The sequence below is a fragment of the Camelus dromedarius genome, chromosome Y (assembly GCF_036321535.1).
Source record: "Camelus dromedarius isolate mCamDro1 chromosome Y, mCamDro1.pat, whole genome shotgun sequence".
NCBI classification, from domain to species: Eukaryota; Metazoa; Chordata; class Mammalia; order Artiodactyla; family Camelidae; genus Camelus; species Camelus dromedarius.
The window spans coordinates 3,015,831-3,160,009 of record NC_087473.1 but is presented as its reverse complement, the minus strand read 5'-3'; positions in this window follow the sequence as shown (position 1 = coordinate 3,160,009).

The following is a 144,179-nucleotide window of genomic DNA, read 5'->3' as shown; positions in this document are numbered from 1 at the left end:
GTACCCCTCCGTATATATCTATGGATTGTAGTTTGCAACTTAATAGAAAATACATCTTCCTAACAAGATAGGTGAAGACGGCTTTAAACACATTTATATCTCAGAACTGAGAATCTGTTGAGACGTTGGTTCCTCTATCTCCATGGGATCGGATTAAAGGTGGAACTTATATTCTGGTTTCTCAGTCTGTTTCCAAGTGCCGCTTTGAATTTTTTGGAGTTTTCACTGGAAAATAGATTTGGAGATAGTACCTCCCCACATATATATTTGGATGTAAGCTTGCAACTGAAATACATCATTGCGTTCCCAACATGCTTGGTGAAGCATGGTTTAAAGACATGCTTATCTCTCAGACCTGAGTATCTGGAGAGACGTTCTTTCATCTAACAACATGTGAACGGGTTGAAGTGGAATGTTTTACTCTGGTTCCTCACACTGTTTCCTAGTTCCAGTTAGAAGTTCCTGCATTTATCCGTGTAAATACGATTTGGAGATTATACCACATAATATAAAATAATGGTGTGTTGTTTGCAACTGAAAAGGAACTTTGTGTTCCCTACAAGTAAGGTGAATGTCGGAATTGAAACACATTAATCTCTCAGACCTGAGAATGTGGAGACACGTTCGTTCATGGAGTACAAAGATACTGGTAGTAGGGAAAAATTTTACCCTGGTTTCTCAGACTTTTTAAAATATACGGTTTAAAATTCCAGCAGATTTACTTCAAAACCGAGTTGGAAATATTACCTCCCCATATATATTTAAGGAGTGTAGTTTGCAACCGTAAAGAATGTTTGTGTTCCCTACAAGCTAGATGAAGTACAGCTTCCACACACTCAAAATTCTCAGAATTGAGCAGATGAAGAGACGTTCCTTCATCTAGCACAAATGGATCAGTCTACACGAGAAACTGTTTCTCTTGTTTCCTAGTCTCTTTCCTTTTTATATTTTGAAGTTCCTGCTGTTTTCACTGTATAAATGAACTGAAGCAAGAACCTCCCCATTTATATGTGTGGAATGTTGCATGCAACTGAAGAGAAATTCCGTGTTCCCAACAAGCTGGATTAATTTTGGCTTACATATGCACTTAACTCTCAGAACTGAGCATTTTGAGAGATGTTAATTCGTCTGCAAAAATGGAATGCGTTTCATGAGATATTTTTACTCTGGTTTCTCAGGATTTTTCCAAGTGCTGGTATGAATTTCCTGCAGTTTTCAATATAAAACAGAGTTGAATATAGTACCTCCCAGTATAGATATTTTGAGTGTAGTTTGCAACTTAAATGAAGCCTTTAGTTCCCAACAAGGAATGTGAAGAATGTCTTTAAACGCACTTATAATTCTGAACTGAGCATGTGGTGAGAAGTTTGTTCATCTAGCACAAAGGGATGGGATTACAGGAGGAACTTTTTCTCTGGTTTCTCAGTCAGTTATTTAGTGCCGCTTTGAATTTCCTGGAGATTTCACTTGAAATCCGATTTGGAACTATTACAACCCCTATATATTTAAGGAGGTAAGTATTCAACTGAGGTAAGTGGTTTGCAACTGAATAGAAACTTTGTGTTCTCAACAAGCTCCTTAAAGTACGGCTTTCACCCACACTTATCTCTCCGAACTGAGCATGGGGTGGGACATTCTTTCCCCTAGCACATAAGAAACGGTTTCCTGGAAACATTTTACTCTGTTTCTCAGTCTGTTTCCTAGAGCCGATTTGTATTTCCTGCAGTTTTCACTACTACACAGAGTTGGAGGTATTCGCTACACACATATATATATACGGAGTGTAGTATTCAACTGAAAATATACCATGTTCCCAACAAGTATGGTGAAGGACGCCTTTCACACACAGTTAACTATCAGATCTATGCATGTTGAGAGATGTTCGTTCACCTAGCACAAAATGAGCGGGTTGCAGGGAACTTTTAGTCTGGGATATCTGTCGGTTCCATAGTGCCAATTTGAAGTGCCTGCAGTTTTGAGAGAAAAACTGCTTTGGAGCTACTTCCATCCCATATGTATTTATGAAGTGTAGCATGGAAATGAAAATAAAATTTGTGTTCCCAAAAAGCTAGGTGAAGGACGGCTTCCATACAAACTTATATCTCAGAACTGAGCAAGTGTAGAGACGGTCGTTCTTCTAGCAAAAAAGGAAAGGTTTTCAATAGAAAGTGTTTCTCTGGTTTCCCAGTCTGTTTCCCAGTGCTGCTTTGAATTTCCTGCAGTTTTCAATGGAAAACGATTTGGAGCCTTTGCCTCCTCTAATAAATTCATGAGTTGCAATTTCAACTGAAAAGATACTTAGCCTTCCCAAAAAAGTTTGTTAAGGGCGACTTTATCAGAGAGATTTTTTTCAGTACTCTGCATGTAGAGAGAAGTTCGTTCATGTAGCACAAGTGTAATGGCTTGCAGGAGAAAATATTACTCTGGATTCTCAGTCTGTTTCCCAGTGCCGATTTGAAGTTCCTGCAGTGTTTGCAGGAAAACGGTGTTTTAGCTACCAAATCCCCATTTATAGGTAAAGAGATTAGTTTGCAACTGAAAAGAAATTTTGTGTTCCCAAGAATTTCTGTTAAGGACTGCTTACACACACACTAAATTTTCCTAACTGAACAAGTGGAGAGACTGTCGTTCATCTAGCAAGAAGGGAACGGTTTGCAGGAGAAATTTTACTCTAGTTTCTCAGTCTGTTTTTTAGTGCCTGTTAGAAGTTCCTGCATTTTTTACTAATAAACCGAGTTGGATGTAGTGTTTCCACATATATATATATATATTTAGGGCATTTTTCAGCTGAAAAGTAAAAGTTTTCCCAAAATGCTATGTGAAAGACCGCATTCACTCACAGTTACCTATCAGTTCTGAGCATGCTGCGAGACGTTCGTTCATGCAGAATAAAGGAACAGATTGTAGGTGATACTTTTACTATGGTTTCCCATTCTGTTTCCTAGTGCCGCAATTAAGTGCCTGCACTTTTACAGGAAAACCGAGTTGGAGCTAATTCCTCCTCATACATATGTTTGGGTTTAGATTGCAAGTGAAATGAATCTTGTGTTGCCAACAAAGTAGGTGAAGGACGGCTTACAAACATACTTATATCTCAGAACTGAGTGCGTGTATAGATGTTCGTTCATCTAGCACAGAAAAGAAAGTTTTGCAGGAGAAAATTTTTCTCTGGATTCTCAGTCGGTTTCCTAGTGCCGCTTGGATGTTCCTGCAGTTTTCCTGGGAAAAGAGACTTGGAGCTTGTAACCCTCCGTATATATCTATGGATTGTAGTTTGCAACTTAATAGATAATACATCTTCCTAACAAGATAGGTGAAGACGGCTTTAAACACATTTATATCTCGGAACTGAGAATCTGTTGAGACGTTGGTTCCTCTACCTCCATGGGATCGGTTTACAGGTGGAACTTATATTCTGGTTTCTCAGTCTGTTTCCAAGTGCCGCTTTGAATTTTTTGGAGTTTTCACTGGAAAATAGATTTGGAGATAGTACCTCCCCACATATATGTTTGGATGTAAGCTTGCAACTGAAATACATCATTGCGTTCCCAACAAGTTGGTGAAGCATGGTTTAAAGACATGCTTATCTCTCAGACCTGAGTATCTGGAGAGACGTTCTTTCATCTAACAACATGTGAACGGGTTGAAGTGGAATGTTTTACTCTGGTTCCTCACACTGTTTCCAATTTCAGTTAGAAGTTCCTGCATTTATCCGTGTAAATACGATTTGGAGCTTATACCACTTAATATAAATTAATGGTGTGTTGTTTGCAACTGAAAAGGAACTTTGTGTTCCCTACAAGTAAGGTGAATGTCGGAATTGAAACACATTAATCTCTCAGACCTGAGAATGGGGACACACGTTCGTTCATGTGGTAGAAAGATATTGGTAGTAGGGAAAAATTTTACCCTGGTTTCTCAGACTTTTTAAAATATACGGTTTAAAATTCCAGCAGATTTACTTCAAAACCGAGTTGGAAATATTACCTCCCCATATATATTTAAGGAGTGTAGTTTGCAACCGTAAAGAATGTTTGTGTTCCCTACAAGCTAGATGAAGTACAGCTTCCACACACTCAAAATTCTCAGAATTGAGCAGATGAAGAGACGTTCCTTCATCTAGCACAAATGGATCAGTCTACACGAGAAACTGTTTCTCTTGTTTCCTAGTCTTTCCTTTTTATATTTTGAAGTTCCTGCTGTTTTCACTGTATAAATGAACTGAAGCAAGAACCTCCCCATTTATATGTGTGGAATGTTGCGTGCAACTGAAGAGAAATTCCGTGTTCCCAACAAGCTGGATTAATTTTGGCTTACATATGCACTTAAATCTCAGAACTGAGCATTTTGAGAGATGTTAATTCATCTGCAAAATGGAATGCGTTGCATGAGATATTTTTACTCTGGTTTCTCAGGATTTTTCCAAGGGCTGGTATGAATTTCCTGCAGTTTTCAATATAAAACAGAGTTGAATATAGTACCTCCCAGTATAGATATTTTGAGTGTAGTTTGCAACTTAAATGAAGCCTTTAGTTCCCAACAAGCAATGTGAAGAATGTCTTTAAACGCACTTATAATTCTGAACTGAGCATGTGGTGAGAAGTTTGTTCATCTAGCACAAAGGGATGGGATTACAGGAGGAACTTTTTCTCTGGTTTCTCAGTCAGTTATTTAGTGCCGCTTTGAATTTCCTGGAGATTTCACTTGAAATCCGATTTGGACCTATTACAACCCCTATATATTTAAGGAGGTAAGTATTCAACTGAGGTAAGTGGTTTGCAACTGAATAGAAACTTTGTGTTCTCAACAAGCTCCTTAAAGTACGGCTTTCACCCACACTTATCTCTCCGAACTGAGCATGGGGTGGGACATTCTTTCCCCTAGCACATAAGAAACGGTTTCCTGGAAACATTTTACTCTGTTTCTCAGTCTGTTTCCTAGAGCCGATTTGTATTTCCTGCAGTTTTCACTACTACACAGAGTTGGAGGTATTCGCTACACACATATATATATACGGAGTGTAGTATTCAACTGAAAATATACCATGTTCCCAACAAGTATGGTGAAGGACGCCTTTCACACACAGTTAACTATCAGATCTATGCATGTTGAGAGATGTTCGTTCACCTAGCACAAAATGAGCGGGTTGCAGGAAACTTTTAGTTTGGGATATCTGTCGGTTCCATAGTGCCAATTTGAAGTGCCTGCAGTTTTGAGAGAAAAAATGCGTTGGAGCTACTTCCATCCCATATGTATGTATGAAGTGTAGCATGGAAATGAAAATAAAATTTGTGTTCCCAAAAAGCTAGGTGAAGGACGGCTTCCATACAAACTTATATCTCAGAACTGAGCAAGTGTAGAGACGGTCGTTCTTCTAGCACAAAAGGAACGGTTTTCAATAGAAAGTGTTTCTCTGGTTTCCCAGTCTGTTTCCCAGTGCTGCTTTGAATTTCCTGCAGTTTTCAATGGAAAACGATTTGGAGCCTTTGCCTCCTCTAATAAATTCATGAGTTGCAATTTCAACTGAAAAGATACTTAGCCTTCCCAAAAAAGTTTGTTAAGGGCGACTTTATCAGAGAGATTTTTTCAGTACTCTGCATGTAGAGAGAAGTTCGTTCATGTAGCACAAGTGTTATGGCTTGCAGGAGAAAATATTACTCTGGATTCTCAGTCTGTTTCCCAGTGCCGATTTGAAGTTCCTGCAGTGTTTGCAGGAAAACGGTGTTTTAGCTACCAATTCCCCATTTATAGGTAAAGAGATTAGTTTGCAACTGAAAAGAAATTTTGTGTTCCCAAGGATTTCTGTTAAGGACTGCTTACCCACACACTAAATTCTCCTAACTGAACAAGTGGAGAGACTGTCGTTCATCTAGCAAGAAGGGAACGGTTTGCAGGAGAAATTTTACTCTAGTTTCTCAGTCTGTTTTCTAGTGCCTGTTAGAAGTTCCTGCATTTTTTACTAATAAACCGAGTTGGATGTAGTGTCTCCAAATATATATATATATATTTAGGGCATTTTTCAGTTGAAAAGTAAAAGTTTTCCCAAAATGCTATGTGAAAGACCGCATTCACTCACAGTTACCTATCAGTTCTGAGCATGCTGCGAGACGTTCGTTCATGCAGAATAAAGGAACAGATTGTAGGTGATACTTTTACTATGGTTTCTCATTCTGTTTCCTAGTGCCCCAATTAAGTGCCTGCACTTTTACAGGAGAACCGAGTTGGAGCTAATTCCTCCTCATACATATGTTTGGGTTTAGATTGCAAGTGAAATGAATCTTGTGTTGCCAAAAAAGTAGGTGAAGGACGGCTTACAAACATACTTATATATCAGAACTGAGTGCGTGGATAGATGTTCGTTCATCCAGCACAGAAAAGAAAGTTTTGCAGGAGAAAATTTTACTCTGGATTCTCAGTCGGTTTCCTAGTGCCGCTTGGATGTTCCTGCAGTTTTCCGTGGAAAAGAGAGTTGGAGCTTGTACCCCTCCGTATATATCTATGGATTGTAGTTTGCAACTTAATAGAAAATACATCTTCCTAACAAGATAGGTGAAGACGGCTTTAAACACATTTATATCTCAGAACTGAGAATCTGTTGAGACGTTGGTTCCTCTATCTCCATGGGATCGGATTAAAGGTGGAACTTATATTCTGGTTTCTCAGTCTGTTTCCAAGTGCCGCTTTGAATTTTTTGGAGTTTTCACTGGAAAATAGATTTGGAGATAGTACCTCCCCACATATATATTTGGATGTAAGCTTGCAACTGAAATACATCATTGCGTTCCCAACAAGTTGGTGAAGCATGGTTTAAAGACATGCTTATCTCTCAGACCTGAGTATCTGGAGAGACGTTCTTTCATCTAACAACATGTGAACGGGTTGAAGTGGAATGTTTTACTCTGGTTCCTCACACTGTTTCCAATTTCAGTTAGAAGTTCCTGCATTTATCCGTGTAAATACGATTTGGAGCTTATACCACTTAATATAAATTAATGGTGTGTTGTTTGCAACTGAAAAGGAACTTTGTGTTCCCTACAAGTAAGGTGAATGTCGGAATTGAAACACATTAATCTCTCAGACCTGAGAATGGGGACACACGTTCGTTCATGTGGTAGAAAGATATTGGTAGTAGGGAAAAATTTTACCCTGGTTTCTCAGACTTTTTAAAATATACGGTTTAAAATTCCAGCAGATTTACTTCAAAACCGAGTTGGAAATATTACCTCCCCATATATATTTAAGGAGTGTAGTTTGCAACCGTAAAGAATGTTTGTGTTCCCTACAAGCTAGATGAAGTACAGCTTCCACACACTCAAAATTCTCAGAATTGAGCAGATGAAGAGACGTTCCTTCATCTAGCACAAATGGATCAGTCTACACGAGAAACTGTTTCTCTTGTTTCCTAGTCTTTCCTTTTTATATTTTGAAGTTCCTGCTGTTTTCACTGTATAAATGAACTGAAGCAAGAACCTCCCCATTTATATGTGTGGAATGTTGCGTGCAACTGAAGAGAAATTCCGTGTTCCCAACAAGCTGGATTAATTTTGGCTTACATATGCACTTAAATCTCAGAACTGAGCATTTTGAGAGATGTTAATTCATCTGCAAAATGGAATGCGTTGCATGAGATATTTTTACTCTGGTTTCTCAGGATTTTTCCAAGGGCTGGTATGAATTTCCTGCAGTTTTCAATATAAAACAGAGTTGAATATAGTACCTCCCAGTATAGATATTTTGAGTGTAGTTTGCAACTTAAATGAAGCCTTTAGTTCCCAACAAGCAATGTGAAGAATGTCTTTAAACGCACTTATAATTCTGAACTGAGCATGTGGTGAGAAGTTTGTTCATCTAGCACAAAGGGATGGGATTACAGGAGGAACTTTTTCTCTGGTTTCTCAGTCAGTTATTTAGTGCCGCTTTGAATTTCCTGGAGATTTCACTTGAAATCCGATTTGGACCTATTACAACCCCTATATATTTAAGGAGGTAAGTATTCAACTGAGGTAAGTGGTTTGCAACTGAATAGAAACTTTGTGTTCTCAACAAGCTCCTTAAAGTACGGCTTTCACCCACACTTATCTCTCCGAACTGAGCATGGGGTGGGACATTCTTTCCCCTAGCACATAAGAAACGGTTTCCTGGAAACATTTTACTCTGTTTCTCAGTCTGTTTCCTAGAGCCGATTTGTATTTCCTGCAGTTTTCACTACTACACAGAGTTGGAGGTATTCGCTACACACATATATATATACGGAGTGTAGTATTCAACTGAAAATATACCATGTTCCCAACAAGTATGGTGAAGGACGCCTTTCACACACAGTTAACTATCAGATCTATGCATGTTGAGAGATGTTCGTTCACCTAGCACAAAATGAGCGGGTTGCAGGAAACTTTTAGTTTGGGATATCTGTCGGTTCCATAGTGCCAATTTGAAGTGCCTGCAGTTTTGAGAGAAAAAATGCGTTGGAGCTACTTCCATCCCATATGTATGTATGAAGTGTAGCATGGAAATGAAAATAAAATTTGTGTTCCCAAAAAGCTAGGTGAAGGACGGCTTCCATACAAACTTATATCTCAGAACTGAGCAAGTGTAGAGACGGTCGTTCTTCTAGCACAAAAGGAACGGTTTTCAATAGAAAGTGTTTCTCTGGTTTCCCAGTCTGTTTCCCAGTGCTGCTTTGAATTTCCTGCAGTTTTCAATGGAAAACGATTTGGAGCCTTTGCCTCCTCTAATAAATTCATGAGTTGCAATTTCAACTGAAAAGATACTTAGCCTTCCCAAAAAAGTTTGTTAAGGGCGACTTTATCAGAGAGATTTTTTCAGTACTCTGCATGTAGAGAGAAGTTCGTTCATGTAGCACAAGTGTTATGGCTTGCAGGAGAAAATATTACTCTGGATTCTCAGTCTGTTTCCCAGTGCCGATTTGAAGTTCCTGCAGTGTTTGCAGGAAAACGGTGTTTTAGCTACCAATTCCCCATTTATAGGTAAAGAGATTAGTTTGCAACTGAAAAGAAATTTTGTGTTCCCAAGGATTTCTGTTAAGGACTGCTTACCCACACACTAAATTCTCCTAACTGAACAAGTGGAGAGACTGTCGTTCATCTAGCAAGAAGGGAACGGTTTGCAGGAGAAATTTTACTCTAGTTTCTCAGTCTGTTTTCTAGTGCCTGTTAGAAGTTCCTGCATTTTTTACTAATAAACCGAGTTGGATGTAGTGTCTCCAAATATATATATATATATTTAGGGCATTTTTCAGTTGAAAAGTAAAAGTTTTCCCAAAATGCTATGTGAAAGACCGCATTCACTCACAGTTACCTATCAGTTCTGAGCATGCTGCGAGACGTTCGTTCATGCAGAATAAAGGAACAGATTGTAGGTGATACTTTTACTATGGTTTCTCATTCTGTTTCCTAGTGCCCCAATTAAGTGCCTGCACTTTTACAGGAGAACCGAGTTGGAGCTAATTCCTCCTCATACATATGTTTGGGTTTAGATTGCAAGTGAAATGAATCTTGTGTTGCCAAAAAAGTAGGTGAAGGACGGCTTACAAACATACTTATATATCAGAACTGAGTGCGTGGATAGATGTTCGTTCATCCAGCACAGAAAAGAAAGTTTTGCAGGAGAAAATTTTACTCTGGATTCTCAGTCGGTTTCCTAGTGCCGCTTGGATGTTCCTGCAGTTTTCCGTGGAAAAGAGAGTTGGAGCTTGTACCCCTCCGTATATATCTATGGATTGTAGTTTGCAACTTAATAGAAAATACATCTTCCTAACAAGATAGGTGAAGACGGCTTTAAACACATTTATATCTCAGAACTGAGAATCTGTTGAGACGTTGGTTCCTCTATCTCCATGGGATCGGATTAAAGGTGGAACTTATATTCTGGTTTCTCAGTCTGTTTCCAAGTGCCGCTTTGAATTTTTTGGAGTTTTCACTGGAAAATAGATTTGGAGATAGTACCTCCCCACATATATATTTGGATGTAAGCTTGCAACTGAAATACATCATTGCGTTCCCAACATGCTTGGTGAAGCATGGTTTAAAGACATGCTTATCTCTCAGACCTGAGTATCTGGAGAGACGTTCTTTCATCTAACAACATGTGAACGGGTTGAAGTGGAATGTTTTACTCTGGTTCCTCACACTGTTTCCTAGTTCCAGTTAGAAGTTCCTGCATTTATCCGTGTAAATACGATTTGGAGCTTATACCACATAATATAAAATAATGGTGTGTTGTTTGCAACTGAAAAGGAACTTTGTGTTCCCTACAAGTAAGGTGAATGTCGGAATTGAAACACATTAATCTCTCAGACCTGAGAATGTGGAGACACGTTCGTTCATGGAGTACAAAGATACTGGTAGTAGGGAAAAATTTTACCCTGGTTTCTCAGACTTTTTAAAATATACGGTTTAAAATTCCAGCAGATTTACTTCAAAACCGAGTTGGAAATATTACCTCCCCATATATATTTAAGGAGTGTAGTTTGCAACCGTAAAGAATGTTTGTGTTCCCTACAAGCTAGATGAAGTACAGCTTCCACACACTCAAAATTCTCAGAATTGAGCAGATGAAGAGACGTTCCTTCATCTAGCACAAATGGATCAGTCTACACGAGAAACTGTTTCTCTTGTTTCCTAGTCTCTTTCCTTTTTATATTTTGAAGTTCCTGCTGTTTTCACTGTATAAATGAACTGAAGCAAGAACCTCCCCATTTATATGTGTGGAATGTTGCGTGCAACTGAAGAGAAATTCCGTGTTCCCAACAAGCTGGATTAATTTTGGCTTACATATGCACTTAAATCTCAGAACTGAGCATTTTGAGAGATGTTAATTCATCTGCAAAAATGGAATGCGTTTCATGAGATATTTTTACTCTGGTTTCTCAGGATTTTTCCAAGTGCTGGTATGAATTTCCTGCAGTTTTCAATATAAAACAGAGTTGAATATAGTACCTCCCAGTATAGATATTTTGAGTGTAGTTTGCAACTTAAATGAAGCCTTTAGTTCCCAACAAGCAATGTGAAGAATGTCTTTAAACGCACTTATAATTCTGAACTGAGCATGTGGTGAGAAGTTTGTTCATCTAGCACAAAGGGATGGGATTACAGGAGGAACTTTTTCTCTGGTTTCTCAGTCAGTTATTTAGTGCCGCTTTGAATTTCCTGGAGATTTCACTTGAAATCCGATTTGGACCTATTACAACCCCTATATATTTAAGGAGGTAAGTATTCAACTGAGGTAAGTGGTTTGCAACTGAATAGAAACTTTGTGTTCTCAACAAGCTCCTTAAAGTACGGCTTTCACCCACACTTATCTCTCCGAACTGAGCATGGGGTGGGACATTCTTTCCCCTATCACATAAGAAACGGTTTCCTGGAAACATTTTACTCTGTTTCTCAGTCTGTTTCCTAGAGCCGATTTGTATTTCCTGCAGTTTTCACTACTACACAGAGTTGGAGGTATTCGCTACACACATATATATATACGGAGTGTAGTATTCAACTGAAAATATACCATGTTCCCAACAAGTATGGTGAAGGACGCCTTTCACACACAGTTAACTATCAGATCTATGCATGTTGAGAGATGTTCGTTCACCTAGCACAAAATGAGCGGGTTGCAGGGAACTTTTAGTCTGGGTTCTCTGTCGGTTCCATAGTGCCAATTTGAAGTGCCTGCAGTTTTGAGAGAAAAACTGCTTTGGAGCTACTTCCATCCCATATGTATGTATGAAGTGTAGCATGGAAATGAAAATAAAATTTGTGTTCCCAAAAAGCTAGGTGAAGGACGGCTTCCATACAAACTTATATCTCAGAACTGAGCAAGTGTAGAGACGGTCGTTCTTCTAGCAAAAAAGGAAAGGTTTTCAATAGAAAGTGTTTCTCTGGTTTCCCAGTCTGTTTCCCAGTGCTGCTTTGAATTTCCTGCAGTTTCCAATGGAAAACAATTTGGAGCCTTTGCCTCCTCTTATATAATCATGAGTTGCAATTTCAACTGAAAAGATACTTAGTCTTCCCAAAAAAGTTTGTTAAGGGCGGCTTTATCAGAGAGATTTTTCTCAGTACTCTGCATGTAGAGAGAAGTTCGTTCATGTAGCACAAGTGTAATGGTTTGCAGGAGAAAATATTACTCTGGATTCTCAGTCTGTTTCCCAGTGCCGATTTGAAGTTCCTGGAGTGTTTGCAGGAAAACGGTGTTTTAGCTACCAAATCCCCATTTATAGGTAAAGAGATTAGTTTGCAACTGAAAAGAAATTTTGTGTTCCCAAGAATTTCTGTTAAGGACTGCTTACACACACACTAAATTTTCCTAACTGAAAAAGTGGAGAGACTGTCGTTCATCTAGCAAGAAGGGAACGGTTTGCAGGAGAAATTTTACTCTAGTTTCTCAGTCTGTTTTCTAGTGCCTGTTAGAAGTTCTTGTATTTTTTACATATAAACCGAGTTGGATGTAGTGTTTCCACATATATATATATATATATTTAGGGCATTTTTCAGCTGAAAAGTAAAAGTTTTCCCAAAATGCTATGTGAAAGACCGCATTCACTCACAGTTACCTATCAGTTCTGAGCATGCTGCGAGACGTTCGTTCATGCAGAATAAAGGAACAGATTGTAGGTGATACTTTTACTATGGTTTCTCATTCTGTTTCCTAGTGCCGCAATTAAGTGCCTGCACTTTTACAGGAGAACCGAGTTGGAGCTAATTCCTCCTCATACATATGTTTGGGTTTAGATTGCAACTGAAATGAAACTTTGTGTTGCCAACAAAGTAGGTGAAGGACGGCTTACAATCATACTTATATATCAGAGCTGAGTGCGTGGATAGATGTTCGTTCATCTAGCAGAAAAAAGAAAGTTTTGCAGAAGAAAATTTTACTCTGGATTCTCAGTCGGTTTCCTAGTGCCGCTTGGATGTTCCTGCAGTTTTCCTGGTAAAAGAGAGTTGGAGCTTGTACCCCTCCGTATATATCTATGGATTGTAGTTTGCAACTTAATAGAAAATACATCTTCCTAACAAGATAGGTAAAGACGGCTTTATACACATTTATATTTCAGAACAGAGAATCTGGTGAGATGTTGGTTCCTCTACCTACATGGGATCGGTTTTCAGGTGGAACATATATTCTGGTATCTTAGTCTGTTTCCAAGTGCCGCTTTGAATTTCTTGGAGTTTTCACTGGAAAATAGATTTGAAGTTACTACCTCCCCACATATATGTATGGATGTAAGCTTGCAACTAAAAAAAACATTGTGTCCTCAAAAAGCATGGGGAATTATGGTTTAAAGTCACGCTTATCCCTCAGACATTAGTATCTGGAGAGACGTTCTTTTATCTAACTACATGTGATCTTGTTGAAGGGGAATGTTTTACTCTGGTTCCTCAGAATGTTTCCTAGTGTCAGTTTGAAGTTCCTGCATTTAACGGTGTAAGGCAATTTGGAGGTTGTACCAAGTCATATAAAGTAATGGTTTGTTATTGGCAACTGAAATGGAACTTTGTGTTCCCTACAAGCTAGGTCAATGTCGGACTTCAAACACATTAATCTCTCTGACCTGAGCATGTGGAGACACTTTCGTTCATGAAGCACAAAATAACGGGTTGTAGGGAATATTTTACAGTGGTTTCTCAGGCTTTTTAAAATAGACGTTTAAAATTCCTGCAGATTTACTTCAAAACCGAGTTGGAAATATTAGCTCCCCATATATATTTAAGGAGTGTAATTTGCAACCGTAAAGAATGTTTGTTTTCCCTACAAGCTAGATGAAGTACAGCTTTCACACACACTTTTTTCAGAATAGAGCAGATGAAGAGACGTTCCTTCATCTAGCAGAAATGGATCAGGCTACAGGAGAAACTGTTACTCTGGTTTCTTAGTCTCATCCCTTGTTATGTTTTGAAGTTCATGTTGTTTTAACTGTATAAATGTACTGAAGCTATAACCTCCCCTTTATATATGTGGAGTGTTGAATGCAACTGGAAAGAAACTTTGTGTTCCCAACAAGCTGGACTAATTTCGGCTTACATATGCACTGAAGTCTCAGAACTGAGCATTTGGAGAGATGTTCATTCATGTGCAAAAATGGAATGCTTTGCAGGAGAAATTTATACTCTGGTTTCTCAGGCTTTTTCCAAGTTCTGGTAGGAATTTCCTGCAGTTTTCAATGTAAAACCGAATTGAATATAGTACCTCCCCTTGTATAAATATGGAGTGTTTTTTGCAGCTTTAAAGTAGCTTTGAGTTCCCAACAAGGATTATGATGGATGGCTTTAAACACACTTACATCTCTGAACTGTGTATTTGGTGAGAAGTTTGTTCATCTAGCACAAAGGGATGGGATTACAAGAGGAACTCTTTTTCTGGATTCTCAGTCAGTTTTTTATTGCCACTTTGAATTTCCTGGAGATTTTACTTGTAATCCGATTTGGGCCTAGTACATCCCATATACATTTACGGAGTTAAGTATTCAATTGAGGTAAGTAGTTTGCAACTGAATAGAAACTTTGTGTTCTGAACAAGCTCCTTGAAGTACGGCTTTCACACACACTTTTCTATCTGAGCTGAGCATGGGGAGGGACGATCGTTCCCCTAGCACATATGAAATGTATTCCAGGAAAATTTTACTCTGTTTCTCAGTCTGTTTCCTAGAGCCGATTTGTATTTCCTGCAGTTTTCACTACTACACAGAGTTGGAGTTATTAGCTACAGACATATATATATATACAGAGTGTAGTATTCAACTGAATATATAAAATGTTCCCAACAAGAATGGTGAAGGACCCCTTTTCCACACAGTTAACTATCAGATCTAAGCTTGTTGAGAGATGTTCGCTCACCTTGCACAATTTGAGCGGGTTGCAGGGAAACTTTTATTCTGGGTTCTCAGTCTGTTTCATAGTGCCAATTTGAAGTGCCTGCAGTTTTTAGAGAAAAAATGCGTTGGAGCTACTTATTTCCCATATGTATGTATGAAGTGTAGTATGCAAATGAAAATAAAATCTGTGTTCCCAAAAATCTAGGTGAAGGACGGCTTTCAAACAAACTTATATCTCAGAACTGAGCAAGTGTATAGACGGTCGTTCTTCTAACACAAAAGGAACGGTTTTCAATAGAAGGTTTTTCTCTGGTTTCCCAGTCTGTTTCCCAGTGCTGCTTTGAATTTCCTGCAGTTTTCAATGGAAAATGATTTAGAGCTATTGCCTCCTCTTATATATTCATGCGTTGCAATTTCAATTGAAAAGATACTTAGTCTTCCCTAAAATGTATGTTAAGAGCGGCTTTATCAGAGAGATTTTTCTCAGTATTCTGCATGTGGAGAGAAGTTCGTTCATGTAGCACAAGTGTAATGGTTTGCAGGAGAAAATATTACTCTGGTTTCTCAGTCTGTTTCCCAGTGCCGATTTGAAGTTCCTGCAGTTTTTGGAGGATAAAATTGTTTCAGCTACCAAGTCCCTATTTATAATAAAGAGTTTAGTTTGCAACTGAAAAGAAATTTTGTGTTCCCAACTATTTCTGTTAAGGACTGCTTACACACACACTAATCTCTCCGAACGGAACAAGTGGAGAGACTGTCGTTCATCTAGCAAGAGGGGAACGGTTTTCAGGAGAAATTTTACTCTATTTTCTCAGTCTGTTTTCTAGTACTTGTTTGAAGTTCCTGCAGTTTTTACATATAAACCAAGTTGGATGTAGTGTCTCCACATATATATATAGATGGAAGGTATTTTTCAGCTGAAAAGAAACCGTTTTCCCAAAATGCTATGTGAAGGACCGCATTCACTCACAGTTACCTATCAGAATTGAGCATGCTGCGAGACGTTCGTTCATGCAGCAAAAAGGAACAGGTTGTAGGTGTTACTTTTACTATGGTTTCTCATTCTGTTTATTAGTGCCGCAGTGAAGTGCCTGCAGTTTTACAGGAAAACCGCGTTGGATTTAATTCCTCCTCATACATATGTTTGGTTTTAGATTGCAACTGTAATGTAACTTTGTGTTGCCAATAAAGTAGGTGAAGGACGGCTTACAAACACACTTATATCTCAGAATTGAGTGCGTGGACAGATGGTCGTTCATCTAGCACAAAAAAGAAAGGTTTGCAGGAGAAAATTTTACTCTGGTTTCTCAGTCGGTTTCCTAGTGCCGCTTTGAAGTTCCTGCAGTTTTCCCAGGAAAACAGAGTTGGAGCTTGTACCCCTCCGTATAAGTCTATGGATTGTATTTGGCAAGTCAATAGAAAATACATCTTCCTAACAAGATAAGTAAAGACGGCTTTAAACACATTTATATCACAGAACTGAGAATCTGTTGAGACGTTGGTTCCTCTACTTCAATGGGATCGGATTTCAGGTGGAACTTATATTCTGGTAACTCAGTCTGTTCCCAAGAGCCACTTTGAATTTCTTGGAGCTTTCACTGGAAAATAGATTTGGAGTTAGTACCTCCCCACATATATGTATGGATGTAATCTTGCAACAGAAATACAACAGTGTGTTCCCAATAAGCTTGGGGAAGCATGGTTTAAAGACACGCTTATCTCTCAGACCTGAGTATCTGGAGAGACGTCTTTCATCTCACAACATGTGATCGGGTTGAAGGGGAATATTTTACTCTGGTTCCTCAGACTGTTTCCTAGTGCCAGGTTGAAGTTCCTGCAGTTATTGGTGTAAAGCCGATTTGCAGCTTGTAGCAACTCATATAAAGTAATGGTGTGTTGTTGGCAAATGAAAAGGAACTTTGTGTTCCCTACAAGCTAGGTGAATTTCGGAATTCAAACACATTAATCTCTCGGACCTGAGCATGTGGAGACACTTTCGTTCATGAAGCACAAAGGAACGGGTTATAGGGAAAAGTTTTACCGTGGTTTCTCAGACTTTTTAAAATATATGGTTTAAAATTCCTGCAGATATACTTCAAAATCGAGTTGGAAATATTACCTCCCCATATATATATAAGGAGTGTATTTTGCAACTGTAAAGAATGTTTGTGTTCCCTACAAGCTAGATGAAGTACAGCTTTCACACACACTTTTTTCAGAATACAGCAGATGAAGAGACGTTCCTTCATCTAGCAAAAATGGATCAGGCTACACGAGAAACTGTTACTCTGGTTTCTTAGTCTCATCCCTTGTTATGTTTTGAAGTTCATGTTGTTTTAACTGTATAAATGAACTGAAGCTATAACCTCCCCTTTATATATGTGGAGTGTTGAAAGCAACTGGAAAGAAACTTTGTGTTCCCAACAAGCTGGACTAATTTCGGCTTACATATGCACTTAAGTCTCAGAACTGAGCATTTGGAGAGATGTTCATTCATGTGCAAAAATGGAATGCATTGCAGGAGAAATTTTTACTCTGGTTTCTCAGGCTTTTTCCAAGTGCTGGTATGAATTTCCTGCAGTTTTCAATGTAAAACCGAGTTGAATATTGTACCTCCCCTTGTATATATATGGAGTGTTTTTTGCAGCTTTAAAGTAGCTTTGAGTTCAAAACAAGGATTATGAAGGATGGCTTTAAACACACTTACATCTCTGAACTGAGTATTTGGTGAGAAGTTTGTTCATCTAGCACAAAGGGATGGGATTACAAGAGGAACTCTTTTTCTGGATTCTCAGTCAGTTTTTTATTGCCATTTTGAATTTCCTGGAGATTTCACTTGTAATCCGATTTGGGCCTAGTACATCCCATATATATTTACGGAGTTAAGTATTCAATTGAGGTAAGTAGTTTGCAACTGAATAGAAACTTTGTGTTCTGAACAAGCTCCTTGAAGTACGGCTTTCACACACACTTTTCTATCTGAGCTGAGCATGGGGAGGGACGATCGTTCCCCTAGCACATAGGAAATGTTTTCCAGGAAAATTTTACTCTGTTTCTCAGTCTGTTTCCTAGAGCCGATTTGTATTTCCTGCAGTTTTCAAACACACACTAAATTCTCCTAACGGAACAAGTGGAGAGACACTCGTTCATCTAGCAAGAAGAGAATGGTTTGCAGGAGAAATTTTACTCTAGTTTCTCAGTCTGTTTTCTAGTGCATGTTAGAAGTTCCTGCAGTTTTTACTTATAAACCGAGTTGGATGTAGTGTCTCCACTTATATATATATTTGGAGGGAATTTTTCAGTTGAAAAATAAAATTTTTCCCAATATGCTATGTGAAAGACCGCATTCACTCAGAGTTACCTATCAGTTCTGAGCATGCTGCGAGACGTTCGTTCATGCAGAATAAAGGAACAGATTGTAGGTGATACTTTTACTCTGGTTTCTCATTCTGTTTCCTAGTGCCGCAATGAAGTGCCTGCACTTTTATAGGAAAACCGAGTTGGAGCTAATTCCTCCTCACACATATGTTTGGGTTTAGATTGCAACTGAAATGAAACTTTGTGTTGCAAACAAAGTAGGTGAATGAAGGCTTACATACATACTTATATCTCAGAAATGAGTGCGTGCATAGATGTTCGTTCATCTAGCACAAAAAGAAAGATTTGCACGAGAAAATTTTACTCTGGATTCTCAGTCGGTTTCCTAGTGCCGCTTGGATGTTCCTGCAGTTTTCCTTGGAAAAGAAAGTTGGAGCTTGTAACCCTCCGTATATAACTATGGATTGTAGTTTGCAACTTAATAGAAAATACATCTTGCTTACAAGATACGTAAAGACGGCTTTAAACACATTTATATCTCAGAATTGAGAATCTGTTGAGACGTTGGTTCCTCTATTTCCATGGGATCGGTTTAAAGGTGGAACTTATATTCTGGTTTCTCAGTCTGTTTCCAAGTGCCGCTTTGAATTTTTTGGAGTTTTCACTGGAAAATAGATTTGGAGATAGTACCTCCCCACATATATTTTTGGATGTAAGCTTGCAACTGAAATACATCATTGCGTTCCCAACAAGCTTGGTTAAGCATGGTTTAAAGACATGCTTATCTCTCAGACCTGAGTATCTGGAGAGACGTTCTTTCATCTAACAACATGTGAACGGGTTGAAGTGGAATGTTTTACTCTGGTTCCTCACACTGTTTCCTAGTTCCAGTTAGAAGTTCCTGCATTTATCCTTGTAAATAAGATTTGGAGCTTGTACCACCTCATATAAAATAATGGTTTGTTGTTTGCAACTGAAAAGGAACTTTGTGTTCCCTACATGTAAGGTGAATGTCGGAAGTGAAACACATTAATCTCTCAGACCTGAGTATGTGGAGACACGTTCGTTCATGGAGTACAAAGATACGGTTTGTAGGGAAAAGTTTTACCCTGGTTTCTCAGACTTTTTAAAATAGACGGTTTAAAATTCCAGCAGATTTACTTCAAAACCGAGTTGGAAATATTACCTCCCCATATATATTTAAGGAGTGTAGTTTGCAACCGTAAAGAATGTTTGTGTTCCCTACAAGCTAGATGAAGTACAGCTTCCACACACTCTAATTTCTCAGAATTGAGCAGATGAAGAGACGTTCCTTCATCTAGCACAAATGGATCAGTCTACACGAGAAACTGTTTCTCTTGTTTCCTAGTCTCTTTCCTTTTTATATTTTGAAGTTCCTGCTGTTTTCACTGTATAAATGAACTGAAGCAAGAACCTCCCCATTTATGTGTGTGGAATGTTGCATACAACTGAAGAGAAATTCTGTGTTCCCAACAAGCTGGATTAATTTTGGCTTACATATGCACTTAACTCTCAGAACTGAGCATTTTGAGAGATGTTAATTCATCTGCAAAAATGGAATGCGTTGCATGAGAAATTTTTAATCAGGTTTCTCAGGATTTTTCCAAGTGCTGGTATGAATTTCCTGCAGTTTTCAATGTAAAATTGAGTTGAATATAGTACCTCCCAATATAGATATATGGAGTGTATTTTGCAACTTAAATGAAGCTTTGAGTTCCCAACAAGGAATGGGAAGAATGTCTTTAAACGCACTTATATCTCTGAACTGAGCATGTGGTGAGAAGTTTGTTCATCTAGCACAAAGGGATGGGATTACAGGAGGAACTATTTCTCTGGTTTCTCAGTAAGTTTTTTAGTGCCGCTTTGAATTTCCTGGAGATTTCACTTGAAATCCGATTTGGACCTTTTACAACCCCTATATATTTATGGAGGTAAGTATTCAACTGAGGTAAGTGGTTTGCAACTGAATAGAAACTTTGTGTTCTCAACAAGCTCCTTAAAGTACGGCTTTCACCCGCAAATATCTCTCTGAACTGAACATGGGGTGGGACATTCTTTCCCCTAGCACATAAGAAACCGTTTCGTGGAAACATTTTACTCTGTTTCTCAGTCTGTTTCCTAGAGCCGATTTGTATTTCCTGCAGTTTTCACTACTACACAGAGTTGGAGGATTTAGCTACACACATATATATATACGGAGTGTAGCATTCAACTGAAAATATAACATTTTCCCAACAAGTATCTTGAAGGACGCCTTTCACACACAGTTAACTATCAGATCTATGCATGTTGAGAGATGTTCGTTCACCTAGCACAAAATGAGCGGTTTGCAGGAAACTTTTACTCTTGGTTCTCAGTCGGTTCCACTTCAAACAGCCAATTTGAAGTGCCTGCTGTTTTGAGAGAAAAACTGCTTTGGAGCTACTTCCATCCCATATGTATGTATGAAGTGTAGCATGCAAATGAAAATAAAATTTGTGTTCCCAAAAAGCTAGGTGAAGGACGGCTTCCATACAAACTTATATCTCAGAACTCAGCAATTGTAGAGACGGTCGTTCTTATAGCACAAAAGGAACGGTTTTCAATAGAAAGTGTTTCTCTTGTTTCCCAGTCTATTTCCCAGTGTTGCTTTGAATTTCCTGCAGTTTTCAATGGAAAACGTTTTGGACCCTTTGCCTCCTCTTATATATTCATGAGTTGCAATTTCAACTGAAAACATACTTAGTCTTCCCAAAAAAGTTTATTAAGGGCGGCTTTATCGGAGAGATTTTTCTCAGTACTCTGCATGTAGAGAGAAGATCGTTCATGTAGCACAAGTGTAATGGTTTGCAGGAGAAAATATTACTCTGGATTCTCAGTCTGTTTCCCAGTGCCGATTTGAAGTTCCTGCAGTGTTTGCAGGAAAACGGTGTTTTAGCTACCAAATCCCCATTTCTAGGTAAAGAGTTTAGTTTGCAACTGAAAATAAATTTTTTGTTCCCAACAATTTCTATTAAGGACTGCTTACACACACATTAAATTCTCCTAACGGAACAAGTGGATAGACTGTCGTTCATCTAGCAAGAAGGGAACGGTTTGCAGGAGAAATTTTACTCAATTTTCTCAGTCTGTTTTCTAGTGCCTGTTAGAAGTTCCTGCAGTTTTTACTTATAAACCGAGTTTGATGTTGTGTCTCCACATATATATATATATATATGGAGGGCATTTTTCAGCTGAAAAGTAAAAGTTTCCCCAAAATGCTATGTGAAAGACCGCATTCACTCACAGTTACGTATCAGTTCAGAGCATGCTGGGAGACGTTCGTTCATGCAGAATAAAGGAACAGATTGTAGGTGATACTTTTACTATGGTTTCTCATTATGTTTCCTAGTGCTGCAATTAAGTGCCTGCACTTTTACAGGAAAACCGAGGTGGAGCTAATTCCTCTCATACATATTTTTGGGTTTAGATTGCAACTGAAATGAAACTTTGTGTTGCCAACAAAGTAGGTGTAGTACGGCTTACAAACATACTTATATCTCAGAACTGAGTGCTTGGAGAGATGTTCGTTCATCTAGCACAAAAAAGAATGTTTTGCAGGAGAAAATTTTACTCTGGATTCTCAGTCGGTTTCCTAGTGCCGCTTGGATATTCCTGCAGTTTTCCTGGGAAAAGAGAATTGGAGCTTGTACCCCTCCGTATATATCTATGGATTGTAATTTGCAACTTAATAGAAAATACATCTTCCTAACAAGATAGGTAAAGACGGCATTAAACACATTTAAATCTCAGAACTGAGAATCTGTTGAGACGTTGGTTCCTCTATCTCCATGGGATTGGTTTTCAGGTGGAACTTATATTCTGGTATCTCAGTCTGTTTCCAAGTGCCGCTTTGAAATTTTTGGAGTTTTCACTGGAAAATACATTTGGAGTTAGTACCTCCCCACATATATGTTTGGATGTAAGCGTGCAACTGAAATACAACATTGTGTTCCAAACAAGCTTGGTGAATCTTGGTTTAAAGGCATGCTTATCTCTCAGACCTGAGTATCTGGAGAGAGGTTCTTTCATCTAACTACATGTGATCGGGTTGAAGGGGAATGTTTTACTCTGGTCCCTCACAATGTTTCCTAGTTCCAGATTGAAGTTCCTGCAGTTATCACTGTAAAGAAGTATTGGAGATTATAACAACTCATATATATTAATGGTGTGTTGTTTGCAACTGAAAAGGGACTTTGTGTTACCTACAAGTAAGGTGAATGTTGGAATTGAAACACATTAATCTCTCAGACCTGAGAATGTGGAGACACGTTCTTTCATGGAGTACAAAGATACTGGTAGTAGGGAAAATTTTACCCTGGTTTCTCAGACTTTTTAAAATAGACGGTTTAAAATTCCAGCAGATTTACTTCAAAACCGAGTTGGAATTATTACCTCCCCATATATATTTAAGGAGTGTAGTTTGCAACCGTTAAGAATGTTTGTGTTCCCTACAAGCTAGATGAAGTTCAGCTTCCACACACTCTAATTTCTCAGAATTGAGCAGATGAAGAGACGTTCCTTCATCTAGCACAAATGGATCAGTCTACACGAGAAACTGTTTCTCTTGTTTCCTAGTCTCTTTTCTTTTTATATTTTGATGTTCCTGCTGTTTTCACTGTATAAATGAACTGAAGCAAGAACCTCCCCATTTATATGTGTGGAATGTTGCATGCAACTGAAGAGAATTTCTGTGTTCCCAACAAGCTGGATTAATTTTGGCTTACATATGCACTTTACTCTCAGAACTGAGCATTTTGAGAGATGTTAATTCATCTGCAAAAATGGAATGCGTTGCATGAAAAACTTTTACTCTGGTTTCTCAGGAATTTTCCAAGTGCTGGTATGAATTTCCTGCAGTTTTCTATGTAAAAGTGAGTTGAATATAGTACCTCCCATTATAGATACATGGAGTATAGTTTGTAAATTAAAAGGAGCCTTGAGTTCCCAACAAGGAATGTGAAGAATGTCTTTAAACGCACTTATATCTCTGAACTGAGCATGTGGTGAGAAGTTTGTTCATCTAGCACAAAGGGATGGGAGTACAGGAGGAACTTTTTCTCTGGTTTCTCAGTCAGTTTTTTAGTGCCGCTTTGAATTTCCTGGAGATTTCACTTGAAATCCGATTTGGACCTATTACAACCCCTATATAGTTAAGGAGGTAAGTATTCAACTGAGGTAAGTATTTTGCAACTGAATAGAAACTTTGTGTTCTCAACAAGCTCCTTAAAGTACGGCTTTCACCCACATTTGTCTATCAGAACTGAGCATGTGGTGGGACATTCTTTCCCCTAGCACATAATAAACAGTTTCCTGGAAATATTATACTCTGTTTCTCAGTCTGTTTCCTAGAGCCGATTTGTATTTCCTGCAGTTTTCACTACTAAACAGAGTTGGAGGTATTAACTACACACATATAATATATGGAGTGTAGCATTCAACTGAAAATATATAATTTTTCCCAACAAGTATGTCGAAGGACGCCTTTCACACACAGTTAACTATCAGATCTATGCATGTTGAGAGATGTTCGTTCACCTAGCACAAAATGAGCGGTATGAAGGAAACTTTTAGTCTGGGTTCTCAGTCGGTCCCATAGTGCCAATTTGAAGTGCCTGCAGTTTTGAGAGAAAAACTGCTTTGGAGCTACTTCCATCCCATATGTATGTATGAAGTGTAGCATGCAAATGAAAATAAAATTTTTGTTCTCAAAAAGCTAGGTGAAGGACTGCTTCCATACAAACTTATATCTCAGAACAGAGCAAGTGTAGAGACGGTCGTTCTTATAGCACAAAATGAACGGTATTCAATAGAAAGTGTTTCTCTGGTTACCCAGTCTATTTCCCAGTGTTGCTTTGAATTTCCTGCAGTTTTCAATGGAAAAAGTATTGGACCCTTTGCCTCCTCTTATATATTCATGAGTTGCAATTTCAACTGAAAACATATTTAGTCTTCCCAAAAAAGTTTATTAAGGGTGGCTTTAACAGAGAGATTTTTCTCAGTACTCTGCATGTAGAGATAAGATCATTCATGTAGCAGAAGTGTAATGGTTTGCAGGAGAAAATATTACTCTGGATTCTCAGTCTGTTTCCCAGTGCCGATTTGAAGTTCCTGCAGTGTTTGCAGGAAAACGGTGTTTTAGCTACCAAATCCCCATTTCTAGGTAAAGAGATTAGTTTGCAACTGAAAATAAATTTTGTGTTCCCAACAATTTCTGTTAAGGACTGCTTACACACACATTAAATTCTCCTAACGGAACAAGTGGAGAGACATTCGTTCATCTAGCAAGAGGGGAACGGTTTGCAGGAGAAATTTTACTCAAGTTTCTCAGTCTGTTTTCTAGTGCCTTTTAGAAGTTTCTGCAGTTTTTACTTATAAACCGAGTTGGATGTTGTGTCTCCCCATATATATATAAATGGAGGGCATTTTTCAGCTGAAAATTAAAAGTTTTCCCAAAATGCTATGTGAAAGAACGCATTCACTCACAGTTACCTATCAGTTCAGAGCATGCTGGGAAACGTTCGTTCATGCAGAATAATGGAACAGATTGTAGGTGATACTTTTATTCTAGTTTCTCATTCTGTTTCCTAGTGCTGCAATTAAGTGCCTGCACTTTTACAGGAAAACCGATTTTGAGCTAATTCCTCTCATACATATGTTTGGGTTTAGATTGCAACTGAAATGAAAATTAGTGTTGCCAACAAAGTAGGTGAAGGACGGCTTACAAACATACTTATATCTCAGAACTGAGTGCGTGGATAGATGTTCGTTCATCTAGCACAGAAAAGAAAGTTTTGCAGGAGAAAATTTTACTCTGGATTCTCAGTCGGTTTCCTAGTGCCGCTTGGATGTTCCTGCAGTTTTCCTTGGAAAAGAGAGTTGGAGCTTGTACCCCTCCGTATATATCTATGGATTGTAGTTTGCAACTTAATAGAAAATACATCTTCTTAACAAGATAGGTGAAGACGGCTTTAAACACATTTATATCTCAGAACTGAGAATCTGTTGAGACGTTGGTTCCTCTATCTACATGGGATCGGTTTAAAGGTGGAACTTATATTCTGGTTTCTCAGTCTGTTTCCAAATCCGCTTTCAATTTTTTGGAGTTTTCACTGGAAAATAGATTTGGAGATAGTACCTCCCCACATATATATTTTTGGATGTAAGCTTGCAACTGAAATACATCATTGCGTTCCCAACAAGCTTTGTGAAGCATGGTTTAAAGACATGCTTATCTCTCAGACCTGAGTATCTGGAGAGACGTTCTTTCATCTAACAACATGTGAAAGGGTGGAAGTGGAATGTTTTAATCTGGTTCCTCACACTGTTTCCTAGTTCCAGTTAGAATTTCCTGCATTTATCCATGTAAAAACGATTTGAAGATTATACTACTTTATATAAAATAATGGTGTGTTGTTTGCAACTGAAAAGAAACTTTGTGTTCCCTACAAGTAAGGTGAATGTCGGAATTGAAACACATTAATCCTCAGACCTGAGAATTTGGACACACTTTCGTTCATGTAGTACTAAGATACTGGTAGTAGGGAAAATTTTACCCTGGTTTCTCAGACTTTTTAAAATAGACGGTTTAAAATTCCAGCAGATTTACTTCAAAACCGAGCTGGAAATATTTCCTCCCCATATATATTTAAGGAGTGTAGTTTGCAACCGTAAAGAATGTTTGTGTTCCCTACAAGCTAGATGAAGTACAGCTTCCACACACTCAAAATTCTCAGAATTGAGCAGATGAAGAGACGTTCCTTCATCTAGCACAAATGGATCAGTCTACACGAGAAACTGTTTCTCTTGTTTCCTAGTCTCTTTCCTTTTTATATTTTGAAGTTCCTGCTGTTTTCACTGTATAAATGAACTGAAGCAAGAACCTCCCCATTTATATGTGTGGAATGTTGCATGCAACTGAAGAGAAATTCCGTGTTCCCAACAAGCTGGATTAATTTTGGCTTACATATGCACTTAACTCTCAGAACTGAGCATTTTGAGAGATGTTAATTCATCTGCAAAAATGGAATGCGTTGCATGAGATATTTTTACTCTGGTTTCTCAGGATTTTTCCAAGTGCTGGTATGAATTTCCTGCAGTTTTCAATATAAAACAGAGTTGAATATAGTACCTCTCAGTATAGATATTTTGAGTGTAGTTTGCAACTTAAATGAAGCCTTTAGTTCCCAACAAGGAATGTGAAGAATGTCTTTAAACGCACTTATAAATCTGAACTGAGCATGTGGTGAGAAGTTTGTTCATCTAGCACAAAGGGATGGGATTACAGGAGGAACTTTTTCTCTGGTTTCTCAGTCAGTTATTTAGTGCCGCTTTGAATTTCCTGGAGATTTCACTTGAAATCCGATTTGGACCTATTACAACCCCTATATATTTAAGGAGGTAAGTATTCAACTGAGGTAAGTGGTTTGCAACTGAATAGAAACTTTGTGTTCTCAACAAGCTCCTTAAAGTACGGCTTTCACCCACACTTATCTCTCCGAACTGAGCATGGGGTGGGACATTCTTTCCCCTAGCACATAAGAAACGGTTTCCTGGAAACATTTTACTCTGTTTCTCAGTCTGTTTCCTAGAGCCGATTTGTATTTCCTGCAGTTTTCACTACTACACAGAGTTGGAGGTATTCGCTACACACATATATATATACGGAGTGTAGTATTCAACTGAAAATATACCATGTTCCCAACAAGTATGGTGAAGGACGCCTTTCACACACAGTTAACTATCAGATCTATGCATGTTGAGAGATGTTCGTTCACCTAGCACACAATGAGCGGGTTGCAGGAAACTTTTAGTCTGGGATATCTGTCGGTTCCATAGTGCCAATTTGAAGTGCCTGCAGTTTTGAGAGAAAAAATGCGTTGGAGCTACTTCCATCCCATATGTATTTATGAAGTGTAGCATGCAAATGAAAATAAAATTTGTGTTCCCAAAAAGCTAGGTGAAGGACGGCTTCCATACAAACTTATATCTCAGAACTGAGCAAGTGTAGAGACGGTCGTTCTTCTAGCACAAAAGGAACGTTTTTCAATAGAAAGTTTTTCTCTGGTTTCCCAGTCTGTTTCCCAGTGCTGCTTTGAATTTCCTGCAGTTTTCAATGGAAAACGATTTGGAGCCTTTGCCTCCTCTAATAAATTCATGAGTTGCAATTTCAACTGAAAAGATACTTAGCCTTCCCAAAAAAGTTTGTTAAGGGCGACTTTATCAGAGAGATTTTTTCAGTACTCTGCATGTAGAGAGAAGTTCGTTCATGTAGCACAAGTGTAATGGCTTGCAGGAGAAAATATTACTCTGGATTGTCAGTCTGTATCCCAGTGCCGATTTGAAGTTCCTGCAGTGTTTGCAGGAAAACGGTGTTTTAGCTACCAAATCCCCATTTATAGGTAAAGAGATTAGTTTGCAACTGAAAAGAAATTTTGTGTTCCCAAGAATTTCTGTTAAGGACTGCTTACACACACACTAAATTCTCCTAACGGAACAAGTGGAGAGACTGTCGTTCATCTAGCAAGAAGGGAACGGTTTGCAGGAGAAATTTTACTCTAGTTTCTCAGTCTGTTTTCTAGTGCCTGTTAGAAGTTCCTGCATTTTTTACTAATAAACCGAGTTGGATGTAGTGTCTCCAAATATATATATATATATATTTAGGGCATTTTTCAGTTGAAAAGTAAAAGTTTTCCCAAAATGCTATGTGAAAGACCGCATTCACTCACAGTTACCTATCAGTTCTGAGCATGCTGCGAGACGTTCGTTCATGCAGAATAAAGGAACAGATTGTAGGTGATACTTTTACTATGGTTTCTCATTCTGTTTCCTAGTGCCCCAATAAAGTGCCTGCACTTTTACAGGAAAACCGAGTTGGAGCTAATTCTTCCTCATACATATATTTGGGTTTAGATTGCAAGTGAAATGAATCTTGTGTTGCCAACAAAGTAGGTGAAGGACGGCTTACAAACATACTTATATCTCAGAACTGAGTTCGTGGATAGATGTTCGTTCATCTAGCACAGAAAAGAAAGTTTTGCAGGAGAAAATTTTACTCTGGATTCTCAGTCGGTTTCCTAGTGCCGCTTGGATGTTCCTGCAGTTTTCCTGGGAAAAGAGAGTTTTAGCTTGTACCCCTCCGTATATATCTATGGATTGTAGTTTGCAACTTAATAGAAAATACATCTTCCTAACAAGATAGGTGAAGACGGCTTTAAACACATTTATATCTCAGAACTGAGAATCTGTTGAGACGTTGGTTCCTCTATCTCCATGGGATCGGATTAAAGGTGGAACTTATATTCTGGTTTCTCAGTCTGTTTCCAAGTGCCGCTTTGAATTTTTTGGAGTTTTCACTGGAAAATAGATTTGGAGATAGTACCTCCCCACATATATATTTGGATGTAAGCTTGCAACTGAAATACATCATTGCGTTCCCAACATGCTTGGTGAAGCATGGTTTAAAGACATGCTTATCTCTCAGACCTGAGTATCTGGAGAGACGTTCTTTCATCTAACAACATGTTAACGGGTTGAAGTGGAATGTTTTACTCTGGTTCCTCACACTGTTTCCTAGTTCCAGTTAGAAGTTCCTGCATTTATCCGTGTAAATACGATTTGGAGCTTATACCACATAATATAAAATAATGGTGTGTTGTTTGCAACTGAAAAGGAACTTTGTGTTCCCTACAAGTAAGGTGAATGTCGGAATTGAAACACATTAATCTCTCAGACCTGAGAATGTGGAGACACGTTCGTTCATGGAGTACAAAGATACTGGTAGTAGGGAAAAATTTTACCCTGGTTTCTCAGACTTTTTAAAATATACGGTTTAAAATTCCAGCAGATTTACTTCAAAACCGAGTTGGAAATATTACCTCCCCATATATATTTAAGGAGTGTAGTTTGCAACCGTAAAGAATGTTTGTGTTCCCTACAAGCTAGATGAAGTACAGCTTCCACACACTCAAAATTCTCAGAATTGAGCAGATGAAAAGACGTTCCTTCATCTAGCACAAATGGATCAGTCTACACGAGAAACTGTTTCTCTTGTTTCCTAGTCTCTTTCCTTTTTATATTTTGAAGTTCCTGCTGTTTTCACTGTATAAATGAACTGAAGCAAGAACCTCCCCATTTATATGTGTGGAATGTTGCATGCAACTGAAGAGAAATTCCGTGTTCCCAACAAGCTGGATTAATTTTGGCTTACATATGCACTTAACTCTCAGAACTGAGCATTTTGAGAGATGTTAATTCATCTGCAAAAATGGAATGCGTTGCATGAGATATTTTTACTCTGGTTTCTCAGGATTTTTCCAAGTGCTGGTATGAATTTCCTGCAGTTTTCAATATAAAACAGAGTTGAATATAGTACCTCTCAGTATAGATATTTTGAGTGTAGTTTGCAACTTAAATGAAACCTTTAGGTCCCAACAAGGAATGTGAAGAATGTCTTTAAACGCACTTATAATTCTGAACTGAGCATGTGGTGAGAAGTTTGTTCATCTAGCACAAAGGGATGGGATTACAGGAGGAACTTTTTCTCTGGTTTCTCAGTCAGTTATTTAGTGCCGCTTTGAATTTCCTGGAGATTTCACTTGAAATCCGATTTGGACCTATTACAACCCCTATATATTTAAGGAGGTAAGTATTCAACTGAGGTAAGTGGTTTGCAACTGAATAGAAACTTTGTGTTCTCAACAAGCTCCTTAAAGTACGGCTTTCACCCACACTTATCTCTCCGAACTGAGCATGGGGTGGGACATTCTTTCCCCTAGCACATAAGAAACGGTTTCCTGGAAACATTTTACTCTGTTTCTCAGTCTGTTTCCTAGAGCCGATTTGTATTTCCTGCAGTTTTCACTACTACACAGAGTTGGAGGTATTCGCTACACACATATATATATACGGAGTGTAGTATTCAACTGAAAATATACCATGTTCCCAACAAGTATGGTGAAGGACGCCTTTCACACACAGTTAACTATCAGATCTATGCATGTTGAGAGATGTTCGTTCACCTAGCACACAATGAGCGGGTTGCAGGAAACTTTTAGTCTGGGATATCTGTCGGTTCCATAGTGCCAATTTGAAGTGCCTGCAGTTTTGAGAGAAAAAATGCGTTGGAGCTACTTCCATCCCATATGTATTTATGAAGTGTAGCATGCAAATGAAAATAAAATTTGTGTTCCCAAAAAGCTAGGTGAAGGACGGCTTCCATACAAACTTATATCTCAGAACTGAGCAAGTGTAGAGACGGTCGTTCTTCTAGCACAAAAGGAACGTTTTTCAATAGAAAGTGTTTCTCTGGTTTCCCAGTCTGTTTCCCAGTGCTGCTTTGAATTTCCTGCAGTTTTCAATGGAAAACGATTTGGAGCCTTTGCCTCCTCTAATAAATTCATGAGTTGCAATTTCAACTGAAAAGATACTTAGCCTTCCCAAAAAAGTTTGTTAAGGGCGACTTTATCAGAGAGATTTTTTCAGTACTCTGCATGTAGAGAGAAGTTCGTTCATGTAGCACAAGTGTAATGGCTTGCAGGAGAAAATATTACTCTGGATTGTCAGTCTGTATCCCAGTGCCGATTTGAAGTTCCTGCAGTGTTTGCAGGAAAACGGTGTTTTAGCTACCAAATCCCCATTTATAGGTAAAGAGATTAGTTTGCAACTGAAAAGAAATTTTGTGTTCCCAAGAATTTCTGTTAAGGACTGCTTACACACACACTAAATTCTCCTAACTGAACAAGTGGAGAGACTGTCGTTCATCTAGCAAGAAGGGAACGGTTTGCAGGAGAAATTTTACTCTAGTTTCTCAGTCTGTTTTCTAGTGCCTGTTAGAAGTTCCTGCATTTTTTACTTATAAACCGAGTTGGATGTAGTGTCTCCAAATATATATATATATATTTAGGGCATTTTTCAGTTGAAAAGTAAAAGTTTTCCCAAAATGCTATGTGAAAGACCGCATTCACTCACAGTTACCTATCAGTTCTGAGCATGCTGCGAGACGTTCGTTCATGCAGAATAAAGGAACAGATTGTAGGTGATACTTTTACTATGGTTTCTCATTCTGTTTCCTAGTGCCCCAATAAAGTGCCTGCACTTTTACAGGAAAACCGAGTTGGAGCTAATTCTTCCTCATACATATATTTGGGTTTAGATTGCAAGTGAAATGAATCTTGTGTTGCCAACAAAGTAGGTGAAGGACGGCTTACAAACATACTTATATCTCAGAACTGAGTTCGTGGATAGATGTTCGTTCATCTAGCACAGAAAAGAAAGTTTTGCAGGAGAAAATTTTACTCTGGATTCTCAGTCGGTTTCCTAGTGCCGCTTGGATGTTCCTGCAGTTTTCCTGGGAAAAGAGAGTTTTAGCTTGTACCCCTCCGTATATATCTATGGATTGTAGTTTGCAACTTAATAGAAAATACATCTTCCTAACAAGATAGGTGAAGACGGCTTTAAACACATTTATATCTCAGAACTGAGAATCTGTTGAGACGTTGGTTCCTCTATCTCCATGGGATCGGATTAAAGGTGGAACTTATATTCTGGTTTCTCAGTCTGTTTCCAAGTGCCGCTTTGAATTTTTTGGAGTTTTCACTGGAAAATAGATTTGGAGATAGTACCTCCCCACATATATATTTGGATGTAAGCTTGCAACTGAAATACATCATTGCGTTCCCAACATGCTTGGTGAAGCATGGTTTAAAGACATGCTTATCTCTCAGACCTGAGTATCTGGAGAGACGTTCTTTCATCTAACAACATGTGAACGGGTTGAAGTGGAATGTTTTACTCTGGTTCCTCACACTGTTTCCTAGTTCCAGTTAGAAGTTCCTGCATTTATCCGTGTAAATACGATTTGGAGCTTATACCACATAATATAAAATAATGGTGTGTTGTTTGCAACTGAAAAGGAACTTTGTGTTCCCTACAAGTAAGGTGAATGTCGGAATTGAAACACATTAATCTCTCAGACCTGAGAATGTGGAGACACGTTCGTTCATGGAGTACAAAGATACTGGTAGTAGGGAAAAATTTTACCCTGGTTTCTCAGACTTTTTAAAATATACGGTTTAAAATTCCAGCAGATTTACTTCAAAACCGAGTTGGAAATATTACCTCCCCATATATATTTAAGGAGTGTAGTTTGCAACCGTAAAGAATGTTTGTGTTCCCTACAAGCTAGATGAAGTACAGCTTCCACACACTCAAAATTCTCAGAATTGAGCAGATGAAAAGACGTTCCTTCATCTAGCACAAATGGATCAGTCTACACGAGAAACTGTTTCTCTTGTTTCCTAGTCTCTTTCCTTTTTATATTTTGAAGTTCCTGCTGTTTTCACTGTATAAATGAACTGAAGCAAGAACCTCCCCATTTATATGTGTGGAATGTTGCATGCAACTGAAGAGAAATTCCGTGTTCCCAACAAGCTGGATTAATTTTGGCTTACATATGCACTTAACTCTCAGAACTGAGCATTTTGAGAGATGTTAATTCATCTGCAAAAATGGAATGCGTTGCATGAGATATTTTTACTCTGGTTTCTCAGGATTTTTCCAAGTGCTGGTATGAATTTCCTGCAGTTTTCAATATAAAACAGAGTTGAATATAGTACCTCTCAGTATAGATATTTTGAGTGTAGTTTGCAACTTAAATGAAACCTTTAGGTCCCAACAAGGAATGTGAAGAATGTCTTTAAACGCACTTATAATTCTGAACTGAGCATGTGGTGAGAAGTTTGTTCATCTAGCACAAAGGGATGGGATTACAGGAGGAACTTTTTCTCTGGTTTCTCAGTCAGTTATTTAGTGCCGCTTTGAATTTCCTGGAGATTTCACTTGAAATCCGATTTGGACCTATTACAACCCCTATATATTTAAGGAGGTAAGTATTCAACTGAGGTAAGTGGTTTGCAACTGAATAGAAACTTTGTGTTCTCAACAAGCTCCTTAAAGTACGGCTTTCACCCACACTTATCTCTCCGAACTGAGCATGGGGTGGGACATTCTTTCCCCTAGCACATAAGAAACGGTTTCCTGGAAACATTTTACTCTGTTTCTCAGTCTGTTTCCTAGAGCCGATTTGTATTTCCTGCAGTTTTCACTACTACACAGAGTTGGAGGTATTCGCTACACACATATATATATACGGAGTGTAGTATTCAACTGAAAATATACCATGTTCCCAACAAGTATGGTGAAGGACGCCTTTCACACACAGTTAACTATCAGATCTATGCATGTTGAGAGATGTTCGTTCACCTAGCACACAATGAGCGGGTTGCAGGAAACTTTTAGTCTGGGATATCTGTCGGTTCCATAGTGCCAATTTGAAGTGCCTGCAGTTTTGAGAGAAAAAATGCGTTGGAGCTACTTCCATCCCATATGTATTTATGAAGTGTAGCATGCAAATGAAAATAAAATTTGTGTTCCCAAAAAGCTAGGTGAAGGACGGCTTCCATACAAACTTATATCTCAGAACTGAGCAAGTGTAGAGACGGTCGTTCTTCTAGCACAAAAGGAACGTTTTTCAATAGAAAGTGTTTCTCTGGTTTCCCAGTCTGTTTCCCAGTGCTGCTTTGAATTTCCTGCAGTTTTCAATGGAAAACGATTTGGAGCCTTTGCCTCCTCTAATAAATTCATGAGTTGCAATTTCAACTGAAAAGATACTTAGCCTTCCCAAAAAAGTTTGTTAAGGGCGACTTTATCAGAGAGATTTTTTCAGTACTCTGCATGTAGAGAGAAGTTCGTTCATGTAGCACAAGTGTAATGGCTTGCAGGAGAAAATATTACTCTGGATTGTCAGTCTGTATCCCAGTGCCGATTTGAAGTTCCTGCAGTGTTTGCAGGAAAACGGTGTTTTAGCTACCAAATCCCCATTTATAGGTAAAGAGATTAGTTTGCAACTGAAAAGAAATTTTGTGTTCCCAAGAATTTCTGTTAAGGACTGCTTACACACACACTAAATTCTCCTAACTGAACAAGTGGAGAGACTGTCGTTCATCTAGCAAGAAGGGAACGGTTTGCAGGAGAAATTTTACTCTAGTTTCTCAGTCTGTTTTCTAGTGCCTGTTAGAAGTTCCTGCATTTTTTACTTATAAACCGAGTTGGATGTAGTGTCTCCAAATATATATATATATATTTAGGGCATTTTTCAGTTGAAAAGTAAAAGTTTTCCCAAAATGCTATGTGAAAGACCGCATTCACTCACAGTTACCTATCAGTTCTGAGCATGCTGCGAGACGTTCGTTCATGCAGAATAAAGGAACAGATTGTAGGTGATACTTTTACTATGGTTTCTCATTCTGTTTCCTAGTGCCCCAATAAAGTGCCTGCACTTTTACAGGAAAACCGAGTTGGAGCTAATTCTTCCTCATACATATATTTGGGTTTAGATTGCAAGTGAAATGAATCTTGTGTTGCCAACAAAGTAGGTGAAGGACGGCTTACAAACATACTTATATCTCAGAACTGAGTTCGTGGATAGATGTTCGTTCATCTAGCACAGAAAAGAAAGTTTTGCAGGAGAAAATTTTACTCTGGATTCTCAGTCGGTTTCCTAGTGCCGCTTGGATGTTCCTGCAGTTTTCCTGGGAAAAGAGAGTTTTAGCTTGTACCCCTCCGTATATATCTATGGATTGTAGTTTGCAACTTAATAGAAAATACATCTTCCTAACAAGATAGGTGAAGACGGCTTTAAACACATTTATATCTCAGAACTGAGAATCTGTTGAGACGTTGGTTCCTCTATCTCCATGGGATCGGATTAAAGGTGGAACTTATATTCTGGTTTCTCAGTCTGTTTCCAAGTGCCGCTTTGAATTTTTTGGAGTTTTCACTGGAAAATAGATTTGGAGATAGTACCTCCCCACATATATATTTGGATGTAAGCTTGCAACTGAAATACATCATTGCGTTCCCAACATGCTTGGTGAAGCATGGTTTAAAGACATGCTTATCTCTCAGACCTGAGTATCTGGAGAGACGTTCTTTCATCTAACAACATGTGAACGGGTTGAAGTGGAATGTTTTACTCTGGTTCCTCACACTGTTTCCTAGTTCCAGTTAGAAGTTCCTGCATTTATCCGTGTAAATACGATTTGGAGCTTATACCACATAATATAAAATAATGGTGTGTTGTTTGCAACTGAAAAGGAACTTTGTGTTCCCTACAAGTAAGGTGAATGTCGGAATTGAAACACATTAATCTCTCAGACCTGAGAATGTGGAGACACGTTCGTTCATGGAGTACAAAGATACTGGTAGTAGGGAAAAATTTTACCCTGGTTTCTCAGACTTTTTAAAATATACGGTTTAAAATTCCAGCAGATTTACTTCAAAACCGAGTTGGAAATATTACCTCCCCATATATATTTAAGGAGTGTAGTTTGCAACCGTAAAGAATGTTTGTGTTCCCTACAAGCTAGATGAAGTACAGCTTCCACACACTCAAAATTCTCAGAATTGAGCAGATGAAAAGACGTTCCTTCATCTAGCACAAATGGATCAGTCTACACGAGAAACTGTTTCTCTTGTTTCCTAGTCTCTTTCCTTTTTATATTTTGAAGTTCCTGCTGTTTTCACTGTATAAATGAACTGAAGCAAGAACCTCCCCATTTATATGTGTGGAATGTTGCATGCAACTGAAGAGAAATTCCGTGTTCCCAACAAGCTGGATTAATTTTGGCTTACATATGCACTTAACTCTCAGAACTGAGCATTTTGAGAGATGTTAATTCATCTGCAAAAATGGAATGCGTTGCATGAGATATTTTTACTCTGGTTTCTCAGGATTTTTCCAAGTGCTGGTATGAATTTCCTGCAGTTTTCAATATAAAACAGAGTTGAATATAGTACCTCTCAGTATAGATATTTTGAGTGTAGTTTGCAACTTAATGAAGCCTTTAGTTCCCAACAAGGAATGTGAAGAATGTCTTTAAACGCACTTATAAATCTGAACTGAGCATGTGGTGAGAAGTTTGTTCATCTAGCACAAAGGGATGGGATTACAGGAGGAACTTTTTCTCTGGTTTCTCAGTCAGTTATTTAGTGCCGCTTTGAATTTCCTGGAGATTTCACTTGAAATCCGATTTGGACCTATTACAACCCCTATATATTTAAGGAGGTAAGTATTCAACTGAGGTAAGTGGTTTGCAACTGAATAGAAACTTTGTGTTCTCAACAAGCTCCTTAAAGTACGGCTTTCACCCACACTTATCTCTCCGAACTGAGCATGGGGTGGGACATTCTTTCCCCTAGCACATAAGAAACGGTTTCCTGGAAACATTTTACTCTGTTTCTCAGTCTGTTTCCTAGAGCCGATTTGTATTTCCTGCAGTTTTCACTACTACACAGAGTTGGAGGTATTCGCTACACACATATATATATACGGAGTGTAGTATTCAACTGAAAATATACCATGTTCCCAACAAGTATGGTGAAGGACGCCTTTCACACACAGTTAACTATCAGATCTAAGCTTGTTGAGAGATGTTCGTTCACCTAGCACAAAATGAGCGGGTTGCAGGAAACTTTTAGTCTGGGATATCTGTCGGTTCCATAGTGCCAATTTGAAGTGCCTGCAGTTTTGAGAGAAAAATGCGTTGGAGCTACTTCCATCCCATATGTATTTATGAAGTGTAGCATGCAAATGAAAATAAAATTTGTGTTCCCAAAAAGCTAGGTGAAGGACGGCTTCCATACAAACTTATATCTCAGAACTGAGCAAGTGTAGAGACGGTCGTTCTTCTAGCACAAAAGGAACGTTTTTCAATAGAAAGTGTTTCTCTGGTTTCCCAGTCTGTTTCCCAGTGCTGCTTTGAATTTCCTGCAGTTTTCAATGGAAAACGATTTGGAGCCTTTGCCTCCTCTAATAAATTCATGAGTTGCAATTTCAACTGAAAAGATACTTAGCCTTCCCAAAAAAGTTTGTTAAGGGCGACTTTATCAGAGAGATTTTTTCAGTACTCTGCATGTAGAGAGAAGTTCGTTCATGTAGCACAAGTGTAATGGCTTGCAGGAGAAAATATTACTCTGGATTGTCAGTCTGTATCCCAGTGCCGATTTGAAGTTCCTGCAGTGTTTGCAGGAAAACGGTGTTTTAGCTACCAAATCCCCATTTATAGGTAAAGAGATTAGTTTGCAACTGAAAAGAAATTTTGTGTTCCCAAGAATTTCTGTTAAGGACTGCTTACACACACACTAAATTCTCCTAACTGAACAAGTGGAGAGACTGTCGTTCATCTAGCAAGAAGGGAACGGTTTGCAGGAGAAATTTTACTCTAGTTTCTCAGTCTGTTTTCTAGTGCCTGTTAGAAGTTCCTGCATTTTTTACTTATAAACCGAGTTGGATGTAGTGTCTCCAAATATATATATATATATTTAGGGCATTTTTCAGTTGAAAAGTAAAAGTTTTCCCAAAATGCTATGTGAAAGACCGCATTCACTCACAGTTACCTATCAGTTCTGAGCATGCTGCGAGACGTTCGTTCATGCAGAATAAAGGAACAGATTGTAGGTGATACTTTTACTATGGTTTCTCATTCTGTTTCCTAGTGCCCCAATAAAGTGCCTGCACTTTTACAGGAAAACCGAGTTGGAGCTAATTCTTCCTCATACATATATTTGGGTTTAGATTGCAAGTGAAATGAATCTTGTGTTGCCAACAAAGTAGGTGAAGGACGGCTTACAAACATACTTATATCTCAGAACTGAGTTCGTGGATAGATGTTCGTTCATCTAGCACAGAAAAGAAAGTTTTGCAGGAGAAAATTTTACTCTGGATTCTCAGTCGGTTTCCTAGTGCCGCTTGGATGTTCCTGCAGTTTTCCTGGGAAAAGAGAGTTTTAGCTTGTACCCCTCCGTATATATCTATGGATTGTAGTTTGCAACTTAATAGAAAATACATCTTCCTAACAAGATAGGTGAAGACGGCTTTAAACACATTTATATCTCAGAACTGAGAATCTGTTGAGACGTTGGTTCCTCTATCTCCATGGGATCGGATTAAAGGTGGAACTTATATTCTGGTTTCTCAGTCTGTTTCCAAGTGCCGCTTTGAATTTTTTGGAGTTTTCACTGGAAAATAGATTTGGAGATAGTACCTCCCCACATATATATTTGGATGTAAGCTTGCAACTGAAATACATCATTGCGTTCCCAACATGCTTGGTGAAGCATGGTTTAAAGACATGCTTATCTCTCAGACCTGAGTATCTGGAGAGACGTTCTTTCATCTAACAACATGTGAACGGGTTGAAGTGGAATGTTTTACTCTGGTTCCTCACACTGTTTCCTAGTTCCAGTTAGAAGTTCCTGCATTTATCCGTGTAAATACGATTTGGAGCTTATACCACATAATATAAAATAATGGTGTGTTGTTTGCAACTGAAAAGGAACTTTGTGTTCCCTACAAGTAAGGTGAATGTCGGAATTGAAACACATTAATCTCTCAGACCTGAGAATGTGGAGACACGTTCGTTCATGGAGTACAAAGATACTGGTAGTAGGGAAAAATTTTACCCTGGTTTCTCAGACTTTTTAAAATATACGGTTTAAAATTCCAGCAGATTTACTTCAAAACCGAGTTGGAAATATTACCTCCCCATATATATTTAAGGAGTGTAGTTTGCAACCGTAAAGAATGTTTGTGTTCCCTACAAGCTAGATGAAGTACAGCTTCCACACACTCAAAATTCTCAGAATTGAGCAGATGAAAAGACGTTCCTTCATCTAGCACAAATGGATCAGTCTACACGAGAAACTGTTTCTCTTGTTTCCTAGTCTCTTTCCTTTTTATATTTTGAAGTTCCTGCTGTTTTCACTGTATAAATGAACTGAAGCAAGAACCTCCCCATTTATATGTGTGGAATGTTGCATGCAACTGAAGAGAAATTCCGTGTTCCCAACAAGCTGGATTAATTTTGGCTTACATATGCACTTAACTCTCAGAACTGAGCATTTTGAGAGATGTTAATTCATCTGCAAAAATGGAATGCGTTGCATGAGATATTTTTACTCTGGTTTCTCAGGATTTTTCCAAGTGCTGGTATGAATTTCCTGCAGTTTTCAATATAAAACAGAGTTGAATATAGTACCTCTCAGTATAGATATTTTGAGTGTAGTTTGCAACTTAAATGAAACCTTTAGGTCCCAACAAGGAATGTGAAGAATGTCTTTAAACGCACTTATAATTCTGAACTGAGCATGTGGTGAGAAGTTTGTTCATCTAGCACAAAGGGATGGGATTACAGGAGGAACTTTTTCTCTGGTTTCTCAGTCAGTTATTTAGTGCCGCTTTGAATTTCCTGGAGATTTCACTTGAAATCCGATTTGGACCTATTACAACCCCTATATATTTAAGGAGGTAAGTATTCAACTGAGGTAAGTGGTTTGCAACTGAATAGAAACTTTGTGTTCTCAACAAGCTCCTTAAAGTACGGCTTTCACCCACACTTATCTCTCCGAACTGAGCATGGGGTGGGACATTCTTTCCCCTAGCACATAAGAAACGGTTTCCTGGAAACATTTTACTCTGTTTCTCAGTCTGTTTCCTAGAGCCGATTTGTATTTCCTGCAGTTTTCACTACTACACAGAGTTGGAGGTATTCGCTACACACATATATATATACGGAGTGTAGTATTCAACTGAAAATATACCATGTTCCCAACAAGTATGGTGAAGGACGCCTTTCACACACAGTTAACTATCAGATCTATGCATGTTGAGAGATGTTCATTCACCTAGCACACAATGAGCGGGTTGCAGGAAACTTTTAGTCTGGGATATCTGTCGGTTCCATAGTGCCAATTTGAAGTGCCTGCAGTTTTGAGAGAAAAAATGCGTTGGAGCTACTTCCATCCCATATGTATGTATGAAGTGTAGCATGCAAATGAAAATAAAATTTGTGTTCCCAAAAAGCTAGGTGAAGGACGGCTTCCATACAAACTTATATCTCAGAACTGAGCAAGTGTAGAGACGGTCGTTCTTCCAGCACAAAAGGAACGTTTTTCAATAGAAAGTGTTTCTCTGGTTTCCCAGTCTGTTTCCCAGTGCTGCTTTGAATTTCCTGCAGTTTTCAATGGAAAACGATTTGGAGCCTTTGCCTCCTCTAATAAATTCATGAGTTGCAATTTCAACTGAAAAGATACTTAGCCTTCCCAAAAAAGTTTGTTAAGGGCGACTTTATCAGAGAGATTTTTTCAGTACTCTGCATGTAGAGAGAAGTTCGTTCATGTAGCACAAGTGTAATGGCTTGCAGGAGAAAATATTACTCTGGATTCTCAGTCTGTTTCCCAGTGCCGATTTGAAGTTCCTGCAGTGTTTGCAGGAAAACGGTGTTTTAGCTACCAAATCCCCATTTATAGGTAAAGAGATTAGTTTGCAACTGAAAAGAAATTTTGTGTTCCCAAGAATTTCTGTTAAGGACTGCTTACACACACACTAAATTCTCCTAACTGAACAAGTGGAGAGACTGTCGTTCATCTAGCAAGAAGGGAACGGTTTGCAGGAGAAATTTTACTCTAGTTTCTCAGTCTGTTTTCTAGTGCCTGTTAGAAGTTCCTGCATTTTTTACTTATAAACCGAGTTGGATGTAGTGTCTCCAAATATATATATATATATTTAGGGCATTTTTCAGTTGAAAAGTAAAAGTTTTCCCAAAATGCTATGTGAAAGACCGCATTCACTCACAGTTACCTATCAGTTCTGAGCATGCTGCGAGACGTTCGTTCATGCAGAATAAAGGAACAGATTGTAGGTGATACTTTTACTATGGTTTCTCATTCTGTTTCCTAGTGCCCCAATAAAGTGCCTGCACTTTTACAGGAAAACCGAGTTGGAGCTAATTCCTCCTCATACATATGTTTGGGTTTAGATTGCAAGTGAAATGAATCTTGTGTTGCCAACAAAGTAGGTGAAGGACGGCTTACAAACATACTTATATCTCAGAACTGAGTGCGTGGATAGATGTTCGTTCATCTAGCACAGAAAAGAAAGTTTTGCAGGAGAAAATTTTACTCTGGATTCTCAGTCGGTTTCCTAGTGCCGCTTGGATGTTCCTGCAGTTTTCCTTGGAAAAGAGAGTTGGAGCTTGTACCCCTCCGTATATATCTATGGATTGTAGTTTGCAACTTAATAGAAAATACATCTTCCTAACAAGATAGGTGAAGACGGCTTTAAACACATTTATATCTCAGAACTGAGAATCTGTTGAGACGTTGGTTCCTCTATCTCCATGGGATCGGATTAAAGGTGGAACTTATATTCTGGTTTCTCAGTCTGTTTCCAAGTGCCGCTTTGAATTTTTTGGAGTTTTCACTGGAAAATAGATTTGGAGATAGTACCTCCCCACATATATATTTGGATGTAAGCTTGCAACTGAAATACATCATTGCGTTCCCAACATGCTTGGTGAAGCATGGTTTAAAGACATGCTTATCTCTCAGACCTGAGTATCTGGAGAGACGTTCTTTCATCTAACAACATGTGAACGGATTGAAGTGGAATGTTTTACTCTGTTTCCTCACACTGTTTCCTAGTTCCAGTTAGAAGTTCCTGCATTTATCCGTGTAAATACGATTTGGAGCTTATACCACATAATATAAAATAATGGTGTGTTGTTTGCAACTGAAAAGGAACTTTGTGTTCCCTACAAGTAAGGTGAATGTCGGAATTGAAACACATTAATCTCTCAGACCTGAGAATGTGGAGACACGTTCGTTCATGGAGTACAAAGATACTGGTAGTAGGGAAAAATTTTACCCTGGTTTCTCAGACTTTTTAAAATATACGGTTTAAAATTCCAGCAGATTTACTTCAAAACCGAGTTGGAAATATTACCTCCCCATATATATTTAAGGAGTGTAGTTTGCAACCGTAAAGAATGTTTGTGTTCCCTACAAGCTAGATGAAGTACAGCTTCCACACACTCAAAATCCTCAGAATTGAGCAGATGAAGAGACGTTCCTTCATCTAGCACAAATGGATCAGTCTACACGAGAAACTGTTTCTCTTGTTTCCTAGTCTCTTTCCTTTTTATATTTTGAAGTTCCTGCTGTTTTCACTGTATAAATGAACTGAAGCAAGAACCTCCCCATTTATATGTGTGGAATGTTGCATGCAACTGAAGAGAAATTCCGTGTTCCCAACAAGCTGGATTAATTTTGGCTTACATATGCACTTAACTCCCAGAACTGAGCATTTTGAGAGATGTTAATTCATCTGCAAAAATGGAATGCGTTGCATGAGATATTTTTACTCTGGTTTCTCAGGATTTTTCCAAGTGCTGGTATGAATTTCCTGCAGTTTTCAATATAAAACAGAGTTGAATATAGTACCTCCCAGTATAGATATTTTGAGTGTAGTTTGCAACTTAAATGAAGCCTTTAGTTCCCAACAAGGAATGTGAAGAATGTCTTTAAACGCACTTATAATTCTGAACTGAGCATGTGGTGAGAAGTTTGTTCATCTAGCACAAAGGGATGGGATTACAGGAGGAACTTTTTCTCTGGTTTCTCAGTCAGTTATTTAGTGCCGCTTTGAATTTCCTGGAGATTTCACTTGAAATCCGATTTGGACCTATTACAACCCCTATATATTTAAGGAGGTAAGTATTCAACTGAGGTAAGTGGTTTGCAACTGAATAGAAACTTTGTGTTCTCAACAAGCTCCTTAAAGTACGGCTTTCACCCACACTTATCTCTCCGAACTGAGCATGGGGTGGGACATTCTTTCCCCTAGCACATAAGAAACGGTTTCCTGGAAACATTTTACTCTGTTTCTCAGTCTGTTTCCTAGAGCCGATTTGTATTTCCTGCAGTTTTCACTACTACACAGAGTTGGAGGTATTCGCTACACACATATATATATACGGAGTGTAGTATTCAACTGAAAATATACCATGTTCCCAACAAGTATGGTGAAGGACGCCTTTCACACACAGTTAACTATCAGATCTATGCATGTTGAGAGATGTTCGTTCACCTAGCACAAAATGAGCGGGTTGCAGGAAACTTTTAGTCTGGGATATCTGTCGGTTCCATAGTGCCAATTTGAAGTGCCTGCAGTTTTGAGAGAAAAAATGCGTTGGAGCTACTTCCATCCCATATGTATGTATGAAGTGTAGCATGCAAATGAAAATAAAATTTGTGTTCCCAAAAAGCTAGGTGAAGGACGGCTTCCATACAAACTTATATCTCAGAACTGAGCAAGTGTAGAGACGGTCGTTCTTCTAGCACAAAAGGAACGTTTTTCAATAGAAAGTGTTTCTCTGGTTTCCCAGTCTGTTTCCCAGTGCTGCTTTGAATTTCCTGCAGTTTTCAATGGAAAACGATTTGGAGCCTTTGCCTCCTCTAATAAATTCATGAGTTGCAATTTCAACTGAAAAGATACTTAGCCTTCCCAAAAAAGTTTGTTAAGGGCGACTTTATCAGAGAGATTTTTTCAGTACTCTGCATGTAGAGAGAAGTTCGTTCATGTAGCACAAGTGTAATGGCTTGCAGGAGAAAATATTACTCTGGATTCTCAGTCTGTTTCCCAGTGCCGATTTGAAGTTCCTGCAGTGTTTGCAGGAAAACGGTGTTTTAGCTACCAAATCCCCATTTATAGGTAAAGAGATTAGTTTGCAACTGAAAAGAAATTTTGTGTTCCCAAGAATTTCTGTTAAGGACTGCTTACACACACACTAAATTCTCCTAACTGAACAAGTGGAGAGACTTTCGTTCATCTAGCAAGAAGGGAACGGTTTGCAGGAGAAATTTTACTCTAGTTTCTCAGTCTGTTTTCTAGTGCCTGTTAGAAGTTCCTGCATTTTTTACTAATAAACCGAGTTGGATGTTGTGTCTTCAAATATATATATATATATATTTAGGGCATTTTTCATTTGAAAAGTAAAAGTTTTCCCAAAATGCTATGTGAAAGACCGCATTCACTCACAGTTACCTATCAGTTCTGAGCATGCTGCGAGACGTTCGTTCATGCAGAATAAAGGAACAGATTGTAGGTGATACTTTTACTATGGTTTCTCATTCTGTTTCCTAGTGCCCCAATAAAGTGCCTGCACTTTTACAGGAAAACCGAGTTGGAGCTAATTCCTCCTCATACATATGTTTGGGTTTAGATTGCAAGTGAAATGAATCTTGTGTTGCCAACAATGTAGGAGAAGGACGGCTTACAAACATACTTATATCTCAGAACTGAGTGCGTGGATAGATGTTCGTTCATCTAGCACAGAAAAGAAAGTTTTGCAGGAGAAAATTTTACTCTGGATTCTCAGTCGGTTTCCTAGTGCCGCTTGGATGTTCCTGCAGTTTTCCGTGGAAAAGAGAGTTGGAGCTTGTACCCCTCCGTATATATCTATGGATTGTAGTTTGCAACTTAATAGAAAATACATCTTCCTAACAAGATAGGTGAAGACGGCTTTAAACACATTTATATCTCAGAACTGAGAATCTGTTGAGACGTTGGTTCCTCTATCTCCATGGGATCGGATTAAAGTTGGAACTTATATTCTGGTTTCTCAGTCTGTTTCCAAGTGCCGCTTTGAATTTTTTGGAGTTTTCACTGGAAAATAGATTTGGAGATAGTACCTCCCCACATATATATTTGGATGTAAGCTTGCAACTGAAATACATCATTGCGTTCCCAACATGCTTGGTGAAGCATGGTTTAAAGACATGCTTATCTCTCAGACCTGAGTATCTGGAGAGAAGTTCTTTCATCTAACAACATGTGAACGGGTTGAAGTGGAATGTTTTACTCTGGTTCCTCACACTGTTTCCTAGTTCCAGTTAGAAGTTCCTGCATTTATCCGTGTAAATACGATTTGGAGCTTATACCACATAATATAAAATAATGGTGTGTTGTTTGCAACTGAAAAGGAACTTTGTGTTCCCTACAAGTAAGGTGAATGTCGGAATTGAAACACATTAATCTCTCAGACCTGAGAATGTGGAGACACGTTCGTTCATGGAGTACAAAGATACTGGTAGTAGGGAAAAATTTTACCCTGGTTTCTCAGACTTTTTAAAATATACGGTTTAAAATTCCAGCAGATTTACTTCAAAACCGAGTTGGAAATATTACCTCCCCATATATATTTAAGGAGTGTAGTTTGCAACCGTAAAGAATGTTTGTGTTCCCTACAAGCTAGATGAAGTACAGCTTCCACACACTCAAAATTCTCAGAATTGAGCAGATGAAGAGACGTTCCTTCATCTAGCACAAATGGATCAGTCTACACGAGAAACTGTTTCTCTTGTTTCCTAGTCTCTTTCCTTTTTATATTTTGAAGTTCCTGCTGTTTTCACTGTATAAATGAACTGAAGCAAGAACCTCCCCATTTATATGTGTGGAATGTTGCATGCAACTGAAGAGAAATTCCGTGTTCCCAACAAGCTGGATTAATTTTGGCTTACATATGCACTTAACTCTCAGAACTGAGCATTTTGAGAGATGTTAATTCATCTGCAAAAATGGAATGCGTTGCATGAGATATTTTTACTCTGGTTTCTCAGGATTTTTCCAAGTGCTGGTATGAATTTCCTGCAGTTTTCAATATAAAACAGAGTTGAATATAGTACCTCCCAGTATAGATATTTTGAGTGTAGTTTGCAACTTAAATGAAGCCTTTAGTTCCCAACAAGGAATGTGAAGAATGTCTTTAAACGCACTTATAATTCTGAACTGAGCATGTGGTGAGAAGTTTGTTCATCTAGCACAAAGGGATGGGATTACAGGAGGAACTTTTTCTCTGGTTTCTCAGTCAGTTATTTAGTGCCGCTTTGAATTTCCTGGAGATTTCACTTGAAATCCGATTTGGACCTATTACAACCCCTATATATTTAAGGAGGTAAGTATTCAACTGAGGTAAGTGGTTTGCAACTGAATAGAAACTTTGTGTTCTCAACAAGCTCCTTAAAGTACGGCTTTCACCCACACTTATCTCTCCGAACTGAGCATGGGGTGGGACATTCTTTCCCCTAGCACATAAGAAACGGTTTCCTGGAAACATTTTACTCTGTTTCTCAGTCTGTTTCCTAGAGCCGATTTGTATTTCCTGCAGTTTTCACTACTACACAGAGTTGGAGGTATTCGCTACAAACATATATATATACGGAGTGTAGTATTCAACTGAAAATATACCATGTTCCCAACAAGTATGGTGAAGGACGCCTTTCACACACAGTTAACTATCAGATCTATGCATGTTGAGAGATGTTCGTTCACCTAGCACAAAATGAGCGGGTTGCAGGAAACATTTAGTCTGGGATATCTGTCGGTTCCATAGTGCCAATTTGAAGTGCCTGCAGTTTTGAGAGAAAAAATGCGTTGGAGCTACTTCCATCCCATATGTATGTATGAAGTGTAGCATGCAAATGAAAATAAAATTTGTGTTCCCAAAAAGCTAGGTGAAGGACGGCTTCCATACAAACTTATACCTCAGAACTGAGCAAGTGTAGAGACGGTCGTTCTTCTAGCACAAAAGGAACGTTTTTCAATAGAAAGTGTTTCTCTGGTTTCCCAGTCTGTTTCCCAGTGCTGCTTTGAATTTCCTGCAGTTTTCAATGGAAAACGATTTGGAGCCTTTGCCTCCTCTAATAAATTCATGAGTTGCAATTTCAACTGAAAAGATACTTAGCCTTCCCAAAAAAGTTTGTTAAGGGCGACTTTATCAGAGAGATTTTTTCAGTACTCTGCATGTAGAGAGAAGTTCGTTCATGTAGCACAAGTGTAATGGCTTGCAGGAGAAAATATTACTCTGGATTCTCAGTCTGTTTCCCAGTGCCGATTTGAAGTTCCTGCAGTGTTTGCAGGAAAACGGTGTTTTAGCTACCAAATCCCCATTTATAGGTAAAGAGATTAGTTTGCAACTGAAAAGAAATTTTGTGTTCCCAAGAATTTCTGTTAAGGACTGCTTACACACACACTAAATTCTCCTAACTGAACAAGTGGAGAGACTGTCGTTCATCTAGCAAGAAGGGAACGGTTTGCAGGAGAAATTTTACTCTAGTTTCTCAGTCTGTTTTCTAGTGCCTGTTAGAAGTTCCTGCATTTTTTACTAATAAACCGAGTTGGATGTTGTGTCTCCAAATATATATATATATATATTTAGGGCATTTTTCAGTTGAAAAGTAAAAGTTTTCCCAAAATGCTATGTGAAAGACCGCATTCACTCACAGTTACCTATCAGTTCTGAGCATGCTGCGAGACGTTCGTTCATGCAGAATAAAGGAACAGATTGTAGGTGATACTTTTAATATGGTTTCTCATTCTGTTTCCTAGTGCCCCAATAAAGTGCCTGCACTTTTACAGGAAAACCGAGTTGGAGCTAATTCCTCCTCATACATATGTTTGGGTTTAGATTGCAAGTGAAATGAATCTTGTGTTGCCAACAAAGTAGGTGAAGGACGGCTTACAAACATACTTATATCTCAGAACTGAGTGCGTGGATAGATGTTCGTTCATCTAGCACAGAAAAGAAAGTTTTGCAGGAGAAAATTTTACTCTGGATTCTCAGTCGGTTTCCTAGTGCCGCTTGGATGTTCCTGCAGTTTTCCGTGGAAAAGAGAGTTGGAGCTTGTACCCCTCCGTATATATCTATGGATTGTAGTTTGCAACTTAATAGAAAATACATCTTCCTAACAAGATAGGTGAAGACGGCTTTAAACACATTTATATCTCAGAACTGAGAATCTGTTGAGACGTTGGTTCCTCTATCTCCATGGGATCGGATTAAAGTTGGAACTTATATTCTGGTTTCTCAGTCTGTTTCCAAGTGCCGCTTTGAATTTTTTGGAGTTTTCACTGGAAAATAGATTTGGAGATAGTACCTCCCCACATATATATTTGGATGTAAGCTTGCAACTGAAATACATCATTGCGTTCCCAACATGCTTGGTGAAGCATGGTTTAAAGACATGCTTATCTCTCAGACCTGAGTATCTGGAGAGAAGTTCTTTCATCTAACAACATGTGAACGGGTTGAAGTGGAATGTTTTACTCTGGTTCCTCACACTGTTTCCTAGTTCCAGTTAGAAGTTCCTGCATTTATCCGTGTAAATACGATTTGGAGCTTATACCACATAATATAAAATAATGGTGTGTTGTTTGCAACTGAAAAGGAACTTTGTGTTCCCTACAAGTAAGGTGAATGTCGGAATTGAAACACATTAATCTCTCAGACCTGAGAATGTGGAGACACGTTCGTTCATGGAGTACAAAGATACTGGTAGTAGGGAAAAATTTTACCCTGGTTTCTCAGACTTTTTAAAATATACGGTTTAAAATTCCAGCAGATTTACTTCAAAACCGAGTTGGAAATATTACCTCCCCATATATATTTAAGGAGTGTAGTTTGCAACCGTAAAGAATGTTTGTGTTCCCTACAAGCTAGATGAAGTACAGCTTCCACACACTCAAAATTCTCAGAATTGAGCAGATGAAGAGACGTTCCTTCATCTAGCACAAATGGATCAGTCTACACGAGAAACTGTTTCTCTTGTTTCCTAGTCTCTTTCCTTTTTATATTTTGAAGTTCCTGCTGTTTTCACTGTATAAATGAACTGAAGCAAGAACCTCCCCATTTATATGTGTGGAATGTTGCATGCAACTGAAGAGAAATTCCGTGTTCCCAACAAGCTGGATTAATTTTGGCTTACATATGCACTTAACTCTCAGAACTGAGCATTTTGAGAGATGTTAATTCGTCTGCAAAAATGGAATGCGTTTCATGAGATATTTTTACTCTGGTTTCTCAGGATTTTTCCAAGTGCTGGTATGAATTTCCTGCAGTTTTCAATATAAAACAGAGTTGAATATAGTACCTCCCAGTATAGATATTTTGAGTGTAGTTTGCAAATTAAATGAAGCCTTTAGTTCCCAACAATGAATGTGAAGAATGTCTTTAAACGCACTTATAATTCTGAACTGAGCATGTGGTGAGAAGTTTGTTCATCTAGCACAAAGGGATGGGATTACAGGAGGAACTTTTTCTCTGGTTTCTCAGTCAGTTATTTAGTGCCGCTTTGAATTTCCTGGAGATTTCACTTGAAATCCGATTTGGACCTATTACAACCCCTATATATTTAAGGAGGTAAGTATTCAACTGAGGTAAGTGGTTTGCAACTGAATAGAAACTTTGTGTTCTCAACAAGCTCCTTAAAGTACGGCTTTCACCCACACTTATCTCTCCGAACTGAGCATGGGGTGGGACATTCTTTCCCCTAGCACATAAGAAACGGTTTCCTGGAAACATTTTACTCTGTTTCTCAGTCTGTTTCCTAGAGCCGATTTGTATTTCCTGCAGTTTTCACTACTACACAGAGTTGGAGGCATTCGCTACACACATATATATATACGGAGTGTAGTATTCAACTGAAAATATACCATGTTCCCAACAAGTATGGTGAAGGACGCCTTTCACACACAGTTAACTATCAGATCTATGCATGTTGAGAGATGTTCGTTCACCTAGCACAAAATGAGCGGGTTGCAGGGAACTTTTAGTCTGGGTTCTCTGTCGGTTCCATAGTGCCAATTTGAAGTGCCTGCAGTTTTGAGAGAAAAACTGCTTTGGAGCTACTTCCATCCCATATGTATGTATGAAGTGTAGCATGCAAATGAAAATAAAATTTGTGTTCCCAAAAAGCTAGGTGAAGGACGGCTTCCATACAAACTTATATCTGAGAACTGAGCAAGTGTAGAGACGGTCGTTCTTCTAGCAAAAAAGGAAAGGTTTTCAATAGAAAGTGTTTCTCTGGTTTCCCAGTCTGTTTCCCAGTGCTGCTTTGAATTTCCTGCAGTTTTCAATGGAAAACGATTTGGAGCCTTTGCCTCCTCTAATAAATTCATGAGTTGCAATTTCAACTGAAAAGATACTTAGCCTTCCCAAAAAAGTTTGTTAAGGGCGACTTTATCAGAGAGATTTTTTCAGTACTCTGCATGTAGAGAGAAGTTCGTTCATGTAGCACAAGTGTAATGGCTTGCAGGAGAAAATATTACTCTGGATTGTCAGTCTGTTTCCCAGTGCCGATTTGAAGTTCCTGCAGTGTTTGCAGGAAAACGGTGTTTTAGCTACCAAATCCCCATTTATAGGTAAAGAGATTAGTTTGCAACTGAAAAGAAATTTTGTGTTCCCAAGAATTTCTGTTAAGGACTGCTTACACACACACTAAATTCTCCTAACTGAACAAGTGGAGAGACTGTCGTTCATCTAGCAAGAAGGGAACGGTTTGCAGGAGAAATTTTACTCTAGTTTCTCAGTCTGTTTTCTAGTGCCTGTTAGAAGTTCCTGCATTTTTTACTTATAAACCGAGTTGGATGTAGTGTCTCCAAATATATATATATATATATTTAGGGCATTTTTCAGTTGAAAAGTAAAAGTTTTCCCAAAATGCTATGTGAAAGACCGCATTCACTCACAGTTACCTATCAGTTCTGAGCATGCTGCGAGACGTTCGTTCATGCAGAATAAAGGAACAGATTGTAGGTGATACTTTTACTATGGTTTCTCATTCTGTTTCCTAGTGCCCCAATAAAGTGCCTGCACTTTTACAGGAAAACCGAGTTGGAGCTAATTCCTCCTCATACATATGTTTGGGTTTAGATTGCAAGTGAAATGAATCTTGTGTTGCCAACAAAGTAGGTGAAGGACGGCTTACAAACATACTTATATCTCAGAACTGAGTGCGTGGATAGATGTTCGTTCATCTAGCACAGAAAAGAAAGTTTTGCAGGAGAAAATTTTACTCTGGATTCTCAGTCGGTTTCCTAGTGCCGCTTGGATGTTCCTGCAGTTTTCCGTGGAAAAGAGAGTTGGAGCTTGTACCCCTCCGTATATATCTATGGATTGTAGTTTGCAACTTAATAGAAAATACATCTTCCTAACAAGATAGGTGAAGACGGCTTTAAACACATTTATATCTCAGAACTGAGAATCTGTTTAGACGTTGGTTCCTCTATCTCCATGGGATCGGATTAAAGGTGGAACTTATATTCTGGTTTCTCAGTCTGTTTCCAAGTGCCGCTTTGAATTTTTTGGAGTTTTCACTGGAAAATAGATTTGGAGATAGTACCTCCCCACATATATATTTGGATGTAAGCTTGCAACTGAAATACATCATTGCGTTCCCAACATGCTTGGTGAAGCATGGTTTAAAGACATGCTTATCTCTCAGACCTGAGTATCTGGAGAGACGTTCTTTCATCTAACAACATGTGAACGGGTTGAAGTGGAATGTTTTACTCTGGTTCCTCACACTGTTTCCTAGTTCCAGTTAGAAGTTCCTGCATTTATCCGTGTAAATACGATTTGGAGCTTATACCACATAATATAAAATAATGGTGTGTTGTTTGCAACTGAAAAGGAACTTTGTGTTCCCTACAAGTAAGGTGAATGTCGGAATTGAAACACATTAATCTCTCAGACCTGAGAATGTGGAGACACGTTCGTTCATGGAGTACAAAGATACTGGTAGTAGGGAAAAATTTTACCCTGGTTTCTCAGACTTTTTAAAATATACGGTTTAAAATTCCAGCAGATTTACTTCAAAACCGAGTTGGAAATATTACCTCCCCATATATATTTAAGGAGTGTAGTTTGCAACCGTAAAGAATGTTTGTGTTCCCTACAAGCTAGATGAAGTACAGCTTCCACACACTCAAAATCCTCAGAATTGAGCAGATGAAGAGACGTTCCTTCATCTAGCACAAATGGATCAGTCTACACGAGAAACTGTTTCTCTTGTTTCCTAGTCTCTTTCCTTTTTATATTTTGAAGTTCCTGCTGTTTTCACTGTATAAATGAACTGAAGCAAGAACCTCCCCATTTATATGTGTGGAATGTTGCATGCAACTGAAGAGAAATTCCGTGTTCCCAACAAGCTGGATTAATTTTGGCTTACATATGCACTTAACTCTCAGAACTGAGCATTTTGAGAGATGTTAATTCATCTGCAAAAATGGAATGCGTTGCATGAGATATTTTTACTCTGGTTTCTCAGGATTTTTCCAAGTGCTGGTATGAATTTCCTGCAGTTTTCAATATAAAACAGAGTTGAATATAGTACCTCCCAGTATAGATATTTTGAGTGTAGTTTGCAACTTAAATGAAGCCTTTAGTTCCCAACAATGAATGTGAAGAATGTCTTTAAACGCACTTATAATTCTGAACTGAGCATGTGGTGAGAAGTTTGTTCATCTAGCACAAAGGGATGGGATTACAGGAGGAACTTTTTCTCTGGTTTCTCAGTCAGTTATTTAGTGCCGCTTTGAATTTCCTGGAGATTTCACTTGAAATCCGATTTGGACCTATTACAACCCCTATATATTTAAGGAGGTAAGTATTCAACTGAGGTAAGTGGTTTGCAACTGAATAGAAACTTTGTGTTCTCAACAAGCTCCTTAAAGTACGGCTTTCACCCACACTTATCTCTCCGAACTGAGCATGGGGTGGGACATTCTTTCCCCTAGCACATAAGAAACGGTTTCCTGGAAACATTTTACTCTGTTTCTCAGTCTGTTTCCTAGAGCCGATTTGTATTTCCTGCAGTTTTCACTACTACACAGAGTTGGAGGTATTCGCTACACACATATATATATACGGAGTGTAGTATTCAACTGAAAATATACCATGTTCCCAACAAGTATGGTGAAGGACGCCTTTCACACACAGTTAACTATCAGATCTATGCATGTTGAGAGATGTTCGTTCACCTAGCACAAAATGAGCGGGTTGCAGGGAACTTTTAGTCTGGGTTCTCTGTCGGTTCCATAGTGCCAATTTGAAGTGCCTGCAGTTTTGAGAGAAAAACTGCTTTGGAGCTACTTCCATCCCATATGTATGTATGAAGTGTAGCATGGAAATGAAAATAAAATTTGTGTTCCCAAAAAGCTAGGTGAAGGACGGCTTCCATACAAACTTATATCTCAGAACTGAGCAAGTGTAGAGACGGTCGTTCTTCTAGCAAAAAAGGAAAGGTTTTCAATAGAAAGTGTTTCTCTGGTTTCCCAGTCTGTTTCCCAGTGCTGCTTTGAATTTCCTGCAGTTTTCAATGGAAAACGATTTGGAGCCTTTGCCTCCTCTAATAAATTCATGAGTTGCAATTTCAACTGAAAAGATACTTAGCCTTCCCAAAAAAGTTTGTTAAGGGCGACTTTATCAGAGAGATTTTTTTCAGTACTCTGCATGTAGAGAGAAGTTCGTTCAAGTAGCACAAGTGTAATGGCTTGCAGGAGAAAATATTACTCTGGATTGTCAGTCTGTTTCCCAGTGCCGATTTGAAGTTCCTGCAGTGTTTGCAGGAAAACGGTGTTTTAGCTACCAAATCCCCATTTATAGGTAAAGAGATTAGTTTGCAACTGAAAAGAAATTTTGTGTTCCCAAGAATTTCTGTTAAGGACTGCTTACACACACACTAAATTCTCCTAACTGAACAAGTGGAGAGACTGTCGTTCATCTAGCAAGAAGGGAACGGTTTGCAGGAGAAATTTTACTCTAGTTTCTCAGTCTGTTTTTTAGTGCCTGTTAGAAGTTCCTGCATTTTTTACTAATAAACCGAGTTGGATGTAGTGTTTCCACATATATATATATATATTTAGGGCATTTTTCAGCTGAAAAGTAAAAGTTTTACCAAAATGCTATGTGAAAGACCGCATTCACTCACAGTTACCTATCAGTTCTGAGCATGCTGCGAGACGTTCGTTCATGCAGAATAAAGGAACAGATTGTAGGTGATACTTTTACTATGGTTTCCCATTCTGTTTCCTAGTGCCGCAATTAAGTGCCTGCACTTTTACAGGAAAACCGAGTTGGAGCTAATTCCTCCTCATACATATGTTTGGGTTTAGATTGCAAGTGAAATGAATCTTGTGTTGCCAACAAAGTAGGTGAAGGACGGCTTACAATCATACTTATATCTCAGAACTGAGTGCGTGGATAGATGTTCGTTCATCTAGCACAGAAAAGAAAGTTTTGCAGGAGAAAATTTTACTCTGGATTCTCAGTCGGTTTCCTAGTGCCGCTTGGATGTTCCTGCAGTTTTCCGTGGAAAAGAGAGTTGGAGCTTGTACCCCTCCGTATATATCTATGGATTGTAGTTTGCAACTTAATAGAAAATACATCTTCCTAACAAGATAGGTGAAGACGGCTTTAAACACATTTATATCTCAGAACTGAGAATCTGTTGAGACGTTGGTTCCTCTATCTCCATGGGATCGGATTAAAGGTGGAACTTATATTCTGGTTTCTCAGTCTGTTTCCAAGTGCCGCTTTGAATTTTTTGGAGTTTTCACTGGAAAATAGATTTGGAGATAGTACCTCCCCACATATATATTTGGATGTAAGCTTGCAACTGAAATACATCATTGCGTTCCCAACATGCTTGGTGAAGCATGGTTTAAAGACATGCTTATCTCTCAGACCTGAGTATCTGGAGAGACGTTCTTTCATCTAACAACATGTGAACGGGTTGAAGTGGAATGTTTTACTCTGGTTCCTCACACTGTTTCCTAGTTCCAGTTAGAAGTTCCTGCATTTATCCGTGTAAATACGATTTGGAGCTTATACCACATAATATAAAATAATGGTGTGTTGTTTGCAACTGAAAAGGAACTTTGTGTTCCCTACAAGTAAGGTGAATGTCGGAATTGAAACACATTAATCTCTCAGACCTGAGAATGTGGAGACACGTTCGTTCATGGAGTACAAAGATACTGGTAGTAGGGAAAAATTTTACCCTGGTTTCTCAGACTTTTTAAAATATACGGTTTAAAATTCCAGCAGATTTACTTCAAAACCGAGTTGGAAATATTACCTCCCCATATATATTTAAGGAGTGTAGTTTGCAACCGTAAAGAATGTTTGTGTTCCCTACAAGCTAGATGAAGTACAGCTTCCACACACTCAAAATTCTCAGAATTGAGCAGATGAAGAGACGTTCCTTCATCTAGCACAAATGGATCAGTCTACACGAGAAACTGTTTCTCTTGTTTCCTAGTCTTTCCTTTTTATATTTTGAAGTTCCTGCTGTTTTCACTGTATAAATGAACTGAAGCAAGAACCTCCCCATTTATATGTGTGGAATGTTACATGCAACTGAAGAGAAATTCTGTGTTCCCAACAAGCTGGATTAATTTTGGCTTACATATGCACTTAAATCTCAGAACTGAGCATTTTGAGAGATGTTAATTCATCTGCAAAAATGGAATGCGTTTCATGAGATATTTTTACTCTGGTTTCTCAGGATTTTTCCAAGTGCTGGTATGAATTTCCTGCAGTTTTCAATATAAAAGAGAGTTGAATATAGTACCTCCCAGTATAGATATTTTGAGTGTAGTTTGCAACTTAAATGAAGCCTTTAGTTCCCAACAAGGAATGTGAAGAATGTCTTTAAACGCACTTATAATTCTGAACTGAGCATGTGGTGAGAAGTTTGTTCATCTAGCACAAAGGGATGGGATTACAGGAGGAACTTTTTCTCTGGTTTCTCAGTCAGTTATTTAGTGCCGCTTTGAATTTCCTGGAGATTTCACTTGAAATCCGATTTGGACCTATTACAACCCCTATATATTTAAGGAGGTAAGTATTCAACTGAGGTAAGTGGTTTGCAACTGAATAGAAACTTTGTGTTCTCAACAAGCTCCTTAAAGTACGGCTTTCACCCACACTTATCTCTCCGAACTGAGCATGGGGTGGGACATTCTTTCCCCTAGCACATAAGAAACGGTTTCCTGGAAATATTTTACTCTGTTTCTCAGTCTGTTTCCTAGAGCCGATTTGTATTTCCTGCAGTTTTCACTACTACACAGAGTTGGAGGTATTCGCTACACACATATATATATACGGAGTGTAGTATTCAACTGAAAATATACCATGTTCCCAACAAGTATGGTGAAGGACGCCTTTCACACACAGTTAACTATCAGATCTATGCATGTTTAGAGATGTTCGTTCACCTAGCACAAAATGAGCGGGTTGCAGGGAACTTTTAGTCTGGGTTCTCTGTCGGTTCCATAGTGCCAATTTGAAGTGCCTGCAGTTTTGAGAGAAAAACTGCTTTGGAGCTACTTCCATCCCATATGTATGTATGAAGTGTAGCATGCAAATGAAAATAAAATTTGTGTTCCCAAAAAGCTAGGTGAAGGACGGCTTCCATACAAACTTATATCTCAGAACTGAGCAAGTGTAGAGACGGTCGTTCTTCTAGCAAAAAAGGAAAGGTTTTCAATAGAAAGTGTTTCTCTGGTTTCCCAGTCTGTTTCCCAGTGCTGCTTTGAATTTCCTGCAGTTTCCAATGGAAAACAATTTGGAGCCTTTGCCTCCTCTTATATAATCATGAGTTGCAATTTCAACTGAAAAGATACTTAGTTTTCCCAAAAAAGTTTGTTAAGGGCGGCTTTATCAGAGAGATTTTTCTCAGTACTCTGCATGTAGAGAGAAGTTCGTTCATGTAGCACAAGTGTAATGGTTTGCAGGAGAAAATATTACTCTGGATTCTCAGTCTGTTTCCCAGTGCCGATTTGAAGTTCCTGCAGTGTTTGCAGGAAAACGGTGTTTTAGCTACCAAATCCCCATTTATAGGTAAAGAGATTAGTTTGCAACTGAAAAGAAATTTTGTGTTTCCAAGAATTTCTGTTAAGGACTGCTTACACACACACTAAATTTTCCTAACTGAACAAGTGGAGAGACTGTCGTTCATCTAGCAAGAAGGGAACGGTTTGCAGGAGAAATTTTACTCTAGTTTCTCAGTCTGTTTTCTAGTGCCTGTTAGAAGTTCTTGTATTTTTTACATATAAACTGAGTTGGATGTAGTGTTTCCACATATATATATATATATTTAGGGCATTTTTCAGCTGAAAAGTAAAAGTTTTCCCAAATGCTATGTGAAAGACCGCATTCACTCACAGTTACCTATCAGTTCTGAGCATGCTGCGAGACGTTCGTTCATGCAGAATAAAGGAACAGATTGTAGGTGATACTTTTACTATGGTTTCTCATTCTGTTTCCTAGTGCCCCAATAAAGTGCCTGCACTTTTACAGGAAAACCGAGTTGGAGCTAATTCCTCCTCATACATATGTTTGGGTTTAGATTGCAAGTGAAATGAATTTTGTGTTGCCAACAAAGTAGGAGAAGGACGGCTTACAAACATACTTATATATCAGAACTGAGTGCGTGGATAGATGTTCGTTCATCTAGCACAGAAAAGAAAGTTTTGCAGGAGAAAATTTTACTCTGGATTCTCAGTCGGTTTCCTAGTGCCGCTTGGATGTTCCTGCAGTTTTCCGTGGAAAAGAGAGTTGGAGCTTGTACCCCTCCGTATATATCTATGGATTGTAGTTTGCAACTTAATAGAAAATACATCTTCCTAACAAGATAGGTGAAGACGGCTTTAAACACATTTATATCTCAGAACTGAGAATCTGTTGAGACGTTGGTTCCTCTATCTCCATGGGATCGGATTAAAGGTGGAACTTATATTCTGGTTTCTCAGTCTGTTTCCAAGTGCCGCTTTGAATTTTTTGGAGTTTTCACTGGAAAATAGATTTGGAGATAGTACCTCCCCACATATATATTTGGATGTAAGCTTGCAACTGAAATACATCATTGCGTTCCCAACATGCTTGGTGAAGCATGGTTTAAAGACATGCTTATCTCTCAGACCTGAGTATCTGGAGAGACGTTCTTTCATCTAACAACATGTGAACGGGTTGAAGTGGAATGTTTTACTCTGGTTCCTCACACTGTTTCCTAGTTCCAGTTAGAAGTTCCTGCATTTATCCGTGTAAATACGATTTGGAGCTTATACCACATAATATAAAATAATGGTGTGTTGTTTGCAACTGAAAAGGAACTTTGTGTTCCCTACAAGTAAGGTGAATGTCGGAATTGAAACACATTAATCTCTCAGACCTGAGAATGTGGAGACACGTTCGTTCATGGAGTACAAAGATACTGGTAGTAGGGAAAAATTTTACCCTGGTTTCTCAGACTTTTTAAAATATACGGTTTAAAATTCCAGCAGATTTACTTCAAAACCGAGTTGGAAATATTACCTCCCCATATATATTTAAGGAGTGTAGTTTGCAACCGTAAAGAATGTTTGTGTTCCCTACAAGCTAGATGAAGTACAGCTTCCACACACTCAAAATTCTCAGAATTGAGCAGATGAAGAGACGTTCCTTCATCTAGCACAAATGGATCAGTCTACACGAGAAACTGTTTCTCTTGTTTCCTAGTCTCTTTCCTTTTTATATTTTGAAGTTCCTGCTGTTTTCACTGTATAAATGAACTGAAGCAAGAACCTCCCCATTTATATGTGTGGAATGTTGCATGCAACTGAAGAGAAATTCCGTGTTCCCAACAAGCTGGATTAATTTTGGCTTACATATGCACTTAACTCTCAGAACTGAGCATTTTGAGAGATGTTAATTCATCTGCAAAAATGGAATGCGTTTCATGAGATATTTTTACTCTGGTTTCTCAGGATTTTTCCAAGTGCTGGTATGAATTTCCTGCAGTTTTCAATATAAAACAGAGTTGAATATAGTACCTCCCAGTATAGATATTTTGAGTGTAGTTTGCAACTTAAATGAAGCCTTTAGTTCCCAACAAGGAATGTGAAGAATGTCTTTAAACGCACTTATAATTCTGAACTGAGCATGTGGTGAGAAGTTTGTTCATCTAGCACAAAGGGATGGGATTACAGGAGGAACTTTTTCTCTGGTTTCTCAGTCAGTTATTTAGTGCCGATTTGAATTTCCTGGAGATTTCACTTGAAATCCGATTTGGACCTATTACAACCCCTATATATTTAAGGAGGTAAGTATTCAACTGAGGTAAGTGGTTTGCAACTGAATAGAAACTTTGTGTTCTCAACAAGCTCCTTAAAGTACGGCTTTCACCCACACTTATCTCTCCGAACTGAGCATGGGGTGGGACATTCTTTCCCCTAGCACATAAGAAACGGTTTCCTGGAAACATTTTACTCTGTTTCTCAGTCTGTTTCCTAGAGCCGATTTGTATTTCCTGCAGTTTTCACTACTACACAGAGTTGGAGGTATTCGCTAAACACATATATATATACGGAGTGTAGTATTCAACTGAAAATATACCATGTTCCCAACAAGTATGGTGAAGGACGCCTTTCAAACACAGTTAACTATCAGATCTATGCATGTTGAGAGATGTTCATTCACCTAGCACAAAATGAGCGGGTTGCAGGAAACTTTTAGTCTGGGATATCTGTCGGTTCCATAGTGCCAATTTGAAGTGCCTGCAGTTTTGAGAGAAAAAATGCGTTGGAGCTACTTCCATCCCATATGTATGTATGAAGTGTAGCATGCAAATGAAAATAAAATTTGTGTTCCCAAAAATCTAGGTGAAGGACGGCTTCCATACAAACATATATCTCAGAACTGAGCAAGTGTAGAGACGGTCGTTCTTCTAGCACAAAAGGAACGTTTTTCAATAGAAAGTGTTTCTCTGGTTTCCCAGTCTGTTTCCCAGTGCTGCTTTGAATTTCCTGCAGTTTTCAATGGAAAACGATTTGGAGCCTTTGCCTCCTCTAATAAATTCATGAGTTGCAATTTCAACTGAAAAGATACTTAGCCTTCCCAAAAAAGTTTGTTAAGGGCGACTTTATCAGAGAGATTTTTTTCAGTACTCTGCATGTAGAGAGAAGTTCGTTCATGTAGCACAAGTGTAATGGCTTGCAGGAGAAAATATTACTCTGGATTATCAGTCTGTTTCCCAGTGCCGATTTGAAGTTCCTGCAGTGTTTGCAGGAAAACGGTGTTTTAGCTACCAAATCCCCATTTATAGGTAAAGAGATTAGTTTGCAACTGAAAAGAAATTTTGTGTTCCCAAGAATTTCTGTTAAGGACTGCTTACACACACACTAAATTCTCCTAACTGAACAAGTGGAGAGACTGTCGTTCATCTAGCAAGAAGGGAACGGTTTGCAGGAGAAATTTTACTCTAGTTTCTCAGTCTGTTTTCTAGTGCCTGTTAGAAGTTCCTGCATTTTTTACTAATAAACCGAGTTGGATGTTGTGTCTCCAAATATATATATATATATATTTAGGGCATTTTTCAGTTGAAAAGTAAAAGTTTTCCCAAAATGCTATGTGAAAGACCGCATTCACTCACAGTTACCTATCAGTTCTGAGCATGCTGCGAGACGTTCGTTCATGCAGAATAAAGGAACAGATTGTAGGTGATACTTTTACTATGGTTTCTCATTCTGTTTCCTAGTGCCCCAATAAAGTGCCTGCACTTTTACAGGAAAACCGAGTTGGAGCTAATTCCTCCTCATACATATGTTTGGGTTTAGATTGCAAGTGAAATGAATCTTGTGTTGCCAACCAAGTAGGAGAAGGACGGCTTACAAACATACTTATATATCAGAACTGAGTGCGTGGATAGATGTTCGTTCATCTAGCACAGAAAAGAAAGTTTTGCAGGAGAAAATTTTACTCTGGATTCTCAGTCGGTTTCCTAGTGCCGCTTGGATGTTCCTGCAGTTTTCCGTGGAAAAGAGAGTTGGAGCTTGTACCCCTCCGTATATATCTATGGATTGTAGTTTGCAACTTAATAGAAAATACATCTTCCTAACAAGATAGGTGAAGACGGCTTTAAACACATTTATATCTCAGAACTGAGAATCTGTTGAGACGTTGGTTCCTCTATCTCCATGGGATCGGATTAAAGGTGGAACTTATATTCTGGTTTCTCAGTCTGTTTCCAAGTGCCGCTTTGAATTTTTTGGAGTTTTCACTGGAAAATAGATTTGGAGATAGTACCTCCCCACATATATATTTGGATGTAAGCTTGCAACTGAAATACATCATTGCGTTCCCAACATGCTTGGTGAAGCATGGTTTAAAGACATGCTTATCTCTCAGACCTGAGTATCTGGAGAGACGTTCTTTCATCTAACAACATGTGAACGGGTTGAAGTGGAATGTTTTACTCTGGTTCCTCACACTGTTTCCTAGTTCCAGTTAGAAGTTCCTGCATTTATCCGTGTAAATACGATTTGGAGCTTATACCACATAATATAAAATAATGGTGTGTTGTTTGCAACTGAAAAGGAACTTTGTGTTCCCTACAAGTAAGGTGAATGTCGGAATTGAAACACATTAATCTCTCAGACCTGAGAATGTGGAGACACGTTCGTTCATGGAGTACAAAGATACTGGTAGTAGGGAAAAATTTTACCCTGGTTTCTCAGACTTTTTAAAATATACGGTTTAAAATTCCAGCAGATTTACTTCAAAACCGAGTTGGAAATATTACCTCCCCATATATATTTAAGGAGTGTAGTTTGCAACCGTAAAGAATGTTTGTGTTCCCTACAAGCTAGATGAAGTACAGCTTCCACACACTCAAAATTCTCAGAATTGAGCAGATGAAGAGACGTTCCTTCATCTAGCACAAATGGATCAGTCTACACGAGAAACTGTTTCTCTTGTTTCCTAGTCTCTTTCCTTTTTATATTTTGAAGTTCCTGCTGTTTTCACTGTATAAATGAACTGAAGCAAGAACCTCCCCATTTATATGTGTGGAATGTTGCATGCAACTGAAGAGAAATTCCGTGTTCCCAACAAGCTGGATTAATTTTGGCTTACATATGCACTTAACTCTCAGAACTGAGCATTTTGAGAGATGTTAATTCATCTGCAAAAATGGAATGCGTTGCATGAGATATTTTTACTCTGGTTTCTCAGGATTTTTCCAAGTGCTGGTATGAATTTCCTGCAGTTTTCAATATAAAACAGAGTTGAATATAGTACCTCCCAGTATAGATATTTTGAGTGTAGTTTGCAACTTAAATGAAGCCTTTAGTTCCCAACAAGGAATGTGAAGAATGTCTTTAAACGCACTTATAATTCTGAACTGAGCATGTGGTGAGAAGTTTGTTCATCTAGCACAAAGGGATGGGATTACAGGAGGAACTTTTTCTCTGGTTTCTCAGTCAGTTATTTAGTGCCGATTTGAATTTCCTGGAGATTTCACTTGAAATCCGATTTGGACCTATTACAACCCCTATATATTTAAGGAGGTAAGTATTCAACTGAGGTAAGTGGTTTGCAACTGAATAGAAACTTTGTGTTCTCAACAAGCTCCTTAAAGTACGGCTTTCACCCACACTTATCTCTCCGAACTGAGCATGGGGTGGGACATTCTTTCCCCTAGCACATAAGAAACGGTTTCCTGGAAACATTTTACTCTGTTTCTCAGTCTGTTTCCTAGAGCCGATTTGTATTTCCTGCAGTTTTCACTACTACACAGAGTTGGAGGTATTCGCTAAACACATATATATATACGGAGTGTAGTATTCAACTGAAAATATACCATGTTCCCAACAAGTATGGTGAAGGACGCCTTTCACACACAGTTAACTATCAGATCTATGCATGTTGAGAGATGTTCATTCACCTAGCACAAAATGAGCGGGTTGCAGGAAACTTTTAGTCTGGGATATCTGTCGGTTCCATAGTGCCAATTTGAAGTGCCTGCAGTTTTGAGAGAAAAAATGCGTTGGAGCTACTTCCATCCCATATGTATGTATGAAGTGTAGCATGCAAATGAAAATAAAATTTGTGTTCCCAAAAATCTAGGTGAAGGACGGCTTCCATACAAACATATATCTCAGAACTGAGCAAGTGTAGAGACGGTCGTTCTTCTAGCACAAAAGGAACGTTTTTCAATAGAAAGTGTTTCTCTGGTTTCCCAGTCTGTTTCCCAGTGCTGCTTTGAATTTCCTGCAGTTTTCAATGGAAAACGATTTGGAGCCTTTGCCTCCTCTAATAAATTCATGAGTTGCAATTTCAACTGAAAAGATACTTAGCCTTCCCAAAAAAGTTTGTTAAGGGCGACTTTATCAGAGAGATTTTTTTCAGTACTCTGCATGTAGAGAGAAGTTCGTTCATGTAGCACAAGTGTAATGGCTTGCAGGAGAAAATATTACTCTGGATTATCAGTCTGTTTCCCAGTGCCGATTTGAAGTTCCTGCAGTGTTTGCAGGAAAACGGTGTTTTAGCTACCAAATCCCCATTTATAGGTAAAGAGATTAGTTTGCAACTGAAAAGAAATTTTGTGTTCCCAAGAATTTCTGTTAAGGACTGCTTACACACACACTAAATTCTCCTAACTGAACAAGTGGAGAGACTGTCGTTCATCTAGCAAGAAGGGAACGGTTTGCAGGAGAAATTTTACTCTAGTTTCTCAGTCTGTTTTCTAGTGCCTGTTAGAAGTTCCTGCATTTTTTACTAATAAACCGAGTTGGATGTTGTGTCTCCAAATATATATATATATATATTTAGGGCATTTTTCAGTTGAAAAGTAAAAGTTTTCCCAAAATGCTATGTGAAAGACCGCATTCACTCACAGTTACCTATCAGTTCTGAGCATGCTGCGAGACGTTCGTTCATGCAGAATAAAGGAACAGATTGTAGGTGATACTTTTACTATGGTTTCTCATTCTGTTTCCTAGTGCCCCAATAAAGTGCCTGCACTTTTACAGGAAAACCGAGTTGGAGCTAATTCCTCCTCATACATATGTTTGGGTTTAGATTGCAAGTGAAATGAATCTTGTGTTGCCAACCAAGTAGGAGAAGGACGGCTTACAAACATACTTATATATCAGAACTGAGTGCGTGGATAGATGTTCGTTCATCTAGCACAGAAAAGAAAGTTTTGCAGGAGAAAATTTTACTCTGGATTCTCAGTCGGTTTCCTAGTGCCGCTTGGATGTTCCTGCAGTTTTCCGTGGAAAAGAGAGTTGGAGCTTGTACCCCTCCGTATATATCTATGGATTGTAGTTTGCAACTTAATAGAAAATACATCTTCCTAACAAGATAGGTGAAGACGGCTTTAAACACATTTATATCTCAGAACTGAGAATCTGTTGAGACGTTGGTTCCTCTATCTCCATGGGATCGGATTAAAGGTGGAACTTATATTCTGGTTTCTCAGTCTGTTTCCAAGTGCCGCTTTGAATTTTTTGGAGTTTTCACTGGAAAATAGATTTGGAGATAGTACCTCCCCACATATATATTTGGATGTAAGCTTGCAACTGAAATACATCATTGCGTTCCCAACATGCTTGGTGAAGCATGGTTTAAAGACATGCTTATCTCTCAGACCTGAGTATCTGGAGAGACGTTCTTTCATCTAACAACATGTGAACGGGTTGAAGTGGAATGTTTTACTCTGGTTCCTCACACTGTTTCCTAGTTCCAGTTAGAAGTTCCTGCATTTATCCGTGTAAATACGATTTGGAGCTTATACCACATAATATAAAATAATGGTGTGTTGTTTGCAACTGAAAAGGAACTTTGTGTTCCCTACAAGTAAGGTGAATGTCGGAATTGAAACACATTAATCTCTCAGACCTGAGAATGTGGAGACACGTTCGTTCATGGAGTACAAAGATACTGGTAGTAGGGAAAAATTTTACCCTGGTTTCTCAGACTTTTTAAAATATACGGTTTAAAATTCCAGCAGATTTACTTCAAAACCGAGTTGGAAATATTACCTCCCCATATATATTTAAGGAGTGTAGTTTGCAACCGTAAAGAATGTTTGTGTTCCCTACAAGCTAGATGAAGTACAGCTTCCACACACTCAAAATTCTCAGAATTGAGCAGATGAAGAGACGTTCCTTCATCTAGCACAAATGGATCAGTCTACACGAGAAACTGTTTCTCTTGTTTCCTAGTCTCTTTCCTTTTTATATTTTGAAGTTCCTGCTGTTTTCACTGTATAAATGAACTGAAGCAAGAACCTCCCCATTTATATGTGTGGAATGTTGCATGCAACTGAAGAGAAATTCCGTGTTCCCAACAAGCTGGATTAATTTTGGCTTACATATGCACTTAACTCTCAGAACTGAGCATTTTGAGAGATGTTAATTCATCTGCAAAAATGGAATGCGTTTCATGAGATATTTTTACTCTGGTTTCTCAGGATTTTTCCAAGTGCTGGTATGAATTTCCTGCAGTTTTCAATATAAAACAGAGTTGAATATAGTACCTCCCAGTATAGATATTTTGAGTGTAGTTTGCAACTTAAATGAAGCCTTTAGTTCCCAACAAGGAATGTGAAGAATGTCTTTAAACGCACTTATAATTCTGAACTGAGCATGTGGTGAGAAGTTTGTTCATCTAGCACAAAGGGATGGGATTACAGGAGGAACTTTTTCTCTGGTTTCTCAGTCAGTTATTTAGTGCCGCTTTGAATTTCCTGGAGATTTCACTTGAAATCCGATTTGGACCTATTACAACCCCTATATATTTAAGGAGGTAAGTATTCAACTGAGGTAAGTGGTTTGCAACTGAATAGAAACTTTGTGTTCTCAACAAGCTCCTTAAAGTACGGCTTTCACCCACACTTATCTCTCCGAACTGAGCATGGGGTGGGACATTCTTTCCCCTAGCACATAAGAAACGGTTTCCTGGAAACATTTTACTCTGTTTCTCAGTCTGTTTCCTAGAGCCGATTTGTATTTCCTGCAGTTTTCACTACTACACAGAGTTGGAGGTATTCGCTACACACATATATATATACGGAGTGTAGTATTCAACTGAAATTATACCATGTTCCCAACAAGTATGGTGAAGGACGCCTTTCACACACAGTTAACTATCAGATCTATGCATGTTGAGAGATGTTCGTTCACCTAGCACAAAATGAGCGGGTTGCAGGAAACTTTTAGTCTGGGTTCTCTGTCGGTTCCATAGTGCCAATTTGAAGTGCCTGCAGTTTTGAGAGAAAAACTGCTTTGGAGCTACTTCCATCCCATATGTATGTATGAAGTGTAGCATGGAAATGAAAATAAAATTTGTGTTCCCAAAAAGCTAGGTGAAGGACGGCTTCCATACAAACTTATATCTCAGAACTGAGCAAGTGTAGAGACGGTCGTTCTTCTAGCAAAAAAGGAAAGGTTTTCAATAGAAAGTGTTTCTCTGGTTTCCCAGTCTGTTTCCCAGTGCTGCTTTGAATTTCCTGCAGTTTTCAATGGAAAACGATTTGGAGCCTTTGCCTCCTCTAATAAATTCATGAGTTGCAATTTCAACTGAAAAGATACTTAGCCTTCCCAAAAAAGTTTGTTAAGGGCGACTTTATCAGAGAGATTTTTTCAGTACTCTGCATGTAGAGAGAAGCTCGTTCATGTAGCACAAGTGTAATGGCTTGCAGGAGAAAATATTACTCTGGATTGTCAGTCTGTTTCCCAGTGCCGATTTGAAGTTCCTGCAGTGTTTGCAGGAAAACGGTGTTTTAGCTACCAAATCCCCATTTATAGGTAAAGAGATTAGTTTGCAACTGAAAAGAAATTTTGTGTTCCCAAGAATTTCTTTTAAGGACTGCTTACACACACACTAAATTCTCCTAACTGAACAAGTGGAGAGACTGTCGTTCATCTAGCAAGAAGGGAACGGTTTGCAGGAGAAATTTTACTCTAGTTTCTCAGTCTGTTTTCTAGTGCCTGTTAGAAGTTCCTGCATTTTTTACTTATAAACCGAGTTGGATGTAGTTTCTCCAAATATATATATATATATTTAGGGCATTTTTCAGTTGAAAAGTAAAAGTTTTCCCAAAATGCTATGTGAAAGACCGCATTCACTCACAGTTACCTATCAGTTCTGAGCATGCTGCGAGACGTTCGTTCATGCAGAATAAAGGAACAGATTGTAGGTGATACTTTTACTATGGTTTCTCATTCTGTTTCCTAGTGCCCCAATAAAGTGCCTGCACTTTTACAGGAAAACCGAGTTGGAGCTAATTCCTCCTCATACATATGTTTGGGTTTAGATTGCAAGTGTAATGAATCTTGTGTTGCCAACAAAGTAGGTGAAGGACGGCTTACAAACATACTTATATCTCAGAAATGAGTGCGTGGATAGATGTTCGTTCATCTAGCACAGAAAAGAAAGTTTTGCAGGAGAAAATTTTACTCTGGATTCTCAGTCGGTTTCCTAGTGCCGCTTGGATGTTCCTGCAGTTTTCCTTGGAAAAGAGAGTTGGAGCTTGTACCCCTCCGTATATATCTATGGATTGTAGTTTGCAACTTAATAGAAAATACATCTTCCTAACAAGATAGGTGAAGACGGCTTTAAACACATTTATATCTCAGAACTGAGAATCTGTTGAGACGTTGGTTCCTCTATCTCCATGGGATCGGATTAAAGGTGGAACTTATATTCTGGTTTCTCAGTCTGTTTCCAAGTGCCGCTTTGAATTTTTTGGAGTTTTCACTGGAAAATAGATTTGGAGATAGTACCTCCCCACATATATATTTGGATGTAAGCTTGCAACTGAAATACATCATTGCGTTCCCAACATGCTTGGTGAAGCATGGTTTAAAGACATGCTTATCTCTCAGACCTGAGTATCTGGAGAGACGTTCTTTCATCTAACAACATGTGAACGGGTTGAAGTGGAATGTTTTACTCTGGTTCCTCACACTGTTTCCTAGTTCCAGTTAGAAGTTCCTGCATTTATCCGTGTAAATACGATTTGGAGCTTATACCACATAATATAAAATAATGGTGTGTTGTTTGCAACTGAAAAGGAACTTTGTGTTCCCTACAAGTAAGGTGAATGTCGGAATTGAAACACATTAATCTCTCAGACCTGAGAATGTGGAGACACGTTCGTTCATGGAGTACAAAGATACTGGTAGTAGGGAAAAATTTTACCCTGGTTTCTCAGACTTTTTAAAATATACGGTTTAAAATTCCAGCAGATTTACTTCAAAACCGAGTTGGAAATATTACCTCCCCATATATATTTAAGGAGTGTAGTTTGCAACCGTAAAGAATGTTTGTGTTCCCTACAAGCTAGATGAAGTACAGCTTCCACACACTCAAAATTCTCAGAATTGAGCAGATGAAGAGACGTTCCTTCATCTAGCACAAATGGATCAGTCTACACGAGAAACTGTTTCTCTTGTTTCCTAGTCTCTTTCCTTTTTATATTTTGAAGTTCCTGCTGTTTTCACTGTATAAATGAACTGAAGCAAGAACCTCCCCATTTATATGTGTGGAATGTTGCATGCAACTGAAGAGAAATTCCGTGTTCCCAACAAGCTGGATTAATTTTGGCTTACATATGCACTTAACTCTCAGAACTGAGCATTTTGAGAGATGTTAATTCATCTGCAAAAATGGAATGCGTTTCATGAGATATTTTTACTCTGGTTTCTCAGGATTTTTCCAAGTGCTGGTATGAATTTCCTGCAGTTTTCAATATAAAACAGAGTTGAATATAGTACCTCTCAGTATAGATATTTTGAGTGTAGTTTGCAACTTAAATGAAGCCTTTAGTTCCCAACAAGGAATGTGAAGAATGTCTTTAAACGCACTTATAATTCTGAACTGAGCATGTGGTGAGAAGTTTGTTCATCTAGCACAAAGGGATGGGATTACAGGAGGAACTTTTTCTCTGGTTTCTCAGTCAGTTATTTAGTGCCGCTTTGAATTTCCTGGAGATTTCACTTGAAATCCGATTTGGACCTATTACAACCCCTATATATTTAAGGAGGTAAGTATTCAACTGAGGTAAGTGGTTTGCAACTGAATAGAAACTTTGTGTTCTCAACAAGCTCCTTAAAGTACGGCTTTCACCCACACTTATCTCTCCGAACTGAGCATGGGGTGGGACATTCTTTCCCCTAGCACATAAGAAACGGTTTCCTGGAAACATTTTACTCTGTTTCTCAGTCTGTTTCCTAGAGCCGATTTGTATTTCCTGCAGTTTTCACTACTACACAGAGTTGGAGGTATTCGCTACACACATATATATATACGGAGTGTAGTATTCAACTGAAAATATACCATGTTCCCAACAAGTATGGTGAAGGACGCCTTTCACACACAGTTAACTATCAGATCTATGCATGTTGAGAGATGTTCATTCACCTAGCACAAAATGAGCGGGTTGCAGGAAACTTTTAGTCTGGGATATCTGTCGGTTCCATAGTGCCAATTTGAAGTGCCTGCAGTTTTGAGAGAAAAAATGCGTTGGAGCTACTTCCATCCCATATGTATGTATGAAGTGTAGCATGCAAATGAAAATAAAATTTGTGTTCCCAAAAAGCTAGGTGAAGGACGGCTTCCATACAAACTTATATCTCAGAACTGAGCAAGTGTAGAGACGGTCGTTCTTCCAGCACAAAAGGAACGTTTTTCAATAGAAAGTGTTTCTCTGGTTTCCCAGTCTGTTTCCCAGTGCTGCTTTGAATTTCCTGCAGTTTTCAATGGAAAACGATTTGGAGCCTTTGCCTCCTCTAATAAATTCATGAGTTGCAATTTCAACTGAAAAGATACTTAGCCTTCCCAAAAAAGTTTGTTAAGGGCGACTTTATCAGAGAGCTTTTTTCAGTACTCTGCATGTAGAGAGAAGTTCGTTCATGTAGCACAAGTGTAATGGCTTGCAGGAGAAAATATTACTCTGGATTGTCAGTCTGTTTCCCAGTGCCGATTTGAAGTTCCTGCAGTGTTTGCAGGAAAACGGTGTTTTAACTACCAAATCCCCATTTATAGGTAAAGAGATTAGTTTGCAACTGAAAAGAAATTTTGTGTTCCCAAGAATTTCTGTTAAGGACTGCTTACACACACACTAAATTCTCCTAACTGAACAAGTGGAGAGACTGTCGTTCATCTAGCAAGAAGGGAACGGTTTGCAGGAGAAATTTTACTCTAGTTTCTCAGTCTGTTTTCTAGTGCCTGTTAGAAGTTCCTGCATTTTTTACTTATAAACCGAGTTGGATGTAGTGTCTCCAAATATATATATATATATTTAGGGCATTTTTCAGTTGAAAAGTAAAAGTTTTCCCAAAATGCTATGTGAAAGACCGCATTCACTCACAGTTACCTATCAGTTCTGAGCATGCTGCGAGACGTTCGTTCATGCAGAATAAAGGAACAGATTGTAGGTGATACTTTTACTATGGTTTCTCATTCTGTTTCCTAGTGCCCCAATAAAGTGCCTGCACTTTTACAGGAAAACCGAGTTGGAGCTAATTCCTCCTCATACATATGTTTGGGTTTAGATTGCAAGTGAAATGAATCTTGTGTTGCCAACAAAGTAGGTGAAGGACGGCTTACAAACATACTTATATCTCAGAACTGAGTGCGTGGATAGATGTTCGTTCATCTAGCACAGAAAAGAAAGTTTTGCAGGAGAAAATTTTACTCTGGATTCTCAGTCGGTTTCCTAGTGCCGCTTGGATGTTCCTGCAGTTTTCCGTGGAAAAGAGAGTTGGAGCTTGTACCCCTCCGTATATATCTATGGATTGTAGTTTGCAACTTAATAGAAAATACATCTTCCTAACAAGATAGGTGAAGACGGCTTTAAACACATTTATATCTCAGAACTGAGAATCTGTTGAGACGTTGGTTCCTCTATCTCCATGGGATCGGATTAAAGGTGGAACTTATATTCTGGTTTCTCAGTCTGTTTCCAAGTGCCGCTTTGAATTTTTTGGAGTTTTCACTGGAAAATAGATTTGGAGATAGTACCTCCCCACATATATATTTGGATGTAAGCTTGCAACTGAAATACATCATTGCGTTCCCAACATGCTTGGTGAAGCATGGTTTAAAGACATGCTTATCTCTCAGACCTGAGTATCTGGAGAGACGTTCTTTCATCTAACAACATGTGAACGGGTTGAAGTGGAATGTTTTACTCTGGTTCCTCACACTGTTTCCTAGTTCCAGTTAGAAGTTCCTGCATTTATCCGTGTAAATACGATTTGGAGCTTATACCACATAATATAAAATAATGGTGTGTTGTTTGCAACTGAAAAGGAACTTTGTGTTCCCTACAAGTAAGGTGAATGTCGGAATTGAAACACATTAATCTCTCAGACCTGAGAATGTGGAGACACGTTCGTTCATGGAGTACAAAGATACTGGTAGTAGGGAAAAATTTTACCCTGGTTTCTCAGACTTTTTAAAATATACGGTTTAAAATTCCAGCAGATTTACTTCAAAACCGAGTTGGAAATATTACCTCCCCATATATATTTAAGGAGTGTAGTTTGCAACCGTAAAGAATGTTTGTGTTCCCTACAAGCTAGATGAAGTACAGCTTCCACACACTCAAAATTCTCAGAATTGAGCAGATGAAGAGACGTTCCTTCATCTAGCACAAATGGATCAGTCTACACGAGAAACTGTTTCTCTTGTTTCCTAGTCTCTTTCCTTTTTATATTTTGAAGTTCCTGCTGTTTTCACTGTATAAATGAACTGAAGCAAGAACCTCCCCATTTATATGTGTGGAATGTTGCATGCAACTGAAGAGAAATTCCGTGTTCCCAACAAGCTGGATTAATTTTGGCTTACATATGCACTTAACTCTCAGAACTGAGCATTTTGAGAGATGTTAATTCATCTGCAAAAATGGAATGCGTTGCATGAGATATTTTTACTCTGGTTTCTCAGGATTTTTCCAAGTGCTGGTATGAATTTCCTGCAGTTTTCAATATAAAACAGAGTTGAATATAGTACCTCCCAGTATAGATATTTTGAGTGTAGTTTGCAACTTAAATGAAGCCTTTAGTTCCCAACAAGGAATGTGAAGAATGTCTTTAAACGCACTTATAATTCTGAAGTGAGCATGTGGTGAGAAGTTTGTTCATCTAGCACAAAGGGATGGGATTACAGGAGGAACTTTTTCTCTGGTTTCTCAGTCAGTTATTTAGTGCCGCTTTGAATTTCCTGGAGATTTCACTTGAAATCCGATTTGGACCTATTACAACCCCTATATATTTAAGGAGGTAAGTATTCAAATGAGGTAAGTGGTTTGCAACTGAATAGAAACTTTGTGTTCTCAACAAGCTCCTTAAAGTACGGCTTTCACCCACACTTATCTCTCCGAACTGAGCATGGGGTGGGACATTCTTTCCCCTAGCACATAAGAAACGGTTTCCTGGAAATATTTTACTCTGTTTCTCAGTCTGTTTCCTAGAGCCGATTTGTATTTCCTGCAGTTTTCACTACTACACAGAGTTGGAGGTATTCGCTACACACATATATATATACGGAGTGTAGTATTCAACTGAAAATATACCATGTTCCCAACAAGTATGGTGAAGGACGCCTTTCACACACAGTTAACTATCAGATCTATGCATGTTGAGAGATGTTCGTTCACCTAGCACAAAATGAGCGGGTTGCAGGAAACTTTTAGTCTGGGATATCTGTCGGTTCCATAGTGCCAATTTGAAGTGCCTGCAGTTTTGAGAGAAAAAATGCGTTGGAGCTACTTCCATCCCATATGTATGTATGAAGTGTAGCATGCAAATGAAAATAAAATTTGTGTTCCCAAAAAGCTAGGTGAAGGACGGCTTCCATACAAACTTATATCTCAGAACTGAGCAAGTGTAGAGACGGTCGTTCTTCTAGCACAAAAGGGACGTTTTTCAATAGAAAGTGTTTCTCTGGTTTCCCAGTCTGTTTCCCAGTGCTGCTTTGAATTTCCTGCAGTTTTCAATGGAAAACGATTTGGAGCCTTTGCCTCCTCTAATAAATTCATGAGTTGCAATTTCAACTGAAAAGATATTTAGCCTTCCCAAAAAAGTTTGTTAAGGGCGACTTTATCAGAGAGATTTTTTCAGTACTCTGCATGTAGAGAGAAGTTCGTTCATGTAGCACAAGTGTAATGGCTTGCAGGAGAAAATATTACTCTGGATTCTCAGTCTGTTTCCCAGTGCCGATTTGAAGTTCCTGCAGTGTTTGCAGGAAAACGGTGTTTTAGCTACCAAATCCCCATTTATAGGTAAAGAGATTAGTTTGCAACTGAAAAGAAATTTTGTGTTCCCAAGAATTTCTGTTAAGGACTGCTTACACACACACTAAATTCTCCTAACTGAACAAGTGGAGAGACTGTCGTTCATCTAGCAAGAAGGGAACGGTTTGCAGGAGAAATTTTACTCTAGTTTCTCAGTCTGTTTTCTAGTGCCTGTTAGAAGTTCCTGCATTTTTTACTAATAAACCGAGTTGGATGTTGTGTCTTCAAATATATATATATATATATTTAGGGCATTTTTCAGTTGAAAAGTAAAAGTTTTCCCAAAATGCTATGTGAAAGACCGCATTCACTCACAGTTACCTATCAGTTCTGAGCATGCTGCGAGACGTTCGTTCATGCAGAATAAAGGAACAGATTGTAGGTGATACTTTTACTATGGTTTCTCATTCTGTTTCCTAGTGCCCCAATAAAGTGCCTGCACTTTTACAGGAAAACCGAGTTGGAGCTAATTCCTCCTCATACATATGTTTGGGTTTAGATTGCAAGTGAAATGAATCTTGTGTTGCCAACAAAGTAGGAGAAGGACGGCTTACAAACATACTTATATCTCAGAACTGAGTGCGTGGATAGATGTTCGTTCATCTAGCACAGAAAAGAAAGTTTTGCAGGAGAAAATTTTACTCTGGATTCTCAGTCGGTTTCCTAGTGCCGCTTGGATGTTCCTGCAGTTTTCCGTGGAAAAGAGAGTTGGAGCTTGTACCCCTCCGTATATATCTATGGATTGTAGTTTGCAACTTAATAGAAAATACATCTTCCTAACAAGATAGGTGAAGACGGCTTTAAACACATTTATATCTCAGAACTGAGAATCTGTTGAGACGTTGGTTCCTCTATCTCCATGGGATCGGATTAAAGGTGGAACTTATATTCTGGTTTCTCAGTCTGTTTCCAAGTGCCGCTTTGAATTTTTTGGAGTTTTCACTGGAAAATAGATTTGGAGATAGTACCTCCCCACATATATATTTGGATGTAAGCTTGCAACTGAAATACATCATTGCGTTCCCAACATGCTTGGTGAAGCATGGTTTAAAGACATGCTTATCTCTCAGACCTGAGTATCTGGAGAGAAGTTCTTTCATCTAACAACATGTGAACGGGTTGAAGTGGAATGTTTTACTCTGGCTCCTCACACTGTTTCCTAGTTCCAGTTAGAAGTTCCTGCATTTATCCGTGTAAATACGATTTGGAGCTTATACCACATAATATAAAATAATGGTGTGTTGTTTGCAACTGAAAAGGAACTTTGTGTTCCCTACAAGTAAGGTGAATGTCGGAATTGAAACACATTAATCTCTCAGACCTGAGAATGTGGAGACACGTTCGTTCATGGAGTACAAAGATACTGGTAGTAGGGAAAAATTTTACCCTGGTTTCTCAGACTTTTTAAAATATACGGTTTAAAATTCCAGCAGATTTACTTCAAAACCGAGTTGGAAATATTACCTCCCCATATATATTTAAGGAGTGTAGTTTGCAACCGTAAAGAATGTTTGTGTTCCCTACAAGCTAGATGAAGTACAGCTTCCACACACTCAAAATTCTCAGAATTGAGCAGATGAAGAGACGTTCCTTCATCTAGCACAAATGGATCAGTCTACACGAGAAACTGTTTCTCTTGTTTCCTAGTCCCTTTCCTTTTTATATTTTGAAGTTCCTGCTGTTTTCACTGTATAAATGAACTGAAGCAAGAACCTCCCCATTTATATGTGTGGAATGTTGCATGCAACTGAAGAGAAATTCCGTGTTCCCAACAAGCTGGATTAATTTTGGCTTACATATGCACTTAACTCTCAGAACTGAGCATTTTGAGAGATGTTAATTCATCTGCAAAAATGGAATGCGTTGCATGAGATATTTTTACTCTGGTTTCTCAGGATTTTTCCAAGTGCTGGTATGAATTTCCTGCAGTTTTCAATATAAAACAGAGTTGAATATAGTACCTCCCAGTATAGATATTTTGAGTGTAGTTTGCAACTTAAATGAAGCCTTTAGTTCCCAACAATGAATGTGAAGAATGTCTTTAAACGCACTTATAATTCTGAACTGAGCATGTGGTGAGAAGTTTGTTCATCTAGCACAAAGGGATGGGATTACAGGAGGAACTTTTTCTCTGGTTTCTCAGTCAGTTATTTAGTGCCGCTTTGAATTTCCTGGAGATTTCACTTGAAATCCGATTTGGACCTATTACAACCCCTATATATTTAAGGAGGTAAGTATTCAACTGAGGTAAGTGGTTTGCAACTGAATAGAAACTTTGTGTTCTCAACAAGCTCCTTAAAGTACGGCTTTCACCCACACTTATCTCTCCGAACTGAGCATGGGGTGGGACATTCTTTCCCCTAGCACATAAGAAACGGTTTCCTGGAAACATTTTACTCTGTTTCTCAGTCTGTTTCCTAGAGCCGATTTGTATTTCCTGCAGTTTTCACTACTACACAGAGTTGGAGGTATTCGCTACACACATATATATATACGGAGTGTAGTATTCAACTGAAAATATACCATGTTCCCAACAAGTATGGTGAAGGACGCCTTTCACACACAGTTAACTATCAGATCTATGCATGTTGAGAGATGTTCGTTCACCTAGCACAAAATGAGCGGGTTGCAGGCAACATTTAGTCTGGGATATCTGTCGGTTCCATAGTGCCAATTTGAAGTGCCTGCACTTTTGAGAGAAAAAATGCGTTGGAGCTACTTCCATCCCATATGTATGTATGAAGTGTAGCATGCAAATGAAAATAAAATTTGTGTTCCCAAAAAGCTAGGTGAAGGACGGCTTCCATACAAAATTATATCTCAGAACTGAGCAAGTGTAGAGACGGTCGTTCTTCTAGCACAAAAGTAACGTTTTTCAATAGAAAGTGTTTCTCTGGTTTCCCAGTCTGTTTCCCAGTGCTGCTTTGAATTTCCTGCAGTTTTCAATGGAAAACGATTTGGAGCCTTTGCCTCCTCTAATTCATGAGTTGCAATTTCAACTGAAAAAATACTTAGCCTTCCCAAAAAAGTTTGTTATGGGCGACTTTATCAGAGAGATTTTTTCAGTAATCTGCATGTAGAGAGAAGTTCGTTCATGTAGCACAAGTGTAATGGCTTGCAGGAGAAAATATTACTCTGGATTGTCAGTCTGTTTCCCAGTGCCGATTTGAAGTTCCTGCAGTGTTTGCAGGAAAACGGTGTTTTAGCTACCAAATCCCCATTTATAGGTAAAGAGATTAGTTTGCAACTGAAAAGAAATTTTGTGTTCCCAAGAATTTCTGTTAAGGACTGCTTACACACACACTAAATTCTCCTAACTGAACAAGTGGAGAGACTGTCGTTCATCTAGCAAGAAGGGAACGGTTTGCAGGAGAAATTTTACTCTAGTTTCTCAGTCTGTTTTCTAGTGCCTGTTAGAAGTTCCTGCATTTTTTACTAATAAACCGAGTTGGATGTTGTGTCTTCAAATATATATATATATATATTTAGGGCATTTTTCAGTTGAAAAGTAAAAGTTTTCCCAAAATGCTATGTGAAAGACCGCATTCACTCACAGTTACCTATCAGTTCTGAGCATGCTGCGAGACGTTCGTTCATGCAGAATAAAGGAACAGATTGTAGGTGATACTTTTACTATGGTTTCTCATTCTGTTTCCTAGTGCCCCAATAAAGTGCCTGCACTTTTACAGGAAAACCGAGTTGGAGCTAATTCCTCCTCATACATATGTTTGGGTTTAGATTGCAAGTGAAATGAATCTTGTGTTGCCAACCAAGTAGGAGAAGGACGGCTTACAAACATACTTATATCTCAGAACTGAGTGCGTGGATAGATGTTCGTTCATCTAGCACAGAAAAGAAAGTTTTGCAGGAGAAAATTTTACTCTGGATTCTCAGTCGGTTTCCTAGTGCCGCTTGGATGTTCCTGCAGTTTTCCGTGGAAAAGAGAGTTGGAGCTTGTACCCCTCCGTATATATCTATGGATTGTAGTTTGCAACTTAATAGAAAATACATCTTCCTAACAAGATAGGTGAAGACGGCTTTAAACACATTTATATCTCAGAACTGAGAATCTGTTGAGACGTTGGTTCCTCTATCTCCATGGGATCGGATTAAAGGTGGAACTTATATTCTGGTTTCTCAGTCTGTTTCCAAGTGCCGCTTTGAATTTTTTGGAGTTTTCACTGGAAAATAGATTTGGAGATAGTACCTCCCCACATATATATTTGGATGTAAGCTTGCAACTGAAATACATCATTGCGTTCCCAACATGCTTGGTGAAGCATGGTTTAAAGACATGCTTATCTCTCAGACCTGAGTATCTGGAGAGACGTTCTTTCATCTAACAACATGTGAACGGGTTGAAGTGGAATGTTTTACTCTGGTTCCTCACACTGTTTCCTAGTTCCAGTTAGAAGTTCCTGCATTTATCCGTGTAAATACGATTTGGAGCTTATACCACATAATATAAAATAATGGTGTGTTGTTTGCAACTGAAAAGGAACTTTGTGTTCCCTACAAGTAAGGTGAATGTCGGAATTGAAACACATTAATCTCTCAGACCTGAGAATGTGGAGACACGTTCGTTCATGGAGTACAAAGATACTGGTAGTAGGGAAAAATTTTACCCTGGTTTCTCAGACTTTTTAAAATATACGGTTTAAAATTCCAGCAGATTTACTTCAAAACCGAGTTGGAAATATTACCTCCCCATATATATTTAAGGAGTGTAGTTTGCAACCGTAAAGAATGTTTGTGTTCCCTACAAGCTAGATGAAGTACAGCTTCCACACACTCAAAATTCTCAGAATTGAGCAGATGAAGAGACGTTCCTTCATCTAGCACAAATGGATCAGTCTACACGAGAAACTGTTTCTCTTGTTTCCTAGTCTCTTTCCTTTTTATATTTTGAAGTTCCTGCTGTTTTCACTGTATAAATGAACTGAAGCAAGAACCTCCCCATTTATATGTGTGGAATGTTGCATGCAACAGAAGAGAAATTCCGTGTTCCCAACAAGCTGGATTAATTTTGGCTTACATATGCACTTAACTCTCAGAACTGAGCATTTTGAGAGATGTTAATTCGTCTGCAAAAATGGAATGCGTTGCATGAGATATTTTTACTCTGGTTTCTCAGGATTTTTCCAAGTGCTGGTATGAATTTCCTGCAGTTTTCAATATAAAACAGAGTTGAATATAGTACCTCCCAGTATAGATATTTTGAGTGTAGTTTGCAACTTAAATGAAGCCTTTAGTTCCCAACAAGGAATGTGAAGAATGTCTTTAAACGCACTTATAATTCTGAACTGAGCATGTGGTGAGAAGTTTGTTCATCTAGCACAAAGGGATGGGATTACCGGAGGAACTTTTTCTCTGGTTTCTCAGTCAGTTATTTAGTGCCGCTTTGAATTTCCTGGAGATTTCACTTGAAATCCGATTTGGATCTATTACAACCCCTATATATTTAAGGAGGTAAGTATTCAACTGAGGTAAGTGGTTTGCAACTGAATAGAAACTTTGTGTTCTCAACAAGCTCCTTAAAGTACGGCTTTCACCCACACTTATCTCTCCGAACTGAGCATGGGGTGGGACATTCTTTCCCCTAGCACATAAGAAACGGTTTCCTGGAAACATTTTACTCTGTTTCTCAGTCTGTTTCCTAGAGCCGATTTGTATTTCCTGCAGTTTTCACTACTACACAGAGTTGGAGGTATTCGCTACACACATATATATATACGGAGTGTAGTATTCAACTGAAAATATACCATGTTCCCAACAAGTATGGTGAAGGACGCCTTTCACACACAGTTAACTATCAGATCTATGCATGTTGAGAGATGTTCGTTCACCTAGCACAAAATGAGCGGGTTGCAGGGAACTTTTAGTCTGGGTTCTCTGTCGGTTCCATAGTGCCAATTTGAAGTGCCTGCAGTTTTGAGAGAAAAACTGCTTTGGAGCTACTTCCATCCCATATGTATGTATGAAGTGTAGCATGCAAATGAAAATAAAATTTGTGTTCCCAAAAAGCTAGGTGAAGGACGGCTTCCATACAAACTTATATCTCAGAACTGAGCAAGTGTAGAGACGGTCGTTCTTCTAGCAAAAAAGGAAAGGTTTTCAATAGAAAGTGTTTCTCTGGTTTCCCAGTCTGTTTCCCAGTGCTGCTTTGAATTTCCTGCAGTTTTCAATGGAAAACGATTTGGAGCCTTTGCCTCCTCTAATAAATTCATGAGTTGCAATTTCAACTGAAAAGATACTTAGCCTTCCCAAAAAAGTTTGTTAAGGGCGACTTTATCAGAGAGCTTTTTTCAGTACTCTGCATGTAGAGAGAAGCTCGTTCATGTAGCACAAGTGTAATGGCTTGCAGGAGAAAATATTACTCTGGATTGTCAGTCTGTTTCCCAGTGCCGATTTGAAGTTCCTGCAGTGTTTGCAGGAAAACGGTGTTTTAGCTACCAAATCCCCATTTATAGGTAAAGAGATTAGTTTGCAACTGAAAAGAAATTTTGTGTTCCCAAGAATTTCTGTTAAGGACTGCTTACACACACACTAAATTCTCCTAACTGAACAAGTGGAGAGACTGTCGTTCATCTAGCAAGAAGGGAACGGTTTGCAGGAGAAATTTTACTCTAGTTTCTCAGTCTGTTTTCTAGTGCCTGTTAGAAGTTCCTGCATTTTTTACTTATAAACCGAGTTGGATGTAGTGTCTCCAAATATATATATATATATTTAGGGCATTTTTCAGTTGAAAAGTAAAAGTTTTCCCAAAATGCTATGTGAAAGACCGCATTCACTCACAGTTACCTATCAGTTCTGAGCATGCTGCGAGACGTTCGTTCATGCAGAATAAAGGAACAGATTGTAGGTGATACTTTTACTATGGTTTCTCATTCTGTTTCCTAGTGCCCCAATAAAGTGCCTGCACTTTTACAGGAAAACCGAGTTGGAGCTAATTCCTCCTCATACATATGTTTGGGTTTAGATTGCAAGTGAAATGAATCTTGTGTTGCCAACAAAGTAGGTGAAGGACGGCTTACAAACATACTTATATCTCAGAACTGAGTGCGTGGATAGATGTTCGTTCATCTAGCACAGAAAAGAAAGTTTTGCAGGAGAAAATTTTACTCTGGATTCTCAGTCGGTTTCCTAGTGCCGCTTGGATGTTCCTGCAGTTTTCCGTGGAAAAGAGAGTTGGAGCTTGTACCCCTCCGTATATATCTATGGATTGTAGTTTGCAACTTAATAGAAAATACATCTTCCTAACAAGATAGGTGAAGACGGCTTTAAACACATTTATATCTCAGAACTGAGAATCTGTTGAGACGTTGGTTCCTCTATCTCCATGGGATCGGATTAAAGGTGGAACTTATATTCTGGTTTCTCAGTCTGTTTCCAAGTGCCGCTTTGAATTTTTTGGAGTTTTCACTGGAAAATAGATTTGGAGATAGTACCTCCCCACATATATATTTGGATGTAAGCTTGCAACTGAAATACATCATTGCGTTCCCAACATGCTTGGTGAAGCATGGTTTAAAGACATGCTTATCTCTCAGACCTGAGTATCTGGAGAGACGTTCTTTCATCTAACAACATGTGAACGGGTTGAAGTGGAATGTTTTACTCTGGTTCCTCACACTGTTTCCTAGTTCCAGTTAGAAGTTCCTGCATTTATCCGTGTAAATACGATTTGGAGCTTATACCACATAATATAAAATAATGGTGTGTTGTTTGCAACTGAAAAGGAACTTTGTGTTCCCTACAAGTAAGGTGAATGTCGGAATTGAAACACATTAATCTCTCAGACCTGAGAATGTGGAGACACGTTCGTTCATGGAGTACAAAGATACTGGTAGTAGGGAAAAATTTTACCCTGGTTTCTCAGACTTTTTAAAATATACGGTTTAAAATTCCAGCAGATTTACTTCAAAACCGAGTTGGAAATATTACCTCCCCATATATATTTAAGGAGTGTAGTTTGCAACCGTAAAGAATGTTTGTGTTCCCTACAAGCTAGATGAAGTACAGCTTCCACACACTCAAAATTCTCAGAATTGAGCAGATGAAGAGACGTTCCTTCATCTAGCACAAATGGATCAGTCTACACGAGAAACTGTTTCTCTTGTTTCCTAGTCTCTTTCCTTTTTATATTTTGAAGTTCCTGCTGTTTTCACTGTATAAATGAACTGAAGCAAGAACCTCCCCATTTATATGTGTGGAATGTTGCATGCAACTGAAGAGAAATTCCGTGTTCCCAACAAGCTGGATTAATTTTGGCTTACATATGCACTTAACTCTCAGAACTGAGCATTTTGAGAGATGTTAATTCATCTGCAAAAATGGAATGCGTTGCATGAGATATTTTTACTCTGGTTTCTCAGGATTTTTCCAAGTGCTGGTATGAATTTCCTGCAGTTTTCAATATAAAACAGAGTTGAATATAGTACCTCCCAGTATAGATATTTTGAGTGTAGTTTGCAACTTAAATGAAGCCTTTAGTTCCCAACAAGGAATGTGAAGAATGTCTTTAAACGCACTTATAATTCTGAAGTGAGCATGTGGTGAGAAGTTTGTTCATCTAGCACAAAGGGATGGGATTACAGGAGGAACTTTTTCTCTGGTTTCTCAGTCAGTTATTTAGTGCCGCTTTGAATTTCCTGGAGATTTCACTTGAAATCCGATTTGGACCTATTACAACCCCTATATATTTAAGGAGGTAAGTATTCAACTGAGGTAAGTGGTTTGCAACTGAATAGAAACTTTGTGTTCTCAACAAGCTCCTTAAAGTACGGCTTTCACCCACACTTATCTCTCCGAACTGAGCATGGGGTGGGACATTCTTTCCCCTAGCACATAAGAAACGGTTTCCTGGAAACATTTTACTCTGTTTCTCAGTCTGTTTCCTAGAGCCGATTTGTATTTCCTGCAGTTTTCACTACTACACAGAGTTGGAGGTATTCGCTACACACATATATATATACGGAGTGTAGTATTCAACTGAAAATATACCATGTTCCCAACAAGTATGGTGAAGGACGCCTTTCACACACAGTTAACTATCAGATCTATGCATGTTGAGAGATGTTCGTTCACCTAGCACAAAATGAGCGGGTTGCAGGAAACTTTTAGTCTGGGATATCTGTCGGTTCCATAGTGCCAATTTGAAGTGCCTGCAGTTTTGAGAGAAAAAATGCGTTGGAGCTACTTCCATCCCATATGTATGTATGAAGTGTAGCATGCAAATGAAAATAAAATTTGTGTTCCCAAAAAGCTAGGTGAAGGACGGCTTCCATACAAACTTATATCTCAGAACTGAGCAAGTGTAGAGACGGTCGTTCTTCTAGCACAAAAGGAACGTTTTTCAATAGAAAGTGTTTCTCTGGTTTCCCAGTCTGTTTCCCAGTGCTGCTTTGAATTTCCTGCAGTTTTCAATGGAAAACGATTTGGAGCCTTTGCCTCCTCTAATAAATTCATGAGATGCAATTTCAACTGAAAAGATACTTAGCCTTCCCAAAAAAGTTTGTTAAGGGCGACTTTATCAGAGAGATTTTTTCAGTACTCTGCATGTAGAGAGAAGTTCGTTCATGTAGCACAAGTGTAATGGCTTGCAGGAGAAAATATTACTCTGGATTGTCAGTCTGTTTCCCAGTGCCGATTTGAAGTTCCTGCAGTGTTTGCAGGAAAACGGTGTTTTAGCTACCAAATCCCCATTTATAGGTAAAGAGATTAGTTTGCAACTGAAAAGAAATTTTGTGTTCCCAAGAATTTCTGTTAAGGACTGCTTACACACACACTAAATTCTCCTAACTGAACAAGTGGAGAATCTGTCGTTCATCTAGCAAGAAGGGAACGGTTTGCAGGAGAAATTTTACTCTAGTTTCTCAGTCTGTTTTCTAGTGCCTGTTAGAAGTTCCTGCATTTTTTACTTATAAACCGAGTTGGATGTAGTGTCTCCAAATATATATATATATATTTAGGGCATTTTTCAGTTGAAAAGTAAAAGTTTTCCCAAAATGCTATGTGAAAGACCGCATTCACTCACAGTTACCTATCAGTTCTGAGCATGCTGCGAGACGTTCGTTCATGCAGAATAAAGGAACAGATTGTAGGTGATACTTTTACTATGGTTTCTCATTCTGTTTCCTAGTGCCCCAATAAAGTGCCTGCACTTTTACAGGAAAACCGAGTTGGAGCTAATTCCTCCTCATACATATGTTTGGGTTTAGATTGCAAGTGAAATGAATCTTGTGTTGCCAACAAAGTAGGTGAAGGACGGCTTACAAACATACTTATATCTCAGAACTGAGTGCGTGGATAGATGTTCGTTCATCTAGCACAGAAAAGAAAGTTTTGCAGGAGAAAATTTTACTCTGGATTCTCAGTCGGTTTCCTAGTGCCGCTTGGATGTTCCTGCAGTTTTCCGTGGAAAAGAGAGTTGGAGCTTGTACCCCTCCGTATATATCTATGGATTGTAGTTTGCAACTTAATAGAAAATACATCTTCCTAACAAGATAGGTGAAGACGGCTTTAAACACATTTATATCTCAGAACTGAGAATCTGTTGAGACGTTGGTTCCTCTATCTCCATGGGATCGGATTAAAGGTGGAACTTATATTCTGGTTTCTCAGTCTGTTTCCAAGTGCCGCTTTGAATTTTTTGGAGTTTTCACTGGAAAATAGATTTGGAGATAGTACCTCCCCACATATATATTTGGATGTAAGCTTGCAACTGAAATACATCATTGCGTTCCCAACATGCTTGGTGAAGCATGGTTTAAAGACATGCTTATCTCTCAGACCTGAGTATCTGGAGAGACGTTCTTTCATCTAACAACATGTGAACGGGTTGAAGTGGAATGTTTTACTCTGGTTCCTCACACTGTTTCCTAGTTCCAGTTAGAAGTTCCTGCATTTATCCGTGTAAATACGATTTGGAGCTTATACCACATAATATAAAATAATGGTGTGTTGTTTGCAACTGAAAAGGAACTTTGTGTTCCCTACAAGTAAGGTGAATGTCGGAATTGAAACACATTAATCTCTCAGACCTGAGAATGTGGAGACACGTTCGTTCATGGAGTACAAAGATACTGGTAGTAGGGAAAAATTTTACCCTGGTTTCTCAGACTTTTTAAAATATACGGTTTAAAATTCCAGCAGATTTACTTCAAAACCGAGTTGGAAATATTACCTCCCCATATATATTTAAGGAGTGTAGTTTGCAACCGTAAAGAATGTTTGTGTTCCCTACAAGCTAGATGAAGTACAGCTTCCACACACTCAAAATTCTCAGAATTGAGCAGATGAAGAGACGTTCCTTCATCTAGCACAAATGGATCAGTCTACACGAGAAACTGTTTCTCTAGTTTCCTAGTCTCTTTCCTTTTTATATTTTGAAGTTCCTGCTGTTTTCACTGTATAAATGAACTGAAGCAAGAACCTCCCCATTTATATGTGTGGAATGTTGCATGCAACTGAAGAGAAATTCCGTGTTCCCAACAAGCTGGATTAATTTTGGCTTACATATGCACTTAACTCTCAGAACTGAGCATTTTGAGAGATGTTAATTCATCTGCAAAAATGGAATGCGTTGCATGAGATATTTTTACTCTGGTTTCTCAGGATTTTTCCAAGTGCTGGTATGAATTTCCTGCAGTTTTCAATATAAAACAGAGTTGAATATAGTACCTCCCAGTATAGATATTTTGAGTGTAGTTTGCAACTTAAATGAAGCCTTTAGTTCCCAACAAGGAATGTGAAGAATGTCTTTAAACGCACTTATAATTCTGAACTGAGCATGTGGTGAGAAGTTTGTTCATCTAGCACAAAGGGATGGGATTACAGGAGGAACTTTTTCTCTGGTTTCTCAGTCAGTTATTTAGTGCCGCTTTGAATTTCCTGGAGATTTCACTTGAAATCCGATTTGGACCTATTACAACCCCTATATATTTAAGGAGGTAAGTATTCAACTGAGGTAAGTGGTTTGCAACTGAATAGAAACTTTGTGTTCTCAACAAGCTCCTTAAAGTACGGCTTTCACCCACACTTATCTCTCCGAACTGAGCATGGGGTGGGACATTCTTTCCCCTAGCACATAAGAAACGGTTTCCTGGAAACATTTTACTCTGTTTCTCAGTCTGTTTCCTAGAGCCGATTTGTATTTCCTGCAGTTTTCACTACTACACAGAGTTGGAGGTATTCGCTACACACATATATATATACGGAGTGTAGTATTCAACTGAAAATATACCATGTTCCCAACAAGTATGGTGAAGGACGCCTTTCACACACAGTTAACTATCAGATCTATGCATGTTGAGAGATGTTCGTTCACCTAGCACAAAATGAGCGGGTTGCAGGAAACATTTAGTCTGGGATATCTGTCGGTTCCATAGTGCCAATTTGAAGTGCCTGCAGTTTTGAGAGAAAAAATGCGTTGGAGCTACTTCCATCCCATATGTATGTATGAAGTGTAGCATGCAAATGAAAATAAAATTTGTGTTCCCAAAAAGCTAGGTGAAGGACGGCTTCCATACAAACTTATATCTCAGAACTGAGCAAGTGTAGAGACGGTCGTTCTTCTAGCACAAAAGGAACGTTTTTCAATAGAAAGTGTTTCTCTGGTTTCCCAGTCTGTTTCCCAGTGCTGCTTTGAATTTCCTGCAGTTTTCAATGGAAAACGATTTGGAGCCTTTGCCTCCTCTAATAAATTCATGAGTTGCAATTTCAACTGAAAAGATACTTAGCCTTCCCAAAAAAGTTTGTTAAGGGCGACTTTATCAGAGAGATTTTTTCAGTACTCTGCATGTAGAGAGAAGTTCGTTCATGTAGCACAAGTGTAATGGCTTGCAGGAGAAAATATTACTCTGGATTGTCAGTCTGTTTCCCAGTGCTGATTTGAAGTTCCTGCAGTGTTTGCAGGAAAACGGTGTTTTAGCTACCAAATCCCCATTTATAGGTAAAGAGATTAGTTTGCAACTGAAAAGAAATTTTGTGTTCCCAAGAATTTCTGTTAAGGACTGCTTACACACACACTAAATTCTCCTAACTGAACAAGTGGAGAGACTGTCGTTCATCTAGCAAGAAGGGAACGGTTTGCAGGAGAAATTTTACTCTAGTTTCTCAGTCTGTTTTCTAGTGCCTGTTAGAAGTTCCTGCATTTTTTACTAATAAACCGAGTTGGATGTAGTGTCTCCAAATATATATATATATATATTTAGGGCATTTTTCAGTTGAAAAGTAAAAGTTTTCCCAAAATGCTATGTGAAAGACCGCATTCACTCACAGTTACCTATCAGTTCTGAGCATGCTGCGAGACGTTCGTTCATGCAGAATAAAGGAACAGATTGTAGGTGATACTTTTACTATGGTTTCTCATTCTGTTTCCTAGTGCCCCAATAAAGTGCCTGCACTTTTACAGGAAAACCGAGTTGGAGCTAATTCCTCCTCATACATATGTTTGGGTTTAGATTGCAAGTGAAATGAATCTTGTGTTGCCAACAAAGTAGGTGAAGGACGGCTTACAAACATACTTATATCTCAGAACTGAGTGCGTGGATAGATGTTCGTTCATCTAGCACAGAAAAGAAAGTTTTGCAGGAGAAAATTTTACTCTGGATTCTCAGTCGGTTTCCTAGTGCCGCTTGGATGTTCCTGCAGTTTTCCGTGGAAAAGAGAGTTGGAGCTTGTACCCCTCCGTATATATCTATGGATTGTAGTTTGCAACTTAATAGAAAATACATCTTCCTAACAAGATAGGTGAAGACGGCTTTAAACACATTTATATCTCAGAACTGAGAATCTGTTGAGACGTTGGTTCCTCTATCTCCATGGGATCGGATTAAAGGTGGAACTTATATTCTGGTTTCTCAGTCTGTTTCCAAGTGCCGCTTTGAATTTTTTGGAGTTTTCACTGGAAAATAGATTTGGAGATAGTACCTCCCCACATATATATTTGGATGTAAGCTTGCAACTGAAATACATCATTGCGTTCCCAACATGCTTGGTGAAGCATGGTTTAAAGACATGCTTATCTCTCAGACCTGAGTATCTGGAGAGACGTTCTTTCATCTAACAACATGTGAACGGGTTGAAGTGGAATGTTTTACTCTGGTTCCTCACACTGTTTCCTAGTTCCAGTTAGAAGTTCCTGCATTTATCCGTGTAAATACGATTTGGAGCTTATACCACATAATATAAAATAATGGTGTGTTGTTTGCAACTGAAAAGGAACTTTGTGTTCCCTACAAGTAAGGTGAATGTCGGAATTGAAACACATTAATCTCTCAGACCTGAGAATGTGGAGACACGTTCGTTCATGGAGTACAAAGATACTGGTAGTAGGGAAAAATTTTACCCTGGTTTCTCAGACTTTTTAAAATATACGGTTTAAAATTCCAGCAGATTTACTTCAAAACCGAGTTGGAAATATTACCTCCCCATATATATTTAAGGAGTGTAGTTTGCAACCGTAAAGAATGTTTGTGTTCCCTACAAGCTAGATGAAGTACAGCTTCCACACACTCAAAATTCTCAGAATTGAGCAGATGAAGAGACGTTCCTTCATCTAGCACAAATGGATCAGTCTACACGAGAAACTGTTTCTCTTGTTTCCTAGTCTCTTTCCTTTTTATATTTTGAAGTTCCTGCTGTTTTCACTGTATAAATGAACTGAAGCAAGAACCTCCCCATTTATATGTGTGGAATGTTGCATGCAACTGAAGAGAAATTCCGTGTTCCCAACAAGCTGGATTAATTTTGGCTTACATATGCACTTAACTCTCAGAACTGAGCATTTTGAGAGATGTTAATTCATCTGCAAAAATGGAATGCGTTGCATGAGATATTTTTACTCTGGTTTCTCAGGATTTTTCCAAGTGCTGGTATGAATTTCCTGCAGTTTTCAATATAAAACAGAGTTGAATATAGTACCTCCCAGTATAGATAATTTGAGTGTAGTTTGCAACTTAAATGAAGCCTTTAGTTCCCAACAAGGAATGTGAATAATGTCTTTAAACGCACTTATAATTCTGAACTGAGCATGTGGTGAGAAGTTTGTTCATCTAGCACAAAGGGATGGGATTACAGGAGGAACTTTTTCTCTGGTTTCTCAGTCAGTTATTTAGTGCCGCTTTGAATTTCCTGGAGATTTCACTTGAAATCCGATTTGGACCTATTACAACCCCTATATATTTAAGGAGGTAAGTATTCAACTGAGGTAAGTGGTTTGCAACTGAATAGAAACTTTGTGTTCTCAACAAGCTCCTTAAAGTACGGCTTTCACCCACACTTATCTCTCCGAACTGAGCATGGGGTGGGACATTCTTTCCCCTAGCACATAAGAAACGGTTTCCTGGAAACATTTTACTCTGTTTCTCAGTCTGTTTCCTAGAGCCGATTTGTATTTCCTGCAGTTTTCACTACTACACAGAGTTGGAGGTATTCGCTACACACATATATATATACGGAGTGTAGTATTCAACTGAAATTATACCATGTTCCCAACAAGTATGGTGAAGGACGCCTTTCACACACAGTTAACTATCAGATCTATGCATGTTGAGAGATGTTCGTTCACCTAGCACAAAATGAGCGGGTTGCAGGAAACTTTTAGTCTGGGTTCTCTGTCGGTTCCATAGTGCCAATTTGAAGTGCCTGCAGTTTTGAGAGAAAAACTGCTTTGGAGCTACTTCCATCCCATATGTATGTATGAAGTGTAGCATGGAAATGAAAATAAAATTTGTGTTCCCAAAAAGCTAGGTGAAGGACGGCTTCCATACAAACTTATATCTCAGAACTGAGCAAGTGTAGAGACGGTCGTTCTTCTAGCAAAAAAGGAAAGGTTTTCAATAGAAAGTGTTTCTCTGGTTTCCCAGTCTGTTTCCCAGTGCTGCTTTGAATTTCCTGCAGTTTTCAATGGAAAACGATTTGGAGCCTTTGCCTCCTCTAATAAATTCATGAGTTGCAATTTCAACTGAAAAGATACTTAGCCTTCCCAAAAAAGTTTGTTAAGGGCGACTTTATCAGAGAGATTTTTTCAGTACTCTGCATGTAGAGAGAAGCTCGTTCATGTAGCACAAGTGTAATGGCTTGCAGGAGAAAATATTACTCTGGATTGTCAGTCTGTTTCCCAGTGCCGATTTGAAGTTCCTGCAGTGTTTGCAGGAAAACGGTGTTTTAGCTACCAAATCCCCATTTATAGGTAAAGAGATTAGTTTGCAACTGAAAAGAAATTTTGTGTTCCCAAGAATTTCTTTTAAGGACTGCTTACACACACACTAAATTCTCCTAACTGAACAAGTGGAGAGACTGTCGTTCATCTAGCAAGAAGGGAACGGTTTGCAGGAGAAATTTTACTCTAGTTTCTCAGTCTGTTTTCTAGTGCCTGTTAGAAGTTCCTGCATTTTTTACTTATAAACCGAGTTGGATGTAGTTTCTCCAAATATATATATATATATTTAGGGCATTTTTCAGTTGAAAAGTAAAAGTTTTCCCAAAATGCTATGTGAAAGACCGCATTCACTCACAGTTACCTATCAGTTCTGAGCATGCTGCGAGACGTTCGTTCATGCAGAATAAAGGAACAGATTGTAGGTGATACTTTTACTATGGTTTCTCATTCTGTTTCCTAGTGCCCCAATAAAGTGCCTGCACTTTTACAGGAAAACCGAGTTGGAGCTAATTCCTCCTCATACATATGTTTGGGTTTAGATTGCAAGTGAAATGAATCTTGTGTTGCCAACAAAGTAGGTGAAGGACGGCTTACAAACATACTTATATCTCAGAACTGAGTGCGTGGATAGATGTTCGTTCATCTAGCACAGAAAAGAAAGTTTTGCAGGAGAAAATTTTACTCTGGATTCTCAGTCGGTTTCCTAGTGCCGCTTGGATGTTCCTGCAGTTTTCCTTGGAAAAGAGAGTTGGAGCTTGTACCCCTCCGTATATATCTATGGATTGTAGTTTGCAACTTAATAGAAAATACATCTTCCTAACAAGATAGGTGAAGACGGCTTTAAACACATTTATATCTCAGAACTGAGAATCTGTTGAGACGTTGGTTCCTCTATCTCCATGGGATCGGATTAAAGGTGGAACTTATATTCTGGTTTCTCAGTCTGTTTCCAAGTGCCGCTTTGAATTTTTTGGAGTTTTCACTGGAAAATAGATTTGGAGATAGTACCTCCCCACATATATATTTGGATGTAAGCTTGCAACTGAAATACATCATTGCGTTCCCAACATGCTTGGTGAAGCATGGTTTAAAGACATGCTTATCTCTCAGACCTGAGTATCTGGAGAGACGTTCTTTCATCTAACAACATGTGAACGGGTTGAAGTGGAATGTTTTACTCTGGTTCCTCACACTGTTTCCTAGTTCCAGTTAGAAGTTCCTGCATTTATCCGTGTAAATACGATTTGGAGCTTATACCACATAATATAAAATAATGGTGTGTTGTTTGCAACTGAAAAGGAACTTTGTGTTCCCTACAAGTAAGGTGAATGTCGGAATTGAAACACATTAATCTCTCAGACCTGAGAATGTGGAGACACGTTCGTTCATGGAGTACAAAGATACTGGTAGTAGGGAAAAATTTTACCCTGGTTTCTCAGACTTTTTAAAATATACGGTTTAAAATTCCAGCAGATTTACTTCAAAACCGAGTTGGAAATATTACCTCCCCATATATATTTAAGGAGTGTAGTTTGCAACCGTAAAGAATGTTTGTGTTCCCTACAAGCTAGATGAAGTACAGCTTCCACACACTCAAAATTCTCAGAATTGAGCAGATGAAGAGACGTTCCTTCATCTAGCACAAATGGATCAGTCTACACGAGAAACTGTTTCTCTTGTTTCCTAGTCTCTTTCCTTTTTATATTTTGAAGTTCCTGCTGTTTTCACTGTATAAATGAACTGAAGCAAGAACCTCCCCATTTATATGTGTGGAATGTTGCATGCAACTGAAGAGAAATTCCGTGTTCCCAACAAGCTGGATTAATTTTGGCTTACATATGCACTTAACTCTCAGAACTGAGCATTTTGAGAGATGTTAATTCATCTGCAAAAATGGAATGCGTTGCATGAGATATTTTTACTCTGGTTTCTCAGGATTTTTCCAAGTGCTGGTATGAATTTCCTGCAGTTTTCAATATAAAACAGAGTTGAATATAGTACCTCCCAGTATAGATATTTTGAGTGTAGTTTGCAACTTAAATGAAGCCTTTAGTTCCCAACAAGGAATGTGAATAATGTCTTTAAACGCACTTATAATTCTGAACTGAGCATGTGGTGAGAAGTTTGTTCATCTAGCACAAAGGGATGGGATTACAGGAGGAACTTTTTCTCTGGTTTCTCAGTCAGTTATTTAGTGCCGCTTTGAATTTCCTGGAGATTTCACTTGAAATCCGATTTGGACCTATTACAACCCCTATATATTTAAGGAGGTAAGTATTCAACTGAGGTAAGTGGTTTGCAACTGAATAGAAACTTTGTGTTCTCAACAAGCTCCTTAAAGTACGGCTTTCACCCACACTTATCTCTCCGAACTGAGCATGGGGTGGGACATTCTTTCCCCTAGCACATAAGAAACGGTTTCCTGGAAACATTTTACTCTGTTTCTCAGTCTGTTTCCTAGAGCCGATTTGTATTTCCTGCAGTTTTCACTACTACACAGAGTTGGAGGTATTCGCTACACACATATATATATACGGAGTGTAGTATTCAACTGAAATTATACCATGTTCCCAACAAGTATGGTGAAGGACGCCTTTCACACACAGTTAACTATCAGATCTATGCATGTTGAGAGATGTTCGTTCACCTAGCACAAAATGAGCGGGTTGCAGGAAACTTTTAGTCTGGGTTCTCTGTCGGTTCCATAGTGCCAATTTGAAGTGCCTGCAGTTTTGAGAGAAAAACTGCTTTGGAGCTACTTCCATCCCATATGTATGTATGAAGTGTAGCATGGAAATGAAAATAAAATTTGTGTTCCCAAAAAGCTAGGTGAAGGACGGCTTCCATACAAACTTATATCTCAGAACTGAGCAAGTGTAGAGACGGTCGTTCTTCTAGCAAAAAAGGAAAGGTTTTCAATAGAAAGTGTTTCTCTGGTTTCCCAGTCTGTTTCCCAGTGCTGCTTTGAATTTCCTGCAGTTTTCAATGGAAAACGATTTGGAGCCTTTGCCTCCTCTAATAAATTCATGAGTTGCAATTTCAACTGAAAAGATACTTAGCCTTCCCAAAAAAGTTTGTTAAGGGCGACTTTATCAGAGAGATTTTTTCAGTACTCTGCATGTAGAGAGAAGCTCGTTCATGTAGCACAAGTGTAATGGCTTGCAGGAGAAAATATTACTCTGGATTGTCAGTCTGTTTCCCAGTGCCGATTTGAAGTTCCTGCAGTGTTTGCAGGAAAACGGTGTTTTAGCTACCAAATCCCCATTTATAGGTAAAGAGATTAGTTTGCAACTGAAAAGAAATTTTGTGTTCCCAAGAATTTCTTTTAAGGACTGCTTACACACACACTAAATTCTCCTAACTGAACAAGTGGAGAGACTGTCGTTCATCTAGCAAGAAGGGAACGGTTTGCAGGAGAAATTTTACTCTAGTTTCTCAGTCTGTTTTCTAGTGCCTGTTAGAAGTTCCTGCATTTTTTACTTATAAACCGAGTTGGATGTAGTTTCTCCAAATATATATATATATATTTAGGGCATTTTTCAGTTGAAAAGTAAAAGTTTTCCCAAAATGCTATGTGAAAGACCGCATTCACTCACAGTTACCTATCAGTTCTGAGCATGCTGCGAGACGTTCGTTCATGCAGAATAAAGGAACAGATTGTAGGTGATACTTTTACTATGGTTTCTCATTCTGTTTCCTAGTGCCCCAATAAAGTGCCTGCACTTTTACAGGAAAACCGAGTTGGAGCTAATTCCTCCTCATACATATGTTTGGGTTTAGATTGCAAGTGAAATGAATCTTGTGTTGCCAACAAAGTAGGTGAAGGACGGCTTACAAACATACTTATATCTCAGAACTGAGTGCGTGGATAGATGTTCGTTCATCTAGCACAGAAAAGAAAGTTTTGCAGGAGAAAATTTTACTCTGGATTCTCAGTCGGTTTCCTAGTGCCGCTTGGATGTTCCTGCAGTTTTCCTTGGAAAAGAGAGTTGGAGCTTGTACCCCTCCGTATATATCTATGGATTGTAGTTTGCAACTTAATAGAAAATACATCTTCCTAACAAGATAGGTGAAGACGGCTTTAAACACATTTATATCTCAGAACTGAGAATCTGTTGAGACGTTGGTTCCTCTATCTCCATGGGATCGGATTAAAGGTGGAACTTATATTCTGGTTTCTCAGTCTGTTTCCAAGTGCCGCTTTGAATTTTTTGGAGTTTTCACTGGAAAATAGATTTGGAGATAGTACCTCCCCACATATATATTTGGATGTAAGCTTGCAACTGAAATACATCATTGCGTTCCCAACATGCTTGGTGAAGCATGGTTTAAAGACATGCTTATCTCTCAGACCTGAGTATCTGGAGAGACGTTCTTTCATCTAACAACATGTGAACGGGTTGAAGTGGAATGTTTTACTCTGGTTCCTCACACTGTTTCCTAGTTCCAGTTAGAAGTTCCTGCATTTATCCGTGTAAATACGATTTGGAGCTTATACCACATAATATAAAATAATGGTGTGTTGTTTGCAACTGAAAAGGAACTTTGTGTTCCCTACAAGTAAGGTGAATGTCGGAATTGAAACACATTAATCTCTCAGACCTGAGAATGTGGAGACACGTTCGTTCATGGAGTACAAAGATACTGGTAGTAGGGAAAAATTTTACCCTGGTTTCTCAGACTTTTTAAAATATACGGTTTAAAATTCCAGCAGATTTACTTCAAAACCGAGTTGGAAATATTACCTCCCCATATATATTTAAGGAGTGTAGTTTGCAACCGTAAAGAATGTTTGTGTTCCCTACAAGCTAGATGAAGTACAGCTTCCACACACTCAAAATTCTCAGAATTGAGCAGATGAAGAGACGTTCCTTCATCTAGCACAAATGGATCAGTCTACACGAGAAACTGTTTCTCTTGTTTCCTAGTCTCTTTCCTTTTTATATTTTGAAGTTCCTGCTGTTTTCACTGTATAAATGAACTGAAGCAAGAACCTCCCCATTTATATGTGTGGAATGTTGCATGCAACTGAAGAGAAATTCCGTGTTCCCAACAAGCTGGATTAATTTTGGCTTACATATGCACTTAACTCTCAGAACTGAGCATTTTGAGAGATGTTAATTCATCTGCAAAAATGGAATGCGTTGCATGAGATATTTTTACTCTGGTTTCTCAGGATTTTTCCAAGTGCTGGTATGAATTTCCTGCAGTTTTCAATATAAAACAGAGTTGAATATAGTACCTCTCAGTATAGATATTTTGAGTGTAGTTTGCAACTTAAATGAAGCCTTTAGTTCCCAACAAGGAATGTGAAGAATGTCTTTAAACGCACTTATAATTCTGAACTGAGCATGTGGTGAGAAGTTTGTTCATCTAGCACAAAGGGATGGGATTACAGGAGGAACTTTTTCTCTGGTTTCTCAGTCAGTTATTTAGTGCCGATTTGAATTTCCTGGAGATTTCACTTGAAATCCGATTTGGACCTATTACAACCCCTATATATTTAAGGAGGTAAGTATTCAACTGAGGTAAGTGGTTTGCAACTGAATAGAAACTTTGTGTTCTCAACAAGCTCCTTAAAGTACGGCTTTCACCCACACTTATCTCTCCGAACTGAGCATGGGGTGGGACATTCTTTCCCCTAGCACATAAGAAACGGTTTCCTGGAAACATTTTACTCTGTTTCTCAGTCTGTTTCCTAGAGCCGATTTGTATTTCCTGCAGTTTTCACTACTACACAGAGTTGGAGGTATTCGCTACACACATATATATATACGGAGTGTAGTATTCAACTGAAAATATACCATGTTCCCAACAAGTATGGTGAAGGACGCCTTTCACACACAGTTAACTATCAGATCTATGCATGTTGAGAGATGTTCATTCACCTAGCACAAAATGAGCGGGTTGCAGGAAACTTTTAGTCTGGGATATCTGTCGGTTCCATAGTGCCAATTTGAAGTGCCTGCAGTTTTGAGAGAAAAAATGCGTTGGAGCTACTTCCATCCCATATGTATGTATGAAGTGTAGCATGCAAATGAAAATAAAATTTGTGTTCCCAAAAAGCTAGGTGAAGGACGGCTTCCATACAAACTTATATCTCAGAACTGAGCAAGTGTAGAGACGGTCGTTCTTCCAGCACAAAAGGAACGTTTTTCAATAGAAAGTGTTTCTCTGGTTTCCCAGTCTGTTTCCCAGTGCTGCTTTGAATTTCCTGCAGTTTTCAATGGAAAACGATTTGGAGCCTTTGCCTCCTCTAATAAATTCATGAGTTGCAATTTCAACTGAAAAGATACTTAGCCTTCCCAAAAAAGTTTGTTAAGGGCGACTTTATCAGAGAGCTTTTTTCAGTACTCTGCATGTAGAGAGAAGTTCGTTCATGTAGCACAAGTGTAATGGCTTGCAGGAGAAAATATTACTCTGGATTGTCAGTCTGTTTCCCAGTGCCGATTTGAAGTTCCTGCAGTGTTTGCAGGAAAACGGTGTTTTAGCTACCAAATCCCCATTTATAGGTAAAGAGATTAGTTTGCAACTGAAAAGAAATTTTGTGTTCCCAAGAATTTCTGTTAAGGACTGCTTACACACACACTAAATTCTCCTAACTGAACAAGTGGAGAGACTGTCGTTCATCTAGCAAGAAGGGAACGGTTTGCAGGAGAAATTTTACTCTAGTTTCTCAGTCTGTTTTCTAGTGCCTGTTAGAAGTTCCTGCATTTTTTACTTATAAACCGAGTTGGATGTAGTGTCTCCAAATATATATATATATATTTAGGGCATTTTTCAGTTGAAAAGTAAAAGTTTTCCCAAAATGCTATGTGAAAGACCGCATTCACTCACAGTTACCTATCAGTTCTGAGCATGCTGCGAGACGTTCGTTCATGCAGAATAAAGGAACAGATTGTAGGTGATACTTTTACTATGGTTTCTCATTCTGTTTCCTAGTGCCCCAATAAAGTGCCTGCACTTTTACAGGAAAACCGAGTTGGAGCTAATTCCTCCTCATACATATGTTTGGGTTTAGATTGCAAGTGAAATGAATCTTGTGTTGCCAACAAAGTAGGTGAAGGACGGCTTACAAACATACTTATATCTCAGAACTGAGTGCGTGGATAGATGTTCGTTCATCTAGCACAGAAAAGAAAGTTTTGCAGGAGAAAATTTTACTCTGGATTCTCAGTCGGTTTCCTAGTGCCGCTTGGATGTTCCTGCAGTTTTCCTTGGAAAAGAGAGTTGGAGCTTGTACCCCTCCGTATATATCTATGGATTGTAGTTTGCAACTTAATAGAAAATACATCTTCCTAACAAGATAGGTGAAGACGGCTTTAAACACATTTATATCTCAGAACTGAGAATCTGTTGAGACGTTGGTTCCTCTATCTCCATGGGATCGGATTAAAGGTGGAACTTATATTCTGGTTTCTCAGTCTGTTTCCAAGTGCCGCTTTGAATTTTTTGGAGTTTTCACTGGAAAATAGATTTGGAGATAGTACCTCCCCACATATATATTTGGATGTAAGCTTGCAACTGAAATACATCATTGCGTTCCCAACATGCTTGGTGAAGCATGGTTTAAAGACATGCTTATCTCTCAGACCTGAGTATCTGGAGAGACGTTCTTTCATCTAACAACATGTGAACGGGTTGAAGTGGAATGTTTTACTCTGGTTCCTCACACTGTTTCCTAGTTCCAGTTAGAAGTTCCTGCATTTATCCGTGTAAATACGATTTGGAGCTTATACCACATAATATAAAATAATGGTGTGTTGTTTGCAACTGAAAAGGAACTTTGTGTTCCCTACAAGTAAGGTGAATGTCGGAATTGAAACACATTAATCTCTCAGACCTGAGAATGTGGAGACACGTTCGTTCATGGAGTACAAAGATACTGGTAGTAGGGAAAAATTTTACCCTGGTTTCTCAGACTTTTTAAAATATACGGTTTAAAATTCCAGCAGATTTACTTCAAAACCGAGTTGGAAATATTACCTCCCCATATATATTTAAGGAGTGTAGTTTGCAACCGTAAAGAATGTTTGTGTTCCCTACAAGCTAGATGAAGTACAGCTTCCACACACTCAAAATTCTCAGAATTGAGCAGATGAAGAGACGTTCCTTCATCTAGCACAAATGGATCAGTCTACACGAGAAACTGTTTCTCTTGTTTCCTAGTCTCTTTCCTTTTTATATTTTGAAGTTCCTGCTGTTTTCACTGTATAAATGAACTGAAGCAAGAACCTCCCCATTTATATGTGTGGAATGTTGCATGCAACTGAAGAGAAATTCCGTGTTCCCAACAAGCTGGATTAATTTTGGCTTACATATGCACTTAACTCTCAGAACTGAGCATTTTGAGAGATGTTAATTCATCTGCAAAAATGGAATGCGTTGCATGAGATATTTTTACTCTGGTTTCTCAGGATTTTTCCAAGTGCTGGTATGAATTTCCTGCAGTTTTCAATATAAAACAGAGTTGAATATAGTACCTCTCAGTATAGATATTTTGAGTGTAGTTTGCAACTTAAATGAAGCCTTTAGTTCCCAACAAGGAATGTGAAGAATGTCTTTAAACGCACTTATAATTCTGAACTGAGCATGTGGTGAGAAGTTTGTTCATCTAGCACAAAGGGATGGGATTACAGGAGGAACTTTTTCTCTGGTTTCTCAGTCAGTTATTTAGTGCCGATTTGAATTTCCTGGAGATTTCACTTGAAATCCGATTTGGACCTATTACAACCCCTATATATTTAAGGAGGTAAGTATTCAACTGAGGTAAGTGGTTTGCAACTGAATAGAAACTTTGTGTTCTCAACAAGCTCCTTAAAGTACGGCTTTCACCCACACTTATCTCTCCGAACTGAGCATGGGGTGGGACATTCTTTCCCCTAGCACATAAGAAACGGTTTCCTGGAAACATTTTACTCTGTTTCTCAGTCTGTTTCCTAGAGCCGATTTGTATTTCCTGCAGTTTTCACTACTACACAGAGTTGGAGGTATTCGCTACACACATATATATATACGGAGTGTAGTATTCAACTGAAAATATACCATGTTCCCAACAAGTATGGTGAAGGACGCCTTTCACACACAGTTAACTATCAGATCTATGCATGTTGAGAGATGTTCATTCACCTAGCACAAAATGAGCGGGTTGCAGGAAACTTTTAGTCTGGGATATCTGTCGGTTCCATAGTGCCAATTTGAAGTGCCTGCAGTTTTGAGAGAAAAAATGCGTTGGAGCTACTTCCATCCCATATGTATGTATGAAGTGTAGCATGCAAATGAAAATAAAATTTGTGTTCCCAAAAAGCTAGGTGAAGGACGGCTTCCATACAAACTTATATCTCAGAACTGAGCAAGTGTAGAGACGGTCGTTCTTCCAGCACAAAAGGAACGTTTTTCAATAGAAAGTGTTTCTCTGGTTTCCCAGTCTGTTTCCCAGTGCTGCTTTGAATTTCCTGCAGTTTTCAATGGAAAACGATTTGGAGCCTTTGCCTCCTCTAATAAATTCATGAGTTGCAATTTCAACTGAAAAGATACTTAGCCTTCCCAAAAAAGTTTGTTAAGGGCGACTTTATCAGAGAGCTTTTTTCAGTACTCTGCATGTAGAGAGAAGTTCGTTCATGTAGCACAAGTGTAATGGCTTGCAGGAGAAAATATTACTCTGGATTGTCAGTCTGTTTCCCAGTGCCGATTTGAAGTTCCTGCAGTGTTTGCAGGAAAACGGTGTTTTAGCTACCAAATCCCCATTTATAGGTAAAGAGATTAGTTTGCAACTGAAAAGAAATTTTGTGTTCCCAAGAATTTCTGTTAAGGACTGCTTACACACACACTAAATTCTCCTAACTGAACAAGTGGAGAGACTGTCGTTCATCTAGCAAGAAGGGAACGGTTTGCAGGAGAAATTTTACTCTAGTTTCTCAGTCTGTTTTCTAGTGCCTGTTAGAAGTTCCTGCATTTTTTACTTATAAACCGAGTTGGATGTAGTGTCTCCAAATATATATATATATATTTAGGGCATTTTTCAGTTGAAAAGTAAAAGTTTTCCCAAAATGCTATGTGAAAGACCGCATTCACTCACAGTTACCTATCAGTTCTGAGCATGCTGCGAGACGTTCGTTCATGCAGAATAAAGGAACAGATTGTAGGTGATACTTTTACTATGGTTTCTCATTCTGTTTCCTAGTGCCCCAATAAAGTGCCTGCACTTTTACAGGAAAACCGAGTTGGAGCTAATTCCTCCTCATACATATGTTTGGGTTTAGATTGCAAGTGAAATGAATCTTGTGTTGCCAACAAAGTAGGTGAAGGACGGCTTACAAACATACTTATATCTCAGAACTGAGTGCGTGGATAGATGTTCGTTCATCTAGCACAGAAAAGAAAGTTTTGCAGGAGAAAATTTTACTCTGGATTCTCAGTCGGTTTCCTAGTGCCGCTTGGATGTTCCTGCAGTTTTCCGTGGAAAAGAGAGTTGGAGCTTGTACCCCTCCGTATATATCTATGGATTGTAGTTTGCAACTTAATAGAAAATACATCTTCCTAACAAGATAGGTGAAGACGGCTTTAAACACATTTATATCTCAGAACTGAGAATCTGTTGAGACGTTGGTTCCTCTATCTCCATGGGATCGGATTAAAGGTGGAACTTATATTCTGGTTTCTCAGTCTGTTTCCAAGTGCCGCTTTGAATTTTTTGGAGTTTTCACTGGAAAATAGATTTGGAGATAGTACCTCCCCACATATATATTTGGATGTAAGCTTGCAACTGAAATACATCATTGCGTTCCCAACATGCTTGGTGAAGCATGGTTTAAAGACATGCTTATCTCTCAGACCTGAGTATCTGGAGAGACGTTCTTTCATCTAACAACATGTGAACGGGTTGAAGTGGAATGTTTTACTCTGGTTCCTCACACTGTTTCCTAGTTCCAGTTAGAAGTTCCTGCATTTATCCGTGTAAATACGATTTGGAGCTTATACCACATAATATAAAATAATGGTGTGTTGTTTGCAACTGAAAAGGAACTTTGTGTTCCCTACAAGTAAGGTGAATGTCGGAATTGAAACACATTAATCTCTCAGACCTGAGAATGTGGAGACACGTTCGTTCATGGAGTACAAAGATACTGGTAGTAGGGAAAAATTTTACCCTGGTTTCTCAGACTTTTTAAAATATACGGTTTAAAATTCCAGCAGATTTACTTCAAAACCGAGTTGGAAATATTACCTCCCCATATATATTTAAGGAGTGTAGTTTGCAACCGTAAAGAATGTTTGTGTTCCCTACAAGCTAGATGAAGTACAGCTTCCACACACTCAAAATTCTCAGAATTGAGCAGATGAAGAGACGTTCCTTCATCTAGCACAAATGGATCAGTCTACACGAGAAACTGTTTCTCTTGTTTCCTAGTCTCTTTCCTTTTTATATTTTGAAGTTCCTGCTGTTTTCACTGTATAAATGAACTGAAGCAAGAACCTCCCCATTTATATGTGTGGAATGTTGCATGCAACAGAAGAGAAATTCCGTGTTCCCAACAAGCTGGATTAATTTTGGCTTACATATGCACTTAACTCTCAGAACTGAGCATTTTGAGAGATGTTAATTCGTCTGCAAAAATGGAATGCGTTGCATGAGATATTTTTACTCTGGTTTCTCAGGATTTTTCCAAGTGCTGGTATGAATTTCCTGCAGTTTTCAATATAAAACAGAGTTGAATATAGTACCTCCCAGTATAGATATTTTGAGTGTAGTTTGCAACTTAAATGAAGCCTTTAGTTCCCAACAAGGAATGTGAAGAATGTCTTTAAACGCACTTATAATTCTGAACTGAGCATGTGGTGAGAAGTTTGTTCATCTAGCACAAAGGGATGGGATTACCGGAGGAACTTTTTCTCTGGTTTCTCAGTCAGTTATTTAGTGCCGCTTTGAATTTCCTGGAGATTTCACTTGAAATCCGATTTGGATCTATTACAACCCCTATATATTTAAGGAGGTAAGTATTCAACTGAGGTAAGTGGTTTGCAACTGAATAGAAACTTTGTGTTCTCAACAAGCTCCTTAAAGTACGGCTTTCACCCACACTTATCTCTCCGAACTGAGCATGGGGTGGGACATTCTTTCCCCTAGCACATAAGAAACGGTTTCCTGGAAACATTTTACTCTGTTTCTCAGTCTGTTTCCTAGAGCCGATTTGTATTTCCTGCAGTTTTCACTACTACACAGAGTTGGAGTTATTCGCTACACACATATATATATACGGAGTGTAGTATTCAACTGAAAATATACCATGTTCCCAACAAGTATGGTGAAGGACGCCTTTCACACACAGTTAACTATCAGATCTATGCATGTTGAGAGATGTTCGTTCACCTAGCACAAAATGAGCGGGTTGCAGGGAACTTTTAGTCTGGGTTCTCTGTCGGTTCCATAGTGCCAATTTGAAGTGCCTGCAGTTTTGAGAGAAAAACTGCTTTGGAGCTACTTCCATCCCATATGTATGTATGAAGTGTAGCATGCAAATGAAAATAAAATTTGTGTTCCCAAAAAGCTAGGTGAAGGACGGCTTCCATACAAACTTATATCTCAGAACTGAGCAAGTGTAGAGACGGTCGTTCTTCTAGCAAAAAAGGAAAGGTTTTCAATAGAAAGTGTTTCTCTGGTTTCCCAGTCTGTTTCCCAGTGCTGCTTTGAATTTCCTGCAGTTTTCAATGGAAAACGATTTGGAGCCTTTGCCTCCTCTAATAAATTCATGAGTTGCAATTTCAACTGAAAAGATACTTAGCCTTCCCAAAAAAGTTTGTTAAGGGCGACTTTATCAGAGAGCTTTTTTCAGTACTCTGCATGTAGAGAGAAGCTCGTTCATGTAGCACAAGTGTAATGGCTTGCAGGAGAAAATATTACTCTGGATTGTCAGTCTGTTTCCCAGTGCCGATTTGAAGTTCCTGCAGTGTTTGCAGGAAAACGGTGTTTTAGCTACCAAATCCCCATTTATAGGTAAAGAGATTAGTTTGCAACTGAAAAGAAATTTTGTGTTCCCAAGAATTTCTGTTAAGGACTGCTTACACACACACTAAATTCTCCTAACTGAACAAGTGGAGAGACTGTCGTTCATCTAGCAAGAAGGGAACGGTTTGCAGGAGAAATTTTACTCTAGTTTCTCAGTCTGTTTTCTAGTGCCTGTTAGAAGTTCCTGCATTTTTTACTTATAAACCGAGTTGGATGTAGTGTCTCCAAATATATATATATATATTTAGGGCATTTTTCAGTTGAAAAGTAAAAGTTTTCCCAAAATGCTATGTGAAAGACCGCATTCACTCACAGTTACCTATCAGTTCTGAGCATGCTGCGAGACGTTCGTTCATGCAGAATAAAGGAACAGATTGTAGGTGATACTTTTACTATGGTTTCTCATTCTGTTTCCTAGTGCCCCAATAAAGTGCCTGCACTTTTACAGGAAAACCGAGTTGGAGCTAATTCCTCCTCATACATATGTTTGGGTTTAGATTGCAAGTGAAATGAATCTTGTGTTGCCAACAAAGTAGGTGAAGGACGGCTTACAAACATACTTATATCTCAGAACTGAGTGCGTGGATAGATGTTCGTTCATCTAGCACAGAAAAGAAAGTTTTGCAGGAGAAAATTTTACTCTGGATTCTCAGTCGGTTTCCTAGTGCCGCTTGGATGTTCCTGCAGTTTTCCTTGGAAAAGAGAGTTGGAGCTTGTACCCCTCCGTATATATCTATGGATTGTAGTTTGCAACTTAATAGAAAATACATCTTCCTAACAAGATAGGTGAAGACGGCTTTAAACACATTTATATCTCAGAACTGAGAATCTGTTGAGACGTTGGTTCCTCTATCTCCATGGGATCGGATTAAAGGTGGAACTTATATTCTGGTTTCTCAGTCTGTTTCCAAGTGCCGCTTTGAATTTTTTGGAGTTTTCACTGGAAAATAGATTTGGAGATAGTACCTCCCCACATATATATTTGGATGTAAGCTTGCAACTGAAATACATCATTGCGTTCCCAACATGCTTGGTGAAGCATGGTTTAAAGACATGCTTATCTCTCAGACCTGAGTATCTGGAGAGACGTTCTTTCATCTAACAACATGTGAACGGGTTGAAGTGGAATGTTTTACTCTGGTTCCTCACACTGTTTCCTAGTTCCAGTTAGAAGTTCCTGCATTTATCCGTGTAAATACGATTTGGAGCTTATACCACATAATATAAAATAATGGTGTGTTGTTTGCAACTGAAAAGGAACTTTGTGTTCCCTACAAGTAAGGTGAATGTCGGAATTGAAACACATTAATCTCTCAGACCTGAGAATGTGGAGACACGTTCGTTCATGGAGTACAAAGATACTGGTAGTAGGGAAAAATTTTACCCTGGTTTCTCAGACTTTTTAAAATATACGGTTTAAAATTCCAGCAGATTTACTTCAAAACCGAGTTGGAAATATTACCTCCCCATATATATTTAAGGAGTGTAGTTTGCAACCGTAAAGAATGTTTGTGTTCCCTACAAGCTAGATGAAGTACAGCTTCCACACACTCAAAATTCTCAGAATTGAGCAGATGAAGAGACGTTCCTTCATCTAGCACAAATGGATCAGTCTACACGAGAAACTGTTTCTCTTGTTTCCTAGTCTCTTTCCTTTTTATATTTTGAAGTTCCTGCTGTTTTCACTGTATAAATGAACTGAAGCAAGAACCTCCCCATTTATATGTGTGGAATGTTGCATGCAACTGAAGAGAAATTCCGTGTTCCCAACAAGCTGGATTAATTTTGGCTTACATATGCACTTAACTCTCAGAACTGAGCATTTTGAGAGATGTTAATTCATCTGCAAAAATGGAATGCGTTGCATGAGATATTTTTACTCTGGTTTCTCAGGATTTTTCCAAGTGCTGGTATGAATTTCCTGCAGTTTTCAATATAAAACAGAGTTGAATATAGTACCTCCCAGTATAGATATTTTGAGTGTAGTTTGCAACTTAAATGAAGCCTTTAGTTCCCAACAAGGAATGTGAAGAATGTCTTTAAACGCACTTATAATTCTGAACTGAGCATGTGGTGAGAAGTTTGTTCATCTAGCACAAAGGGATGGGATTACAGGAGGAACTTTTTCTCTGGTTTCTCAGTCAGTTATTTAGTGCCGCTTTGAATTTCCTGGAGATTTCACTTGAAATCCGATTTGGACCTATTACAACCCCTATATATTTAAGGAGGTAAGTATTCAACTGAGGTAAGTGGTTTGCAACTGAATAGAAACTTTGTGTTCTCAACAAGCTCCTTAAAGTACGGCTTTCACCCACACTTATCTCTCCGAACTGAGCATGGGGTGGGACATTCTTTCCCCTAGCACATAAGAAACGGTTTCCTGGAAACATTTTACTCTGTTTCTCAGTCTGTTTCCTAGAGCCGATTTGTATTTCCTGCAGTTTTCACTACTACACAGAGTTGGAGGTATTCGCTACACACATATATATATACGGAGTGTAGTATTCAACTGAAAATATACCATGTTCCCAACAAGTATGGTGAAGGACGCCTTTCACACACAGTTAACTATCAGATCTATGCATGTTGAGAGATGTTCGTTCACCTAGCACAAAATGAGCGGGTTGCAGGAAACTTTTAGTCTGGGATATCTGTCGGTTCCATAGTGCCAATTTGAAGTGCCTGCAGTTTTGAGAGAAAAACTGCGTTGGAGCTACTTCCATCCCATATGTATGTATGAAGTGTAGCATGCAAATGAAAATAAAATTTGTGTTCCCAAAAAGCTAGGTGAAGGACGGCTTCCATACAAACTTATATCTCAGAACTGAGCAAGTGTAGAGACGGTCGTTCTTCTAGCACAAAAGGAACGTTTTTCAATAGAAAGTGTTTCTCTGGTTTCCCAGTCTGTTTCCCAGTGCTGCTTTGAATTTCCTGCAGTTTTCAATGGAAAACGATTTGGAGCCTTTGCCTCCTCTAATAAATTCATGAGTTGCAATTTCAACTGAAAAGATACTTAGCCTTCCCAAAAAAGTTTGTTAAGGGCGACTTTATCAGAGAGATTTTTTCAGTACTCTGCATGTAGAGAGAAGTTCGTTCATGTAGCACAAGTGTAATGGCTTGCAGGAGAAAATATTACTCTGGATTGTCAGTCTGTTTCCCAGTGCCGATTTGAAGTTCCTGCAGTGTTTGCAGGAAAACGGTGTTTTAGCTACCAAATCCCCATTTATAGGTAAAGAGATTAGTTTGCAACTGAAAAGAAATTTTGTGTTCCCAAGAATTTCTGTTAAGGACTGCTTACACACACACTAAATTCTCCTAACTGAACAAGTGGAGAGACTGTCGTTCATCTAGCAAGAAGGGAACGGTTTGCAGGAGAAATTTTACTCTAGTTTCTCAGTCTGTTTTCTAGTGCCTGTTAGAAGTTCCTGCATTTTTTACTTATAAACCGAGTTGGATGTAGTGTCTCCAAATATATATATATATATTTAGGGCATTTTTCAGTTGAAAAGTAAAAGTTTTCCCAAAATGCTATGTGAAAGACCGCATTCACTCACAGTTACCTATCAGTTCTGAGCATGCTGCGAGACGTTCGTTCATGCAGAATAAAGGAACAGATTGTAGGTGATACTTTTACTATGGTTTCTCATTCTGTTTCCTAGTGCCCCAATAAAGTGCCTGCACTTTTACAGGAAAACCGAGTTGGAGCTAATTCCTCCTCATACATATGTTTGGGTTTAGATTGCAAGTGAAATGAATCTTGTGTTGCCAACAAAGTAGGTGAAGGACGGCTTACAAACATACTTATATCTCAGAACTGAGTGCGTGGATAGATGTTCGTTCATCTAGCACAGAAAAGAAAGTTTTGCAGGAGAAAATTTTACTCTGGATTCTCAGTCGGTTTCCTAGTGCCGCTTGGATGTTCCTGCAGTTTTCCGTGGAAAAGAGAGTTGGAGCTTGTACCCCTCCGTATATATCTATGGATTGTAGTTTGCAACTTAATAGAAAATACATCTTCCTAACAAGATAGGTGAAGACGGCTTTAAACACATTTATATCTCAGAACTGAGAATCTGTTGAGACGTTGGTTCCTCTATCTCCATGGGATCGGATTAAAGGTGGAACTTATATTCTGGTTTCTCAGTCTGTTTCCAAGTGCCGCTTTGAATTTTTTGGAGTTTTCACTGGAAAATAGATTTGGAGATAGTACCTCCCCACATATATATTTGGATGTAAGCTTGCAACTGAAATACATCATTGCGTTCCCAACATGCTTGGTGAAGCATGGTTTAAAGACATGCTTATCTCTCAGACCTGAGTATCTGGAGAGACGTTCTTTCATCTAACAACATGTGAACGGGTTGAAGTGGAATGTTTTACTCTGGTTCCTCACACTGTTTCCTAGTTCCAGTTAGAAGTTCCTGCATTTATCCGTGTAAATACGATTTGGAGCTTATACCACATAATATAAAATAATGGTGTGTTGTTTGCAACTGAAAAGGAACTTTGTGTTCCCTACAAGTAAGGTGAATGTCGGAATTGAAACACATTAATCTCTCAGACCTGAGAATGTGGAGACACGTTCGTTCATGGAGTACAAAGATACTGGTAGTAGGGAAAAATTTTACCCTGGTTTCTCAGACTTTTTAAAATATACGGTTTAAAATTCCAGCAGATTTACTTCAAAACCGAGTTGGAAATATTACCTCCCCATATATATTTAAGGAGTGTAGTTTGCAACCGTAAAGAATGTTTGTGTTCCCTACAAGCTAGATGAAGTACAGCTTCCACACACTCAAAATTCTCAGAATTGAGCAGATGAAGAGACGTTCCTTCATCTAGCACAAATGGATCAGTCTACACGAGAAACTGTTTCTCTTGTTTCCTAGTCTCTTTCCTTTTTATATTTTGAAGTTCCTGCTGTTTTCACTGTATAAATGAACTGAAGCAAGAACCTCCCCATTTATATGTGTGGAATGTTGCATGCAACTGAAGAGAAATTCCGTGTTCCCAACAAGCTGGATTAATTTTGGCTTACATATGCACTTAACTCTCAGAACTGAGCATTTTGAGAGATGTTAATTCATCTGCAAAAATGGAATGCGTTGCATGAGATATTTTTACTCTGGTTTCTCAGGATTTTTCCAAGTGCTGGTATGAATTTCCTGCAGTTTTCAATATAAAACAGAGTTGAATATAGTACCTCCCAGTATAGATATTTTGAGTGTAGTTTGCAACTTAAATGAAGCCTTTAGTTCCCAACAAGGAATGTGAAGAATGTCTTTAAACGCACTTATAATTCTGAACTGAGCATGTGGTGAGAAGTTTGTTCATCTAGCACAAAGGGATGGGATTACAGGAGGAACTTTTTCTCTGGTTTCTCAGTCAGTTATTTAGTGCCGCTTTGAATTTCCTGGAGATTTCACTTGAAATCCGATTTGGACCTATTACAACCCCTATATATTTAAGGAGGTAAGTATTCAACTGAGGTAAGTGGTTTGCAACTGAATAGAAACTTTGTGTTCTCAACAAGCTCCTTAAAGTACGGCTTTCACCCACACTTATCTCTCCGAACTGAGCATGGGGTGGGACATTCTTTCCCCTAGCACATAAGAAACGGTTTCCTGGAAACATTTTACTCTGTTTCTCAGTCTGTTTCCTAGAGCCGATTTGTATTTCCTGCAGTTTTCACTACTACACAGAGTTGGAGTTATTCGCTACACACATATATATATACGGAGTGTAGTATTCAACTGAAAATATACCATGTTCCCAACAAGTATGGTGAAGGACGCCTTTCACACACAGTTAACTATCAGATCTATGCATGTTGAGAGATGTTCGTTCACCTAGCACAAAATGAGCGGGTTGCAGGAAACTTTTAGTCTGGGATATCTGTCGGTTCCATAGTGCCAATTTGAAGTGCCTGCAGTTTTGAGAGAAAAAATGCGTTGGAGCTACTTCCATCCCATATGTATGTATGAAGTGTAGCATGCAAATGAAAATAAAATTTGTGTTCCCAAAAAGCTAGGTGAAGGACGGCTTCCATACAAACTTATATCTCAGAACTGAGCAAGTGTAGAGACGGTCGTTCTTCTAGCACAAAAGGAACGTTTTTCAATAGAAAGTGTTTCTCTGGTTTCCCAGTCTGTTTCCCAGTGCTGCTTTGAATTTCCTGCAGTTTTCAATGGAAAACGATTTGGAGCCTTTGCCTCCTCTAATAAATTCATGAGTTGCAATTTCAACTGAAAAGATACTTAGCCTTCCCAAAAAAGTTTGTTAAGGGCGACTTTATCAGAGAGATTTTTTCAGTACTCTGCATGTAGAGAGAAGTTCGTTCATGTAGCACAAGTGTAATGGCTTGCAGGAGAAAATATTACTCTGGATTGTCAGTCTGTTTCCCAGTGCCGATTTGAAGTTCCTGCAGTGTTTGCAGGAAAACGGTGTTTTAGCTACCAAATCCCCATTTATAGGTAAAGAGATTAGTTTGCAACTGAAAAGAAATTTTGTGTTCCCAAGAATTTCTGTTAAGGACTGCTTACACACACACTAAATTCTCCTAACTGAACAAGTGGAGAGACTGTCGTTCATCTAGCAAGAAGGGAACGGTTTGCAGGAGAAATTTTACTCTAGTTTCTCAGTCTGTTTTCTAGTGCCTGTTAGAAGTTCCTGCATTTTTTACTTATAAACCGAGTTGGATGTAGTGTCTCCAAATATATATATATATATTTAGGGCATTTTTCAGTTGAAAAGTAAAAGTTTTCCCAAAATGCTATGTGAAAGACCGCATTCACTCACAGTTACCTATCAGTTCTGAGCATGCTGCGAGACGTTCGTTCATGCAGAATAAAGGAACAGATTGTAGGTGATACTTTTACTATGGTTTCTCATTCTGTTTCCTAGTGCCCCAATAAAGTGCCTGCACTTTTACAGGAAAACCGAGTTGGAGCTAATTCCTCCTCATACATATGTTTGGGTTTAGATTGCAAGTGAAATGAATCTTGTGTTGCCAACAAAGTAGGTGAAGGACGGCTTACAAACATACTTATATCTCAGAACTGAGTGCGTGGATAGATGTTCGTTCATCTAGCACAGAAAAGAAAGTTTTGCAGGAGAAAATTTTACTCTGGATTCTCAGTCGGTTTCCTAGTGCCGCTTGGATGTTCCTGCAGTTTTCCGTGGAAAAGAGAGTTGGAGCTTGTACCCCTCCGTATATATCTATGGATTGTAGTTTGCAACTTAATAGAAAATACATCTTCCTAACAAGATAGGTGAAGACGGCTTTAAACACATTTATATCTCAGAACTGAGAATCTGTTGAGACGTTGGTTCCTCTATCTCCATGGGATCGGATTAAAGGTGGAACTTATATTCTGGTTTCTCAGTCTGTTTCCAAGTGCCGCTTTGAATTTTTTGGAGTTTTCACTGGAAAATAGATTTGGAGATAGTACCTCCCCACATATATATTTGGATGTAAGCTTGCAACTGAAATACATCATTGCGTTCCCAACATGCTTGGTGAAGCATGGTTTAAAGACATGCTTATCTCTCAGACCTGAGTATCTGGAGAGACGTTCTTTCATCTAACAACATGTGAACGGGTTGAAGTGGAATGTTTTACTCTGGTTCCTCACACTGTTTCCTAGTTCCAGTTAGAAGTTCCTGCATTTATCCGTGTAAATACGATTTGGAGCTTATACCACATAATATAAAATAATGGTGTGTTGTTTGCAACTGAAAAGGAACTTTGTGTTCCCTACAAGTAAGGTGAATGTCGGAATTGAAACACATTAATCTCTCAGACCTGAGAATGTGGAGACACGTTCGTTCATGGAGTACAAAGATACTGGTAGTAGGGAAAAATTTTACCCTGGTTTCTCAGACTTTTTAAAATATACGGTTTAAAATTCCAGCAGATTTACTTCAAAACCGAGTTGGAAATATTACCTCCCCATATATATTTAAGGAGTGTAGTTTGCAACCGTAAAGAATGTTTGTGTTCCCTACAAGCTAGATGAAGTACAGCTTCCACACACTCAAAATTCTCAGAATTGAGCAGATGAAGAGACGTTCCTTCATCTAGCACAAATGGATCAGTCTACACGAGAAACTGTTTCTCTAGTTTCCTAGTCTCTTTCCTTTTTATATTTTGAAGTTCCTGCTGTTTTCACTGTATAAATGAACTGAAGCAAGAACCTCCCCATTTATATGTGTGGAATGTTGCATGCAACTGAAGAGAAATTCCGTGTTCCCAACAAGCTGGATTAATTTTGGCTTACATATGCACTTAACTCTCAGAACTGAGCATTTTGAGAGATGTTAATTCATCTGCAAAAATGGAATGCGTTGCATGAGATATTTTTACTCTGGTTTCTCAGGATTTTTCCAAGTGCTGGTATGAATTTCCTGCAGTTTTCAATATAAAACAGAGTTGAATATAGTACCTCCCAGTATAGATATTTTGAGTGTAGTTTGCAACTTAAATGAAGCCTTTAGTTCCCAACAAGGAATGTGAAGAATGTCTTTAAACGCACTTATAATTCTGAACTGAGCATGTGGTGAGAAGTTTGTTCATCTAGCACAAAGGGATGGGATTACAGGAGGAACTTTTTCTCTGGTTTCTCAGTCAGTTATTTAGTGCCGCTTTGAATTTCCTGGAGATTTCACTTGAAATCCGATTTGGACCTATTACAACCCCTATATATTTAAGGAGGTAAGTATTCAACTGAGGTAAGTGGTTTGCAACTGAATAGAAACTTTGTGTTCTCAACAAGCTCCTTAAAGTACGGCTTTCACCCACACTTATCTCTCCGAACTTAGCATGGGGTGGGACATTCTTTCCCCTAGCACATAAGAAACGGTTTCCTGGAAACATTTTACTCTGTTTCTCAGTCTGTTTCCTAGAGCCGATTTGTATTTCCTGCAGTTTTCACTACTACACAGAGTTGGAGGTATTCGCTACACACATATATATATACGGAGTGTAGTATTCAACTGAAAATATACCATGTTCCCAACAAGTATGGTGAAGGACGCCTTTCACACACAGTTAACTATCAGATCTATGCATGTTGAGAGATGTTCGTTCACCTAGCACAAAATGAGCGGGTTGCAGGAAACATTTAGTCTGGGATATCTGTCGGTTCCATAGTGCCAATTTGAAGTGCCTGCAGTTTTGAGAGAAAAAATGCGTTGGAGCTACTTCCATCCCATATGTATGTATGAAGTGTAGCATGCAAATGAAAATAAAATTTGTGTTCCCAAAAAGCTAGGTGAAGGACGGCTTCCATACAAACTTATATCTCAGAACTGAGCAAGTGTAGAGACGGTCGTTCTTCTAGCACAAAAGGAACGTTTTTCAATAGAAAGTGTTTCTCTGGTTTCCCAGTCTGTTTCCCAGTGCTGCTTTGAATTTCCTGCAGTTTTCAATGGAAAACGATTTGGAGCCTTTGCCTCCTCTAATAAATTCATGAGTTGCAATTTCAACTGAAAAGATACTTAGCCTTCCCAAAAAAGTTTGTTAAGGGCGACTTTATCAGAGAGATTTTTTCAGTACTCTGCATGTAGAGAGAAGTTCGTTCATGTAGCACAAGTGTAATGGCTTGCAGGAGAAAATATTACTCTGGATTGTCAGTCTGTTTCCCAGTGCCGATTTGAAGTTCCTGCAGTGTTTGCAGGAAAACGGTGTTTTAGCTACCAAATCCCCATTTATAGGTAAAGAGATTAGTTTGCAACTGAAAAGAAATTTTGTGTTCCCAAGAATTTCTGTTAAGGACTGCTTACACACACACTAAATTCTCCTAACTGAACAAGTGGAGAGACTGTCGTTCATCTAGCAAGAAGGGAACGGTTTGCAGGAGAAATTTTACTCTAGTTTCTCAGTCTGTTTTCTAGTGCCTGTTAGAAGTTCCTGCATTTTTTACTAATAAACCGAGTTGGATGTAGTGTCTCCAAATATATATATATATATATTTAGGGCATTTTTCAGTTGAAAAGTAAAAGTTTTCCCAAAATGCTATGTGAAAGACCGCATTCACTCACAGTTACCTATCAGTTCTGAGCATGCTGCGAGACGTTCGTTCATGCAGAATAAAGGAACAGATTGTAGGTGATACTTTTACTATGGTTTCTCATTCTGTTTCCTAGTGCCCCAATAAAGTGTCTGCACTTTTACAGGAAAACCGAGTTGGAGCTAATTCCTCCTCATACATATGTTTGGGTTTAGATTGCAAGTGAAATGAATCTTGTGTTGCCAACAAAGTAGGAGAAGGACGGCTTACAAACATACTTATATATCAGAACTGAGTGCGTGGATAGATGTTCGTTCATCTAGCACAGAAAAGAAAGTTTTGCAGGAGAAAATTTTACTCTGGATTCTCAGTCGGTTTCCTAGTGCCGCTTGGATGTTCCTGCAGTTTTCCGTGGAAAAGAGAGTTGGAGCTTGTACCCCTCCGTATATATCTATGGATTGTAGTTTGCAACTTAATAGAAAATACATCTTCCTAACAAGATAGGTGAAGACGGCTTTAAACACATTTATATCTCAGAACTGAGAATCTGTTGAGACGTTGGTTCCTCTATCTCCATGGGATCGGATTAAAGGTGGAACTTATATTCTGGTTTCTCAGTCTGTTTCCAAGTGCCGCTTTGAATTTTTTGGAGTTTTCACTGGAAAATAGATTTGGAGATAGTACCTCCCCACATATATATTTGGATGTAAGCTTGCAACTGAAATACATCATTGCGTTCCCAACATGCTTGGTGAAGCATGGTTTAAAGACATGCTTATCTCTCAGACCTGAGTATCTGGAGAGACGTTCTTTCATCTAACAACATGTGAACGGGTTGAAGTGGAATGTTTTACTCTGGTTCCTCACACTGTTTCCTAGTTCCAGTTAGAAGTTCCTGCATTTATCCGTGTAAATACGATTTGGAGCTTATACCACATAATATAAAATAATGGTGTGTTGTTTGCAACTGAAAAGGAACTTTGTGTTCCCTACAAGTAAGGTGAATGTCGGAATTGAAACACATTAATCTCTCAGACCTGAGAATGTGGAGACACGTTCGTTCATGGAGTACAAAGATACTGGTAGTAGGGAAAAATTTTACCCTGGTTTCTCAGACTTTTTAAAATATACGGTTTAAAATTCCAGCAGATTTACTTCAAAACCGAGTTGGAAATATTACCTCCCCATATATATTTAAGGAGTGTAGTTTGCAACCGTAAAGAATGTTTGTGTTCCCTACAAGCTAGATGAAGTACAGCTTCCACACACTCAAAATTCTCAGAATTGAGCAGATGAAGAGACGTTCCTTCATCTAGCACAAATGGATCAGTCTACACGAGAAACTGTTTCTCTTGTTTCCTAGTCTCTTTCCTTTTTATATTTTGAAGTTCCTGCTGTTTTCACTGTATAAATGAACTGAAGCAAGAACCTCCCCATTTATATGTGTGGAATGTTGCATGCAACTGAAGAGAAATTCCGTGTTCCCAACAAGCTGGATTAATTTTGGCTTACATATGCACTTAACTCTCAGAACTGAGCATTTTGAGAGATGTTAATTCGTTTGCAAAAATGGAATGCGTTTCATGAGATATTTTTACTCTGGTTTCTCAGGATTTTTCCAAGTGCTGGTATGAATTTCCTGCAGTTTTCAATATAAAACAGAGTTGAATATAGTACCTCCCAGTATAGATATTTTGAGTGTAGTTTGCAACTTAAATGAAGCCTTTAGTTCCCAACAAGGAATGTGAAGAATGTCTTTAAACGCACTTATAATTCTGAACTGAGCATGTGGTGAGAAGTTTGTTCATCTAGCACAAAGGGATGGGATTACAGGAGGAACTTTTTCTCTGGTTTCTCAGTCAGTTATTTAGTGCCGCTTTGAATTTCCTGGAGATTTCACTTGAAATCCGATTTGGACCTATTACAACCCCTATATATTTAAGGAGGTAAGTATTCAACTGAGGTAAGTGGTTTGCAACTGAATAGAAACTTTGTGTTCTCAACAAGCTCCTTAAAGTACGGCTTTCACCCACACTTATCTCTCCGAACTGAGCATGGGGTGGGACATTCTTTCCCCTAGCACATAAGAAACGGTTTCCTGGAAACATTTTACTCTGTTTCTCAGTCTGTTTCCTAGAGCCGATTTGTATTTCCTGCAGTTTTCACTACTACACAGAGTTGGAGGTATTCGCTACACACATATATATATACGGAGTGTAGTATTCAACTGAAAATATACCATGTTCCCAACAAGTATGGTGAAGGACGCCTTTCACACACAGTTAACTATCAGATCTATGCATGTTGAGAGATGTTCGTTCACCTAGCACAAAATGAGCGGGTTGCAGGGAACTTTTAGTCTGGGTTCTCTGTCGGTTCCATAGTGCCAATTTGAAGTGCCTGCAGTTTTGAGAGAAAAACTGCTTTGGAGCTACTTCCATCCCATATGTATGTATGAAGTGTAGCATGGAAATGAAAATAAAATTTGTGTTCCCAAAAAGCTAGGTGAAGGACGGCTTCCATACAAACTTATATCTCAGAACTGAGCAAGTGTAGAGACGGTCGTTCTTCTAGCAAAAAAGGAAAGGTTTTCAATAGAAAGTTTTTCTCTGGTTTCCCAGTCTGTTTCCCAGTGCTGCTTTGAATTTCCTGCAGTTTTCAATGGAAAACGATTTGGAGCCTTTGCCTCCTCTAATAAATTCATGAGTTGCAATTTCAACTGAAAAGATACTTAGTTTTCCCAAAAAAGTTTGTTAAGGGCGGCTTTATCAGAGAGATTTTTCTCAGTACTCTGCATGTAGAGAGAAGTTCGTTCATGTAGCACAAGTGTAATGGTTTGCAGGAGAAAATATTACTCTGGATTCTCAGTCTGTTTCCCAGTGCCGATTTGAAGTTCCTGCAGTGTTTGCAGGAAAACGGTGTTTTAGCTACCAAATCCCCATTTATAGGTAAAGAGATTAGTTTGCAACTGAAAAGAAATTTTGTGTTTCCAAGAATTTCTGTTAAGGACTGCTTACACACACACTAAATTTTCCTAACTGAACAAGTGGAGAGACTGTCGTTCATCTAGCAAGAAGGGAACGGTTTGCAGGAGAAATTTTACTCTAGTTTCTCAGTCTGTTTTCTAGTGCCTGTTAGAAGTTCTTGTATTTTTTACATATAAACTGAGTTGGATGTAGTGTTTCCACATATATATATATATATATTTAGGGCATTTTTCAGCTGAAAAGTAAAAGTTTTCCCAAATGCTATGTGAAAGACCGCATTCACTCACAGTTACCTATCAGTTCTGAGCATGCTGCGAGACGTTCGTTCATGCAGAATAAAGGAACAGATTGTAGGTGATACTTTTACTATGGTTTCTCATTCTGTTTCCTAGTGCCCCAATAAAGTGCCTGCACTTTTACAGGAAAACCGAGTTGGAGCTAATTCCTCCTCATACATATGTTTGGGTTTAGATTGCAAGTGAAATGAATTTTGTGTTGCCAACAAAGTAGGAGAAGGACGGCTTACAAACATACTTATATATCAGAACTGAGTGCGTGGATAGATGTTCGTTCATCTAGCACAGAAAAGAAAGTTTTGCAGGAGAAAATTTTACTCTGGATTCTCAGTCGGTTTCCTAGTGCCGCTTGGATGTTCCTGCAGTTTTCCGTGGAAAAGAGAGTTGGAGCTTGTACCCCTCCGTATATATCTATGGATTGTAGTTTGCAACTTAATAGAAAATACATCTTCCTAACAAGATAGGTGAAGACGGCTTTAAACACATTTATATCTCAGAACTGAGAATCTGTTGAGACGTTGGTTCCTCTATCTCCATGGGATCGGATTAAAGGTGGAACTTATATTCTGGTTTCTCAGTCTGTTTCCAAGTGCCGCTTTGAATTTTTTGGAGTTTTCACTGGAAAATAGATTTGGAGATAGTACCTCCCCACATATATATTTGGATGTAAGCTTGCAACTGAAATACATCATTGCGTTCCCAACATGCTTGGTGAAGCATGGTTTAAAGACATGCTTATCTCTCAGACCTGAGTATCTGGAGAGACGTTCTTTCATCTAACAACATGTGAACGGGTTGAAGTGGAATGTTTTACTCTGGTTCCTCACACTGTTTCCTAGTTCCAGTTAGAAGTTCCTGCATTTATCCGTGTAAATACGATTTGGAGCTTATACCACATAATATAAAATAATGGTGTGTTGTTTGCAACTGAAAAGGAACTTTGTGTTCCCTACAAGTAAGGTGAATGTCGGAATTGAAACACATTAATCTCTCAGACCTGAGAATGTGGAGACACGTTCGTTCATGGAGTACAAAGATACTGGTAGTAGGGAAAAATTTTACCCTGGTTTCTCAGACTTTTTAAAATATACGGTTTAAAATTCCAGCAGATTTACTTCAAAACCGAGTTGGAAATATTACCTCCCCATATATATTTAAGGAGTGTAGTTTGCAACCGTAAAGAATGTTTGTGTTCCCTACAAGCTAGATGAAGTACAGCTTCCACACACTCAAAATTCTCAGAATTGAGCAGATGAAGAGACGTTCCTTCATCTAGCACAAATGGATCAGTCTACACGAGAAACTGTTTCTCTTGTTTCCTAGTCTCTTTCCTTTTTATATTTTGAAGTTCCTGCTGTTTTCACTGTATAAATGAACTGAAGCAAGAACCTCCCCATTTATATGTGTGGAATGTTGCATGCAACTGAAGAGAAATTCCGTGTTCCCAACAAGCTGGATTAATTTTGGCTTACATATGCACTTAACTCTCAGAACTGAGCATTTTGAGAGATGTTAATTCATCTGCAAAAATGGAATGCGTTGCATGAGATATTTTTACTCTGGTTTCTCAGGATTTTTCCAAGTGCTGGTATGAATTTCCTGCAGTTTTCAATATAAAACAGAGTTGAATATAGTACCTCCCAGTATAGATATTTTGAGTGTAGTTTGCAACTTAAATGAAGCCTTTAGTTCCCAACAAGGAATGTGAAGAATGTCTTTAAACGCACTTATAATTCTGAACTGAGCATGTGGTGAGAAGTTTGTTCATCTAGCACAAAGGGATGGGATTACAGGAGGAACTTTTTCTCTGGTTTCTCAGTCAGTTATTTAGTGCCGCTTTGAATTTCCTGGAGATTTCACTTGAAATCCGATTTGGACCTATTACAACCCCTATATATTTAAGGAGGTAAGTATTCAACTGAGGTAAGTGGTTTGCAACTGAATAGAAACTTTGTGTTCTCAACAAGCTCCTTAAAGTACGGCTTTCACCCACACTTATCTCTCCGAACTGAGCATGGGGTGGGACATTCTTTCCCCTAGCACATAAGAAACGGTTTCCTGGAAACATTTTACTCTGTTTCTCAGTCTGTTTCCTAGAGCCGATTTGTATTTCCTGCAGTTTTCACTACTACACAGAGTTGGAGGTATTCGCTACACACATATATATATACGGAGTGTAGTATTCAACTGAAAATATACCATGTTCCCAACAAGTATGGTGAAGGACGCCTTTCACACACAGTTAACTATCAGATCTATGCATGTTGAGAGATGTTCATTCACCTAGCACAAAATGAGCGGGTTGCAGGAAACTTTTAGTCTGGGATATCTGTCGGTTCCATAGTGCCAATTTGAAGTGCCTGCAGTTTTGAGAGAAAAAATGCGTTGGAGCTACTTCCATCCCATATGTATGTATGAAGTGTAGCATGCAAATGAAAATAAAATTTGTGTTCCCAAAAATCTAGGTGAAGGACGGCTTCCATACAAACATATATCTCAGAACTGAGCAAGTGTAGAGACGGTCGTTCTTCTAGCACAAAAGGAACGTTTTTCAATAGAAAGTGTTTCTCTGGTTTCCCAGTCTGTTTCCCAGTGCTGCTTTGAATTTCCTGCAGTTTTCAATGGAAAACGATTTGGAGCCTTTGCCTCCTCTAATAAATTCATGAGTTGCAATTTCAACTGAAAAGATACTTAGCCTTCCCAAAAAAGTTTGTTAAGGGCGACTTTATCAGAGAGATTTTTTTCAGTACTCTGCATGTAGAGAGAAGTTCGTTCATGTAGCACAAGTGTAATGGCTTGCAGGAGAAAATATTACTCTGGATTATCAGTCTGTTTCCCAGTGCCGATTTGAAGTTCCTGCAGTGTTTGCAGGAAAACGGTGTTTTAGCTACCAAATCCCCATTTATAGGTAAAGAGATTAGTTTGCAACTGAAAAGAAATTTTGTGTTCCCAAGAATTTCTGTTAAGGACTGCTTACACACACACTAAATTCTCCTAACTGAACAAGTGGAGAGACTGTCGTTCATCTAGCAAGAAGGGAACGGTTTGCAGGAGAAATTTTACTCTAGTTTCTCAGTCTGTTTTCTAGTGCCTGTTAGAAGTTCCTGCATTTTTTACTAATAAACCGAGTTGGATGTTGTGTCTCCAAATATATATATATATATATTTAGGGCATTTTTCAGTTGAAAAGTAAAAGTTTTCCCAAAATGCTATGTGAAAGACCGCATTCACTCACAGTTACCTATCAGTTCTGAGCATGCTGCGAGACGTTCGTTCATGCAGAATAAAGGAACAGATTGTAGGTGATACTTTTACTATGGTTTCTCATTCTGTTTCCTAGTGCCCCAATAAAGTGCCTGCACTTTTACAGGAAAACCGAGTTGGAGCTAATTCCTCCTCATACATATGTTTGGGTTTAGATTGCAAGTGAAATGAATCTTGTGTTGCCAACCAAGTAGGAGAAGGACGGCTTACAAACATACTTATATATCAGAACTGAGTGCGTGGATAGATGTTCGTTCATCTAGCACAGAAAAGAAAGTTTTGCAGGAGAAAATTTTACTCTGGATTCTCAGTCGGTTTCCTAGTGCCGCTTGGATGTTCCTGCAGTTTTCCTTGGAAAAGAGAGTTGGAGCTTGTACCCCTCCGTATATATCTATGGATTGTAGTTTGCAACTTAATAGAAAATACATCTTCCTAACAAGATAGGTGAAGACGGCTTTAAACACATTTATATCTCAGAACTGAGAATCTGTTGAGACGTTGGTTCCTCTATCTCCATGGGATCGGATTAAAGGTGGAACTTATATTCTGGTTTCTCAGTCTGTTTCCAAGTGCCGCTTTGAATTTTTTGGAGTTTTCACTGGAAAATAGATTTGGAGATAGTACCTCCCCACATATATATTTGGATGTAAGCTTGCAACTGAAATACATCATTGCGTTCCCAACATGCTTGGTGAAGCATGGTTTAAAGACATGCTTATCTCTCAGACCTGAGTATCTGGAGAGACGTTCTTTCATCTAACAACATGTGAACGGGTTGAAGTGGAATGTTTTACTCTGGTTCCTCACACTGTTTCCTAGTTCCAGTTAGAAGTTCCTGCATTTATCCGTGTAAATACGATTTGGAGCTTATACCACATAATATAAAATAATGGTGTGTTGTTTGCAACTGAAAAGGAACTTTGTGTTCCCTACAAGTAAGGTGAATGTCGGAATTGAAACACATTAATCTCTCAGACCTGAGAATGTGGAGACACGTTCGTTCATGGAGTACAAAGATACTGGTAGTAGGGAAAAATTTTACCCTGGTTTCTCAGACTTTTTAAAATATACGGTTTAAAATTCCAGCAGATTTACTTCAAAACCGAGTTGGAAATATTACCTCCCCATATATATTTAAGGAGTGTAGTTTGCAACCGTAAAGAATGTTTGTGTTCCCTACAAGCTAGATGAAGTACAGCTTCCACACACTCAAAATTCTCAGAATTGAGCAGATGAAGAGACGTTCCTTCATCTAGCACAAATGGATCAGTCTACACGAGAAACTGTTTCTCTTGTTTCCTAGTCTCTTTCCTTTTTATATTTTGAAGTTCCTGCTGTTTTCACTGTATAAATGAACTGAAGCAAGAACCTCCCCATTTATATGTGTGGAATGTTGCATGCAACTGAAGAGAAATTCCGTGTTCCCAACAAGCTGGATTAATTTTGGCTTACATATGCACTTAACTCTCAGAACTGAGCATTTTGAGAGATGTTAATTCATCTGCAAAAATGGAATGCGTTTCATGAGATATTTTTACTCTGGTTTCTCAGGATTTTTCCAAGTGCTGGTATGAATTTCCTGCAGTTTTCAATATAAAACAGAGTTGAATATAGTACCTCCCAGTATAGATATTTTGAGTGTAGTTTGCAACTTAAATGAAGCCTTTAGTTCCCAACAAGGAATGTGAAGAATGTCTTTAAACGCACTTATAATTCTGAACTGAGCATGTGGTGAGAAGTTTGTTCATCTAGCACAAAGGGATGGGATTACAGGAGGAACTTTTTCTCTGGTTTCTCAGTCAGTTATTTAGTGCCGCTTTGAATTTCCTGGAGATTTCACTTGAAATCCGATTTGGACCTATTACAACCCCTATATATTTAAGGAGGTAAGTATTCAACTGAGGTAAGTGGTTTGCAACTGAATAGAAACTTTGTGTTCTCAACAAGCTCCTTAAAGTACGGCTTTCACCCACACTTATCTCTCCGAACTGAGCATGGGGTGGGACATTCTTTCCCCTAGCACATAAGAAACGGTTTCCTGGAAACATTTTACTCTGTTTCTCAGTCTGTTTCCTAGAGCCGATTTGTATTTCCTGCAGTTTTCACTACTACACAGAGTTGGAGGTATTCGCTACACACATATATATATACGGAGTGTAGTATTCAACTGAAATTATACCATGTTCCCAACAAGTATGGTGAAGGACGCCTTTCACACACAGTTAACTATCAGATCTATGCATGTTGAGAGATGTTCGTTCACCTAGCACAAAATGAGCGGGTTGCAGGAAACTTTTAGTCTGGGTTCTCTGTCGGTTCCATAGTGCCAAATTGAAGTGCCTGCAGTTTTGAGAGAAAAACTGCTTTGGAGCTACTTCCATCCCATATGTATGTATGAAGTGTAGCATGGAAATGAAAATAAAATTTGTGTTCCCAAAAAGCTAGGTGAAGGACGGCTTCCATACAAACTTATATCTCAGAACTGAGCAAGTGTAGAGACGGTCGTTCTTCTAGCAAAAAAGGAAAGGTTTTCAATAGAAAGTGTTTCTCTGGTTTCCCAGTCTGTTTCCCAGTGCTGCTTTGAATTTCCTGCAGTTTTCAATGGAAAACGATTTGGAGCCTTTGCCTCCTCTAATAAATTCATGAGTTGCAATTTCAACTGAAAAGATACTTAGCCTTCCCAAAAAAGTTTGTTAAGGGCGACTTTATCAGAGAGATTTTTTCAGTACTCTGCATGTAGAGAGAAGCTCGTTCATGTAGCACAAGTGTAATGGCTTGCAGGAGAAAATATTACTCTGGATTCTCAGTCTGTTTCCCAGTGCCGATTTGAAGTTCCTGCAGTGTTTGCAGGAAAACGGTGTTTTAGCTACCAAATCCCCATTTATAGGTAAAGAGATTAGTTTGCAACTGAAAAGAAATTTTGTGTTCCCAAGAATTTCTTTTAAGGACTGCTTACACACACACTAAATTCTCCTAACTGAACAAGTGGAGAGACTGTCGTTCATCTAGCAAGAAGGGAACGGTTTGCAGGAGAAATTTTACTCTAGTTTCTCAGTCTGTTTTCTAGTGCCTGTTAGAAGTTCCTGCATTTTTTACTTATAAACCGAGTTGGATGTAGTTTCTCCAAATATATATATATATATTTAGGGCATTTTTCAGTTGAAAAGTAAAAGTTTTCCCAAAATGCTATGTGAAAGACCGCATTCACTCACAGTTACCTATCAGTTCTGAGCATGCTGCGAGACGTTCGTTCATGCAGAATAAAGGAACAGATTGTAGGTGATACTTTTACTATGGTTTCTCATTCTGTTTCCTAGTGCCCCAATAAAGTGCCTGCACTTTTACAGGAAAACCGAGTTGGAGCTAATTCCTCCTCATACATATGTTTGGGTTTAGATTGCAAGTGAAATGAATCTTGTGTTGCCAACAAAGTAGGTGAAGGACGGCTTACAAACATACTTATATCTCAGAACTGAGTGCGTGGATAGATGTTCGTTCATCTAGCACAGAAAAGAAAGTTTTGCAGGAGAAAATTTTACTCTGGATTCTCAGTCGGTTTCCTAGTGCCGCTTGGATGTTCCTGCAGTTTTCCTTGGAAAAGAGAGTTGGAGCTTGTACCCCTCCGTATATATCTATGGATTGTAGTTTGCAACTTAATAGAAAATACATCTTCCTAACAAGATAGGTGAAGACGGCTTTAAACACATTTATATCTCAGAACTGAGAATCTGTTGAGACGTTGGTTCCTCTATCTCCATGGGATCGGATTAAAGGTGGAACTTATATTCTGGTTTCTCAGTCTGTTTCCAAGTGCCGCTTTGAATTTTTTGGAGTTTTCACTGGAAAATAGATTTGGAGATAGTACCTCCCCACATATATATTTGGATGTAAGCTTGCAACTGAAATACATCATTGCGTTCCCAACATGCTTGGTGAAGCATGGTTTAAAGACATGCTTATCTCTCAGACCTGAGTATCTGGAGAGACGTTCTTTCATCTAACAACATGTGAACGGGTTGAAGTGGAATGTTTTACTCTGGTTCCTCACACTGTTTCCTAGTTCCAGTTAGAAGTTCCTGCATTTATCCGTGTAAATACGATTTGGAGCTTATACCACATAATATAAAATAATGGTGTGTTGTTTGCAACTGAAAAGGAACTTTGTGTTCCCTACAAGTAAGGTGAATGTCGGAATTGAAACACATTAATCTCTCAGACCTGAGAATGTGGAGACACGTTCGTTCATGGAGTACAAAGATACTGGTAGTAGGGAAAAATTTTACCCTGGTTTCTCAGACTTTTTAAAATATACGGTTTAAAATTCCAGCAGATTTACTTCAAAACCGAGTTGGAAATATTACCTCCCCATATATATTTAAGGAGTGTAGTTTGCAACCGTAAAGAATGTTTGTGTTCCCTACAAGCTAGATGAAGTACAGCTTCCACACACTCAAAATTCTCAGAATTGAGCAGATGAAGAGACGTTCCTTCATCTAGCACAAATGGATCAGTCTACACGAGAAACTGTTTCTCTTGTTTCCTAGTCTCTTTCCTTTTTATATTTTGAAGTTCCTGCTGTTTTCACTGTATAAATGAACTGAAGCAAGAACCTCCCCATTTATATGTGTGGAATGTTGCATGCAACAGAAGAGAAATTCCGTGTTCCCAACAAGCTGGATTAATTTTGGCTTACATATGCACTTAACTCTCAGAACTGAGCATTTTGAGAGATGTTAATTCGTCTGCAAAAATGGAATGCGTTGCATGAGATATTTTTACTCTGGTTTCTCAGGATTTTTCCAAGTGCTGGTATGAATTTCCTGCAGTTTTCAATATAAAACAGAGTTGAATATAGTACCTCCCAGTATAGATATTTTGAGTGTAGTTTGCAACTTAAATGAAGCCTTTAGTTCCCAACAATGAATGTGAAGAATGTCTTTAAACGCACTTATAATTCTGAACTGAGCATGTGGTGAGAAGTTTGTTCATCTAGCACAAAGGGATGGGATTACAGGAGGAACTTTTTCTCTGGTTTCTCAGTCAGTTATTTAGTGCCGCTTTGAATTTCCTGGAGATTTCACTTGAAATCCGATTTGGACCTATTACAACCCCTATATATTTAAGGAGGTAAGTATTCAACTGAGGTAAGTGGTTTGCAACTGAATAGAAACTTTGTGTTCTCAACAAGCTCCTTAAAGTACGGCTTTCACCCACACTTATCTCTCCGAACTGAGCATGGGGTGGGACATTCTTTCCCCTAGCACATAAGAAACGGTTTCCTGGAAACATTTTACTCTGTTTCTCAGTCTGTTTCCTAGAGCCGATTTGTATTTCCTGCAGTTTTCACTACTACACAGAGTTGGAGGTATTCGCTACACACATATATATATACGGAGTGTAGTATTCAACTGAAAATATACCATGTTCCCAACAAGTATGGTGAAGGACGCCTTTCACACACAGTTAACTATCAGATCTATGCATGTTGAGAGATGTTCATTCACCTAGCACAAAATGAGCGGGTTGCAGGAAACTTTTAGTCTGGGATATCTGTCGGTTCCATAGTGCCAATTTGAAGTGCCTGCAGTTTTGAGAGAAAAAATGCGTTGGAGCTACTTCCATCCCATATGTATGTATGAAGTGTAGCATGCAAATGAAAATAAAATTTGTGTTCCCAAAAAGCTAGGTGAAGGACGGCTTCCATACAAACTTATATCTCAGAACTGAGCAAGTGTAGAGACGGTCGTTCTTCCAGCACAAAAGGAACGTTTTTCAATAGAAAGTGTTTCTCTGGTTTCCCAGTCTGTTTCCCAGTGCTGCTTTGAATTTCCTGCAGTTTTCAATGGAAAACGATTTGGAGCCTTTGCCTCCTCTAATAAATTCATGAGTTGCAATTTCAACTGAAAAGATACTTAGCCTTCCCAAAAAAGTTTGTTAAGGGCGACTTTATCAGAGAGCTTTTTTCAGTACTCTGCATGTAGAGAGAAGTTCGTTCATGTAGCACAAGTGTAATGGCTTGCAGGAGAAAATATTACTCTGGATTCTCAGTCTGTTTCCCAGTGCCGATTTGAAGTTCCTGCAGTGTTTGCAGGAAAACGGTGTTTTAGCTACCAAATCCCCATTTATAGGTAAAGAGATTAGTTTGCAACTGAAAAGAAATTTTGTGTTCCCAAGAATTTCTGTTAAGGACTGCTTACACACACACTAAATTCTCCTAACTGAACAAGTGGAGAGACTGTCGTTCATCTAGCAAGAAGGGAACGGTTTGCAGGAGAAATTTTACTCTAGTTTCTCAGTCTGTTTTCTAGTGCCTGTTAGAAGTTCCTGCATTTTTTACTTATAAACCGAGTTGGATGTAGTGTCTCCAAATATATATATATATATTTAGGGCATTTTTCAGTTGAAAAGTAAAAGTTTTCCCAAAATGCTATGTGAAAGACCGCATTCACTCACAGTTACCTATCAGTTCTGAGCATGCTGCGAGACGTTCGTTCATGCAGAATAAAGGAACAGATTGTAGGTGATACTTTTACTATGGTTTCTCATTCTGTTTCCTAGTGCCCCAATAAAGTGCCTGCACTTTTACAGGAAAACCGAGTTGGAGCTAATTCCTCCTCATACATATGTTTGGGTTTAGATTGCAAGTGAAATGAATCTTGTGTTGCCAACAAAGTAGGTGAAGAACGGCTTACAAACATACTTATATCTCAGAACTGAGTGCGTGGATAGATGTTCGTTCATCTAGCACAGAAAAGAAAGTTTTGCAGGAGAAAATTTTACTCTGGATTCTCAGTCGGTTTCCTAGTGCCGCTTGGATGTTCCTGCAGTTTTCCTTGGAAAAGAGAGTTGGAGCTTGTACCCCTCCGTATATATCTATGGATTGTAGTTTGCAACTTAATAGAAAATACATCTTCCTAACAAGATAGGTGAAGACGGCTTTAAACACATTTATATCTCAGAACTGAGAATCTGTTGAGACGTTGGTTCCTCTATCTCCATGGGATCGGATTAAAGGTGGAACTTATATTCTGGTTTCTCAGTCTGTTTCCAAGTGCCGCTTTGAATTTTTTGGAGTTTTCACTGGAAAATAGATTTGGAGATAGTACCTCCCCACATATATATTTGGATGTAAGCTTGCAACTGAAATACATCATTGCGTTCCCAACATGCTTGGTGAAGCATGGTTTAAAGACATGCTTATCTCTCAGACCTGAGTATCTGGAGAGACGTTCTTTCATCTAACAACATGTGAACGGATTGAAGTGGAATGTTTTACTCTGGTTCCTCACACTGTTTCCTAGTTCCAGTTAGAAGTTCCTGCATTTATCCGTGTAAATACGATTTGGAGATTATACCACATAATATAAAATAATGGTGTGTTGTTTGCAACTGAAAAGGAACTTTGTGTTCCCTACAAGTAAGGTGAATGTCGGAATTGAAACACATTAATCTCTCAGACCTGAGAATGTGGAGACACGTTCGTTCATGGAGTACAAAGATACTGGTAGTAGGGAAAAATTTTACCCTGGTTTCTCAGACTTTTTAAAATATACGGTTTAAAATTCCAGCAGATTTACTTCAAAACCGAGTTGGAAATATTACCTCCCCATATATATTTAAGGAGTGTAGTTTGCAACCGTAAAGAATGTTTGTGTTCCCTACAAGCTAGATGAAGTACAGCTTCCACACACTCAAAATTCTCAGAATTGAGCAGATGAAGAGACGTTCCTTCATCTAGCACAAATGGATCAGTCTACACGAGAAACTGTTTCTCTTGTTTCCTAGTCTCTTTCCTTTTTATATTTTGAAGTTCCTGCTGTTTTCACTGTATAAATGAACTGAAGCAAGAACCTCCCCATTTATATGTGTGGAATGTTGCATGCAACTGAAGAGAAATTCCGTGTTCCCAACAAGCTGGATTAATTTTGGCTTACATATGCACTTAACTCTCAGAACTGAGCATTTTGAGAGATGTTAATTCATCTGCAAAAATGGAATGCGTTTCATGAGATATTTTTACTCTGGTTTCTCAGGATTTTTCCAAGTGCTGGTATGAATTTCCTGCAGTTTTCAATATAAAACAGAGTTGAATATAGTACCTCCCAGTATAGATATTTTGAGTGTAGTTTGCAACTTAAATGAAGCCTTTAGTTCCCAACAAGGATTGTGAAGAATGTCTTTAAACGCACTTATAATTCTGAACTGAGCATGTGGTGAGAAGTTTGTTCATCTAGCACAAAGGGATGGGATTACAGGAGGAACTTTTTCTCTGGTTTCTCAGTCAGTTATTTAGTGCCGCTTTGAATTTCCTGGAGATTTCACTTGAAATCCGATTTGGACCTATTACAACCCCTATATATTTAAGGAGGTAAGTATTCAACTGAGGTAAGTGGTTTGCAACTGAATAGAAACTTTGTGTTCTCAACAAGCTCCTTAAAGTACGGCTTTCACCCACACTTATCTCTCCGAACTGAGCATGGGGTGGGACATTCTTTCCCCTAGCACATAAGAAACGGTTTCCTGGAAATATTTTACTCTGTTTCTCAGTCTGTTTCCTAGAGCCGATTTGTATTTCCTGCAGTTTTCACTACTACACAGAGTTGGAGGTATTCGCTACACACATATATATATACGGAGTGTAGTATTCAACTGAAAATATACCATGTTCCCAACAAGTATGGTGAAGGACGCCTTTCACACACAGTTAACTATCAGATCTATGCATGTTGAGAGATGTTCGTTCACCTAGCACAAAATGAGCGGGTTGCAGGAAACTTTTAGTCTGGGATATCTGTCGGTTCCATAGTGCCAATTTGAAGTGCCTGCAGTTTTGAGAGAAAAAATGCGTTGGAGCTACTTCCATCCCATATGTATGTATGAAGTGTAGCATGCAAATGAAAATAAAATTTGTGTTCCCAAAAAGCTAGGTGAAGGACGGCTTCCATACAAACTTATATCTCAGAACTGAGCAAGTGTAGAGACGGTCGTTCTTCTAGCACAAAAGGGACGTTTTTCAATAGAAAGTGTTTCTCTGGTTTCCCAGTCTGTTTCCCAGTGCTGCTTTGAATTTCCTGCAGTTTTCAATGGAAAACGATTTGGAGCCTTTGCCTCCTCTAATAAATTCATGAGTTGCAATTTCAACTGAAAAGATATTTAGCCTTCCCAAAAAAGTTTGTTAAGGGCGACTTTATCAGAGAGATTTTTTCAGTACTCTGCATGTAGAGAGAAGTTCGTTCATGTAGCACAAGTGTAATGGCTTGCAGGAGAAAATATTACTCTGGATTCTCAGTCTGTTTCCCAGTGCCGATTTGAAGTTCCTGCAGTGTTTGCAGGAAAACGGTGTTTTAGCTACCAAATCCCCATTTATAGGTAAAGAGATTAGTTTGCAACTGAAAAGGAATTTTGTGTTCCCAAGAATTTCTGTTAAGGACTGCTTACACACACACTAAATTCTCCTAACTGAACAAGTGGAGAGACTGTCGTTCATCTAGCAAGAAGGGAACGGTTTGCAGGAGAAATTTTACTCTAGTTTCTCAGTCTGTTTTCTAGTGCCTGTTAGAAGTTCCTGCATTTTTTACTAATAAACCGAGTTGGATGTTGTGTCTTCAAATATATATATATATATATTTAGGGCATTTTTCAGTTGAAAAGTAAAAGTTTTCCCAAAATGCTATGTGAAAGACCGCATTCACTCACAGTTACCTATCAGTTCTGAGCATGCTGCGAGACGTTCGTTCATGCAGAATAAAGGAACAGATTGTAGGTGATACTTTTACTATGGTTTCTCATTCTGTTTCCTAGTGCCCCAATAAAGTGCCTGCACTTTTACAGGAAAACCGAGTTGGAGCTAATTCCTCCTCATACATATGTTTGGGTTTAGATTGCAAGTGAAATGAATCTTGTGTTGCCAACAAAGTAGGAGAAGGACGGCTTACAAACATACTTATATATCAGAACTGAGTGCGTGGATAGATGTTCGTTCATCTAGCACAGAAAAGAAAGTTTTGCAGGAGAAAATTTTACTCTGGATTCTCAGTCGGTTTCCTAGTGCCGCTTGGATGTTCCTGCAGTTTTCCGTGGAAAAGAGAGTTGGAGCTTGTACCCCTCCGTATATATCTATGGATTGTAGTTTGCAACTTAATAGAAAATACATCTTCCTAACAAGATAGGTGAAGACGGCTTTAAACACATTTATATCTCAGAACTGAGAATCTGTTGAGACGTTGGTTCCTCTATCTCCATGGGATCGGATTAAAGGTGGAACTTATATTCTGGTTTCTCAGTCTGTTTCCAAGTGCCGCTTTGAATTTTTTGGAGTTTTCACTGGAAAATAGATTTGGAGATAGTACCTCCCCACATATATATTTGGATGTAAGCTTGCAACTGAAATACATCATTGCGTTCCCAACATGCTTGGTGAAGCATGGTTTAAAGACATGCTTATCTCTCAGACCTGAGTATCTGGAGAGAAGTTCTTTCATCTAACAACATGTGAACGGGTTGAAGTGGAATGTTTTACTCTGGCTCCTCACACTGTTTCCTAGTTCCAGTTAGAAGTTCCTGCATTTATCCGTGTAAATACGATTTGGAGCTTATACCACATAATATAAAATAATGGTGTGTTGTTTGCAACTGAAAAGGAACTTTGTGTTCCCTACAAGTAAGGTGAATGTCGGAATTGAAACACATTAATCTCTCAGACCTGAGAATGTGGAGACACGTTCGTTCATGGAGTACAAAGATACTGGTAGTAGGGAAAAATTTTACCCTGGTTTCTCAGACTTTTTAAAATATACGGTTTAAAATTCCAGCAGATTTACTTCAAAACCGAGTTGGAAATATTACCTCCCCATATATATTTAAGGAGTGTAGTTTGCAACCGTAAAGAATGTTTGTGTTCCCTACAAGCTAGATGAAGTACAGCTTCCACACACTCAAAATTCTCAGAATTGAGCAGATGAAGAGACGTTCCTTCATCTAGCACAAATGGATCAGTCTACACGAGAAACTGTTTCTCTTGTTTCCTAGTCTCTTTCCTTTTTATATTTTGAAGTTCCTGCTGTTTTCACTGTATAAATGAACTGAAGCAAGAACCTCCCCATTTATATGTGTGGAATGTTGCATGCAACTGAAGAGAAATTCCGTGTTCCCAACAAGCTGGATTAATTTTGGCTTACATATGCACTTAACTCTCAGAACTGAGCATTTTGAGAGATGTTAATTCATCTGCAAAAATGGAATGCGTTTCATGAGATATTTTTACTCTGGTTTCTCAGGATTTTTCCAAGTGCTGGTATGAATTTCCTGCAGTTTTCAATATAAAACAGAGTTGAATATAGTACCTCCCAGTATAGATATTTTGAGTGTAGTTTGCAACTTAAATGAAGCCTTTAGTTCCCAACAAGGAATGTGAAGAATGTCTTTAAACGCACTTATAATTCTGAACTGAGCATGTGGTGAGAAGTTTGTTCATCTAGCACAAAGGGATGGGATTACAGGAGGAACTTTTTCTCTGGTTTCTCAGTCAGTTATTTAGTGCCGCTTTGAATTTCCTGGAGATTTCACTTGAAATCCGATTTGGACCTATTACAACCCCTATATATTTAAGGAGGTAAGTATTCAACTGAGGTAAGTGGTTTGCAACTGAATAGAAACTTTGTGTTCTCAACAAGCTCCTTAAAGTACGGCTTTCACCCACACTTATCTCCCCGAACTGAGCATGGGGTGGGACATTCTTTCCCCTAGCACATAAGAAACGGTTTCCTGGAAACATTTTACTCTGTTTCTCAGTCTGTTTCCTAGAGCCGATTTGAATTTCCTGCAGTTTTCACTACTACACAGAGTTGGAGGTATTCGCTACACACATATATATATACGGAGTGTAGTATTCAACTGAAAATATACCATGTTCCCAACAAGTATGGTGAAGGACGCCTTTCACACACAGTTAACTATCAGATTTATGCATGTTGAGAGATGTTCGTTCACCTAGCAGAAAATGAGCGGGTTGCAGGAAACATTTAGTCTGGGATATCTGTCGGTTCCATAGTGCCAATTTGAAGTGCCTGCAGTTTTGAGAGAAAAAATGCGTTGGAGCTACTTCCATCCCATATGTATGTATGAAGTGTAGCATGCAAATGAAAATAAAATTTGTGTTCCCAAAAAGCTAGGTGAAGGACGGCTTCCATACAAACTTATATCTCAGAACTGAGCAAGTGTAGAGACGGTCGTTCTTCCAGCACAAAAGGAACGTTTTTCAATAGAAAGTGTTTCTCTGGTTTCCCAGTCTGTTTCCCAGTGCTGCTTTGAATTTCCTGCAGTTTTCAATGGAAAACGATTTGGAGCCTTTGCCTCCTCTAATAAATTCATGAGTTGCAATTTCAACTGAAAAGATACTTAGCCTTCCCAAAAAAGTTTGTTAAGGGCGACTTTATCAGAGAGATTTTTTCAGTAATCTGCATGTAGAGAGAAGTTCGTTCATGTAGCACAAGTGTAATGGCTTGCAGGAGAAAATATTACTCTGGATTCTCAGTCTGTTTCCCAGTGCCGATTTGAAGTTCCTGCAGTGTTTGCAGGAAAACGGTGTTTTAGCTACCAAATCCCCATTTATAGGTAAAGAGATTAGTTTGCAACTGAAAAGAAATTTTGTGTTCCCAAGAATTTCTGTTAAGGACTGCTTACACACACACTAAATTCTCCTAACTGAACAAGTGGAGAGACTGTCGTTCATCTAGCAAGAAGGGAACGGTTTGCAGGAGAAATTTTACTCTAGTTTCTCAGTCTGTTTTCTAGTGCCTGTTAGAAGTTCCTGCATTTTTTACTAATAAACCGAGTTGGATGTTGTGACTCCAAATATATATATATATATATTTAGGGCATTTTTCAGTTGAAAAGTAAAAGTTTTCCCAAAATGCTATGTGAAAGACCGCATTCACTCACAGTTACCTATCAGTTCTGAGCATGCTGCGAGACGTTCGTTCATGCAGAATAAAGGAACAGATTGTAGGTGATACTTTTACTATGGTTTCTCATTCTGTTTCCTAGTGCCCCAATAAAGTGCCTGCACTTTTACAGGAAAACCGAGTTGGAGCTAATTCCTCCTCATACATATGTTTGGGTTTAGATTGCAAGTGAAATGAATCTTGTGTTGCCAACCAAGTAGGAGAAGGACGGCTTACAAACATACTTATATATCAGAACTGAGTGCGTGGATAGATGTTCGTTCATCTAGCACAGAAAAGAAAGTTTTGCAGGAGAAAATTTTACTCTGGATTCTCAGTCGGTTTCCTAGTGCCGCTTGGATGTTCCTGCAGTTTTCCGTGGAAAAGAGAGTTGGAGCTTGTACCCCTCCGTATATATCTATGGATTGTAGTTTGCAACTTAATAGAAAATACATCTTCCTAACAAGATAGGTGAAGACGGCTTTAAACACATTTATATCTCAGAACTGAGAATCTGTTGAGACGTTGGTTCCTCTATCTCCATGGGATCGGATTAAAGGTGGAACTTATATTCTGGTTTCTCAGTCTGTTTCCAAGTGCCGCTTTGAATTTTTTGGAGTTTTCACTGGAAAATAGATTTGGAGATAGTACCTCCCCACATATATATTTGGATGTAAGCTTGCAACTGAAATACATCATTGCGTTCCCAACATGCTTGGTGAAGCATGGTTTAAAGACATGCTTATCTCTCAGACCTGAGTATCTGGAGAGACGTTCTTTCATCTAACAACATGTGAACGGGTTGAAGTGGAATGTTTTACTCTGGTTCCTCACACTGTTTCCTAGTTCCAGTTAGAAGTTCCTGCATTTATCCGTGTAAATACGATTTGGAGCTTATACCACATAATATAAAATAATGGTGTGTTGTTTGCAACTGAAAAGGAACTTTGTGTTCCCTACAAGTAAGGTGAATGTCGGAATTGAAACACATTAATCTCTCAGACCTGAGAATGTGGAGACACGTTCGTTCATGGAGTACAAAGATACTGGTAGTAGGGAAAAATTTTACCCTGGTTTCTCAGACTTTTTAAAATATACGGTTTAAAATTCCAGCAGATTTACTTCAAAACCGAGTTGGAAATATTACCTCCCCATATATATTTAAGGAGTGTAGTTTGCAACCGTAAAGAATGTTTGTGTTCCCTACAAGCTAGATGAAGTACAGCTTCCACACACTCAAAATTCTCAGAATTGAGCAGATGAAGAGACGTTCTTTCATCTAGCACAAATGGATCAGTCTACACGAGAAACTGTTTCTCTTGTTTCCTAGTCTCTTTCCTTTTTATATTTTGAAGTTCCTGCTGTTTTCACTGTATAAATGAACTGAAGCAAGAACCTCCCCATTTATATGTGTGGAATGTTGCATGCAACTGAAGAGAAATTCCGTGTTCCCAACAAGCTGGATTAATTTTGGCTTACATATGCACTTAACTCTCAGAACTGAGCATTTTGAGAGATGTTAATTCATCTGCAAAAATGGAATGCGTTTCATGAGATATTTTTACTCTGGTTTCTCAGGATTTTTCCAAGTGCTGGTATGAATTTCCTGCAGTTTTCAATATAAAACAGAGTTGAATATAGTACCTCCCAGTATAGATATTTTGAGTGTAGTTTGCAACATAAATGAAGCCTTTAGTTCCCAACAAGGAATGTGAAGAATGTCTTTAAACGCACTTATAATTCTGAACTGAGCATGTGGTGAGAAGTTTGTTCATCTAGCACAAAGGGATGGGATTACAGGAGGAACTTTTTCTCTGGTTTCTCAGTCAGTTATTTAGTGCCGCTTTGAATTTCCTGGAGATTTCACTTGAAATCCGATTTGGACCTATTACAACCCCTATATATTTAAGGAGGTAAGTATTCAACTGAGGTAAGTGGTTTGCAACTGAATAGAAACTTTGTGTTCTCAACAAGCTCCTTAAAGTACGGCTTTCACCCACACTTATCTCTCCGAACTGAGCATGGGGTGGGACATTCTTTCCCCTAGCACATAAGAAACGGTTTCCTGGAAACATTTTACTCTGTTTCTCAGTCTGTTTCCTAGAGCCGATTTGTATTTCCTGCAGTTTTCACTACTACACAGAGTTGGAGGTATTCGCTACACACATATATATATACGGAGTGTAGTATTCAACTGAAATTATACCATGTTCCCAACAAGTATGGTGAAGGACGCCTTTCACACACAGTTAACTATCAGATCTATGCATGTTGAGAGATGTTCGTTCACCTAGCACAAAATGAGCGGGTTGCAGGAAACTTTTAGTCTGGGTTCTCTGTCGGTTCCATAGTGCCAATTTGAAGTGCCTGCAGTTTTGAGAGAAAAACTGCTTTGGAGCTACTTCCATCCCATATGTATGTATGAAGTGTAGCATGGAAATGAAAATAAAATTTGTGTTCCCAAAAAGCTAGGTGAAGGACGGCTTCCATACAAACTTATATCTCAGAACTGAGCAAGTGTAGAGACGGTCGTTCTTCTAGCAAAAAAGGAAAGGTTTTCAATAGAAAGTGTTTCTCTGGTTTCCCAGTCTGTTTCCCAGTGCTGCTTTGAATTTCCTGCAGTTTTCAATGGAAAACGATTTGGAGCCTTTGCCTCCTCTAATAAATTCATGAGTTGCAATTTCAACTGAAAAGATACTTAGCCTTCCCAAAAAAGTTTGTTAAGGGTGACTTTATCAGAGAGATTTTTTCAGTACTCTGCATGTAGAGAGAAGCTCGTTCATGTAGCACAAGTGTAATGGCTTGCAGGAGAAAATATTACTCTGGATTGTCAGTCTGTTTCCCAGTGCCGATTTGAAGTTCCTGCAGTGTTTGCAGGAAAACGGTGTTTTAGCTACCAAATCCCCATTTATAGGTAAAGAGATTAGTTTGCAACTGAAAAGAAATTTTGTGTTCCCAAGAATTTCTTTTAAGGACTGCTTACACACACACTAAATTCTCCTAACTGAACAAGTGGAGAGACTCTCGTTCATCTAGCAAGAAGGGAACGGTTTGCAGGAGAAATTTTACTCTAGTTTCTCAGTCTGTTTTCTAGTGCCTGTTAGAAGTTCCTGCATTTTTTACTTATAAACCGAGTTGGATGTAGTTTCTCCAAATATATATATATATATTTAGGGCATTTTTCAGTTGAAAAGTAAAAGTTTTCCCAAAATGCTATGTGAAAGACCGCATTCACTCACAGTTACCTATCAGTTCTGAGCATGCTGCGAGACGTTCGTTCATGCAGAATAAAGGAACAGATTGTAGGTGATACTTTTACTATGGTTTCTCATTCTGTTTCCTAGTGCCCCAATAAAGTGCCTGCACTTTTACAGGAAAACCGAGTTGGAGCTAATTCCTCCTCATACATATGTTTGGGTTTAGATTGCAAGTGAAATGAATCTTGTGTTGCCAACAAAGTAGGTGAAGGACGGCTTAAAAACATACTTATATCTCAGAACTGAGTGCGTGGATAGATGTTCGTTCATCTAGCACAGAAAAGAAAGTTTTGCAGGAGAAAATTTTACTCTGGATTCTCAGTCGGTTTCCTAGTGCCGCTTGGATGTTCCTGCAGTTTTCCTTGGAAAAGAGAGTTGGAGCTTGTACCCCTCCGTATATATCTATGGATTGTAGTTTGCAACTTAATAGAAAATACATCTTCCTAACAAGATAGGTGAAGACGGCTTTAAACACATTTATATCTCAGAACTGAGAATCTGTTGAGACGTTGGTTCCTCTATCTCCATGGGATCGGATTAAAGGTGGAACTTATATTCTGGTTTCTCAGTCTGTTTCCAAGTGCCGCTTTGAATTTTTTGGAGTTTTCACTGGAAAATAGATTTGGAGATAGTACCTCCCCACATATATATTTGGATGTAAGCTTGCAACTGAAATACATCATTGCGTTCCCAACATGCTTGGTGAAGCATGGTTTAAAGACATGCTTATCTCTCAGACCTGAGTATCTGGAGAGACGTTCTTTCATCTAACAACATGTGAACGGGTTGAAGTGGAATGTTTTACTCTGGTTCCTCACACTGTTTCCTAGTTCCAGTTAGAAGTTCCTGCATTTATCCGTGTAAATACGATTTGGAGCTTATACCACATAATATAAAATAATGGTGTGTTGTTTGCAACTGAAAAGGAACTTTGTGTTCCCTACAAGTAAGGTGAATGTCGGAATTGAAACACATTAATCTCTCAGACCTGAGAATGTGGAGACACGTTCGTTCATGGAGTACAAAGATACTGGTAGTAGGGAAAAATTTTACCCTGGTTTCTCAGACTTTTTAAAATATACGGTTTAAAATTCCAGCAGACTTACTTCAAAACCGAGTTGGAAATATTACCTCCCCATATATATTTAAGGAGTGTAGTTTGCAACCGTAAAGAATGTTTGTGTTCCCTACAAGCTAGATGAAGTACAGCTTCCACACACTCAAAATTCTCAGAATTGAGCAGATGAAGAGACGTTCCTTCATCTAGCACAAATGGATCAGTCTACACGAGAAACTGTTTCTCTTGTTTCCTAGTCTCTTTCCTTTTTATATTTTGAAGTTCCTGCTGTTTTCACTGTATAAATGAACTGAAGCAAGAACCTCCCCATTTATATGTGTGGAATGTTGCATGCAACTGAAGAGAAATTCCGTGTTCCCAACAAGCTGGATTAATTTTGGCTTACATATGCACTTAACTCTCAGAACTGAGCATTTTGAGAGATGTTAATTCATCTGCAAAAATGGAATGCGTTGCATGAGATATTTTTACTCTGGTTTCTCAGGATTTTTCCAAGTGCTGGTATGAATTTCCTGCAGTTTTCAATATAAAACAGAGTTGAATATAGTACCTCCCAGTATAGATATTTTGAGTGTAGTTTGCAACTTAAATGAAGCCTTTAGTTCCCAACAAGGAATGTGAAGAATGTCTTTAAACGCACTTATAATTCTGAACTGAGCATGTGGTGAGAAGTTTGTTCATCTAGCACAAAGGGATGGGATTACAGGAGGAACTTTTTCTCTGGTTTCTCAGTCAGTTATTTAGTGCCGCTTTGAATTTCCTGGAGATTTCACTTGAAATCCGATTTGGACCTATTACAACCCCTATATATTTAAGGAGGTAAGTATTCAACTGAGGTAAGTGGTTTGCAACTGAATAGAAACTTTGTGTTCTCAACAAGCTCCTTAAAGTACGGCTTTCACCCACACTTATCTCTCCGAACTGAGCATGGGGTGGGACATTCTTTCCCCTAGCACATAAGAAACGGTTTCCTGGAAACATTTTACTCTGTTTCTCAGTCTGTTTCCTAGAGCCGATTTGTATTTCCTGCAGTTTTCACTACTACACAGAGTTGGAGGTATTCGCTACACACATATATATATACGGAGTGTAGTATTCAACTGAAAATATACCATGTTCCCAACAAGTATGGTGAAGGACGCCTTTCACACACAGTTAACTATCAGATCTATGCATGTTGAGAGATGTTCATTCACCTAGCACAAAATGAGCGGGTTGCAGGAAACTTTTAGTCTGGGATATCTGTCGGTTCCATAGTGCCAATTTGAAGTGCCTGCAGTTTTGAGAGAAAAAATGCGTTGGAGCTACTTCCATCCCATATGTATGTATGAAGTGTAGCATGCAAATGAAAATAAAATTTGTGTTCCCAAAAAGCTAGGTGAAGGACGGCTTCCATACAAACTTATATCTCAGAACTGAGCAAGTGTAGAGACGGTCGTTCTTCCAGCACAAAAGGAACGTTTTTCAATAGAAAGTGTTTCTCTGGTTTCCCAGTCTGTTTCCCAGTGCTGCTTTGAATTTCCTGCAGTTTTCAATGGAAAACGATTTGGAGCCTTTGCCTCCTCTAATAAATTCATGAGTTGCAATTTCAACTGAAAAGATACTTAGCCTTCCCAAAAAAGTTTGTTAAGGGCGACTTTATCAGAGAGCTTTTTTCAGTACTCTGCATGTAGAGAGAAGTTCGTTCATGTAGCACAAGTGTAATGGCTTGCAGGAGAAAATATTACTCTGGATTGTCAGTCTGTTTCCCAGTGCCGATTTGAAGTTCCTGCAGTGTTTGCAGGAAAACGGTGTTTTAGCTACCAAATCCCCATTTATAGGTAAAGAGATTAGTTTGCAACTGAAAAGAAATTTTGTGTTCCCAAGAATTTCTGTTAAGGACTGCTTACACACACACTAAATTCTCCTAACTGAACAAGTGGAGAGACTGTCGTTCATCTAGCAAGAAGGGAACGGTTTGCAGGAGAAATTTTACTCTAGTTTCTCAGTCTGTTTTCTAGTGCCTGTTAGAAGTTCCTGCATTTTTTACTTATAAACCGAGTTGGATGTAGTGTCTCCAAATATATATATATATATTTAGGGCATTTTTCAGTTGAAAAGTAAAAGTTTTCCCAAAATGCTATGTGAAAGACCGCATTCACTCACAGTTACCTATCAGTTCTGAGCATGCTGCGAGACGTTCGTTCATGCAGAATAAAGGAACAGATTGTAGGTGATACTTTTACTATGGTTTCTCATTCTGTTTCCTAGTGCCCCAATAAAGTGCCTGCACTTTTACAGGAAAACCGAGTTGGAGCTAATTCCTCCTCATACATATGTTTGGGTTTAGATTGCAAGTGAAATGAATCTTGTGTTGCCAACAAAGTAGGTGAAGGACGGCTTACAAACATACTTATATCTCAGAACTGAGTGCGTGGATAGATGTTCGTTCATCTAGCACAGAAAAGAAAGTTTTGCAGGAGAAAATTTTACTCTGGATTCTCAGTCGGTTTCCTAGTGCCGCTTGGATGTTCCTGCAGTTTTCCGTGGAAAAGAGAGTTGGAGCTTGTACCCCTCCGTATATATCTATGGATTGTAGTTTGCAACTTAATAGAAAATACATCTTCCTAACAAGATAGGTGAAGACGGCTTTAAACACATTTATATCTCAGAACTGAGAATCTGTTGAGACGTTGGTTCCTCTATCTCCATGGGATCGGATTAAAGGTGGAACTTATATTCTGGTTTCTCAGTCTGTTTCCAAGTGCCGCTTTGAATTTTTTGGAGTTTTCACTGGAAAATAGATTTGGAGATAGTACCTCCCCACATATATATTTGGATGTAAGCTTGCAACTGAAATACATCATTGCGTTCCCAACATGCTTGGTGAAGCATGGTTTAAAGACATGCTTATCTCTCAGACCTGAGTATCTGGAGAGACGTTCTTTCATCTAACAACATGTGAACGGATTGAAGTGGAATGTTTTACTCTGGTTCCTCACACTGTTTCCTAGTTCCAGTTAGAAGTTCCTGCATTTATCCGTGTAAATACGATTTGGAGCTTATACCACATAATATAAAATAATGGTGTGTTGTTTGCAACTGAAAAGGAACTTTGTGTTCCCTACAAGTAAGGTGAATGTCGGAATTGAAACACATTAATCTCTCAGACCTGAGAATGTGGAGACACGTTCGTTCATGGAGTACAAAGATACTGGTAGTAGGGAAAAATTTTACCCTGGTTTCTCAGACTTTTTAAAATATACGGTTTAAAATTCCAGCAGATTTACTTCAAAACCGAGTTGGAAATATTACCTCCCCATATATATTTAAGGAGTGTAGTTTGCAACCGTAAAGAATGTTTGTGTTCCCTACAAGCTAGATGAAGTACAGCTTCCACACACTCAAAATTCTCAGAATTGAGCAGATGAAGAGACGTTCCTTCATCTAGCACAAATGGATCAGTCTACACGAGAAACTGTTTCTCTTGTTTCCTAGTCTCTTTCCTTTTTATATTTTGAAGTTCCTGCTGTTTTCACTGTATAAATGAACTGAAGCAAGAACCTCCCCATTTATATGTGTGGAATGTTGCATGCAACTGAAGAGAAATTCCGTGTTCCCAACAAGCTGGATTAATTTTGGCTTACATATGCACTTAACTCTCAGAACTGAGCATTTTGAGAGATGTTAATTCATCTGCAAAAATGGAATGCGTTTCATGAGATATTTTTACTCTGGTTTCTCAGGATTTTTCCAAGTGCTGGTATGAATTTCCTGCAGTTTTCAATATAAAACAGAGTTGAATATAGTACCTCCCAGTATAGATATTTTGAGTGTAGTTTGCAACTTAAATGAAGCCTTTAGTTCCCAACAAGGATTGTGAAGAATGTCTTTAAACGCACTTATAATTCTGAACTGAGCATGTGGTGAGAAGTTTGTTCATCTAGCACAAAGGGATGGGATTACAGGAGGAACTTTTTCTCTGGTTTCTCAGTCAGTTATTTAGTGCCGCTTTGAATTTCCTGGAGATTTCACTTGAAATCCGATTTGGACCTATTACAACCCCTATATATTTAAGGAGGTAAGTATTCAACTGAGGTAAGTGGTTTGCAACTGAATAGAAACTTTGTGTTCTCAACAAGCTCCTTAAAGTACGGCTTTCACCCACACTTATCTCTCCGAACTGAGCATGGGGTGGGACATTCTTTCCACTAGCACATAAGAAACGGTTTCCTGGAAATATTTTACTCTGTTTCTCAGTCTGTTTCCTAGAGCCGATTTGTATTTCCTGCAGTTTTCACTACTACACAGAGTTGGAGGTATTCGCTACACACATATATATATACGGAGTGTAGTATTCAACTGAAAATATACCATGTTCCCAACAAGTATGGTGAAGGACGCCTTTCACACACAGTTAACTATCAGATCTATGCATGTTGAGAGATGTTCGTTCACCTAGCACAAAATGAGCGGGTTGCAGGAAACTTTTAGTCTGGGATATCTGTCGGTTACATAGTGCCAATTTGAAGTGCCTGCAGTTTTGAGAGAAAAAATGCGTTGGAGCTACTTCCATCCCATATGTATGTATGAAGTGTAGCATGCAAATGAAAATAAAATTTGTGTTCCCAAAAAGCTAGGTGAAGGACGGCTTCCATACAAACTTATATCTCAGAACTGAGCAAGTGTAGAGACGGTCGTTCTTCTAGCACAAAAGGGACGTTTTTCAATAGAAAGTGTTTCTCTGGTTTCCCAGTCTGTTTCCCAGTGCTGCTTTGAATTTCCTGCAGTTTTCAATGGAAAACGATTTGGAGCCTTTGCCTCCTCTAATAAATTCATGAGTTGCAATTTCAACTGAAAAGCTATTTAGCCTTCCCAAAAAAGTTTGTTAAGGGCGACTTTATCAGAGAGATTTTTTCAGTACTCTGCATGTAGAGAGAAGTTCGTTCATGTAGCACAAGTGTAATGGCTTGCAGGAGAAAATATTACTCTGGATTGTCAGTCTGTTTCCCAGTGCCGATTTGAAGTTCCTGCAGTGTTTGCAGGAAAACGGTGTTTTAGCTACCAAATCCCCATTTATAGGTAAAGAGATTAGTTTGCAACTGAAAAGAAATTTTGTGTTCCCAAGAATTTCTGTTAAGGACTGCTTACACACACACTAAATTCTCCTAACTGAACAAGTGGAGAGACTGTCGTTCATCTAGCAAGAAGGGAACGGTTTGCAGGAGAAATTTTACTCTAGTTTCTCAGTCTGTTTTCTAGTGCCTGTTAGAAGTTCCTGCATTTTTTACTAATAAACCGAGTTGGATGTTGTGTCTCCAAATATATATATATATATATTTAGGGCATTTTTCAGTTGAAAAGTAAAAGTTTTCCCAAAATGCTATGTGAAAGACCGCATTCACTCACAGTTACCTATCAGTTCTGAGCATGCTGCGAGACGTTCGTTCATGCAGAATAAAGGAACAGATTGTAGGTGATACTTTTACTATGGTTTCTCATTCTGTTTCCTAGTGCCCCAATAAAGTGCCTGCACTTTTACAGGAAAACCGAGTTGGAGCTAATTCCTCCTCATACATATGTTTGGGTTTAGATTGCAAGTGAAATGAATCTTGTGTTGCCAACCAAGTAGGAGAAGGACGGCTTACAAACATACTTATATCTCAGAACTGAGTGCGTGGATAGATGTTCGTTCATCTAGCACAGAAAAGAAAGTTTTGCAGGAGAAAATTTTACTCTGGATTCTCAGTCGGTTTCCTAGTGCCGCTTGGATGTTCCTGCAGTTTTCCGTGGAAAAGAGAGTTGGAGCTTGTACCCCTCCGTATATATCTATGGATTGTAGTTTGCAACTTAATAGAAAATACATCTTCCTAACAAGATAGGTGAAGACGGCTTTAAACACATTTATATCTCAGAACTGAGAATCTGTTGAGACGTTGGTTCCTCTATCTCCATGGGATCGGATTAAAGGTGGAACTTATATTCTGGTTTCTCAGTCTGTTTCCAAGTGCCGCTTTGAATTTTTTGGAGTTTTCACTGGAAAATAGATTTGGAGATAGTACCTCCCCACATATATATTTGGATGTAAGCTTGCAACTGAAATACATCATTGCGTTCCCAACATGCTTGGTGAAGCATGGTTTAAAGACATGCTTATCTCTCAGACCTGAGTATCTGGAGAGAAGTTCTTTCATCTAACAACATGTGAACGGGTTGAAGTGGAATGTTTTACTCTGGCTCCTCACACTGTTTCCTAGTTCCAGTTAGAAGTTCCTGCATTTATCCGTGTAAATACGATTTGGAGCTTATACCACATAATATAAAATAATGGTGTGTTGTTTGCAACTGAAAAGGAACTTTGTGTTCCCTACAAGTAAGGTGAATGTCGGAATTGAAACACATTAATCTCTCAGACCTGAGAATGTGGAGACACGTTCGTTCATGGAGTACAAAGATACTGGTAGTAGGGAAAAATTTTACCCTGGTTTCTCAGACTTTTTAAAATATACGGTTTAAAATTCCAGCAGATTTACTTCAAAACCGAGTTGGAAATATTACCTCCCCATATATATTTAAGGAGTGTAGTTTGCAACCGTAAAGAATGTTTGTGTTCCCTACAAGCTAGATGAAGTACAGCTTCCACACACTCAAAATTCTCAGAATTGAGCAGATGAAGAGACGTTCCTTCATCTAGCACAAATGGATCAGTCTACACGAGAAACTGTTTCTCTTGTTTCCTAGTCCCTTTCCTTTTTATATTTTGAAGTTCCTGCTGTTTTCACTGTATAAATGAACTGAAGCAAGAACCTCCCCATTTATATGTGTGGAATGTTGCATGCAACTGAAGAGAAATTCCGTGTTCCCAACAAGCTGGATTAATTTTGGCTTACATATGCACTTAACTCTCAGAACTGAGCATTTTGAGAGATGTTAATTCATCTGCAAAAATGGAATGCGTTGCATGAGATATTTTTACTCTGGTTTCTCAGGATTTTTCCAAGTGCTGGTATGAATTTCCTGCAGTTTTCAATATAAAACAGAGTTGAATATAGTACCTCCCAGTATAGATATTTTGAGTGTAGTTTGCAACTTAAATGAAGCCTTTAGTTCCCAACAATGAATGTGAAGAATGTCTTTAAACGCACTTATAATTCTGAACTGAGCATGTGGTGAGAAGTTTGTTCATCTAGCACAAAGGAATGGGATTACAGGAGGAACTTTTTCTCTGGTTTCTCAGTCAGTTATTTAGTGCCGCTTTGAATTTCCTGGAGATTTCACTTGAAATCCGATTTGGACCTATTACAACCCCTATATATTTAAGGAGGTAAGTATTCAACTGAGGTAAGTGGTTTGCAACTGAATAGAAACTTTGTGTTCTCAACAAGCTCCTTAAAGTACGGCTTTCACCCACACTTATCTCTCCGAACTGAGCATGGGGTGGGACATTCTTTCCCCTAGCACATAAGAAACGGTTTCCTGGAAACATTTTACTCTGTTTCTCAGTCTGTTTCCTAGAGCCGATTTGTATTTCCTGCAGTTTTCACTACTACACAGAGTTGGAGGTATTCGCTACACACATATATATATACGGAGTGTAGTATTCAACTGAAAATATACCATGTTCCCAACAAGTATGGTGAAGGACGCCTTTCACACACAGTTAACTATCAGATCTATGCATGTTGAGAGATGTTCGTTCACCTAGCAGAAAATGAGCGGGTTGCAGGAAACATTTAGTCTGGGATATCTGTCGGTTCCATAGTGCCAATTTGAAGTGCCTGCAGTTTTGAGAGAAAAAATGCGTTGGAGCTACTTCCATCCCATATGTATGTATGAAGTGTAGCATGCAAATGAAAATAAAATTTGTGTTCCCAAAAAGCTAGGTGAAGGACGGCTTCCATACAAACTTATATCTCAGAACTGAGCAAGTGTAGAGACGGTCGTTCTTCTAGCACAAAAGGAACGTTTTTCAATAGAAAGTGTTTCTCTGGTTTCCCAGTCTGTTTCCCAGTGCTGCTTTGAATTTCCTGCAGTTTTCAATGGAAAACGATTTGGAGCCTTTGCCTCCTCTAATAAATTCATGAGTTGCAATTTCAACTGAAAAGATACTTAGCCTTCCCAAAAAAGTTTGTTAAGGGCGACTTTATCAGAGAGATTTTTTCAGTAATCTGCATGTAGAGAGAAGTTCGTTCATGTAGCACAAGTGTAATGGCTTGCAGGAGA